The sequence below is a fragment of the Pipistrellus kuhlii genome, unplaced genomic scaffold (assembly GCF_014108245.1).
Source record: "Pipistrellus kuhlii isolate mPipKuh1 unplaced genomic scaffold, mPipKuh1.p scaffold_m20_p_18, whole genome shotgun sequence".
Classification (NCBI taxonomy): Eukaryota; Metazoa; Chordata; class Mammalia; order Chiroptera; family Vespertilionidae; genus Pipistrellus; species Pipistrellus kuhlii.
Genome location: NW_023425493.1, coordinates 24,153,147 through 24,288,254, shown reverse-complemented (window position 1 = coordinate 24,288,254; position 135,108 = coordinate 24,153,147). Strand labels below are relative to the sequence as shown.

At 55.4% G+C, this 135,108-nt stretch overlaps 9 protein-coding genes and 1 long non-coding RNA gene across 14 annotated transcripts in view; 4 read left to right on the top strand and 6 right to left on the bottom strand.

The window, feature by feature from the left end:
- Positions 1 to 12,374, top strand: part of BCAN (brevican) — a 13,097-nt gene extending 723 nt beyond the window's left edge. Inside the window, exons 2-13 of the mRNA XM_036441993.2 lie at positions 1 to 341; positions 889 to 1,063; positions 1,336 to 1,463; positions 1,922 to 2,215; positions 4,329 to 4,562; positions 5,080 to 5,724; positions 9,230 to 9,337; positions 9,934 to 10,092; positions 10,603 to 10,685; positions 11,040 to 11,184; positions 11,453 to 11,643; positions 11,930 to 12,374. The exon at positions 1 to 341 is cut by the window's left edge and continues 31 nt beyond it. Of these exons, the coding sequence (XP_036297886.1) occupies positions 1 to 341; positions 889 to 1,063; positions 1,336 to 1,463; positions 1,922 to 2,215; positions 4,329 to 4,562; positions 5,080 to 5,724; positions 9,230 to 9,337; positions 9,934 to 10,092; positions 10,603 to 10,685; positions 11,040 to 11,184; positions 11,453 to 11,643; positions 11,930 to 12,025 (2,599 nt within the window). The 3' untranslated portion in view covers positions 12,026 to 12,374. The remainder of the gene's footprint in view (positions 342 to 888; positions 1,064 to 1,335; positions 1,464 to 1,921; positions 2,216 to 4,328; positions 4,563 to 5,079; positions 5,725 to 9,229; positions 9,338 to 9,933; positions 10,093 to 10,602; positions 10,686 to 11,039; positions 11,185 to 11,452; positions 11,644 to 11,929) is intronic.
- An 8,891-nt stretch (positions 12,375 to 21,265) lies between these two features.
- Positions 21,266 to 29,969, bottom strand: NES (nestin). The gene is made up of 4 exons (XM_036442493.2): positions 29,042 to 29,969; positions 27,852 to 27,976; positions 25,840 to 25,913; positions 21,266 to 25,597 (listed from the first exon to the last, which is right to left on the bottom strand). The coding sequence occupies exons 1-4, from the start codon at positions 29,822 to 29,824 to the stop codon at positions 21,747 to 21,749; spliced, it is 4,833 nt and encodes a 1,610-aa protein (XP_036298386.1). The 5' UTR covers positions 29,825 to 29,969; the 3' UTR covers positions 21,266 to 21,746.
- A 13,588-nt stretch (positions 29,970 to 43,557) lies between these two features.
- Positions 43,558 to 48,481, bottom strand: CRABP2 (cellular retinoic acid binding protein 2). Its single transcript, XM_036442698.2, has 4 exons — positions 48,269 to 48,481; positions 44,777 to 44,955; positions 44,483 to 44,599; positions 43,558 to 44,027 (listed from the first exon to the last, which is right to left on the bottom strand). Exons 1-4 carry the CDS (start codon positions 48,336 to 48,338, stop codon positions 43,977 to 43,979), a joined length of 417 nt encoding a protein of 138 aa, XP_036298591.1. The 5' UTR covers positions 48,339 to 48,481; the 3' UTR covers positions 43,558 to 43,976.
- Positions 48,482 to 60,885: 12,404 nt separating this feature from the next.
- ISG20L2 (interferon stimulated exonuclease gene 20 like 2) lies at positions 60,886 to 67,507 on the bottom strand. 2 transcript variants are annotated; one of them, XM_036443075.2, is made up of 5 exons: positions 67,394 to 67,507; positions 65,962 to 66,808; positions 63,200 to 63,400; positions 61,798 to 62,345; positions 60,886 to 61,303 (listed from the first exon to the last, which is right to left on the bottom strand). In XM_036443075.2, exons 2-4 carry the CDS (start codon positions 66,691 to 66,693, stop codon positions 62,232 to 62,234), a joined length of 1,047 nt encoding a protein of 348 aa, XP_036298968.1. In that variant the 5' UTR covers positions 66,694 to 66,808; positions 67,394 to 67,507; the 3' UTR covers positions 60,886 to 61,303; positions 61,798 to 62,231. The 2 variants fall into 2 exon arrangements, with proteins under 2 accessions (XP_036298968.1, XP_036298967.1); XM_036443074.2 differs by lacking the exon at positions 67,394 to 67,507 and adding an exon at positions 67,337 to 67,391 and having other exon boundaries at positions 65,962 to 66,810.
- METTL25B (methyltransferase like 25B) lies at positions 67,502 to 73,990 on the top strand. 2 transcript variants are annotated; one of them, XM_045583267.1, is made up of 9 exons: positions 67,502 to 67,627; positions 67,927 to 68,136; positions 69,813 to 69,937; positions 70,090 to 70,282; positions 70,771 to 70,833; positions 71,116 to 71,259; positions 72,070 to 72,554; positions 73,216 to 73,400; positions 73,691 to 73,990. In XM_045583267.1, exons 2-9 carry the CDS (start codon positions 68,026 to 68,028, stop codon positions 73,816 to 73,818), a joined length of 1,434 nt encoding a protein of 477 aa, XP_045439223.1. In that variant the 5' UTR covers positions 67,502 to 67,627; positions 67,927 to 68,025; the 3' UTR covers positions 73,819 to 73,990. The 2 variants fall into 2 exon arrangements, with proteins under 2 accessions (XP_045439223.1, XP_036298960.1); XM_036443067.2 differs by having other exon boundaries at positions 73,660 to 73,990.
- Positions 73,991 to 74,531: 541 nt separating this feature from the next.
- On the bottom strand, positions 74,532 to 78,689 carry MRPL24 (mitochondrial ribosomal protein L24). Of its 3 annotated transcripts, none has more exons than XM_036443078.2 (6): positions 78,551 to 78,689; positions 75,891 to 76,133; positions 75,716 to 75,811; positions 75,189 to 75,292; positions 74,850 to 74,980; positions 74,532 to 74,754 (listed from the first exon to the last, which is right to left on the bottom strand). In XM_036443078.2, the coding sequence occupies exons 2-6, from the start codon at positions 76,071 to 76,073 to the stop codon at positions 74,618 to 74,620; spliced, it is 651 nt and encodes a 216-aa protein (XP_036298971.1). In that variant the 5' UTR covers positions 76,074 to 76,133; positions 78,551 to 78,689; the 3' UTR covers positions 74,532 to 74,617. The 3 variants fall into 3 exon arrangements, with proteins under 3 accessions (XP_036298971.1, XP_036298973.1, XP_036298975.1); XM_036443080.2 differs by lacking the exon at positions 78,551 to 78,689 and adding an exon at positions 78,269 to 78,387; XM_036443082.1 differs by lacking the exons at positions 75,891 to 76,133; positions 78,551 to 78,689 and adding an exon at positions 76,350 to 76,396 and having other exon boundaries at positions 75,716 to 75,845.
- Positions 78,690 to 78,738: 49 nt separating this feature from the next.
- On the top strand, positions 78,739 to 80,248 carry LOC118721782. The gene is made up of 2 exons (XR_004988817.2): positions 78,739 to 79,143; positions 79,300 to 80,248. It is a non-coding gene; the product is annotated as an uncharacterized LOC118721782 (long non-coding RNA).
- Positions 79,539 to 88,754, bottom strand: HDGF (heparin binding growth factor). The gene is made up of 6 exons (XM_036443076.1): positions 88,311 to 88,754; positions 82,506 to 82,582; positions 82,205 to 82,343; positions 81,432 to 81,623; positions 81,017 to 81,225; positions 79,539 to 80,858 (listed from the first exon to the last, which is right to left on the bottom strand). Exons 1-6 carry the CDS (start codon positions 88,395 to 88,397, stop codon positions 80,852 to 80,854), a joined length of 711 nt encoding a protein of 236 aa, XP_036298969.1. The 5' UTR covers positions 88,398 to 88,754; the 3' UTR covers positions 79,539 to 80,851.
- Positions 88,755 to 95,972: 7,218 nt separating this feature from the next.
- On the top strand, positions 95,973 to 116,269 carry PRCC (proline rich mitotic checkpoint control factor). Its single transcript, XM_036443073.2, has 7 exons — positions 95,973 to 96,801; positions 104,508 to 104,555; positions 106,444 to 107,010; positions 108,717 to 108,812; positions 110,951 to 111,094; positions 114,097 to 114,162; positions 115,825 to 116,269. Exons 1-7 carry the CDS (start codon positions 96,334 to 96,336, stop codon positions 115,909 to 115,911), a joined length of 1,476 nt encoding a protein of 491 aa, XP_036298966.1. The 5' UTR covers positions 95,973 to 96,333; the 3' UTR covers positions 115,912 to 116,269.
- Positions 116,270 to 121,383: 5,114 nt separating this feature from the next.
- Positions 121,384 to 130,551, bottom strand: SH2D2A (SH2 domain containing 2A). The gene is given in 10 exon segments (XM_036442597.2): positions 121,384 to 122,124; positions 122,373 to 122,640; positions 122,643 to 122,754; positions 123,335 to 123,649; positions 123,840 to 123,989; positions 127,429 to 127,597; positions 127,828 to 127,917; positions 128,526 to 128,710; positions 129,438 to 129,592; positions 130,410 to 130,551. Coding segments are annotated over 9 exon segments (1,470 nt in total). The 5' UTR covers positions 130,444 to 130,551; the 3' UTR covers positions 121,384 to 122,124; positions 122,373 to 122,380.
- Positions 130,552 to 135,108: the final 4,557 nt, after the last annotated feature.

Genomic DNA, 135,108 nt, shown 5'->3' with positions numbered 1-135,108 from the left:
CGCCCCGCCGCTGCAGGGCGTGCTGGGCGGCGCCCTCACCATCCCCTGCCACGTGCACTCCTCGCGGCCGCCGGGCCGCCGGGCGGCGCTGGGCTCCCCGCGGGTCAAGTGGACCTTCCTGTCCGGGGGCCGCGAGGCCGAGGTGCTGGTGGCGCGGGGGCTGCGGGTCAAGGTGAGCGAGGCCTACCGGTTCCGCGTGGCGCTGCCCGCCTACCCGGCCTCACTCACCGACGTGTCCCTGGCGCTGAGCGAGCTGCGGCCCAACGACTCGGGCATCTACCGCTGCGAGGTCCAGCACGGCATCGACGACAGCAGCGACGCTGTGGAGGTCAAGGTCAAAGGTGAGGGCAGGGACCAGGAGCAGTTCCCAAGGAACCCAAGGGGAGGGAAGGACTCCAGCCCTCAGGGACCCCGCAGTCACAGGGGGGAGCAAACCTCTGGAAGGCAGACTGAGTTGGTCGAAACCGGTTTGGCTCAGTGGATAGAGCGTCGGCCTGCGGACTGAAGGGTCCCAGGTTTGATTCAGTCAAGGGCATGTACCTTGGTTGCGGGCACATCCCTGGTAGGGGGTGTGCAAGAGGCAGCTGGTCGATGTTCCTCTCTCATCGATGTTTCTAACGCTCTATCCCTCTCCCTTCCTCTCTGTAAAAAATCAATAAAAATATATTTAAAAAAAAAAAAGACAGACTGAGTTGGGAAAGGCTTTTGCTACTGCCTTTCTCTCACGTGGAGGAAATGCTACCCATAGTCTAATGTAAACCCCTCATTCCGCAGTGAGTGCCATTCGGACTTCCCCCTGTGCGGACAGATGAGTGTGACAAGAAGGGGGAGGGGAGGTCGGTGGTGTGCAGGGCGGCCATGCCTCCAGGAATGCTCTCTGCCCCTCAGGGGTCGTCTTTCTCTACCGGGAGGGCTCTGCCCGCTACGCCTTCTCCTTCCCGGCGGCCCAGAAGGCCTGTGCCCGCATCGGGGCCCGCATCGCCACCCCGGAGCAGCTCTACGCGGCCTATCTCGGGGGCTACGAGCAGTGCGACGCCGGCTGGCTGTCCGACCAGACGGTGAGGTAAGCCGGGGCTGAGGGCCAGGGGCTTCTGGTCGTCTCTGAGGTACCTGGGGCCTCCGGTTCTGCCAGGGGCTGCCTGCTGCCTCAAGGTGGCCACGCAGGGCTCCCTGCCTCCTGGGACTGAAGCTGGTCTTCAGAGAATGGGTGAGGATCCACCCTGGGGGTGTTTGTTCCCCTAGAGCTGGGAGGACAAAGGGCTGCATGGAAGGCAATGCGATTTGGGGTCACTGTGGGATGGCTCCCTCGTGAAGGTGTCTGTCCTCCACCCCCAGGTATCCCATCCAGACTCCGCGAGAGGCCTGCTATGGAGACATGGATGGCTTCCCCGGCGTCCGGAACTATGGCCTGGTGGACCCGGGTGACCTCTATGACGTCTACTGCTATGCTGAGGACCTGAATGGTGACTGGGGATGAGGGGCTCCCAAGGGTCAAGCCCCTTCTCTGGACCTTATTGCCCTTCATGTGTTTAAGGGGGGATTCGGGGAAAGGAAACAATCCATGTCCCTCCCTCCAAATACTGTCACAGAGGCAAGTTCATGGTCAAAGCCTAAGGCATGTGGCAGGAGACTGAGTCTGTGCTTTGGCTCTGCTGTTACCTGCTGTGCACCTCTGCCTCTTAGCATCTCTAGGCCTTGTTTCCGTTTTTGCAGCCCGAGGACTTTGGGCTAGGTCCCTTTGAGCACTAACACCCACCCTGAGCTTCTATGCAGAAGCAGGATCCTAGGAAGCAGGATCATTGCCTCCATGCACAGATAAGGAGACTGAGGCCTAGAGAGGCTTGCCCAGGGTCCCTGTTGGAATCCAGGGGTAGAAGGGGCTTCTAACTTCCTGGTAACCCAGCCTCCTCTGCCCTCCCAGGAGAGCTGTTCCTGGGTGCCCCCCCAGACAAGCTGACGTTGGAGGAGGCACGGGCATACTGCCGGGAGCGAGGAGCAGAGATCGCCACCACGGGCCAGCTCTACGCAGCCTGGGACGGCGGCCTGGACCGCTGCAGCCCAGGCTGGCTGGCCGACGGCAGTGTGCGCTACCCCATCGTCACGCCCAGCCAGCGCTGCGGTGGGGGTCTGCCCGGTGTCAAGACTCTCTTCCTCTTCCCCAACCAGACCGGCTTCCCCAACAAGCACAGCCGCTTCAACGTCTATTGCTTCAGAGGTGAGCTCCCTTCCTGCAGGGACGGAGACCAACCTCACAGAGACAGAGCAGCCCGGAAGTCCCGCCCCAGCTCTGGTCTTCCCACTGGAAGGAGGCTTTGGTGATGCTCAGCGTGTCGCTAGGGTTCGAATTCTGGCCACAGCCTCTGGCTTGGCCATGGGGCCTCCAGGAGCGCTCACTTCTCTGTATCTTCCCACCTCCCTCCACATCAGTAACCCATGCCTGCTCTTCCAGTTTCAAAACTGCCTTTCCCATACTGGGCTACCAATTATGTTTCCATTTCTGGCCAGCTCATTAGCAGAGCAGAGATGACTGACAACCTCTGAATCCAATGAATGATTCGCTCTCAGTTAACCAAATACCCTTTAAGAGCCATCGAAGGGGTTTCCAGAACCTTCAGCTTGAAGGTGTCATATCTTTAACCACCAAATATTGACCGACAGGCACAGGTTCACCCACAGAGAGCAGGTCCTGAAGGATAGTTGGATATAGAGATGGCTTCCTGCCCATATCATATATTGGGAGATGGGGGAGCAGTGCCTGGGACCCTCAGAGGCCCAGGGCCCAGGCTAAGGGTGACTGAACACCAGGGAGGAGGAGCTGTCAGGTGTCTGAGTCCCTGCTCCCATGGTGAGCCTGCAGTACTGGTACGAGGGCTGGGAGCAGACATGTGAGAAGAAGGCACAGCTCTTGTTGTGGAAGCCCCCAGCCTAAAGGAAGACAAGATAGCTTTCTCTCAACAGATGCAGACTGAGAGACAAGGATTACTGTCACTGAGACCGGTCCCCAGACATGTTTGACCTGGCATGGATGTGGGGATGGATAGGAAGACAGGTCCATCTGAAAAGATTTCCTAGAACAGGGGTGGTGGTGGTGATGATGATGATGATGATAGCTAGCACTTCTATGCACTGATTATGATTATGTGTCAAACACATTCTGGGGGGAAATGGAGAGAGGAACTGAATCAGGAGGAGGGAGAGAAGAGGAGATGACTGTGGTTGTGAGCAGGTGGAGGACAGGCACGCAGGGCACAGGTTTGCTGGTATTTTTTCTTTCTTTTTTTTCTCCCCCCCTCCCCCAGTATTTTATTGATTTTTTACAGAGAAGAAGGGAGAGGGATAGAGAGTTAGAAACATCAATGAGAGAGAAACACCGACCAGCTGCCTCCTGCACACCTCCTACTGGGAATCTGCCCGCAACCAAGGTACATGCCCTTGACGGGAATCGAGCCCAGGACCCTTGAGTCTGCAGGCCTACGCTCTATCCACTGAGCCAAACCTGTTAGGGCAGTTTGCTGGTCTTATATTAGCAAGGCTCACTGGAGCAGGGGACGAGAGCAGGACAGGCTGTCCTGTTTCATCCGGCTGAGCACAGATGGCCCTGCGGGCTTTTCTTAGCCCAATTCCACCATCAGCTCATTGGCTTTCTTCTCTTGGTTCACTTCCCTAGAGACAAGGTAATCTATTCTAGAACTGTTATTTGAAGGGAATAGACCCCGAAGGGTAGGGTTGCTCCCGCCTATGTGCTCTCGTCTCAGTGCTGAGATCCTCAGGTGTTGCCTGTTGAGTGTCCTTCCTGTCCTGAGCCCTTCAGCTCTCCTGTCATTATGGCTGCCTGTCCCTTTCCATCCCAAAGGTCTTGGGATGGCTGAGCCCCCTCACACTTTGTCCCAAACCCAAAGTGTGGAGGCCATTCTGTCCACCCCACCTCCTTCCTTTACTCAAGGGCAGCTATCTCCCCTGACCCTTTCTTTGCCATTCCATATGAAGTAGTACTTCCCATCCCACTCCCTCCTGTATTAACATTGTAATACATGTTTATTTGTTTGTTATCTGAAATACAATTCCCTTGTGGGCAGGAAGCTTGCTATTTTGCTCTTCGCTGTATTCTCGATGCCCTGGAAAATGCTTGGCATGACACACCCTGGACACTTGATTAATGGTTGAGGGACACGTGATAAGTCTTAGGGTGCCCCACAGGGAAAATGAGAGAGGACTGAGAGAATTCCGTGGCCTCTGAGTCTAACCCCACACCCTCACATGCAGGCTGTGGCCTGAGAGGACAGAGCCACCTGTTTAACACCCCCAATGGCACTTAACTCCCTCAACAGACTCTGCCCAGCCCTCTACCATCCCTGAGGACTCCAACCCATCCTCTGACCCAGCTTCTGACGGACTGGAGGCCATTGTAACAGTGACAGAGACCCTGGAGGAGCTGCAGCTGCCCCGGGGAGCTGTGGAGAGTGAGTCCCGAGGAGCCATCTACTCCATTCCCATCATAGAGGATGGAGGAGGTGCGAGCTCCACTCCAGAAGACCCAGCAGAGGCCCCCAGGACCCTGCAAGGTAATGCAGATCCCTCATCCAGGAGAGGTCTGCGCATGAGGTACTGGGGGGCAGGAGCCCAGCTTGATGCTGGGGTTATGGCGGCAGGACCCTGTCCTGTCCTTTCTCAGCAGCTCAGAGGTGCAAGGCATCTCACCTACTCCTCTTCCAATATTTGCCTTTCCAGAAAATTCCACTCCCAACTCTCTGAGTCTAGAGCAGTTTGGACTAAGGTGCTTCCCTCTGGAAAGGATAGTCCCCTTTTGTTTGGTCTCTTCTCTCCCTCACCTAGCCAAACTAGACTAGAGAATTCTAACAGACCAGGAGAGGGAGATGCAATGACCATGTTTTCTTGGGATAATGACAGCTCACAGAGCCTTCAGCATTGCAGCTCCTGTTGCAGTTCTTCTGGAGCAAAGACAGCTCCTCCCCAGTGCAGGCTCTTTCCTCTCCCCCAGTCCTCTCCAACCCCTTCCTCCCCTTTTCTGCCTTCCGACGGGCGCTGTCCCTGGTGCTGAATCATCTGTGCTTTGCCTAGAATTTGAACCCCAATCCATTGTACCTCCCACGGAGTCATCGGAAGAGGAAGGCAAGGCGGTGGAGGAAGAAGAGAAATACAAGGATGAAAAAGAGGAAGAGGAGGAGGAGGAAGAAGAGGAGGAGGATGTGGAGGATGAGGATCTGTGGGCCTGGCCCAGCGAGCTCAGCAGCCCGGACCCAGAAGTCCCTCTCCCCAGTGAGCCGGCCCTGGAGGACTCACTCTCCCAGGCGTCCCAGTCATCGGCAGTCCTGCACCCTGGCGCCTCACCACCTCCCAACGGAGAGCCAGAGGCTCCCAGGCCACCCAGGGTCCTAGGACCACCCACTGAGACTCTGCCCACTCCCAGGGAGGGGGACCTGGCTTCACCTTTCACTCCCACTGAGGCAAGAGAGGTGGGGAAAGAGACGGTGGGTCCTGAGCTGTCGGAGGTCCCTCGAGGAGAGAGTGAGGAGACAGGGAGCTCCGAGGATGCTCCTGCTCTGCTACCAGCCACGCAGGCCCCTGGGGGCACCAGGGAGCTGGAGGCCCCCTCCAAAGAGAATTCTGGAAGAATTGTCCCAGCAGGGACCTCAGTGCAGGCCCAGCCCGTTCTGCCCACTGACAGCACCAGCCATGGTGGAGTGGCCGTGGCCCCCTCAGCAGGTAACTTTGCCCAAAGCTCAGCTTCCCTATTTCTCCTCCTCCTTGTTCTTCCCCTGCAACTCTGAGTCACCTCACCTGTAGTCCTTTAACCCGCCTTCGCCCCAGATCTCCTGTCCTTTGCTTTTACTCTCCTGCCCACCTCTCCCTGTGGGTTTCCTATTCTGGGTACCCTGTCCTGTGACGTCCATCCCAGCTCTGATTCCTCGCCAACTCCCTATGACCCCCAACACCCTGACCCCCACCCTAAGGCCCTCTCCCTGTTTCTGAAATTCACACTCTATCACCCCAGCCCCACCACTGACGGCCTCAGACTCTTTCCTGCCCTTGGGCTCTCTACCCGTGACTCACATCTCACCGCCCCACAGGGCACCCTCATGCCTCACGCTCTAGGATGCCCTCATCACCGGCTGCCCTCTTCCCGGCCCAGGCTGGTCTGCTGCTCTTCCTGTGTGCCACCCCCTCCAGCCTCCTCCCACTGATATCAGGGAAGCCTGGGTCCCCACCCCCGCCTCTCGCCTCTCACCCTCTGGGGTCCAGGAGACCCTTAATCCCACAGAGCCTTAAGCGACTACTTCTGTGAAGTATTTTTTTCATTTGTTTCATGGAAAACAAGCCTTGGAAATAAATCTCTATTAAACTGCTTTATAACCAAACTCTGTCTCCACCCCCAGCTGTCTGCCCTTTGCATTCCGTAGATCCATGTCATGGGTAGCTCTTTGATGCTTCTCTTTGTCTCTCTCTCTCTCTCTCTCTCTCTCTCTCTCTCTCTCTGTCTCTCTCTCTCTCTCCCTCCCCTCCCTGTCTCTCCCCTTCCATTCCCCTTCCCTCCCCCCTCTCTCTTTTTGCCTAAACCTACCAGTCTTAGCCATCTAATAGCCCTTTGCTGTTCTCTCATCTTGTCCTCCTCAGGCCTGTCTCCACTTTCCTTCCTGACTGCTGAGATCCCAAATCCGACTGAAAAAAAAGTCCTTGTCCAACAGTCTGTGCGAGTGTTGGGAGGTTTCTCCCCCTCTTAGGGGGAGTGTGTGTATGTGTGTGTATGTGTGCATTCGTACACATTTCTGGTCCATCTCAATGGCTCCCATACACAGGCACATATACAGAGTAGTGACGAAAAAGCCCCTTTCAGCCTAGATGTGGTTCACTGGCATCCAGGTGACCCAGAGCCCATGCCCCTCCCCTGGCATCTCAGCAGGGGGATGGTATCTAACTTTCCTCCTACTCCCACAGCCTTCCTGTCCTCCACTAACCCCTACACTAATGACGCCCTCCACCCCTTGGGAGAAGGGTTTCACTCTCCCTACACCCAAAGGATGCCGAAGTCCCAAATGCTGGAGGAGACACAGATCAGGAGACAAGGGGAGGGAGGGAATGTAGAGGGTGGGGGAATGGGGAGTGAGCTTCTGGGGTCTGAGGGAAGCCCTACCTGCTCAGGGAAGATTGAGCTTCCCCATGGAGATCCCTACAGAAGGCTGGACGCCCTCAGTCCCAGGACCCCCTCCCCTGGATGGCCTAGGGTGGACTAGGGGTCCCTGCATCACATCCAGGTCACTCGTTTCTACTGTTGGCTCCCTCCCAGCTGACGTGGAGCTCAGCGCTGGTGGGTGGGGAGGGGTTTGGTGGGAAGAAGAGGGTTCTAGTTGTCCACTTGGAGGTTGAGGGAACCTGTGGGGACTCTCTTCCACTTTCAAGTTCGACTGCACAGAACTGCTCTGGACCTGACACAGAGGCAGGGGGTGGGGACTAAACTCCCGGAGAGGGAAATGGCCGACCTAGTGCCACCCAGCGGGCTGGAAGCCAGACCACAGGTTGAGGGAAGTCTCCTGGCCTGCCATTGCAGCAGAATGGAAGGAACAGTGTCCTGGTCCTTATAGTAATGGGCCCAAGGAGGCAGAGAAAGGAAGACCAGAAAGTCTCGAGGAGTTTTTTCACCCCAATTTGCCTGTCCTGGCTCAGGTTTAGCTGGAGGTGGGGGGTGGAATGGGGGTAGGGCTGGTGGGGTTTGGGGGAACCTATCGTCTGGATGGGGCATCAGGGACCAAGTTTGAGAGTTTCTATCCCCCAGGGTTGGAGGGTTGGAGAGGAAAATGGGAAGAGCAGGAAAATGTGAGGAATGGGGAGCCGTTCAGGACTCCTACCCTCTGTGGGGCCCGGTGCTTAAAGGGTTAAATAAAACATCTTCCCTTCCCCCACTCGCCCTGGGGGTTGGGTAAAACTATTGGCCAGAGGGGAAATGACAGGGAGAACTCGGGCGCTGGAACAGCTGATTCATTTTACCCCGAACAGCTAGATCACCACAGCAAAAAATTTTTGAGTCAACTCCAGCATCTCCTCCCCCCACCTTTGCTCTGATCCTGACCAGGCATTGGGATCCTGGGCCAGAGGAAAGCATGTGAGCCTTGGCCTTGGCTGCTAGGGGTGGGTGCCGTGGCCACAGCCAACCTTTCAGACTTCACGGACCACCAGTGGTCTGCCCGCCACCAGTTAGTGGTGACCGCTGGCCTGGAGGACGGCTTCTCTGCCCAGGGCTCAGAGCCCTGACCCGAGCTGTCAGTCTGTGCGGTTATCTTCCCTTGGGTCAGCAGGACCAGAAAGAGTAGGATCTGACAGCTCCTCCAGCACCCAGGTGCAAACCATGTTAGGCAGCCAGGCACCCCCTACCCCCACATGGGAGTACAGACGAGAAGGCAGCTGGCCTGGCCGGGTGGAGCTGGATCCAGACAGGGATTGCATGCCTTCAGGGACGTGTGTGTCGAAGGAGACTGGCTGCCTGGAGAAGGAGAGCCAGAAGGAGGGGTGCAAGATGGAGCGGAAGGGTATCTAGGCTAAGGAATCTGCAGAAAGCCTGAACCAGAGGGTGGAAGGGAAGCCTGGACAGGAGGAAGGAGGGAGGGGGAGGGGAGGGCTTAAAGTGAGGGGAGTGTGTTGGATCTTCATTCACAGCGCCGTGGACAGAGGAGAATGAGCTCCCATCTCAACCCCCCCCCCAAACCCCCCAATATCAGACCCCAGTGGCTGTGGAGACTCTCTTCCACTTTCAAGTTCGACTGCACAGAACTGCTCTGGACCTGACACAGAGGCAGGGGGTGGGGACTAAACTCCCGGAGAGGGAAATGGCCGGCCCAGGGCCACCCAGCGGGCTGGGAGCCAGACCACAGTCCAGTCTCATGCCCATCGGTCCCCTGCGCAGGGCTGAATCCCCGGACCGCCCTGCCGCTTCCTCCCAGCCCCTGTTAGATTGGCTCACACTGGAGGGCATGGCAATGGCCAGCACAGAGCTGAACCGAAGCTGAAGTGGGGGACCTCGAGGGGACCCAGAGACTGGAGAACAATCCAGAATGCAGGCTGGGCTCTAACCGGAGGCAGGTTCCAGGGAGAACGTGGCGAGTGCTGTTTAGCTCCCAGGACAAGGGGATCGGGGCTGGGGACGGGAAGGACTCGGACAGCAGACCTGTGCTTCCCTGCTCCCCCCACACACCTCACTTCTCTCCCCCTCCCCCCTCAGGAAACTGTGTCCCCAGCCCCTGCCACAATGGCGGGACCTGCCTGGAGGAGGAGGAGGGGGTCCGGTGCCTGTGTTTGCCTGGCTATGGGGGGGACCTGTGCGATGTCGGTGAGTGCGGCTGAGGGACTGGGCTGGGCGGGGAGGGGTAGATCTGAAGCCTGGACCCTGCCACCCGGTGCTGGTTCCAAAGGAAGGAGGGAGGCACTGGTTTGGCTTTGCCTCTGATGAAACCCATTTTAGGAAAATCACAGAACCTGTCTGGTCCCAATCCTCAATTTCCTCATCTGTTAAGTGGAACCAAAAATGCCTCTCTCGGGGTTCTGTGTGAGAGGACTGCTCTGCATGCTTCTGGCATTTGGAAGCAATGCAGGCCCGTTTCCATTCTCCTGGGAGGAGGCAAGCGTACAGCTCTTCTCCAGGATGGAGGATTGCAGAGACCCAGGCTGGGGCTCCCAGCCCTCCCCCTAGCTCCTGGAGAAGGGAAGAAGGGAGGCATCCAGGTCCCCAGCACTAGGGCTCCTCCAGGCTCCTCCCTCCCCTCCTTGCCTCCTTCCCTCTTAGCTCTTTGGCCTCGTCCTCCTCCTGCCCCTAGCCCCACCCTCTCAGGCTGCGGTGGTGGGACCCCCTTCCAGGTGATCAGGCCCCTTGGGGTTCCCGGATCCCCCTCCCCCGCCCCCATAAGTTGCCGGCCCTTCTGCGCCCAGGCCTCCGCTTCTGCAGCCCCGGCTGGGATGCCTTCCAGGGCGCCTGCTACAAGCACTTCTCTACGCGGAGGAGCTGGGAGGAGGCGGAGACGCACTGCCGGATGTACGGCGCGCACCTGGCCAGCATCAGCACGCCCGAGGAGCAGCGCTTCGTCAACAGTGGGCCGGGCCGGGAGGGAGGGGGCCTGCACCTGCTGTCACTCACTCTCCCTCAGTAACCAACTCATTAATGGGCTTGCTCATTCATTAACCCCTCATTCCTTAATCCGGGTACTTGTTACTCGGTTCACCTCATTCTATTCGTTCACGTTTCCTTTCTCTCCCTCCTCCCCACTCCGCACGTGGGAGGTGGGGCTCAGGCAGAGGCCGCTGAGGTTAGAGCAGGGAACACGCCTGCATCAGGGGCCGCCTCCCTGCTCTCCTGCCTCCACCTGCTCTCCTCGACTCTGACCTCTGACCTCAGTGAACACTTTTACTCTTTTTCTAGACTTTCCCCTTTTTTACCCCAGGCCCACGTACCCCGGTTGGAGAGAGGGACGCGCGGAGCCTGGGCGGCGGGAAGGACTTGTCCGCGGTCACCCGCTGACCGCCCGCTGGATCCTGGGGAACGGTCGCCACCTGCTGGCAGCGGCGCTCACTGCACCCCTCTCCCCTGCGGTTCTTCCCCAGATCGATACCGGGAGTACCAGTGGATTGGGCTCAATGACAGGACCATCGAAGGCGATTTCCTGTGGTCAGACGGCGTGCCCTTGGTGAGAGGCTCCCGCCGCCTCTCGCCTCTCGAGCTATCTAGGTTGCTTCTTCGAAGCATTTCCGCCTCCACCCCACAGTGGCCCCAACCCTCCCTTTCCCTTTTCTGGCTCCTTCCCCTGGGTCTTCTTCCCATCTTTGTGCCCCCCTGACTTCTCTTCTGGTTGCCATTATCCTTCCTCCCAAAGCCCCTGACCTTTCCTTTCCCCTGGGGTCCCCTACTCCCCATCCCCCTAACCCGGCCTTTCCTGTGCCCCCCCCCCCCCCCCAGGCCCCCATGCCCTCTAGAGGCACTCCTCTCAGCCTCCAGTACTGGAGCTCCTCACCTCCTCCTCCTCCCCCACCCCACCCCCTAGCTCTATGAGAACTGGAACCCTGGGCAGCCGGACAGCTACTTCCTGTCTGGAGAGAACTGCGTGGTCATGGTGTGGCACAATCAGGGACAATGGAGCGACGTGCCCTGCAACTACCACCTGTCCTACACCTGCAAGATGGGGCTGGGTGAGGGTGGACAGGGCGAGGGGGGTGGGGGCTCGGGACGCTGGGGCCGCTGTGCAAATAGAAGGAGGAGCAAAACTGCTCAATCAGAAATGCTCAGTGTGGGGTGAGAGGGCCATGAGCACGGGAGGGATAACAAACTAATGGGTCCACCCCGAACCCCTGCTCTTTTTTGTATCCGCTTGTGGCCCACTCCTCTCCTCCTCATCCCCGTTCTGGGAACTGTCGCTCATGGAGCCAGGCTCTGAGCTCTGACTGTGTCTCCCTGCAGTGTCCTGCGGGTCCCCGCCAGAGCTGCCCCTGGCTCGGCTGTTCGGCCGCCCGAGGGTGCGCTATGAGGTGGACACGGTGCTGCGTTACCGGTGCCTGGAGGGGCTGGCCCAGCGCAACCAGCCGCTGATTCGCTGCCAAGAGAATGGGCGCTGGGAGCCCCCCCAGATCTCCTGTGTGCCCCGCAGGCCGGTGAGTGCCAGGAGGAGGCGGGCGGGGGGCACTGACCAACAGCAGCACTGGGCTCCGATCCTAGCTCTGACCTTGGAGCAATCACTGCCGCGCTCTGGGGCCAGGGGCAGGAGGGCTGGACGCTCTGGGTTCTCTTGGCCACGCTCTGGGCCCTTCAGGCTGAGCCAGGGCCAGTGTTGGATGCGATCAGGCATCAAGGAGCAAGAACACCAGCGGGCGCTCTGAGAAGAGAAGCGGGGAGGGCCCAGGGTGAGGGTGAGTGTGAGTGTGTGTGTGTCTTCCCCAGTCTCGAGCTCTGCGCCCCACGAAGGCCCTAGAAGGACATCAGCGGAGGCGCCTGGGGCGCTGGACCCCTCCTTCCAGCCCTGTTCCGGCTCCCTAAGAAGCAAGGCTGTGGATACTGCTGCCCCCGGCCCTGCCCACAGGCCCCACCATGGGGAGTGAGGGGGGCAGAGCTGGAGGCCAGGTGACCGTGCCTGAAGGGGCTTCTGGGAAATACTTGGCTGGCTGCAGACCAGCCTAGGCCCTTTCACCCCCACACCGAGCATCAGGTTTCCCCTCGGGGCCTTGAGTTGTCCCTAAGTGCCTCAACTGCCCCCTCCTTGCCAGCCATCCTGTCCCCTCCATTCCCCGGGGGGAGGGGGGGCTCTGTGTCCCCTCATTCTCTAAGAGAATGAGTTCTCAGGATGGCATACCTGTAAAACCAGCAGGAAATAAAGCTGCATTTGAGTTCAAGCAAGTTTGATGCTTCTGAGAGAGAGAGAGAGAGAGAGAGAGAGAGAGGGATGGGATTGGAACGAGCCTTACAGGATAAATATGCCTTCTGGATTTATTGGTGTCTGAAGGTCAGAGAGGTCAGGGGATAGAATAGTGACTAGCACAGAATAGCTGCCCAGGAAGTATGGAATGAAGGAGCCCTCAGGGGTTGGGGGACAGCGTAAGGGTGATTGAAAGGAGCTGGAGCCCGGCAGGTGTGGCTCAGTGGTTAAGCACTGAGCGCCCTTTGCACCAGGAGGTGACGGCTGGATTCCCCATCAGGGCACATGCCTGGGTTGCAGGCTCCATCCCCAGTAGGGGGTTGCAGGAGGCAGACAGTCAGTGATTCTCTCTCATTACTGGTTTTCCTCTCTCTCTCCTCTCTCTCCCTCTCCATCCTCTCTGAAGTCAATAAACAGAAAAAAGAAAGAAAGGAGCTGGCGTGCCCAGAGTGTCCAAACAGACCTGGATGAGTTCAGCCTGGGCGGGAGCTGAGGGCCCAGAGAGGAAAGCAGAGAGGTGCCCCAGTTCTGAGGTTCCTCAGGGGTCCACTGGGCAGGGGTTGAGGGTGAAGGGCACATGTGTCAAACACAAGGCCCGCGGGCCAAATCCGTCCCGCCAGGCCTTGCAATGTGGCCTGCACCGCGCTGTCATCACTGCACTCCGCTGCGTTTCCATCACAATGACAGTTTATGACTGTTCAGTAAACCATTCGGCCCGCGATTTAGGCTGGATTTTACATTTTGGCCCCTTCTCTGATTGAGTTCGACACCCCTAGTGAAGGGAATGCAGGTCTGGGGTTTAGATTGCAGGATGGCGTACTTCTAGCAGAAAAGGCCCAGATGCAGGAATAAGGGCACGTGATCAGGGCAGAGGCGGGATCCCCGGCCCAGCTGTGGGCTGTGCTCTGAGGAATGACCTGCAGGTCTCACAGGCTGTAGCCAGCAGAGGGCGCTGTGTGCACGAGCGTGAGTGGAGCCAGGCGGGAGGAGCCTTCGGACCTTAGGATACGGCCAGAGAGCGCTGCGGTGTCACCCGCTCACATCTCCCCCCCACCCCAGTTGTCCCTGGTGAGGAAGTCTGGCAGCTGGCTGGAGTGAGGGGTAGGGGGGAGGAAGGGGGGAAGACTTCCGCCTGCCTGAGCTGGCCTGGGGACTGTGAGTCAGCGGAGGTTGAGATGGTGAGGTCACTCTGAGAACTGGGGAGGGAATGACCAGCTGTATGTGTGTGTGTGTGTGTGTGTGTGTGTGTGTGTGTGAGAGAGAGAGAGAGAGAGAGAGAGAGAGAGAGAGAGAGAGAGAGAGAGACACACACACACAATTGTACCTTATGGTAGAGTGTGGGTCGGGATGCCATCCATGATGTTCCCATGTCGGGGGTGAGCCTTCCTGCTGCAGATCCTCACATTTAACCACACACATGCAAGTTAGTAAAACCTGTAAGACACAGAGGCAGAGACAGAATCAGAGGAGCAGGAGGCTGAGAGTGACAGGGAGAGACCCAGAGACAGCGAGGCGAGACAGGAAAACGGGCTCTCCCCGGCCATCCCTGGACGCCCCCGCCCGGCCCTCAAACCCCAGCCAGCTGGCCTCTGAGATCCCACACTCCTCTCCTCACCCCAGCGCCCACCCGCCCACCTTCTTGCCCTCCCCAGGCAACCCGGCCAGGCACAGCGGGGCAGCAAGGCTGTTTCTTAAGGAGTTACAGGGAAGAGGATGACTTAGGGACCTCAGTGGGGAACCCCTCCCCCTTATCCTGTATTACCCTCCAGTTGCTGTGTTAGGCGAGCCATGGGATTTAGCTGGAATCATGATGGATCCAGACCAAGGTGGGGGCCTTGGAACACAGCACCCCGAGGAGCGGAGGCTGAGAGGGCAGTGTCTGCCCCTGGGTTCTGAGGAGGTTCTCTGGAGCTGTGTCCCCACAGAGATGGAGCTTAGAAAGCAGCTGTGCTTCCCAGAGAGACCCCAGTGGGGAGCTGGAAGGGGCTGTGGGGTCCCAGCCTCTTTTTAAAAAATATATATATTTTATTGATTTTTCACAGAGAGGAAGGGAGAGAGATAGAGAGCTAGAAACATCGATGAGAGAGAAACATCAATCAGCTGCCTCCTGCACACCCCCCACTGGGGATGTGCCCGCAACCAAGGTACATGCCCTTGACCGGAATCGAACCCGGGACCCTTCAGTCCGCAGGCTAATGCTCTATCCTCTGAGCCAAACCGGTTTTGGCAGGTCCCAGCCTCTTTAATCAACACATTCTCACTGAGTCTCCCACAGCCGTCGGCAGAGGTCCACCATCTCTCTGATGGTGGAGGAGGAGCAGTCCGGAGGCTGACACAGGCCTGGGACTGGAGTCCTCCTCCTCCCCTCCGGACACTTGCTGGGCTGCTTGGGGCTGGCCGCCTGAAACGGAAGCTTCTGGCTTTGTGGGGCTTCCTGGGGAAGGGAGCGCTGGACCAGGATGACTCAGCACCCTGCAGAGCGCCCAGCCCCGGCCTGGGGAGGGGAAGATGAGAAAGGGGCCTGTGTTGGCCTGGGGAGAGGGAACTGGCCCCCCATGAAGTGTCCGTCTCTCTTTGGGAAGCTGGAGTGGGGGTACCTACCCCTGTATCTGCCTCTGCCTCCAGGACACAGCCCAGACCTCAAGCTCCTGGCTATGTGGTTCACCCCTCAGCCTTCCACCGTGTCTAACGTGAGGTCCCCCACAGGGTCCCCTGGGGTGAAGGACAAGAGGGAGGTCAGAGGGTGCGTTGGAACAAATGGAGGGGGAGGCCCAGCCCGGGTGGAGGTCAGGGCTTGCAGAGGAGCCCGAGAGCCCAGTGACCTGGGCCTGCCAAGGTCCTCAACTGCCAGGGTCCCCAGCGCCCCCCGCCCCAGGCTGCTCTGACCCACACCCCATCATCTCATCCCTTCCCACCTCCCCACCCCACACACTGCCCTGACCTCACTGGGGCCTTTGTCCCAGCCGTGAGGCCGGGTGGGCCTGCCCCGTGCAGGGAGGAAAAGGGCCCATTGTCCTGGCTGCCCGCTGTGACACAGCAGCTCCCGAAGACTTCCAAAAATGCCGCCTGTCAGCCCCTGTGTGTGTGTGTGTGTGTGGGGGGGGTCCTGGGGGCTGCAGTCAGATCCCTCTCCCATCCCTCCCTGTGATCTCACTGCCACCGCCCCTGCTCCCAGCAATCTCCTTCCTCCCGGGAAGGAAGAACGAAAGGATTCAGGGCAGAGCACAGGGAAGGGCGTGGGCGGGAGAAGAGGAAAAAAGAGGGAGAAGGAAGAGGATGTGAGAGAATTCCCTGTGAGCCTGGGTTCTGCTCAATCGCCTGGAGGGCGGCTCTGGGGCCCCTGTGTTTACTTCCTGGGGGTCCTTCCTTAGTCTCTAGGGAGCTTGTTAAGGAGGAAGGTTACGGGCCACTTTGGACTGGAGCACCCATGGGGAGCACCAACAGCCACTTGGCCTGGGTTCTAGGGACTCCAGCTGGCATATAGGGACTCTTTTTTTCTTTTTCTTTTTAATACATTTTATTGATTTTTTACAGAGAGGAAGAGAGAGGGATAGAGTTAGAAACATCAATGAGAGAGAAACATCGATCAGCTGCCTCCTGCACACCCCCTACTGGGGATGTACCCGCAACCAAGGTACATGCCCTTGACTGGAATCGAACCCAGGACCCTTGAGTCCGCAGGCTGACGCTCTATCCACTGAGCCAAACCATTTTCGGCTGGGGACTCTTAGTATCCCTGACACAGGCTGCCTCCTGGTGCCTCAGTTCCCTATCACGGTGAGAGGAAGCTCTGACAGTGAACGTACTTTCTGACCAAGGAGATGAGTGGAGAAGGAAGAGATCCAGGAGACACCAAGAGACCAGGGAGGAGGGAGGAAAGTAGGTGGAAGACAGAGGAGAGGTGCCGGGGAAGGGGAATGAGTGGAGAGAGAGTGAGGCTGCCAGGGGGGGAGTGCTCTCCTTAGCAGGGAGAGTGGGGTCCCAGGAGAGGGCCAACCAGCTGGGCACCACCCCACCGACCCACAGCTGAAGTCTGCCCACCAGCCTTCCTGGGACCCTGGGGCTCCGGCTTAGCAGCAGCTGAGCCCACAGCTGCTGGGACATGGTTCCTCGACAGTGGCCCCCTGGCTCCTGCCTGCGTTTATTTCTGGAGTCACAGCTGAGTCATGGGGGTGGGAGGGTGAGTGGGGCTGGAGGGAGGGGACTTGGAAGCCGGGAGAGGAGGAGACTTAGGGGAAGAGGGCTGCAGGACTGGGGCTCTGGGGCTCGAGGGATTGGTGCTATGGCATCCAGAACAGTGGTAGGTGGTAGGAGAGACTCCAGGAGAGCCTGGAGTAGGGGGCCTGGGGAAGAAGTGGGGAGCAGGAGGCAAAGTCTGCTGCTCCTGAAACGCTGGCAAAGAGGCAAGCTCGGCCTGGTGTTGGGGTGCTGGGTCACAAAGAGGAGAGAGGGGCCAGTGTGTGTGGCTCAGTGGTGGAGGATCGACCTATGAACCAGGAGGTCACAGTTCGATTCCCGGTCAGGGCACAGGCCCGGGTTGCGGGCTTAGTCCCCAGTGTGGGGCTTGCAGTGATTCTCTCTCATCATTGATGTTTCTATCTCCCTCTCCCTTCCTCTCTAAAATCAATTTTAAATATATTTTATTGATTTTCCACAGAGAGAAAGGGAGAGGGATAGAGAGCTAGAAACGTCGATGAGAAAGAAACATCGACCAGCTTCTTCCTGCACACCCCCTACTGGTTTTGGGGGGGGGGGGGGTTAAAGAAAGAGGGGTCCTAACCAGTTTGACTCAGTGGATAGAGCATCGGCCTGCGGACTGAAGCGTCCCAGGTTTGATGCCAGTCGAGGGCATGTACCTTAGTTGCGGGCACATCCCCAGTAGAGAGTATGCAGGAAGCAGCTGATTGATGTTCCAAACTCTATCCTTCTCCCTTCCTCTCTGTAAAAAATTAATAAAATATTTTTAAAAAAAGAAAGAGGGGAGGGGGAATGGGGCCCCCAGGGTGAACGAAAGCATGTGAGATCTCAGAACGTTCCCCTTCTCTCCGCTGCAGCCTGTGGGCCCTCCCCGGGGCCACTCTGTCTCTCTTCTTGCCCCCGAGCCAGGCGTCCCTTCCCCGATCGGGTGAGGGGACTCTCCTACCTTCCTAAGGGGGCCTGTGGGCTCGGACATTCGCCAGAAGCCCTTTCTTTGCGCACTGCTGCAGCCCCCCGCCCCCCGGAACTTAGCCTCCCCGACGGGACACAGGACACAGGAGCCGGTCCCCAGCCCAGAGCCCGCGTGTGTTTCCTGAGCTTGTTCCCCTCCCCTCTCTCTGGGCAGCCTCCGAGGGCACATTCCAGCTGAAATTAAATCACATTCCTCCTTCCCTGCCTAGCGAGGATGGCATTGCTGACAGCAGCTGTGACACCACAGGGTCAAGTGGCAGGCAGCAGCTGGTTCCCCAAAGAGGGGCTGAGAACGGGTGTGTGTGTGTGTGTGTGTGTGTGTGTGTGTGTGTGTGGCTTGCGGGGAGCGGAGGAACCAGGGCCTTTGGAAGCAACGAGTGAGTCTGCTCTCCAGAGATCAGAGCACGCGGGCGGACCCTGCGGCAGGAGGGACAAAGGTGGGACCCCAGGGTGTCAGAGCCGCCCGGAGCTTCAGAGGGTGAGCCAGTCGTACCGATGGGAAAACCAGGGTCCCCGGAAAGACCTTCCGAGGGGACCCTGGAAGGACACCCTCTCCCGGGCCCTGGGCTGGGCTCCCACAGCAGACGGGAAGGCTCGGGGGCCCTTTAAGAGGCCCCACGCGGAGCTCCTTGGCTGAGGCCCAAAGTCTCAGCCTTTGATTTCCTCTGAGACTCTGGCAGCCGCAGGGACAACAGGGACAGCATGGGGCTGGCTGAATGGAGCGCTCAGCCCTGACCTCACCCTCCATGGTCCTCAGCCTGCACAGCCTTATAAGGAAGTGCCCCAAACAAATGAGGAAGCCACCTGGGGGGGCCCAGCCTGCCCCCACCCCGCTCAGAGGCTATGTTTACCCAGAGGAGGCCCAGAATAACCTCCCACTTGTCCCGCAGCCTCCCCATCCCCTCCTTTGGAGGGACCCCACCCTCCCGAGGGCTTCCTGTTGTCCGAGTCCATCAGCCACTCATTCTTTCATCAGCTCATTTATCCGATCCACGGTCTCCGAGCACCCCGGGGCCCCAGGCACTGGGCTGGACAAAGGCCTCGGCTTCTACAGCACATGTGTCAAACACAAGGCCCGCGGGCCAAATCCGTCCCGCCAGGCCTTGCAATGTGGCCCGCACCGCGCTGTCATCACTGCACTCCGCTGCGTTTCCATCACAATGACAGTTTATGACTGTTCAGTAAACCATTCGGCCCGCGATTTAGGCTGGATTTTAGATTTTGGCCCCTTCTCTGATTGAGTTCGACACCCCTATTCTACAGTGACAGGGTCTCCCCAGGTGCCATCGTCCCCTGGTCCTCCTGTTCTCTCTCCCCCGGCCCCTGTCCCAGGGTCTCCTCTGCTGGCGGGAGTTCCCTGGGGGCTCTGTATGCGGGATCTCTAAGCCAACAACCCTCCGATTCTATTATTTTATTTGTTTATTTATTTGTTTTTCAGAGAGGAAGGGAGAGGAATAGAGAGCTAGAAACATCGATGAGAGAGAAACATCAACCAGCCGCCTCCTGCACACCCCCCACCGGGGATGTGCCTGCAACCAAGATACCTGACCGGAATCAAACCTGGGACCCTTCAGACCACAGGCTGACGCTCTATCCATTGAGCCAAACCGGTTTCAGCAACCCTCCAGTTCTTGTCTCCAGCCTGGTCCTCTGTCCTGAGCCTCACACACCCTCCCCCAGAGCAGCCTCTCTTGGCGCTCACCATTTCCTGCCAGATTCTCCGGCTCAGAGATGGGACCACTGTCTCCCAGCCGCCCAGGCTAGCACCTTGGCAGCCTCCACTGCCATAGCCCCAGTTCTCCACAGCGGATCCCCAGTCCCGAGACTCTGCTCCCCTCTGAGCCCCCCCCCCCCACTCCTTCCTCCCCCCTCCGGCCAGCATCGCCCCGCCTGGACTCTTGCAGCAGCCTCCCTGAAGCACGCAGCTGTCCCAGGCCGTGCTCACGGCAGTCGGCAGTCGGAAGATTTTATTTAAAATGCAAACCTGGCTCTAGCCAGTGTGCCTCAACTCACTGGGCATCGGCCAGGGCACATGCCCAGGTTGCGGGCTCCATCCCCGGTAAGGGAATCAGTGTTTCACATCTATGTTCTCTCTCTCCCTCTCCCTTCCTCTCTGAAATCAATATATAAATATATATATATATATATATATATATATATATATATATATTTTTTTATTTTTTTTTTTTAATCAGCCGGTTTGGGTAACTCTGTGGGGACCAGGGACCTGTGTGTGGGACAGGATGTTCACCCAGGCACAGGGAGGGACTGCTCTTGGCATGGCCTCTGCCCTTGGTCCCTTGCCCAGGCGGGGGTGCCCCAGGGCCCCGGGAGACCATGAACAGGGCTCCTGTGTCACGTCAGAGGGTCAGGGAGTGGGTCTCACTTGCCGGGATGCCAAGGTGCTGGCCTCCCGCCTGGCAGGCTGGCAGGGCCACACAGGGCCCTGCCCGTGGGGAGCACAGGAGGGACCGTGCAGGCCTGGGCTGCTGGAAGGGCAGACGGGATCTTGGGCCCCGAGGGCAGGGTGGACTGTGAAATGGGGGCCTGAGTGCCCGAGACAGAGACTCCTAGCTGGAGGAGGAGAAAAGGCTGGGCAGAGAGACCAACAGTGGGGTTCTGTCAGGGCTCCTCCTGCCCGCCCCTCCTTGGCCAGAGGACATGCGTGGGGGCCAGACCGGCGGAGCCTTCATCTTGTCATCTTTCCCAGGCGCCCGGCCTGTTCCTGGACTCGGGATTGTCTCCAAATGCGGAACATTTGTTTGGCAGCCCCTCTCCCGCCCCCACCAAGTGTATTTGTCTAGAGGTGCCGCCAGATCTCCCTTCCCCGCTGCTCCGAGCCGGGGAGGGCTTCTATTTGGGTATCCTGACTTCAAGACCTCAGGCCCCACCCAATCCAGGAACCTCGGGTCCCTCCCTGCCCTACACAGGGACCCGGGAAAGGGGTGGGTGGAGGGAAGCTGTGGCTGTGCCCTTCGCCCTCTGTCCACCCCAGCCATCACACAGCCCCTCGCCCTTCTGCTCAGCCCTGCCCCTTCAGGGTCCCCCCTCCTCACGTCTGGCCTGCGTGTTTCCTGCTTCAGCACGTGAAAAAGGAGCTACGAAAGGTCAAAGCCACAGCCCTCCGGCTTCCCCTGGCCCTTCTCCTGCTTCTCCTGCATTGGGAGGCCCCCACGCCACCCAGCCCAGCGCCCCTCTGGTGCTGCCAGTCCGAGAACACACACTGACCGAGGCCACGAGCCCAGCTAAAGAGGAGCAGGCCTCCCTCCCCTCTCACCCCGCTCTGGCCCAGCCCGTCCACACAGACAGCACAGGCCAGACAGCTGTTTGGGTTTGGGGGCAAAGGGGCTTATTACGCTGGCGGCACCGAGGGGCCGGAGGGGGAGGACAGGCAGGAGCGGGGGTGGCACAAGTCCCATTCCCTGTAATCAGCCCCAGGGCGGGGATGATGACAGCCTGCATGCTCAGGCACTGAGGTCACCTGCATCGGGACCCCAGCCCTCCCCAGGCCCCTAGCGCTGCTGCCTGCAGCCTTAGTCTGTCTGCACTGCAGGGCCCATGAGGCCTCCAGGGCCTCCTGGCCTCAGGAACCAGCCCCTCCCCAACACCAGCATCTCCGGATGCTTCCTGGTCTCCCCCGCTCCTGTGCTGGCCCGAGGACCCCGGAATTGGGGAAGAAAGAGCCAGGCGTGGTGGGAGGACGCATTACTTTATTCAAGCAGAGAGGGCAGGGCAGTCACACAGGGCAGGGACATGGGGTGTCAGGATACAGGAGCACCCCCTCACTGACCGGACATCCCATGAGGGTACAGCGAGGAGGGACAGGGCTGGTGAACCCCCCACCACCACCACAGGCCACCACAGCCACCTTCTCGGAGGAGTCGCCGGCCCAGGCCTTTTCCAGCCAAAAGGATGGGAGGAAAGGGGGTGCAAGGAAAAGGGGCCTAGTCCTACAGGGATTCGGTTGGCATGGTGTCCCCTCTGCAGGGTCTGAGCGGCTGGTTTCATTCCTGGGGCCTCCATTTTCGGAGCAGGCAGGTCCCCTTCCCGCACCTCATTTCGCGTTGGGCGGAAACACGGGTTGGGAGGTCATAAGTTAAGGCGCCGGTCCTGAGCAGGGAGGGGGCGTGGGGACATGTCCCCCCTCGAGTCCTAAGTGCAGGACGAGCACTGTCTCTAGTCTTCCTCCGAGGACCAGGAGTCCCCGTCGCCTTCCCTCTGAGTGAACTTCAGGAACTGGCCTGGGTCCAGATGGAGAGAAGCCCCGGCCCAAGGGGCCTTCAGGGCACTCCCCTCCTCCTCCTCCACCTCCTCCTCCTCCACTTCCTCCCCTTGGTCCCCCTCAAGGGCCCCCCGTTTTCCCTGCCCTGCTCCTTCAGACTGCCCCACCCCATTCACCAGCCCCCCATTCATATGCTCCAACTCATCCTTCAAGCTGGGGCCCTGGCCATTGACTCCAGGGGTGTCCTCCTCCGTCCCGCTGAGGGTCCCCAGAGGGCCTGGAACTTGGTCCTCCCTCTCCGAGGGAGCATCCTCAGACTCCTCCTCGGAGCCAGAGGGCTCCGTGCTGTCTGGGGACTCAGTCTCCTGGGCAGTCATAGGGGGGTCAGCGGCTGCACCCCTCAAGCCATCATCCCAGGGGATGCCGGCATCCACAGCCTCAGACCCCAGGAGGTCCTCCCTCTGAGGGCTGCTCATGGCAGGAAGGCTGTCCGCTGAGGGCCCTGGCCCCCACTGCCCGCCCGCTGGCTCCTTCTGCTCCTCTTCCTCCTCCTCTCCATCCTCCCCACTCTCTTCCTCATCTGCAAACCCATCAGACTCCCCATCCTGACCCCAGGCTGCAGGCTCCAGGGGCACCTGGGACACCTGGCCCAGAGGTTCCATCAATTCCCCGGGGTCCCCCTGAAGGACAGAAGCCTCAGTCCCCACATTGTCCTCAAATTCCTCTGACAGGTCAGAGTCCTGGCCACATTCCTCCTCATCTCCCCCTCCCTCTTCCTCATCTCCCCTTTCCTCTTCCTCCTCCTCCTCTTCCTCCTTCTCTTCTTCCTCCTCCTCCTCCTCCTCTTCCTCCTCTGAGTGGGCCCCATGGCCCTCAGGGGTCAGGAGAGCAAAGTCACATCCCTCCTTTCTGGCCTCCCCTTGGGGCGAGGGCCTCTGCCCTGCAGCTGGTTCCCACTGGGACGAGGCAGGGGAGCTGAGGTACAGGGCCAGGGGCGTGGAGTCAGGAAGGGTCTCCCCCAGCTCGTCAGCCTCGCTCTCATCTCTGCTCTCTTCCTCCTCATCTTGGAGGCCCTCGGGGAGTCCCCCAGGACCCAACTCCTCCTTCTGACCCTCCACCTTTTCCAGGGCCTCAGCCCTGCCCTCCAGCCCCCAGCCCGCCTCCTGGTTCCCCTCTGCTAGGGGCTGGGGCCCAGGGGCAGCTTCAGGGATTGGGGTGAGCGACGAGGGCTCAGTGGGCCTTGGGCTGGACGGCCCTAGTACTGGTTCTGCATCCTCCTCAGCTCCCTCTGATCCCAGGAGCCTGGGTTGAGGGGTATCACTTGCATCGTGGCACAAGGTCTCAGCGGGGAGCACCTCATCTTCTCCTGAGGGGACCTCAGGCTCCAACTCCACCCCAGCCCCAGGAGACTCCGGGGAGTCGCTGCTCTTTCTGGGCAGCGAGGAAAGCTCTGGCTCCGGAGCGGCTGCCTCCTCTAGGTCCTTCTCAGGCCCCTCTAAGCCCTGCATGCTCTTCGCCTCCAAACTCTCTCCCCCCAGGACTGGCTCCATCACCTCCTCTCTGGCCAGGTGGCCTGGGTCCTCCAACCCTACCATCTTCTGCTCCAGTCCCTGCACAGCTCCTGAAGCAGACTCACCCACGGCTGCCTCCAACCCCAAGGTGACCTCTGGGGAGGCTCGGCCACCCCCTGAGGCCTTATTCTCATTTTCCAGTCCTGGCTCCATCACCTCTGACACTCCCCAGGGAGTGTGGAGGCCTTGGGCCCCTGCGGTCTCTGGCTGCCCTTCAGGTTTCTGAAGGCCCTCAGCAACCCCCTCCCCACTGGTGCCCTCAGCTGGAGCCCTCTGCTCCTTGGGCTCAGGGCTCCCTGGGTGCCCCTCACCTGTGCTCCAGGCTCCTCCTTTGACAGGCAACTGCCGTTCTCCCTCCTCTGCAGATCCCTCCTTCCCATCACATTCCCTCAGCTCCAGCTCTGCCTCATCCTCATCGTCCGCCTCTGCCCTCCCAGAGGGCGTTTCCTGATCCAGTTCTTGGCCCCCCATCACCATATCTTCCCACCTTTGCTGATCTGCAGACAGCAGCAGCTCCTCTTCCAGAGACCTCAGCGACTCCTGATTCTCTCCCTTCTCCAAGTTCTCTTCCTCTTCCAGATACTTTTGACTTTCCTTGTCTACCTCTTCCAGAGACCTCACGTTTTCTAGGTCCCATTCTCCCAGAGATCTCAGTGGTTCTTGGTTCTCCTTTTCTAGGGACTTCCCTGACTCCTGGTTCTCTTCCACAGACCCCAGCGATTCTTGAATTCCCTTTTCTAGAGGTTTCGTGGTCTCGTGGTTCATTTCTCCCGGAGACCACAATGGCCCTTGGATTTCTGCAGACGTTACTGTCTCCAGATCTTCTCCTGCAGACGTTAGCGGTTCTAGATTCTCCGTTTCTAAACATCTTACTGCCTCTACACGCTCTTCGTTTAGGGACCTCAATAGCTCTTGATTCTCTTTTTCAAGAGGTCTGACTATCCCCTGGTCTTTTCCAAGAGGCTTCAGTGGCTCTGGTTTCACCTCTCCCAGAGGTCTCGATGCCATTTGGTCTTCCCCTGGAGACTCCAGTGGCTGTTGAGTCTCCTTTTCTAGAGGCATCGGAGTCTCCTGGTCCTCTCCTTCTAGAGGCCTCCGTGGTTCCTGGTCCTCCTTCTCTAGAGAACTCAAGGACTCTTGATTCTCTTCGAGAGACCCCGGAGACTCGGGATTTTCGTTTTCTAGAGTCCTCAGTGTTTTCTGGTCCTGTTCTTCTACAGACATTGGTGGTTCTTGATTCTGCTTTTCTGGAGCGCTCAAGAACTCAAAGTCCTCCTCTTCTAGAGACTGCACTAATTCTTGATTTCCCTTCCCTGGATATAAAAATGTCTCTAGGTTATCTCCAAGAGACCTCTCTAGTTCTTGATTCTCTTCTTCAAGAGGTTGCGATGTCGGCAGGTCCTCTTTTCCTACAGGCTTAAATAGTTCCAGAGTCTCTTTTTCTAGAGTTCCCACTGCCTCCATGTCCTTTTCTGCTAAAGACGTCAATAGCTCTTGATTCTCCTTCCCTAGAGGTCTCAGTGTCACTTGGCTCTGTTTTTCCAGAAACATCAGTGGCTCTTGACCCTCCTCTTCCAGAGACTTCAGAGTTTCTTTTTCCAAAGGACCCTGGGAGCCCTGGATTTCCTTCCTGTCCAGGTCCCCCTCTTCTTGCTGTGTTTGCTGCTGTGGGCTGGTTACCACTTTGACCTCTATGGCTATTTCTTTCTCTGCCAGTTCCCCTTCATCTTCCTTCTGAAATTGGCCGGACGCTCTAGTCTCACTGGGTTCTCCATCTTTGCCCTCTAAACTGGGGTGGTCAGGGCTGAGGAGTGGGGCCAAGGAGGCATGGTCCTCAGGGGACTGGCCTGTACTGGCCTTTAGCTGCTGGCCCCCAGGCTGCTCTGGTCCTGGCAGGATGCTGGCAGGGATGGCTACATTGGCTTCAGCCCTCATGGCCTGTGGAGACGGTTGCCGCCCAACCTCTGGCTGGAGCACAGAGAGAGGGGCATCCTGGGCCCTGATCTCTCCATCTGTCGCAGGGCAGGGAGCCTGAGCTGGGGGTGGGAGAGGGGTGCTGGCCAAGGTGGGGGTACGAGCCTGGAGGAATTCCTGGCTCTTCAGAAAGGCTGGAACAGGTGTCTGAAGAGTGTCAGGTAAGGGCAAGGAGAGGGGAGTAGGGCTGAGGACAGAGAGCAGAGGTCCCAGACGCTGGCCCTCTGGAGTACCAGGAAAATGAAGCTCCAGCTTGGGGTCTGGAAAGATGGAGGAAAAGAAACGGTGTCAGTATGTACTGGCGGGGGGGTGGGGCCACAGAGCAGTTACCATTTCCGACAGGAGTGTCCACGGGCCCTATCCTTGCCTCCTACTATATGGGTTGTTGGGAGCCAAGGAGTGGAGACTTAGATTGGCGCCTCTCAAGAAAGGAATTGCTCTGGGGTTTGGAAAGCAAAAAAGGGTACAGTTGGAGGAGGGGGAGCCTGGCCCCAGCTCTTACCCTGGAAGCTGAAGGAAGCCTTGGACCCGCCGCCAGGCACCTGCAGTCGGGAGTTCTCAGCCTCTAGGAGGGTCCTGGGGGGTGAGGGAGGGAAAGCTGGGTCAGCCCTGGTCCACAGGCCAGCAGGCAAACCAGCCAGAAAAAAATAATACAAGAAAACAAAACCCCTGCGGACTGAAGGGTCCCGGGTTGGATTCCGGTCAGGGACATGTACCTTGGTTGCAGGCACATCCCCAGTGGGGGGTGTGCAGGAGGCAGCTGATTGATGATTCTCTCTCATTGATGTTTCTAACTCTCTATCCCTCTCTCTTCCTCTCTGTAAAAAATCAACAAAATATATTTAAAAAGAAAAAAAAGAAAGAGAAAAGAAAACAAAACCCTAACATTGCAGGCTTCCTTTTCATTTTTCGTGCTATCCCATGAAAGCCACAGGTGGGCTGAGACTTGGCTGTGTACATGAAATCACATAATCACAAATCCAGATATCACACACTGGGTCACGGAGCATCCCACACATACTTGGGACACACAGATGATGAGCTCACAGACCCCAAGCAGATTCCCACACAGCAGGCACAATGTACAGCCCCCCCCCCCCCCACGTATAGCTCCCCCTCCCCACCCCTCCCCACCCTGGCTAATGACCTCATCCTGTGTGTGTGGTGTCCATTCTCATGCTAATGGTGCCATTGTCCACGCCACCATCTGGAGGGTCTAAGGAGGGGCTTCCCGGGGGAAGTGGGAATTCTCAGGCTGTTCCCATGGGATAGGCTCCCTCCTCCTCCCCCGGGGCCCCAGGAGCTGGTCACAGAAAGAAATAAAAGAATTCATCTAAATCCTTCTCAGGCCTCAGCACCCCGGGGGTTAAGCCTTCCCCAGACCCTCCCCCCAGCGATGTGACCAGGGTTAAGGCCCTCATCCTGGGATCTCTAAGTGCTCCGGGTCCCAAGCCTCTCAAGGCAATGGAGGTCTCTGTGCTCACGCCCTTGCCTCAGTACCCCAGGGGGACGGAGGAGGAGAGACCAGTAGGAGGGGGAAACAATCAGTTCAACAGGTTATGCCGAACATCAGCTCTCAGCTCTTCCTCGCGATCTCTGAGTCCGGTTAGTATTGTCTGCAGTCTCACCGCCATCCTTCTCCTCGCAGCATCCTGCCCTCTGAGCTCATGCAACGGCTCCCTTCCCCATCCCTGGCTCCTCACTGACCTTCCTTTCGGGGCCCTGCTTCCCCTCCCCTCCAGAGCCTGTCCTAGGACCCCTGCCTTTGTCTGTGGACTCTGGGGGCACTGTCTTCATGGCTTGCCTAACCCTGGCCCTCCCAGGGGGCGTGGTATACGAAGCCCTTCATGGTAGCAGAGCCCCTTCCGCAGGCTCGGTCACTGAACCCTCAGCCAGCCGGGTCAGTTTCCGGGAAGAGGCTGTGAGTTTCTCCAAGGCCGCACAGCCAAAGCAGCAGCACCCCCTGAGTCTCAGCCTTTCCCAGGGCAGGAAATGTGGCTAGCAGAAGGGCTGGGCAGGGCCCAGGGACTAGGATTTGAGAGTAGTCAGGCCCCACAACATTCAGGATGGAAGGGGCCTTGGAGGTCACCCAGCCCATCCTCCAGACAAGGAGACTTGCCAGTGCAAGCCAGTGCCACCTACCCAAACCTGCAGGTCCTCCTTTCTGGGGCTGCCCAAGGAACGTACCTCCTTGGTGTGAGAATACACACAGAGACAGGGCTTTTTCAGCCCCCTGGGGTAAGAGTCTGGATGCAGCTGCCCCACATGTGCCCAGCCCTCTCTCCTATTCAGCAATATCACCTCTCCTTGGGGGATTTCTTGGGCATGGGACACTTCTCCAGGCCTGAACCCATAGGGGATTCAGTGGGCTCAGGTGGGAAATATGCTGGTGTGAAAGGGATCAGCCTAGCGTCACAGAACCTGGTGGTGGCAGAGCAGCTACCACCCATGGCTCTGGACCCCTTCAGCTGAGGCCCTTCTGCCTCCTCTGGGTGGGCCAGGGTCAACCTGTACCTGTACGTGGCCACCTCCAGGCTGAGGGACATCTTGAGACGTGCCAGCTGCTGCCGACCTTCCAGGACCTGGGCAATCTGACTCTGTAGGTCCTTTTTCTCCTGCTCCAGGGCCTCCACGGCCAGCTGCAGAGCAAGCCAGAGGCGGTCAGTGAAGGGCAGGGTCCTGCCTACTGACTAGCCTGCATCCCTCTGGCTGCTGCAGCAGCACCTTCTGCTCCTGACTTCTCTGTAGAGCAGATTCCTGCCTCCCCACCCCACCCCACCCCTGCCCAGAGAGCCCCTTCTGGAGGCTCCAGAGGAGCACAGGGCATTTCCCATGGGTCTCCTTCTCTGAGGATGCTGATTAAATGATTGCACATGCTGCTCAGAACTCAACTGCCACAGGAAGGGGGACATGAGGGAAGGGAGGAGATGGCTATGGAGAGGAGGAGAGGGGAGTGGGAGGAGAAGCAGAAGGAAAATCGATTAATCAAGAAGCCTGGAGCCCGAAGCCCTGGGAGCCAGAACTGCCCCAGTCCCAATCACTGTCTTTGCTCCTCGCCCCCACCCCCTCCGCTTCCCACACGTTCTGGAATCCATCTCCTCTGAGAGGAGGGCTGGGGAGGTGGCCGTGGTGAGAACTCTGTCTGGCCCAGGAGGGGAGCTGTTTTCTCCGTGGCTGGTGCCTCGTGAGGGGGAGCAGCTGTCCCAGGCTTCTGGAATGTGTGCGGGGAGTTAAGAAGCCAGGACATGGGACAAGGGCTGCTGGCTGGTCCCTCATGCAGGGCCCTTCACCTCCACCTGTCAGTCAGGGGGCGGGGTGTGTGTGTGTGTGTGTTAGAACTTTGAAGATTCTGAGCAGCAGGACGCGAGGCTCAGCAGCACTGAGAAGGAAAGTCCTGGGCATCTTGCCAGTGGCAGGGGAGTCCAAGGAGGGGCCCAGAGGCCATCAGAGTGGGGAGATGCTGCACCCGTCTTGGGCTCTGTCTGCCCTTCCAGGCAGTCTGGTTTGAGAGGCTCGAACCCCGACCATTTCCTCCCTATTCTAGCGGGAGTTGAAAGTCTAAGGCCTCTGGCACCAGCTATGAGTCTTCTAAGAAGTGGCCCCTGAATGGGCAGCCACCCCCACCCATTCCCTTCCCCAGAAGGTCTCTGAGCCCCCAGGGGATTTTTCGAAGCCTCTTTTCGCCCAGGCGCCCCCCTCCTCACCTGGAACTTCTCAGCGGCCCTCAGTTGCTCCTGCCAGCGGCCCTCCAGCCTCTGCTCCAGGGCTGCCCTGCGCTCCTGGAGGCCGCCGCGCTCGGCCTGCAGCTGCTGCAGCTCCAGGTGCCCCCGGCGGGCGCCCTGCACCGCGTGCCCCAGCCTCTGGCGGGCCTCGCCCAGCGCCGCCTCCATGCGCTCCACGCGCTCCTGGTAGCCGCGCACGGCCCCGTGCCACGCCTCGCCCAGCAGCCGCGCCAGCTCCTCCACCTCGGGGCCGGGCGCCGCCGGGGGCGCGCGGGGCGGGCACGGAGGCCCGGCGGCGGCCGTGGGCACGGCCAGGCCCGCGCGCTCCTCCTCGTGCTCGGCGCGCAGGGCCTCCAGCTCGCGCTCCAGCGCGGCCGCCCGGCCGCTCAGCCAGGCCCGCGCGCCCTCCTCCGCCTCCGCCGCGCGCCGGCTGCGGGCCAGCTCCTCGGCCGCCCGCTCGCGGGCCCGGCGCTGCTGCCGGCACCGGCCCGCCGCGCCCTCCGCCTCCCGCGCCAGCCCGTCGCGCGCCACCTCGGCCGCGTGCCTCTCCCGCCAGCGCTGGTCCACGAGGGCCCGCAGCGCCGCCAGCTCGCCGTCGGCGCGGGCCCGCCACGAGGCGTCCCCGGCCCGCGCGCGGAGGCCCACGAGCTCGGCGCTGAGCAGCTCGTGCTGCTCCTCCAGCGCCTTCACCCGGGCCAGGTAGGCCTCCAGGCGGCGGTTGAGCTCCCACATCTGGAAGGATTCCTCCCCCAGGCAGCCCTCCATCCTGCACGTCGGACCCGCCGGAGATGGAGAGACGCGGGGCACCGGGAGAAGCCGGCGGCTCTGAGCCCTTTGGGAGGAAAGGGAGAAGGAGACGGATGGGACCAGGACAGGACGGGCGAGGAGCGGTGCAGCGGCTGGGAGTGGGGAGTGGGAGCGCGGCTATTCATACTCCCGCCTGTCCGGCCGGGGCGGGGCGGGGGCGGGGCCCAGGCCTTAACCCCTTCAGGGCTTTCTTCTGTCTGTCCTTGCGGCCGGCAGGGTGTGCCCGATGGAAAGTGGAACTTTTTTTCTTTTTTCTTTAATGGGACTTTTAAAGGAAAAGCCATGCCTGGAGAATCTGGTCCCAGGGTGGTGGCTATCTGAGGGAGGAGGCCGTGAGGAAGGGTCATCACCCCTGATAAAAGTAGATTATGGCCCTGACTGGTTTGGCTCAGTGGATAGCGGGTCAGCCTGTGGACTGAAAGGTCCCAGGTTCGATTCCGGTCAAGGGCATGTACCTTGGTTGGGGGCACATCACCAGTGGAGGGTGTGCAGGAGACAGCTGATTGATGTTTCTCTCTCATTAATATTTCTAACTCTCCCTCTCCCTCTCTGTAAAAAATCAATAAAATATATTTTTAAAAAATAAGATAGATTATGCACAGAACTAGAGGTCCAGGAGGTGCCAGGGCATTGGGGCCTGGGAGGGGATTCCAGTCTCAGTTACTCAGCTCACCCAAGCAAGGTATCACTTACTGAATTCCTCTAAGACTCCGTTTCTTCATCCATAAAATGGGAGCAATGATGGAAATCCCATGGTTGTGTGTGTGTGTTTTGTCATTGCAAATGGGCCCCCACCTCACCCAAAATACTATAATAGAAGGCAAAATTGCAAAGAGAGTCAGAGAGACACTGTCTGGGGAAAAAGAACAGACACGTTGTAGTGGGAGACTGCAAATGTATACACACCCCGTTGCCTCTGTGTCGTCAGAAAATAGAAAGGCAGGTGAAAGGGTACTTTCCCCATGACTCACCTCCAGCTTCCTACTGCTCTTCCACAAAACCCAGGCTCACGTTGCTTGGTCCCAGGCCTCCCCGTTTCAGGGAAGGGCGCCACATCCTGGCCTAGGTGTCTGGGACTTTTGGGCAGAGGACGCCCCCTGGTGGCCTACAGGCCTGGCCGAGAAGAGGAAGCAGAAAGAAGCGGCGGTTCTGCCCTTTATCACAACCGCCCAGATTGAGCGTTTGTGGTGACGTCCCAAAGCACGCTCTGACGATTTTACTTACATTGTCTGACTTAATCCTTCACACTTCCCGTTGATGCTTCCACATTTCAGGAAGCAGAGAGCTCAGCGAGGGTGGGAGTCGTTGGGAAGGCCTCTGGGGAGGAGGGGGCCTCCTGGGGAGTGAGAGACTGTGGGACTTGGGACATGCAGAGTAAAGGGAAGCAGGGCCAAGATGGAGAGTCAGGGAGAATGAAACCGGGGATCTCAGGGAAGGAATTCTGCTCCCATAAACCCAGCTGAGTGCTGCAGTGTTAATCAGCACCTACTACGTGTCAGCATTCAGTCCCAGCCCTGGGGGAGCTGGGTGATGTGACAGCAACAGTGATGGGTGCTCATCTGTAATACTATCAACAACAAAAAAGTATATTAAGCCCTGCCGGCTTGGTTTAGTAGTTGAGTGTCCACCTATGAACCAGAAGGGTCACAGTTCAATTCTTGGTCAGGACACATGCCCGGGTTGCGGGCTTAATCCACAGTGTGGGGCATGCAGGAGGCAGCTGATCAATGATGCTCTCTTCCATTGACGTTTCTTTCTCTCTCCATCTCCCTTTCTCTCTGAAATCAATAAGAACATATTTTAATTTAAAAAAACAACCCATGAGCCCTAACCGGTTTGGCTCAGTGGATAGAGCGTCGGCCTGCGGACTGCAGGGTCCCAGATTTGATTCTGGTCAAGGGCACATCCCCAGTGGGGGGAGGGTGTGTGTGTGCAAGAGGCAGCTGATGGATGATTCTTTCTCATCGATGTTTCTAACTCTCTATCCCTCTCTCTTCCTCTCTGTGAAAAATCAATAAAATATCTATATATTTTTTAAAATGAGGCCCTGCCTGGGGGCCAGCAGGCACTCAACAGGCACTCCTAGGCCAGGCGTCCTCACTCCTCCCCAGCGCTTGCATTGGGTCACTGGGGTTTTGTGAGTCTTTGGCTGCACTCCAGTGTCTCTGGGCCCAGGACGTGGGTCATGTGACACAACAGCAGTGGATACAAAGTTCAGTAGATGTCCCCAGAGATATCCATGAGCAAGCCAAGGAGGGCTCTGGGCTGTCTCACTGGACTGTTATAATGTGTTTTTGGTGTGTGTGTGTGTGTGTGTGTGTGTGTGTGTGTTTAATTTAAAAATATTTTCATTGATTTCAGAGAGGAAGGGATTGGGAGAGAGACAGAAACATCCATGATGAGAGACTCATTGATCTGCTGCCTCCGGCACGCCCCCTACTGGGGATTGAGCCTGCAACGCAGGCATGTGCCCTGACGGAGAACTACCCGGTTTTTAAACCTTTCACAATCTGCAGTGTGTTCGTTCAGCAAAACTTCGGTCAGCAAAAGTTCGTTCGTTCAGCACGTCAGATGAGGCTCGAGGCCAGAGTGTTGAGAAGGAAAGCAGCTGCAGGAAATCTGCACGGCAGAGGCGTTTCTCAAGCATTCAAAACCCTGCACAACAACGTGGTTTTTGGAGATGCGTGCAAAATATTGTTGAAAAACAAAATAATGACAACAATCACAGAGCACCGTGATTCTGTCTGGGGCGGAGGAGAGGCAAGGGGGCTGGAGTGGCACTCCTCTGTGTGTAATATAATTCTTTATTGATAAAGGACGTGAAGTATCAGAAAATAAATTCATAGGCGGGGGCATCTTAAGGGTCTGAAGAGTTCTAGGGTGGACCCAGACTTTCCTTACGTGGACCCAGGAAACGGAACCAGGGTGAGGGGTGGAGAGGATGGGGCCCAGAGGCCAGCCAGAGGAGACAGTTGTAAGACTTGCCTCGGGACAGAGCAGGTTGCCCCCGGGTGGAGGGAATGTGTTGTCACTGGAGCCCAGGCGGTGCCCGCTCCAGGCTGACTCCTTTTTGGAGCCGTCCGAGTGGCTTCTTCAATCCCGGACTCCAACAGTTTAGGAGTGAAGGACACATCTTGACCGCGGGGTCTGTCCCTCTCTGTCCTCCCCAGAGAGCTGCAGCCCCTGTCCTGAATCACTGCCAGAGGGTTCTTTGGGCCAAAACAGGAGGCCTGGGAATCAATTCCAGAAAGAACTTGCTTGCCTTGTGGGATCAAAGAGAAGTGGAGTGGGATGACGGGGAAGAAGAGGCAGTGTGCTCTCTCTCACCAGCCCCTCCCTGCCCTAGTAACAGTGGGACCCAGGACCGAGGCTGGGGCCAAGGGGGCAGACCCGTCTGCCCCAGCCTGGGCCATCGAAGGGCCTTTTATTGGCTGCGATGTCTCCAGGAGGCACTAGGTGGAGCCAGGACACCAGGACACCTCCACCTCACCAATGGGACTGGGGGGGTCAAGCTGTTTTCCTGCCGGGAGTCCCAGGTCCAGGGGGACCCACTAGGAGGGAATGTGAGGAGGATTCGAGGCAAGGAAAGTCTGAGGAGATTGGAAGAAGGGGATCTGTGTTGGGGAGGAGGGAAGGGGAGCCCAGGATAGCTGGGGGGAAGGGGTGGTAAATTTATCTTCTGAGCTGGTGGCATTAAAAATAACCAGAGCCCTGAGTAACCCAAGCTCCCGGCTTTCTATGTTGGGGTGGAGGCCATCCGTGGGGACTAGGAGAGCAGAGTGATGGGGAAGCAGAGGGTGGGACTACAGTGGTCCCCCTCCCCCCTCTCTCTCCTCCCTCCTGCCTGGGGCTAGTGCATCAGGGCCTGGGCCTGCGGGTGGGTGGGCTGGAGCGAGGGGGCCAGGAGGGGAGGAGGAGTGAGCGGGAGCCAGGCAGGAACAATGCTGGCCTCCAGCCAGGCGACAGGGGAGAGAGGAGGGAAGGGAGAGAATGAGGGGCGGAGAAAAGAACAAGAAAAGAAAGGTGACAGAGCTGGGGAAAGCGCCCCACCTGGTCCACACTCTCCTCCCCTTCCCGGTCCCTGAAGCCTCCTGAGGAAAGGGGCCTCTCTGTGGGCTCAGTCCTCCTGAGGACCTAACGCTGCAGCCGGAGCCAACGAGTTGGCCCTCAGCGAGGACTTCCCCGAGGAAGGGGAGGAGGGGACCATGGGAAGGTCGTGGCAGGGGGGTTCCCTCCTTCCCTGCTGAGTCCTCGGACTCTCGGGGCTGCAGAACATGCTCTTGCCCTGAGACAGGCTGCCAGACGGGATGACCTCACCCTCCTGTCTGTGTTCCTGCGGCTTGCTCCCTGGCTGGCTTCTGGGTCCAGCCCTGATGACGGGACAATTACAGGAAAGTTTCGCTGAAAGATTTAGCCTCTGTGCACAGCGATGAGGAAAGGGGCTGGCGCTGAGGCCGAGCAGCCGGACCGCAGAGGCTGGCGGTGGTGAGAGAGGGCCCCCGTGGACACGGGGTCCCACAGGGCTGGCCTAGCAGGCCCTGTCCCGGCTCTGGACGGAGGGCAGGTGTGGGGGCGACATGCCTGGCACATGACAGGAGCTCTGTGACTGGTGACTCTTTCCTCGCTGGACGGGAGGACGGATGGGGGCTCTGTGTCAGGGACTGCGCTGGCCCCGCCCCGCTCACCACAGTGTTCGGCACATAACCAGTGCTCCCTCAGTGTTCGTCAGGGGAATAAAAGCTGCCCCCCTGCCGAAGCCGGTGTGGCTCAGTGGATAGAGCATCGGCCTGCAGACTGAAAGGTCCCAGGTTTGATTCCGGTCAAGGGCATGTACCTTGGTTGCGGGCACATCCCCGGTAGCGGGTATGCAGGAGGCAGCAGATCGATGTTCCTCTCTCATCGATGTTTCTGACTATCGCTCTCCCCTCCTCTCTGTAAAAAGTCAATAAAATATATTTATATAAAAAAATTTTTTAAAAAAAAAGCTGCCCCTCTGCCCAGGGCCAGGTCCTGCCTTTATAGGCCCCTGAAGGCCGTGAGGACGCCGGTGCCCAGGGTGGCCAGGTAGGCAGTGACCCGGCCTTGGTTCTCCTTCTTCGTGGACTCACACAGCTGACGTGGGTGAGGGGCTAGGTGAAGGCTCTGGCAGGGGTGGGGGACGTCTGGCCCACAGGCCCCCACGTAAGGTCTGCGGAATCACGTGATCTGGCCCTGCCGAGGCACTAGGAGTGAGTTCATTAAATGTTTGACCAAATATAGCAGGCTAATTTTTAAGCGGATAATTCTGTACGGCCCAAGCATGATGTTATAAATATCCAGGTGGCCCCGGGCAGAAATAAGGTTCCCCACCCCCGCAAAGAATCTCCTTCCATGTTCCTCCCCGCTGGGGGCAGGCCCCCAGGCCTTAGGCCCCTGCTGAAACCTTAGTCCACATGTGTCAAACACAAGGCCCGCGGGCCAAATCCGTCCCGCCAGGCCTTGCAATGTGGCCCGCACCGCGCTGTCATCACTGCACTCCGCTGCGTTTCCATCACAGTGACAGTTTATAACTGTTCAGTAAACCATTCGGCCCGCGAGTTAGGCTAGATTTTAGATTTTGGCCCCTTCTCTGATTGAGTTCGACACCCCTACCTTAGCCCCTCATCCCCACCTGAACCTGGAGCGCCCGCACCTGTTCCGGCCTCAGAACGAGAGTCCAGTGGGGCCCAGGCTCGGCCCACTCCGGGCTGAGGGATGGAGCTGGCCGGTGGAGGAACTAACATTTCTCTCCACAGCGATGGATGGCGAACCTGCTGCCTTGCTGGGCTGGAGGGATCCAGCTGACAGTCATGTGACCGTGCCAGTTTGTGGGGAACTCAGGCAGCCCTGTCATGTCACTAGTGATTTCTCTGTCCCTGCCACCTCAGTGACCGCCCCCCAGGCAAGCCACGCCCTTTTGGGGCCTCAGTTTCCTCTGGAACGAAGGAGAGGGATAATCCCTGAGGGCTTTCTTTTTTTAAATATATTTTATTGATTTTTTTCAGAGAGGAAAGGAGAGGGATAGAGTTAGAAACATTGATGAGAAAGAATCATGGATCAGCTGCCTCTTGCACACCTTCTACTGGGGATGTGCCCGCAACCAAGGTACATGTCCTTGACCGGAATCGAACCTGGGACCCTTCAGTCCACAAGCTGATGTTCTATCCACTGAGCCAAGCCGGCTAGGACCTGAGGGCCCTTTCTCTGGGGACCCTGTCCTCGGGCCTCAGGGCTCCCATCCCTGGGATGGCCAGAGGGAGGCTCATCGCTGAGAACGGGCCAGGCCGCTCCAGCCGCGGTCACCTGCTCGTCACCCCTGCTCACTCCCAGGGGTGGAGGTAGGCCCTGAGGTCTGAGTCCTCCTCCTCTGGGCACCCCCAGGTCTCCCCTGATGGCTGCCAGGGTTGCCCTCCGTTCTGCCTTTGGACCTTCGCTGCTCCCTGCACGTGGCTGGGGCCCTGGCCGGCCCTGCGAGTGGCTGGGGGAGCCTGGCCAGCCCCACGGAGGTGGGGACGGGAACGAGGAGCAGCCTGAGTTTCTGGGCCACCGGGCAGGGGCAGAGGTCAGGCAGCCGCAGGGAAGCAGAAGAATGGAGGAGCTGGCCTTTCAAAGTCCCTTCGCATCCGTCCGAGGGGCCGGTGCCCGCGGCTCAGGGGGATGGGAAAGGGACCAGAATGCCCTGGGAAATGAATGATGGCTCCAGAGGAGTCCATAGACTGGGGTTAAGTGGGGTCAGCCCTGAGTTCCCCTCCCCCTTCAGTGGGAGCCGCAGTCAGAGCGCTGCGGGGAGCCAGGGGCAGGCTGGGAGGGCAGAGGGGGCAGGCCGTGCAGACCCATGGAAAGCCGAGGGACGGACATCACCTCTGAGAACGAATCCTCCGGTGGGAATGGGCTGGGCCAGGGGCTCGGAGGGCCCAGTGTCCCTGGAAGAGAAGAGGGGCTTGGAGACTTCCGGGGACTGGAGCTCCTCAGGGCCCCTCTGGAAGATCCAAGGCCCTCGGAGGCAGGGGAGGGAGGCGGGGGACCAAGGCCACCGCAAGGGGTGTGCCAGGGGCGGAGGAAGTGGTGCTGACAGGGGAGAGACTGAGGAAGGAGAAGGCCTCGGTGGGTCTCCAGGAAGGGCCCTGGCAGCCGGGGTAGGGGCGGGGGTGCTGCTGGCCTGCCAGGTTTCTGCCACCGCCTGGGAAGAGCCCAGCCCAGAGATCCTTATCCAGGGCAGAAACAGAACTGGTTTCTCGACTGGCAGCTGGCAGTGCCAAGGGGCCGGGGGCAGGAAGGAGCCAAGAGGTCAGGGCAGTGGCAGGCCTGAAGGAGAGGGGGAGGACCCCCAGGGGACCCTGACCAGCACTCAGACCATAGTCTCTGTGGCCACTGCTGGGGCCACCGGAGGCGCTGTGTTGGAGTCTTAGTTGCACATGACTGATTCGCTTTCCTGATTGATTGATTTTAGAGAGAGGACGAGAGAGAGATTTGTTGTTCCATCCACTATGCTTTCATTGGTTGATTCTTACATGTGCCCTGACTGGGGATCAAACCCACAACTCTGGCCCATTGGGAGGATGCTCTGATTCACTCTCTATACGGACTAAGTGACTGCCCCCCCCCCCCCCCAGGTCCCTCCAGTCCCTCCACGCTGTCCCCCATCTTTCTCAGGTATGGCCGGCCCAGCCAGGAGAAATACCTGGTTGGACTCCGCTCCTCCGCTCCTCCCCTCCTCCCCATTCCCCCCTGAGGCTCTCCCCATCCCCCACTAACTCTGGGAGGCTGCAGAGGTCACCGCGGGGAGGGAAATGGAGGCCAATGAGAGGTGGGGGACCCTGGAGGACCCTTTCACCGCCGCCAGTCCCTCCCCCTCCCACCACAAAGGGCCTGGCGGTCCCATCCATCTTGTGCCTGTGGAGGTCCTCGGGCAGCCTTTTGTAGGGACCTGGGGTCAGAGGGCCTGATGGGCAGACCCCCTCTCCTCTGACCCCACACTCCTGGGGCCCTTTCTTCCCCCTCCTCCACTCCTCTCTGGTCTGGGTCTCCTCCCCCTCCCTCCCTCTCTCTCCTCCTTCTCCTTCCCCATCACTCCCTCTCTCTCGCCCTGTCTCTGCCCAGATTTCTGCCCGGCCCTCCCATGTGGGTCCCTGTGACTTGACTCTCGGGCCACACGGAGGCATGGAATTGCCCGTGGGTTCTGGGAGCTTCACAGCCCTCTGGGCTCCGGGCTCCCCCCAGGCTTTCCCTCCTCAGGTCTCAGCTACGCCCTGAATTTCTGGGGTTTTGTTTGTTTGTTTTCCGGATACACCTTTAAATTTAATGTTGCTTGAATTTCACAAAAGAAAAAGAGAAGTCGATGGAATGGCTGAATTCATATCACTATTTCCTCTAGACAAGAGATACTTCCCCTACAATATCCCTTCCAGATTAAAAACAAACAAACAAAACAAAAACCGAGAACCTTAAAGATTGTGAAGTCATGATTTTTCCCGAGGACATGTTTTCTTCTGTTTGTGTGGACTGACTGCTCGCGGTGAAGGGTGAGTTCGTTGGCCCAGCCACACGGGCATGGACGCGCAGTTCTGAAGATGCGGAAGCCCTTCTGTACCAGTTAGAATGTCAGCCCCTGGACTCTCCCCAGGGCTCCCTCTCTCCCCTGGCCCCCCCATCCCACCGCCAGGACCAACCCCAACCCCCCTCTCCCCGGACCCTGAGCTACAGGGGAGAGGGGACTCTGGTGCCCTCTCCCAGCGCCTTCGTTCCCCTCTGTTGTGTGTCATGGCCACCAGGCGAGGCTTTGTTTGCAGAGAGCACTCAGTGTGCAAACCCTCTGAAGTCCCTGCTCACTCAGCCCTCGGCTTTAAAATGCATGGTCCTGGGTTTGGGAGAATGGAGGCCTTTCTCCCAGTTCTCCCAAACACACGGAGCTCCTGATGAAGCCAAGTGCACGTCTGCATCCTGGTGTGATGGCCTTGCCTCCAAACGGACAACAGACACAGGCCCGTGGGTACCGAGAGGACCCCTGAGCCGGCTCCCAGTGGGAGGAGGCAGGGGTGCTGGAGCCCAGGCTCAAGCGGAGGCGGCAGGAAGGGAGCGGCTTTGCTCCGTGCCCAGGCCTTGCCAGGTGCTCACGGCCCAGGTCCCCTCCAAGCCCATGAGAGGTGTTTCTGTGCTCCTCTCCCTCCCTCCCTCCCTCCTTCCTTCCGGATTTGCTGAGCACCTGTCTGTGCCAGGCGCTGGGGCACAAAGGCAAAGCCAGCATCCCAAGACCTCACCGCCCCGCGCCACGCGAGAGCATCTTCACGAAAACACTGTGGCCGCGGTGGGTGCAGGACGCAGGGCAGCCCCAAGGACTCGGGGAAGAGTCTCCAGTGGAGTGAAAGCCGCGGGACCTGAAGGCTGAGGAAGGGCATCCCAGGCGGAGGGAACCGCATGCGCGAAGGCAGGAGGCAGGGAAGAGCCTGCCTGGCCTGGGATCTGTGGGTCCAGGGAATCTGCTGGGTGAGGTTGGGGTCCCAGAACCCACTCCCTGGACCCTCTGCCTTCTGACCTCCTTTGCTCCCGGTTAGAAGAGGCCGTGGCCCAGCCGCACAAACAGGTGCTTTGACAATGGAGAGAGGGAGTGAGGAAGGAGGGGCCAGCTGCTGTGTGTGTGTTTCGGGATTGCTTCCCAGAAACCTGCCCCTCCACCTCCACCGACACCATGGCAACCGGGAGGCAGCTGGGAAGCCACCTGTGAGCAGGGCTGGGTTGAGGGGGAGGAGGGCTGGGGGTAGGGACCTCTGCTCCCCCTCTCTGAGCCTCAGTCTTCAAATCTAGAATATGGGCACAGCAACCCAGTTGTGGGCTCCTGTCAACCCAGATGCTCCAGGAAGCCCAGGCCCAGGCCCCAGCTGGACTCCTTGGGGGAAGGCCTGGGAGGTGAGGGCGGGGCTGGGGAGCGCCCTGCCTCATCCTGCAGCTGGGGGCTGGGCTGGGCAGCAGGGAGCCCCTGAGCCTCTTGGCCTGGTGTGCCCACTGCACTGTCACTGCGGAGGAGCCCAGGGAGGAGACAGGGCGGAGACACAGACAGGGATGGATCCCCCTGGGAGCCTGCAGTGAGAGATCTAGGGGTCTCCCCTGCTGGGGCACAGGGCTCAGCTGTCCCCAAAACCTGGCCAAAGCCTCCAAAGAGGGGCAAGGAGGCTTCTATTTCCTGAGGCTGCTGCTCCGATGGCTGCAGACCGGCCTACACCAACAGGAACACGTGCTCTCCCCGTCTGGGGCCAGAGTCTGAAATCAGGGCGCCTGGGGGCTGTGCTCTCTGGAGGACTCCTGGGCCGGGTCCTTCCTGCCTCCTCAGCTTCTGGGGGCTCCTGCACACACCCCTTCAATCTTCACGCGGCCCCTCCTCCGTCCTCGCCTGTGACCACGTGGCCTCTTGGTTTTGATGTCACCAGGCCTTCCTCTGCCTGAGCTCCACGCTCCTGCGACCAGGGAGCGTGTGCTTCGGAGGCACCTGCTTCCCTCAGGTTGTGGCACAGATGCTCCCAGTGCCTGCTGGTGCCCCTGCCGTGTTTGTCAACCCCAACCCCGGGGCAGAATCACACACGCCCCCTCCCTCGCCTTTGCCTTCCTGGCCTGGGCCTCCGTGGCCTGGGCATCTCTGCTGCCTGAGCCCTGTCCCCCTCCAGGGGTTGGGTTCTGAGAAGCTGGGACCTTCGAGAAGATTGCCCGTGGACTCGCACAGGATGTGCGGGATGTGGGCAGGGGCTAGGGCCGCTTGTGCATTTCCTTAGGAAGGAGCTGCTGAGTAACGAAGACCGGGAAGCAGAAGAGCCCAGGAAGGGGCTGGGGGTGAGGAGGGAGGCTGGAGGGACTTTTTCTTCCTTTTTTGAATCCTCACCTGAGGACGTGTTTATTAACTTCTTTTAGAGAAACATCAATGAGAGAAACATCCATCCGTTGCCTCCCCGTATGCACCCTGACTGGGGATGGAACCCTCGACCTTTCTGGTGACATTCAGATCCACTGAGCCACCCGGCCCCGGGGCTGGAGGGACTTTCTCAAGGGCTGGGCCAGGCTGGATCCGATGGGTGAGGCGCCCCTCCCTGATCCAATCTGTGGGTTCAGGACAGTGATTTCCTTGTCATCTCAGGCTTCCGGGCAAGGAGGAACCGGAGAAGCAGAGCCAAGGGGAAAGGCCCTGCCTACAGGGAACCCCCCACCCCCCTCTGATGGGGGAGACCCAGCCCTGCCCTCTGGGATCTCCTGAGAAACAGAAACCTGCCTCTTCTCTCTGCCTTTCTCAACGTCTTGGTCCCAGAAAGAGACAAACTAGGCAGAGAAATGAGCAGGTGCTCGGAGCAGCCTGGAGACAGTTCCAGCCAGGATCTGGCCAGGGGCCTGAAGAAAGGTCTCTCAGGATGGGGACGGAGTCAGCGAAGGTGGGAAGGACAGGCTGGGAGCCAGCACTCTGGGTGGATGTCAGACAGAGCTGGAGTCAGGGTGGGTGAGAAGAGAGGAGGTGAGGAAGAGAGGAAGCAGGGGCCCAGGCCCAGGAGTTCGGGTTCTTCTGGATTACAGCAAACAGAAAAACTCGCACCTAGAAAGCCCGGCCTGATTTATTTTTCCCATTTCCGAAAATACTACCACTCCCCTTGACAGAAGCCCAGGGCCACCTTCACACCTCCCTCCTCCCTCACTCCCCTCCCCTCCTGTCTGTCCTTATCACTGAGGCTGCACCCTTCACCTCTGCGCCCCCAACCCCTGCTGAGCCTCTCACCAGCCTCCTGCCTCTTAAAAACACAAATGTAGACTCTCTCTCCCACTGTTTTTTTGGGGGAGACAACCTAATTTTTGGAGGCTATGCTTTGGCAAAACAAAACAAACAAACAAAAACCCACAAATGGGATGCCCCCTCCCCTTTAAAAGCCTTGCTGTGGCTTCTCATTGCTCTTAGAATAAAATAAGAAATTCTGTGGCCCCCAGGTCAGTCCAGCCCCTGACAGCCCCAGGCACCCTGCATCTCTCACAGGACCTGGGACAGCCCCACCCTGTCCTCAGGGCCGTTACCTGCTGTGCCTGTGCCTAGAGCATCTTTTCCTCTGCTGTCCCACCAGTTGCTGAGGGTCCCCCTCCCCAGACACTTGTCCTTCAAAACACCTGCTCCCCTTCCTCCATCTCCACCCAGCCCAGCATGCTCGGTCCCCCTTTCTCCTTCATAGAACCTGCACAATATATTGAGTACAATTATTATTATTTTTTAAATATATTTTATTGAGTTTTTACAGAGAAGAAGAGAGATGAATAGAGTCAGAAACATCGATTGGTTGCCTCTTTCAAATCCCCTACTGGGGATGTGCCCACAACCAAGGTACATTCCTTGACTGGAATCAAACCCGGGACCCTTCAGTCCATAGACCGACGCTCTACCCACTGAGCCAAACTGGTTTCAGCACAATAGACAATTGTTTATTGGTGCATTTATTTTTTAATTGTCTATCTTTGCCCATTGAAGGTCTGTTTCCCTCTTACTGGCTGCATGAGGGCAGAGATCTTGTCCCTTTTTTCATATCTGTGTTCCCAGCACCTGGCAGGTACTAGCTCCTAGGAGGCACACAGGAAGTGATCGTTGGAGGAATAAATGGAAGGACCCCTCACCTCCCCCACCCCACATTCTGAGGGGACTCTGTCTCCCCACCTTCCTGGCCCTTACCCTCTGCCCTCAGTTGCAGTATGTGGCCTCCCCTAGGCCCTGGCCCCAGGGCAGCTAGTCTTGCAGGGAGAGGAAGCTCACCTGCTGACACAGAGGCTGTGAAGCTTGCCCACTGGCAGCAGCACGGAGGCAGGGAGAGGCCACTTCAGGCGGTGCGAAGAGCTGAGGCTCAGAGCAACTAACCCATCTGAGGTCACACAAATAGCAAGTGGCAGAACCAGGATCCAAAACTCTTTTATTGCAACACCTGTGCTCATTTCCCTTTCTCGTGCCACGATAAAGGAAAGACAGGAAAGCCAGTTAGAAGCTCCTGCCGAATGGAACCTGGTGAGTGGGGACAAGGTCTGGCCCAGGGCAGTGGCCTGGGAAGGAGGGCAGGCATTTGAGATCAGGTTGGAATTTGGGAAGTTACGTACTTGAGTGTGAAGGTTCAAGAAGATGGGTGGGAGAAGGATCCGAGGGGCCTGGGAGAGCTAGGAGCCAGGGCAGAAGGGGGATGTGAGAGATCTCAAGGCAGAGATCTGCGTGTCTCAGACAGAGACCAGGGCAGGAGCAAGGCCAGCCTGGGGGCATTGATGAGCTCATTGGGAATATGTGGGAGGCCAAGGCCAAGGCCAGGCCTGGGGTCGCCCACAGACTGAGGTTGGAGGAGAGAGAAGGAACAATTGGAGGAGGAGGAGGAGGAAGCTGGGTCCCTTTGTGGAAAGGGTGGGAGGAGATAGGCATCAGCTTCTCAGGGTCAAGCGCCCTCTGAGAGGTCAGGGGGATGAGGCCCTGGTGACCTTGGAAGTCGGGGGGAGGGGGGGGCGGACCAAGGAGGTTGGAGGAGGGGAAGTGGCGGTGATGCACGTAGATTCAGCAGCAAACGAAGGGGTGGTGGTGAGAATAATGAAGGGAAGGATCATAACTCATATCCCTGCTACTGAAACCTCAGCTCCCACACATCTCCTTCACAATGAGCCAGAGACAGGTTGTATTTTTTTTTTTTAACATTTTAATAAAATTAACCAATAAATATTCTATACTGTATAGGCTACAGGGACAAAGAAGAAGCCAGAGGGCTGTCTTTCCCTCTCAGGCCCTCAGGTCCCCTCACGGAAAGAGATGGTTCTGGGCTGGTCTGGGGCTGGGACTGCCTATTTGGGGGGTGAGGGGAGTGATTCCAAAGTGGGTGATCTGGGCCCCTGCAATCCATCCCTCTTTGTTGGTATAGGGGAGAGGAGAAGGGGCAAAAAGAAAAAAGCAAAAAAAAAAAAAAAAAAAAAAAGCAGAGCCTCTGAAGGAGGCATCCCCGGGAGTGTCATGGGTGAGGGGAGAGCTAGCCTAGAAGGAAGGGGGAGGGAGGCCCACAGGGCAGGGAAGCAGGAGCGTGGGCCGGGGAGGGGCTGGGGCATCTGTCAGACCCACAGCCACTCACTCTCGGACGTAGACCCTGGTGCACACAACGTCGTCTGCCGTCATGGTCTGGAAGGAGGACAGAAGGAGGACAGAGGTCATTGTTAGCCCGGGAGGCCCTGGCCCTGTGGCTTGGGAAGAGGAGGAGGTTGAACAAAGGGACTCTGTCTCTAGGCCCAAACCTGCGTCTTGGTTCAGGACCAACAGACAGAAGCTGGTCCCCAAATGCCTGGGCATCGCCGGAGGGGAGATGGCACCAGAGCCTGAGGGGTCTGCCCTATAGCCTCATCCGAGGCCAGGGAGCGCCCCTGGAGAGCCGCTGGCACCTCAGTGAAGGCCATTGTTCCGCTCAGAGGGGGCGCCATTCCTCATTTGCGGGAGGGCACTGCGTGGACAGGGACAGCTTGCTCACCCCCCAGCAGCCCCAGTAGGACTCTCCTCGGACCCCTGCACCCCGGAGTGCCCCAGAACATCCCCCGAGGTGGCAGAACGCTTAGGCTTCGCTGGGAGGAGGCCGGACTCACCAGGATCAGCTCCCCATCGTTGGTCAGCTCTCTGGTCCAGGAGGTCTTGGGACCCTCTCCCTTCAAAAGCCTCTGCTCACAGACCATCTTGTTCTCGCTTTCCCATTTCACCAGGCTCTGCAGGGGAGGCGTGGCCAAGTGAGCCGCGCCCCCATGGGGGGGCGGGCAGGTAGCAAGAGAGATGGGAGATGTACCCCTTTCCACCCACCACCGCTACCGAGGACTCCTCCATTAGAAAGAGAAGGGGGTCCAGGAGGGGCAGGGCAATGGAAGCCATGATCCTGAGGGTCTCACCTTGCACGGCCTCCCGTCCACGGTCTGCTCCTCAAACTCCTCTCCGACCTTGAAGTTGATCTCCGTGGTGCGCACGGTGGTGGAGGTCTTGATGTAGAAAGTGTCTCCCTCCTGCTTGATCTCCACCGCGGGCTTGGATGCGGCCGCCACGGCGATCTTCCTCAGCATCACGTTCACCCCTGAGAGGAGAGACAGGCTCGCCTTTTGGGGTCCTCCAGGCAGCCCTGTGTTACACCCTCCCCGTGAGACAGCCGGAGCAGTCTGGCTAGTTTCCAAGAAAGTTCGTGAAGGACAGGGCGGGTTTAGAGAGGAGGGCAGAGAGGCGGTGCCTGCCCTTAAGGATCCTGGTCCTAGGAGCCACCCGCCTGGGAGGGTCAGCAGTCCTAGGTTAGCCCCCCACTCGCCCCTCCCTCCCCCTCCCCCTGACTCAGCTCAGGGGCACGTTTCCCCTTCCCCTCACCCAGCAGGCATCCTGCTATGGCTCTGTCCACCTCACTTGTTGGCTCTTTGTCTACTCTACTGGAGACCCTCTGTGCCCTCCCCGCTGCCCATGTGCAGGACACACCCTCCCAGGCCAGGCCTCCCCACTGTTTTGTTTGTTTGTTTTTTATAAATATATTTTATTGATTTTTTACAGAGAGGAAGGGAGAGGGAGAGAGAGTTAGAAACATCGATGAGAATCATCTATCAGCTGCGTCTTGCACACCCCCTACTGGGGATGTGCCTGCAACCAAGGTACATGCCCTTGATGGGAATCGAACCCAGGACCTTTCAGTCTGCAGGCTGACGCTCTACTCACTGAGCCAAACCGGTTTCGGCCCTCCCCACTTTGTACTGGAGGTGGGGACCTACTTCCCTCCCTGTGCTACCCCCTCCCCTGTCTGGTGCCTTCATTTGCCCACTCTCTGTCCCTCCCCAGCATGAGAGGGGGCAGGGACTCCCAGCAGGAGAAGCGGTGGCCACAGCTGGGGAGCTCAAGGCTCTGGAGTGAGACCCATTAGGCCTGATTTCCACCTGGTGCAGCCGCCCTGTGGGCTGGGTGACCCTAGGCCAATGGCTTAACTCATCTGAGCCTCAGATTGCTCAACCGTACAGCAGAGACAATAGCTTCTTCCAAAGCCTGGCAGGTGGGATGAGGTGGGTGTGTTTGGGACTTAGCACCCAGCACCAGGCACACCTTTGCGTTTTTAAGGAACAGTAGCTAGTCTTGCTGCTGCTGCTGGTACTTGTACTGATAAAAGAAAGGCAAGGAAGCAGCTGGGGCGCAGGCATTCTCTGCACCAGACTCTGCTCACCTGCCCTCCTGGGAGCTCCCCCGCCTGCCCTTCGCCCTTCCCGGGACAGAAAGGGGCACTGCCCTCCCCTCCCCTGATGTGTCCCCGACTCCAGGATCTCCCTTCTCACCTCAGTGGTAAGTGCTTCTCACTCAGAGTCCCGTGCCTGTCTGCATATCCTTTCCCAGACCGGACCCCTGCTCTCTGCTCCCCCTTCATAAAGAGGGGTGGGGGAGCCAGGAGAGAGCACCCCCTGACAGAAGAGAAGCAGGCCGGGAGGCACCTCACACCACTCTGCCTGGCCAGCCTCCTGCCCTGAGCGGAAGCCCTCAGAGAAGCAATGGGTGGGGAGGAGGGGGCCAAGCTGGGCTGGGCCAGGTGAGCGGGATTCCCCTGCCCCTGATCCGGCCCAAACTCCCTTCCCTCCTCTAGGCCTGGGTTCCGAGACAAACGATCCTCTTCCCCCTGGCACCACGGCACACCCTCAGGCTGGGGAGAAGTGGCGGAGGCCCCAGGTCCAGCTGCCTGGGGAGAGGAGGCACGTCCCACTCCATCGTCCTGCACTGAGGCCACTGCACTCTTTTGCGGCCTGGGAAGTCCATCCTGGTCTCGAACACCCCTTTCCTGTTACAGGAGCAGAGCCTCCTCCGTGCCATGGCCATCGCACTGCAGGGACAGTTATCCTCCAGGCCCCTGAGCATCCCTCCCAGGAGAGGGACCCTGATGAGGGCGAAGGAGGGCGAGAAGAGACTGAGGCTCCTGTGGAGGCAGGGCTGCTGGGTTCAGGGGAGCCGCCCCTCCAGCCTGCCTCTGCTGCCGGTGGAGCTGACTCAGGACCGTGTTAATGGGTCTGTTTTCAATCTGTCTCCCAGCAGGACCCGAGGAGGGCACGTGGCTCTGAGACACCCTGCAGGGAGGACAAACAGACGAAGGTAGACAGACAACGGGGTTGGGCTCTGGGTCTCATTCTCCACCAGCGGGGTCCTGGGGGTGCCTCATCCACTGGGGAGAGCAGCCAAATCCGGAGCTGGGGAGGGGAAGTGTCCTATCCTTTTGGTCTTTCATGGCAGCGAGGGCAAATCAAGAAAGACTGACATGACTGGAACCCTGTGGTTAGACTGCAAGAAGAACCGACACCAAGGAATGCTGGAAATCCCTGCTTTTCCGATAACGTTCTGCACCCTTTTGAATCCTAGGTTCAGATTCACCCCTACAGCTCCTGGCCCCACACCAGGTGCCCCTCCCCACCCAGCCCAACTGGGTTTTCTCTGTTCCGTCCTGAAATGGGTGGCTCCAGGGCTCCCCCCACCCCCGTGGCTCCCCGTTGCTTAAGGAATCTCCATCTCTTCCCAGAGCCCCCGCCCCCTCCAGCCATTTCCTAAGGTTCACCCCTTCCCCAGACAGAGGGCACACAGAGCTGGGCAGGGCCCTCTGCGGGCACAGCTTTCCCTGCCTTTGGCCAGCACCACGGGCTGGGCTGGAGGGTATCCAGGGAGAAGGGAGAGGAGCGCACGGAGTGGGGAAAGTGGAGGGGGGGGGGGCGTTCCACACAAAGCCATTTCTTGAAATCGAAGAAAGTGATAATTATCTAGAGCAATTTTAGGTTTCTGGAACTCGCTGTAGGAAAATACTTGTCTCACAGATGGGGTGAGGAGGGAGCAGAGTGGGGAAAGTGCTGAGGGGGAAGGAGGGGGACTGAGGGGGAGAGGGGGCGCTGGGCTGGCGATCACCTGGTGGGCGGAGAGCAGCACGCGGGAAGGAACTTGCCGGCTGGGTTACCAGAGGGGACGAGGAGAGGCCAGAATGTCTCCGAGGGGCTGAGGGGCGGGGATGGGGCGGGGGGGTAGGGGCCCCGGATCCCTGCCTGGATGCAGGGTTCGCAGCCTCTGGACTGGAGAGCCCCTCTTCCCCACCCAAAGGGACACCCACCTCGCGCTTCTGGTTTCTGCTTGATTCACGGGCTGAGTCACTGCGGGAGCCGGCACCGGTGGGCGCCCCGCCAGGGGAAGCAGGGTTTAGGTGTCCCGGCCCAGCACCCCGGGACCCAGCACCCCGGGACCCAGCACCCCGGGACCCAGCGGGAAGGCCCCTTTTTCGGGAGGATGCAGAGGGACTTAGCCTCCTAAGTCCTGATTCTACCCCCCTTCCTTTCTTACTCTCACCTCCGAAGACTCCCTCACCCCCTCTCCTCTCCCAGGCCCTTGAAAAATCTCCTTACCCAGCACTTTGAGCAAATCCTCGAAGTTTTCGGATCGGACGATCTTCCAGTTGCCGGAGAAGTTGGGCATGGTGGCGGCGCTGGCTCCTCGGCCCGAGCACTGGACGGCGAGTCCCTGCGTCTAAGGAGAGGTGGCCGCCGCCGCCTGGGCCGGACCGGAGGCGCGGGGGCAGGACGCGTCCCAGGGCAACCCGGAGCTGGCCGGGGCGCGCGGCCGCCTTTATAGCCGGAGCGGCCCGCCCCTGCGCCCGGAAAAAAAACCCGGGGTGGCCCCTCCCCCGCCCCGCCCCCCGCCCCACCTGGGGGGCCCCGAGCCCGGGCCCCGCAGCTCAGCCCCCCGCCCCCAGCCTCCCGCCGCCCCGCGGGCCCCGGGGGCGGGCCCAGGGTTTGTCGGGACCGAGGTCGCCTGCCCCGCGCCCTCGGTGGGACGGGGGAGCGGACGGGGGACGGGGAGCGGGGACTGGGATTGGCCTCTCCGCCGGGGGGGGGGGGGGGGGTGAGGGGCGTGGGGCGCAGATGCTCCGGTCTCAGGTCCTGCAGTCCGAACCCCAGGGTCCTGTCTGGCGGGTCCCCCAGGTCTCCCCAGCTCCTCGGGCTCGGAACCTGGAGGCATCCCGGCGGGCGATCCCGGCGGGCGAGCGGGAGCCGGAGGAGGGAAGGCGCGCCCCCGCTCGGCTCCAGGGAAGCCCTAGTGGGCCCCCCAGGGACCCCTCCGAGCTCAGAGACCCGCTAGGGGGCCCCCCGGGGGGTCTGGGTAGGCTCTTCCCTGAGGCAACGACGCCCCCTGCTGGGAGGATTCGCAGGGGCCGGGAGCGGGCAGCACCCCCTGCGGCTGCCTCCCCCCGCCCTGGGTTTGGGGCTCCGGTGCCCTCGGGGGACGGGGGACGCTGGCGCGGGGAGCCCGGTCCCTCTCGCAGGGCAGGGCGGGCACCGAAGGGTTAAGGAGGCGCCCCCGGAGGAGGGGGGAGGCCGGGAGGGCAGAGGTCACAGCCGATCGCTTGGCGCGACCGCTTTATGGAGGCGCCTTCCCCGCCGCCCGGCCCCGCGCACCCGGGGAGCGCCCGCGGGAGGCGCGGGGGGAGGCGGCCGGCGCCCCCGGCAGGAGGCGGGGCGGGGGCTCAGGTGTCACCGTTCTCAGCCGTAAAGCGGCGGAAGGAGCGGCCGCCCCTTGGGGAGAGGCTTTGAAGTGTGAGATCAAAGGAGGGGGCAGGGCAGGGCTCCCCGCGGAGACCCCAACGGAGAGGGCCGGGAGGGGAATGGGGGACCGGGGAGCAGAGAGGGAGGCCGGGCTGGAGCCCCGAGGCTGCCCCAGCCCAGGGACGGACGGCGGGATGCCGGCCGGGGCGGGCGGGTCTGCCCCGCGCGGGGCGGGGGGAACGACGCTGCAGCTCAGGTGGCACCGGGCCCCGCAGCCCGCGCCTCCCCACCCCCCTTCCCGGACCGGCCTCCCAGCTCCTTCCGAGGCGGGGACCAGAAACCCCACATCTGGTCCCAGCCCTGGTCTCTCCCTGCCAGCGTGGCCGTGGGTGGGGCGGAGGACAGGCTCTGGGACTGAGCCCTGGACCCGTGCAGAGGGTTGGGGGGCCTTCGCTGGGGGGAGTCCAGAGGCCCCCCAAGAGACAAAGGATAAGGCCTGGGGGACGCACTGCGGGGCGGAGCCTCTGCGCCCTAAGGAGGGGACTCTGAAGGATGGGTGTGCAGGGGACATGACCTAGAGATGGAGGGTGGACTGTGGAAGGGACTTTGGGCGCAGCGGTACCTAATGCACTGTCAGTTGAAAGGAGGGAGCTGGAGGCTTCAGCCCGGTTCAGGGGTCTGGTTTTGGCGGAGGTGCCTGTGTTGGGGTGGGGAGGGCTGGGCTTCTGGAAGGCGGAGAGCAGCAACGAGAGACCGCCGAGGAAGGACAGACAAAAGCAGAGGTGGCGGCAAGGAGAGGGGTCCCTGGGGGCCGTGTGGCCCCGGGGTTACGCGCTCTGCCCGCGCTCCTCCCCCACCCGGGCCCCAGCAGTGCTGTAGGTAAAGGGAGAGGGATTAGGTTCTGACAGTGAAGTCGGGCTCCCAGCCAGAGGGAGGGAACATGGCTGAAACCAGACTCCCACCGCCTCCCTCCCCCTCAACGTCCCCTACCTCCTCCGCCCAAATCACTGTGTCCATCTCCACTCCCCGCCAGCCTCCCGAGCCCTAGCCAGAGCAGGCCGGTCCCCTGCTCAATAGGCAGCCTTCTGCAAAGAGAAGGGCCGGGGCGGCCCAAGCCCCCATAAGCCTGGGAACTGGGGATGTGAAAACCTCGCCCAGGAGATGATCCCTGGACGAGGGAGCCTGGACCTACCGTAGCGAAGGAGGGACGTGGTCTGACTGAGGACACTGAGGAGACTGGACAGGAGCTCCCCAGGGTGGGGACAGAGAGGCCTGGGCCCACTCCCCTCCCTTGACTTCCTCATCCCCCCCCCCCCCCCCAAGCCAGCCAGGATTTCCAAAAAGACAGAAGACAAAGGGAAGTCAGGCTGGGAAGGGAATTTTTTCCAGATGTGTTTGTGGTTTGGCAGCTCTGGGCCTGAGCTCCAGCCCCTGCACCCCAACCTTGGCTGAGGGGGGTGGTCCAGGGGTCTGGAGGAGGGTGCCGAGCAAGCGAGGCTGGAGGTCTCAGCCCCTAGATGCCGAGTTAACCCATTGTAAAGCGCAGGGGTGAGGCGGGGTGGTGGTGGGGAACCTTAGGGAAGATGCTGGGGAAGGGAGCCAAGGAGAGGGAACGGGATGAGACGGCCGGGGTGGGGGTGGGAAGGGGAAATGGGGCTAACGGAAGGGGAGAGTCGGGAGAGTTGGGGCGCCTAGGAGAGAGGAGCCAGGGGACTTGGCCATGGGGAGGAGCTTAGTCAGCATGGTCGCTCAGTCCCAAACAACTGGCTCTAATTTCCGGCCGGGATCAATAAGGAATTTCCCCATGTCGCTGGTCTTTTAATTACGACCAGACCTGGTGGGGGCGACCCGCTCCCCCTTTCATGGAGCCTTCGCCATATCCCTCTTGGGGCTTTCCCAGGAATCTGAAGACTCAGGCTGGAGAGAGAATTAGGAAAGGAACGTGCTAGGACTGCTCCATTGCAGTGCGGCTGAGAGGATTTCGGCTGGTTTTGCACTAGAAGGAATGGAGATAGCAAGCATCTGCGTGGCGGGAAGAGGGCGAGGGAGAGTGGATATACTGTGTGCTCGATGAAGGTGTCTGGGCCTTGGGAAAAGGAGAGGCCCCCGCCCCTCTCCATCACTCCCTGGAGGCTGGGTGGGGGGAGGAGTGGGAAGAGTGGGAGAGTCGTGTACCCTTCACCCTCACCCCCCACTGGGGCCAAAGAGAGCTGGCCAAATGCAGCACTTGTGGACGGGCCTCGCCCTGAGCCAGCCGTGTTATTGCATCTGCTGGGTCAGGGAGCTTGCTGGCTGGGAGTCATGCAGAAATGAAACCCAGGTGGGGGTGGGCCCATAGGCCCTGGGACTCCGGTAGGGAGAGCAGAGAAGGCAGGGCTTGAACAGAGGGCGGAAGGTCTGAGAGTGGAAAAAAGGAGTTGGTGTCGGGGTGGCCGTAGGAAGAATGCATGTAGCCGAAGTAGTAAGGGATGATGAATTTATGAGGTCATCTGGAGACCAGATGGGCTGAGCCCCAAAATGGCGCCGGCACCCAGGACAGGGAGTCGGAGGTTTTAAAGGACTCTAGGCGGGCTTTTACTGGGCGGAGCATTCCCTGGGCGGTCTGGGTCCTGGGAGGGTCCAGAGGGGAAGGATAATGGTCTTAGCAAGTGGAATGTGGTCTTAGCAAATGGAACCTGATGGAAGCGAGAGGGAATGCCCATGGTGGAGTGGCCTAAAGGTCAGTTCCCAGGGGAGGGGCGTTGATTCGATTATCCCATCAGACCCAACAGCTGGGAATGGCTGGGCTGGAACCGTTGTGTCTCCAGGTCTCCCTAAACCCTCGTATTTCACATAGCACAGTGTGGACTTGAGCATCCTGCCTCCTGGTCTGATTCTTCCTCCATACCACGGGAAGGCTCCATCCCTGTCTCCCTGGATTCAGGGACCCAGCCCTTTTCAAATCTGATAAGGCTCTGCCTCTCCCAAATAAAATTGCCATGGAGCAGGATGGATGGGATCAGAAAGAACTTCCTGCAAGCCGACGTGCAAGCTGGCAGGTGGGGCCAGAGATCCAGAGAATAGGCAACTCACTTCCCAGAAGCCTTTGGGTGCCGGGGAGAGACCGTGAGGACTAGGGAAGGTATGGGCAGCCGGACTCAGAGAACACCAGGCTGACCTCGAGGCCCAGCTCCAGGCCTTGGCCAAGGAGGCAGGTGCGGCCCGGCAGGGTCCGAACCACAGCGGGGAAGAAGCCGTAGCAGGAGGTGTTACAGTTAGACTAGGGACGGGCTGCGCAGCATCTAGGCGAGGCAGCCAGGCGGCTCCTCTGTTGTTTTTGGCTCTGCTGCCCGGTTCCCAGCTCCAGCTGCCAATGCTCTCCTCAGGGCTGGGCCAGCACGCTGAGCAGGTCAGGCTGAACCAACGGAAGAGCAAGGGAGACAAAAGGAGGTGGGGATGAACGGACCGAGGATGTGTCTGGACTGAATCTCTGTCCCTTTTTAAAAGAGGCCCTTGGCCAAGACCGGTTTGGCTCAGTGGATAGACTAGCGTTGGCCTGTGGCCTGAAGGGTCCCAGGTTTGATTCCGGTCAAGGGCATGTACCTTGGTTGCGGGCACATCCCCAGTAGCGGGTGTGCAAGAGGCAGCTGATCGATGATTCTCTCTCATCGATGTTTCTAACTCTCTATCCCTCTCTCTTCCTCTCTGTAAAAAATCAATAAAATATATTTTAAAAAAGAAAAAAGAAAGATAAAAAAAAAAAAAAGAGGCCCTTGGCTCTGCTGGCCTCTTGTCGGGGGGTGGGGAGGTGGTGGGGGTGGGGAGTGGGGGGCAGTACACAGGTAGTCACTGAAGAGCCTGGAGATCCCAAACAGGTGCTGGCAGCTGCCGCACTGACCTTACTCTCTGACCCTGGGGTCTTTGCTTCTTTTCCTCGCCCAGATTGGTGCTCCTTGCCCGTCAGGCATCTGGGCGGGGGAAAGGGGTGTCATCTTTTTCCCCACTCAGGCCCCTGCTGTTTCCTTTCCTACTTCAGAGAAAGTCACCAGTTTGACCCCCTTTCTCTTGGCCTCCCTGCTTCTCAGAGAGAGAGAAGGGGGGACCTCGGGTGGCTGGGACCGCTGGGGGCAGTCCACGTCTAAAGCTGGGCAGACCTGGGCCTGACCCTGGCCCCCTGTGGCTCCTTCTCCCCTCGAGGGCAGCACTGCTGGATGGAGGAGTCAATCAGCAACATGATCTGCGGTTAAACTCCTCTTGTCTTTTATGATCCAGTGACCGGGCCAGACTCCTCTGCCCATCCCACCTCCTGCCCTGCACCAGCCCGTTAACCCCTGGCAGTCCGGGGCACCAGGGAGCAGGCTGTAGCAGTGACAAGTCTGGCAGGCCGGGCACCCGGGGGCAGTGGTGGACAGCCTGCGGTCTAGCCTAGATGCCTGCCACGGTTGCCCAATGCGCTGGGCCTAGGGAGCCCAAGCCTTCGCCCAGATGCCACCTCTCCCACTCTCTGAGACTGGGGGCCCAGCGAATCCCTCTCCTCACTGAGATGAATCAGCAGGGCTGCAGACTGGGTGTGTGCGGTGTGCCTCCTCTGGCCTGAACTGCAGAAGGTGGGCCCTGGGCCAGATAACCAGACTCCGGGGTTGAAGAGGCAAGAGGCAGGAGGGAAGGGGGAAAGGCAATGTCCCACAGGAGACACTGAGGGGTCCCAGGTCTGAGCTTTGAGGTCCTGGATAGGGATAAAAAGAGGGCCATGGACTGCCTCACTGTTGGTGCGGGGAGGGTTCCAGGCACGAGGGCTGAGAGGGAGGCCAGCCTTGGGCAGGGCAGGCAGCTGGGGGAGAACTCCTCTGCCAGGCTCTGGAGGCTTTTATTCTCCTCCTCTCCAGCCCCACATGCAGCCACTGTTTCCAGACACAATGGTTGCTCCCCGGTGGCTCCTAGGGGCCGATGGGATCCAGCTGTGCTAGCAGCTCCAAGAGGAGGCTGGAGCCCCAGGAGTGAAGTACCAGCTTCCCCAACCCCAGGGCCCTTCTTGCTGTTGACCAGGCCCTGCCTGACCCTTGGGGCCAGAGGGCCAGACTCCTTAGAGACAGAATTAGGGGTGCAGGGGGATTTAAGAAGAGCAAGGGAGGTCCCAGGAGCTCAGTTTCCTGGCCCCTGCCCCCACCCTTCCATCATGAGCGGGCAGGGAATTAAGTAGGGCCATGGGTTCAGAGTCTGGCCCCTTAGGCGGGCTCGGGCTTGTCCTTCCAGTGACCCCCTCCCCCCAGCCCAGCCCCTCCTTATAATAGACGGGAGAGATGGGTGGCGGGGAGGCCCCGGGCTGACCTAGCCCTAATGGCTTTCCCTGGGCAGCCCGAACAAAATGGGAAAAAGATGTGTGAGGTGGGAAGCTCCGATTTCCTTTCCCCTGCGGGCAGGCGCCAGCTCTGGAAAATGTTAGCTGTCAAAGAGAGACTGAGCAGTCTCCGCCTCCCACTGCCCAGGACCCCCTACCCGAGCCCAGCCACCAGGGCCTCTCAGCCCGCCTGGATCCCCAAGGGCGCTGGGCCGGCACCTGTGAACTTCAGTTAGCCGGGCTGAGCAGGCGCACTGCCCCAGACGCTCCCAGCCTCCCTGACCTGTGTCTCCTCTGCCAGCCTGGGAAGCATACCCAAGTGGGAGCGCTGGCACCAGGGAATCCGTAGGGACATGTCCCTGGGGGATCAAAGGAGACAGCAGCTCCTGGACCTCACAGTTGCCAACCTCCTGGCCATGGTTTCACACCTCCTAAAGCTCAAAGCTCTGGGGCTGTCAGCCACAGGTTTCCAGATGATCTGGGTTTTTAGTTAGTTCCTCTTCCCACTGAGCTCACAACCTATAGGGAAGCATCCTCTCTGGGCTGGGCCCTCCTCACTGCCTGTGGGCATCATGGTCTCTATGGGCCCCGTCTGCCATATATGATGCATATGCTCCCTGACCCCTTGGGGCCAGCTTCCAGGAGACTCAGGGAGTTGATTCCACAGCTGGGAGAGTCAGTCCCTGCCTTGGAGTGGAGAGTGTGCAGAAGTGGGTTGGGGGCCTTCAGTTCTAGCCTCTGAGGAAGCCTCCAGAATACTCTACCTTCCCCTGGCCCGGGGCCCCTTTGCTCCTACCCCAGCTCCACCTCCTCTCCTTCAGGAAAGCTTCCTCACCCCTCTGTCAGCCCGGCCTCAAGTCTCAAGCTGTCAGGCTGGATTCTCTGCCTCTGCCTCTGCCTCCCTGTGGGTCCTGGGTGTGGGCCCAGCTCCCAGAGCAAGGGCATCTGCCTTCTTCCTCCTTGGGCTCTGGTTTGGATCCCGCTCATGGAATCTTTCCAAAGAGGCCACCAAACAGGATTCCACGGGTGGTAGGAAATGAAGGGCCTGGCCTTTGGGGAAGTTGCCTCTGGCTGAGGGATGCCAGACAAGTTGGGTTCCTGGCACTGCTGATGGTCAGGTCACAGGCGCTGCAGAGGGTCAGGTCACAGGAGCTGCTGAGGGTCAGGTCACAGGAGCTGCTGAGGGTCAGGTCACAGGAGCTGCTGAGGGTCAGGTCACAGGCGCAGAGCCCAGCCCTCAGTGCCCAGGCCCGGGAGAGGAGAGGCGTGGCTGAGCCCACACTGTGCAAGTCTGTCTGATTCCAAAGCTTTGCTCTTAAACATTACAGAATGGAATTTGGTTGAGCCCGGAAGAGAATTAAGGTATGCTTGCTTTTCCACACCAAATTCTTAAAAACACTTTCTCTCCCCCCACGCCCTGCCTCTCAAAATCCTATGTGTTATATATATTCTTTCAAAGAAAGCAGAGTTGATGGTGTCCCTAAAGAAGGCCAGAAGCCATACATATTAAAGAAAGAAACAAGAGCAGTAAGTCAGCGCAGTTCAGTGATGGAAGGGCAGAGATTGGTCCACGTAGGAATTCACAAATGCCAAGGGCTGGTGCGGGAGGGGGGGTGGTACTGGGGAGTGAGGCCTGGCTTCCCTCGACCCCTCCCCTCTGCAGTGCCACTACCTGTCACTTACCTATCCAGTTACTGCCTTGATAACCAAAGAGCATGCAACCCAGCAGGTCTCCATCCCCAAGCACACGTTGGGGCACACGGGCACTCCCTGAGCACTCTTTGTGAAGCCAGTGTGTACAAGAACTTGGTTGGGAGTTGAAAGACCAAAGATTTCAACTCTGGTTTAAACATTGGCTCAGGACCAACCACATCAAAGGTCACCTTCGTGTGTAAAATTAACCTGCCCCCGATTAGAGAACCTTCTGCCTCTGCTACGTTCCAGGCTGGATTCCAGCTGCTGGCTGGCTCTCTCTTTGGCTCTCTGCAGCTTAGAGTCACCCCAATCAATCCCCAATTCTTCTTCTTTGAAAACCTGCTCTTCGGCCTGCCGTATTCTGTTGTGGTGAATGACCCCATGGTTGCCTGTTCACTGTAATTCAAAAATATCAAGTCTACCTTTCGTCCTCCTGCCCTCATCTCCGAGGCCTGTTGATTCTACCTCCTCAGTGATGCTCACATGCATCTTCCCACTTCATTGGTTCAGGCTTCCGTCATTGCTCATCCAAATTAGTCAAACAAGAACTCATTTCCTGGCCCTTCTTCAATCCAGTTTCCATTTGACTGCTGCCAGCATCATCTTCCTAATACACAGATTTGATCCTATCACTTCTTTGCTTCAAATCTCTCAGTGAACGTGGGCAGGACCTGTTTCTTCTCATGTTGCTGTAAGCAACTTGGGGGCAAAGATAATGCTATGCCCCTTAGTGCCTAGCAAAATGCCTGGCACATAGCAGGTACTTCATAAAAATCTGAGTGGAAGGATTCCAAGTCTCACCAGATGCCACCTGGATGTGTTAATAGCAGAGTAGGGCGTGGTTAATAGCAGAGGCTTCAGACTGGCAAACTTGACAGGTCTGAGTGCCAGCACCACCAACCTCCAGCTCTTTGGCCTGGGGAAGATTTCTTACCTTTTGTCATCCTTGGTTTACTCAGCTGTTAAATTAGAATGCCACCCCCTCTCTTACAGAGAATGGGAAAATGAACCTAAAGGGGTTAGCACTGTGCCTGGCACAGAGAAGCAATCAATAAAGAGTTGCCAATCATCAGTTAAACATGAAGGGTTAGAAAAGAATCCAGACCCTAGCTGGTTTGGCTCAGTGGATAGAGTATTGGCCTGTGGACTGAAGGGTCCTGGGTTCGATTCCAGTCAAGGGCACATGCCAGGGTAGCTGGCTCGATCCTCAGTGGGGGGCATGCAGGAGGCAGATGATCAATGATTCTCTCTCATCATTGATGTTTCTCCCTCTCCTCTTCCTTTCCTCTCTGAAATCAATTAAAAAAATAAAATAAAAATAAAAATAAAAAAGAAACCCAGGATTTTGAAGCTAGAACCATTAGGCTCCAAGAAGCAAAGTGACAATGTCACAAATTTAGCAAGGGGTAAAATCAAACTTAAAACCCAATGTCAAACAGGTAACTTGCTGTTACTCTATATAGCTGTGGGTGAAAAGGGGGCCATACACTAAACCTGACAAGCTCAGGGAGGTCTGCAATTGGCGGGGAGAGAAGGGGCTTATCACTTAAGAGACCAAAAGTAACCACACAGGGTAGTCTGAACATAAAAATTCCTAACCAAAAGCTAGTCATGGCGGTAGTCACATCCTAGGACTGTAGCTTCGTTGACAAAGGTCAATCTTTTATTTTTTTTAAATCGATTTTTAGAAAAACATCGATATGAGAGTTAAACATCAATTGGCTGCCTCTTGCATGCCTTGACTGGGGATGGAGCCAGCAAAAGCTCGACATGTGCCCTGACCTGGAATCGAACTACAGTGCATGGGTCAACACCCAACCAACCGAGCCACACCAGCCAAGGCGACAAGGTCAGTCTTAAATGAACCCATCTGTCGTCTTTTTGCATCTAAGATAACATATCCTTGGAGTGTCAATCTCCTTTTCCAGATCTCAGGGATACCTGCCTCAACAGAGCATCCTACAGAATCCCTCACCGTTCTTGTTCCCCTGTGTACAATCTCCATGTGCTGTAAATCTTCTACCCACCAATGTAAAAGTTTTATTTTTTATATAATCTCAGAGATCCCCTCCCCTTTGCTTTCTCCTTTCTATCTATAATGAATTTCCTGTAAACCCCCAGCCCTTATGTCTCCTCCTTTGGTTCTAATGTATAAAATAAGCTGTAAAGCCCTGGCCAGTTTGGCTCAGTGGATAGAGCGTCAGTCTGCGAACTGAAGGGTCCCAGGTTCGATTCTGGTCAAGGACATGTACCTTGGTTGCAGGCACATCCCCGGTGGGGGGTGTGCAGGAGACATCTGATCCATGTTTCTCTCTCATTGATGTTTCTAACTCTATCCCTCTCTCTTCCTCTCTGTAAAAAATAAAATATATTTTAAAAAATAAAGCAAGCTGTAAAATTGACATTCTTAGGAGCATTTTCTCAATTTATTGAGATTTTGCTTCCTGGAATTTGTCTATTTGGCTCAAATAATCTCCTAGTCTCTACAGGTTTGTATGTTTTTTATGATGACACAGCTGTTTGGTAGACTTACATAGGTAAATGAAAGTGCTTTGTGAATAAGACACAGACTGTAGATACAGGGTATTCATTGATGTACCTGGCATATTGCATACACAGATACTCTTCTCTAAACTTGCACTTGGGCTAATATGCCTTAGGGCAAGTTCATAATTTCACAACTGTTGATCTTTCCTATTGTCAGCTGTAATTATCTGTTAAACTAGGAATTAAATGATTCCTCCTTGGAGCCTTCACTAGACCCCTGGTTCTTTAAGGTGGATAAACAGGGCTATCATCTGAACTTTTTAAAAAAAATTAATTTTAGAGATAGAGGGAAAAACTTCGACCTGCCATTCCACCTACCCATGGCATTTATTGGTTGATTCCTGTGTGCCTAACCTGGGAACCTGCAACCTTAGTGTGTTAGGACAGTGCTCTGATTGAACTAACCAGCCAGGGCCCCCTTCCTATTTTGAGAACCACTAATAGCTTTAGGCTATTAAGTTTATGTTTGGCATATACAGTTCTCAATCTTTGCCCTTTCCCATGCTCACCTGCAGTAGGGGACCTCTTAGCATTAGAAAACATCATTATGCCATGAAGAGAATATCAGAAGGGCTTGTGTTTTATCATGCATGTGGTCACTCTGCCCAACAGGACTTGTTGACAGAGACTGAGGCAGCATTCTGCAATGCGGCTCTTCTATTCCCAGTTGAAGCCAGGATCCTGGGGACAGAGAGCTGGAGAGGGAAGAGGACTGAAGGACAGGACATCTCCAGGCACTCTGCAGGGCAAGCTGGGCTCTGACCAGACAGAAAAGTGAGGAAATGGTTGTAAGGTCCTTTAGTCCCCCCAGGTCCTTCCTGGTGAACAAAGTAAGACTGAGCTCATCCCAACCTTAGACAGACACCAGGGACCTTCAGAACATGGGGTGAGAGGATGAAGCATACAAGCCAGTTGCTACTTTACTAAGATACACACAAAGGCAGGTTTGTTCCAGCCAACAGGCACTCTAAAAACTGATCTCAAATGAGAATTTCCTAGTTTACTGATCACAATGTAATGTGCTTTCACGTGGATTCCGTTTGGGGTGTGGCTTTCCCAACGTATAGGACACTTGGCACCTCTTTATAAGGTGTCATGGACATTTCGTGTTGGGCTCAGCAGGAACCAACTTGCTCAGAACTCAGCTGCCTGTGCAAGCAGATCCTGAAGCAAGGGCGTGACAAGATCATGTCGAGTCTGTGCGGCCGCAAATTCCTTGCTACAAGCAGCCATGACCGTGACTCTGGTCCCTGGAGCCAAACCAGCCACTCAGGAGGGCACAAGTACTGGTGTATATACGGAGCCTGCATTTCCTAAGACAGTGACTCACCTTCCCAAAATGAGGGTGTGAACTACCAAGGAAGAGCTAGCAGGAGCAACCAGGCTGACATCACCAAGCACGGTTCCTCTCTTGCCCCATCACTGCCATGTGCCCATTCTCCAAGCCACTTTCCTGGTCACAGGACTCCACGAAAGGTTCTCTAATGGCTTGGGGTGTGATTTGAGGTGTAGTCCTTGACATGTGGTAAGGGTGAGGACAAGGTGCCAGAGCACATGGGTTACACAAAAGGCTGGCCAGTGCTTCCCCATGATTTCCAGCAAACACGGGCCTACTTAGTGCCACCCAGAGAGCTTGAACCCCCTTACAGAATTATAGTCCTACAAGACCCGTGACAAAAGTTTAATGTAAAGTTAATAAGAAATCACCACACCCTGGCTGGGTTGCTCAGTGGGTTAGTGTTGTCCCGTACGACAAAAGATGGCAGGTTTGATTCCCAGTTCCAGGTTGTGGGTTCAATCTTTGGTTAAGGTTCATACAAAAGGCAACTGATGGATGTTTCTCACTTTGATGTTTTTTTCTCTCTCCCTTCCTAAAAAAACAAAACAAAAAACAGAACACCACATAACTGTTTTTCCATTATTAAAATTTATCAGGAAAAATATTTATCAAGGGAATAATCTGAGTTTTTAGAGGCTTGGTTTAGAAAAGTAAAAGACTAAAAACTTTTAGAGGATGGGGTAAGGGGAGAAATAGGAGATATCTGTAATATTATCCAATAAAAAATATATTTAAAAATAAAAAATAAAATTTTTACCTTTGACAGAAAATTTTAAAAAAAGGACTAAGACCATTTAAACATTTTAAATCTTTTAACCTACCAAATGGGATCTAAGTTAAATAAATCCTCTCATGCTTTAGGGAAGAGATAGCTTTCCTAAATCATAAAAGTTGACTTCCAAGTCACACTCTTACTTCTGCCTTGTAATCCTACGTACTAAACCTCACCAAGGATGGCTTCTCTGGAAGTCAGGGTGGGATAAGCAGGCAATATCCTGCCCTGATCGTTTTGGCTCAGTGGATAGTGTCTGAAGGGTCTAAGATTAGATTCTAGTCAAGGGCATGTACCTTGGTTGTGGGCACATCCCCAGTAGGGGGCACGCAGGAGGCAGCTGATTGATGTCTCTCTCTCTCATCAATGTTACTCTCTATCCCTCTCCCTTCCTCTCTGTAATAACATCAATAAAATATATTAAACAAAAAACAAAACAAAACAAAACAAAAAAAAAAACAGCCGAAACGGATTTGGCTCAGTGGATAGAGCATTTGCCTGCAGACTGAGGGGTCCCGGGTTCGATTCTGGTCAAGGGCATGTACATTGGTTGCGGGCACATCCCCAGTAGGGGGCGTGCAGGAGGCAGCTGATTGATGACTCTCATCGATGTTTCTGGCTCTCTATCTCTCTCCCTTCCTCTCTGTAAAAAAATCAATAAAGTATATTAAAAAACAAACAAAAAAACCCCCCAAAAAACAAAAAGCAGGCAATATCCTGACACAAACTAGATGTAGACTCTGATATGTAATGTGATTATATAATTTATCATCCAACGAGGATACTTCTGAGAGGAAAAGGGGTGCTGTTAACCACTTGAGAACAAAAGGCATACAACACCCTTGGACAAGGCAGTTTGGGAGACTAAATTTCCCAGTATGCCCTGCCCTTGAAAGTAGAACAAAGCAGGTGGGGGCCTGTGGTTAGCACCATTTAAGAGGTAAACAGTAGAGGGCTGGCATGGAAACGTCCTCCTTCCATGGGATACTTAGCCGGACACAGAACACAACACCTGAGGTGAGATTTCAGTGGATATTAAGTCTGGGGTAGAGCCTCTCTCCCCCCAACAACTTTAGCTTCCAAAGGTGCGGAGCGGGTAGCGCCGTCCACTGGTCCACTGCCATTTCTCCTTTCATCGCCGCTGTCCCCACTGCTGCTAATCTTTAGGGGAATTCTGGGCCAGGTACTGTTCCCACTCAACTTCAACCAACTTGTACAGCTCCATGGTGGCCTGAGCGTCTTCCACAGAGGAATGCCCACTTTTTCCAGCCTGAATGACGGAGGAAGAGAAAAGCACTGGGCTATAAGCAAGTGCTGTTTTATATGCATAACCCATACACACAGACAATGGGGTGGTGAAGGCTTGCAGGGCAGAGAGTTGGAGAGGGCAATGGGGGGGGGGGGGGAAGGGGCCATATGCAATACTTTCAACAATAAAGATTTTTTTAAAAGTGTTGTTTTCCTCCCCTTCCCTACCAGCTCCTCCTAATCCCTTATATAAGCAGTTGTTTCTGTAGAGCTAGTAGACTGCAAAGGTAGAACTATGGTAGGACACTACTCCTTATTTAATTTCAAAGGTTCAACTCCTAGGAAGTCTGCTATTACCTGCCTCAATCCTTTCTCTGGCAACATGTGAACGCCATATTCTTCTAATCTGTAGAGACAAGGCATCTAGATCATAGCCAGGCCTTCTAAGTCTTCCATTTCCCCCAGTTCCTTAACTCTCTCTGACACGTCTATACCCTCTTACCAGGCAGGTCACCCCTTTCTTGAAGGTCAAAGATGTGAAATAGCTCAGAGGTCCTTGCATCCACGCTGAGGTCTTTAGACCATCACCATTACCTGCTTTCCTAGTTTCTTAGGGTTTTACACCCACTTACGGTTGTTGTTGTTGTTTTTTTCCTTTCTCAAGTACAATTTGGAACACTGGTAGCGAACAGGAATTATTATCCTTAGGTACACATGGAGAGATCAATGGGCTTCTTAGCCCAAAGCTCTTCCTGTAAGGGCAGCCTGCCTGGATTTCTCTACGAAGGGATTCTGGGCTCAGAGCCTGGAGAGGCAGTAAGACAGGGCCCCCCAGTGCGCAACCCAGGGGCCTGGCAGCCTTTGGGGAGATGTTACCTGGATGTCCCGGTTCAGCAGCTTCTTTGTGAGGTACTTCAGAGACATGGTCGCATTCTCCGGGCAGTCCGCCTTCCGGTTGAGAGGAGGGATGTGGGAGGTGTCGCGGGTGAGAGACTTGGGGTGAAAGTACTGAAGGGCTTTGAAGTCATTGTGGATGGCATGTCCCACCACTATCTTCCCTGTGAGTATCTTCAAGATCTGAAATCGGCAGGAAGAGGTGGTAAGTGGGACTCAGGCGCAGCCCTGCATCCTAAAAGTCCATCGTGGTCCTAGGTCCTTTCAGATTCTTTCCATTAAGTGCCCACCTCCTTCCTCCTTGAAATGCCCTCTCCCACAAGCTTTCTTTCACATAAAATCTACCTTCTCCCCACAAGGTAAAAGTAGGTGTGTGTGTGTGTATTATTTTTATTTTTCAATTACAGTTTATTTTTAATACTATTTTGTATTGGTTTCAAATGAAAGCATAGTGGTTAGACAATCATATACTTTACAAGGTGTTCTGCCTGGTATTTCCAGTATCCACCTGGCATCACAGTTATCACAATATCATTAACTACATTCCCTTAGCTGTACTTTATATCCTCATGACTGGTTTATAACTGCCAATTTGTGTTTCTTAATCCCTTCACCTCTTTCACCCAGTCCCCGAACCCCCCTTCCCTGAAAGTAGGTATTTCTCAGTGTTACCCTTTTTGGACTTACATCGTCAGCGGCTCCTTGCCTTCTCACCAATTTCCACTCCAATGATAGATTAACTTGCTACAGTCTTAAATCACACTCACATTCAAGATGTTTATGTAACTATATAGTTCAGTGCTGGCTTGCTACTTGAAGTTCTTTAAACATTATCATTATGCTGACTTTAGGCAGAGGCTGGGATAAAGGGAGTCAACGATGGGCTCCAGGGAGGTGACAGAAGCCCCAAATTACACACACACACACACACACACACACACACAGTTTTTTGCAGGGAGAGACTATGGCTTTCATCATATTCTCAAAAGGTGTACAAACCATAAAAGATTAAGAATCACTTATCGCCCTAGTCAGTGTGGCTCAGATGGTTCAGCATCATTCGGTGTGTGGAAAGGTCACTGGTTCAATTCCAGGTCAGAGCACCTGCCCAGATTGTGGGTTTGGTCCCCAGTTGGGATGCATATGAGAATAATAGATGTTTCTCTCTCCCTTCCTCTCTCTCTCTCTCAAATTAATAAAAACAATATATATATTTTTTTAAAAGAATCACTTATAGACTAAGGTTGTAGAGGGATGTGGGAGACCCAGGCCTGGGCTATTTTGTTTTGAATGTTTTATTATTATTTAATTATTATTTCTTTTTAGAGAGGAAGGGAGAGGGATAGAGAGCTAGAAACATCGCTGAGAGAGACATCAATTGGCTCCTCAGTTCCCAGCTGAGGAGCCGGCTGCAATCTGGGCGTGTGCCCCGATCTACAATTGAACTAGGGACCTCCTGGTTAGAGAGCTAGAAACATCGATGAGAATCATCCATCAGCTGCCTCTTGCAAACCCCCTACTGGGGATGTGCCCTCAACCAAGGTGCATGCCCTTGACCGGAATCGAACCTGGGACCTTTCAGTCCGCAGGCCGACGCTCTATCCACTGAGCCAAACCGGTTTCAGCTTTGCTTGTGCTGTTTTAACAGAAAGTCAGTTTCACTGTGGTATAGCTCCTCCTGCTCATAACCAAAGGGTATTTACCATCTGTTCAGAAAACTTATCCACACCAGACTTGAAACCAAATAGCTTCCCATGACTCCAAGATCCTAAAGTATGACATACTACCAGTGAGGACAACCAAAAACTATGCCATGGGCTCTGAAGGCCATTCCAAAACAGAGTTCCAAATAGGTTGTGAGCAAGAGCAATAGTCCAAAAAAAATCAGTGCATAGCCTCCCTCTTGAGAGGGGCCAGACCTTAGCCTCAGACCCAGCTAGCTTGGGCACTGGGAAGCGATTCATGATGAAAACCAGGTGTAGTGTAATCAACTAAGTATTTAGTTGCTCTTGATTTCACCTCCAGTTTATTGTCCACCAACACCTTTACTTCGCATGAACTTCAACACATAGCCCTTGTTAAAGCTGAGTGGGTTTGCTGTCTCAGACCCACCCCACCTCCTGCCTCTCCCAAGCCTTTGTTCAGCTGTGCCCCTAATGAAGAGGATGTTCTTCAAGGTCGTTCTGAAGACTAGGGGCTCTCCCCTCCTGGGAGCACACTCAGAACTTACTTGTTTTCTGAGCCCATTTCTTCTAACACTCACTTCTTCACCTCCATGAATTCTTAACTAAACTTTCCCTTATAGTTTGAAAAAAAATCTTCACTGTTTCACCTCTGATAAGCTTCCTCCAACGGACTGTTTTGGCATATAAGCAATCATTGGAACCGAGGAGGCTGTCTAGAAGCCAAGAATGTGAAGCTGAAATTACAAAGCGGTGGACCGAGGGCGCCCTCTGCAGGCCTCCCCTGGTTCACCTTCCTCTCCTGTTCATGAGTTGTGCTCCCAGTCCCCCCCAGCACTGAGCTACAATGAGCAGGTGTGCTCAACGGGAGAAATTAAAAATCTGACACATCAACCCTGTGTCTTTTATCCCCTTCGCTGCAGGCTACCTGTTCCAGTTACACAAATAATCGCCAGCTCGTTCCGTAAACATTCTGCCTTCTCCTACCACCAACACAGCCCACACTTCCCTGGACCCCTGCCCGCCCACCTGGCTGCTCTCATTGCGCCCCATGACTCTCACCTGGCCCCGAGCGATCTTGAAGGGCGTAGCGTTCACCATGTGCTGCTTGCGGATACCACTCCATCTGGTGCGGTAGTCCACAATGGGACAGGGCGGGAGGACGTACTCATCATAGAGCACATCCCCGTGGTAGTTGACGATGCTACATCGAGCCAAGGAGCTCACATGGCCCTTGGGTCCGGTGCCCACCATCTCACAGTCAATCGCCACCATCTTCCTTGGTGTCTTGTGGGATGCTCCAGAGCATTTGTTCTCTGAGGGAGCCAGGGTGGAGTCATGGGGTGTATTCTTCTGAATAGGGTTCTTCTGGGGGTCCTTCTTCTGAGGGCGAGTTGGGGGGCTCTTAGTCTCTGGAAGGGAGCTCTGGAACTCCTCCAGCAAATCTGCTTTTGCCACAACAGAACCAGTCTTCTGTGAAGGGGCAGGGGTCAGCCAAGGCACAGACGCTTTCTTGTCCAGGGTTGGCTCGGACCCACGGCTCGAGTCTGCAGCCTTCTTCTTCTTTGGAAGGGGAGAAAAGTCCCAGGTGCCACCCACCTGAGTGACCCCTTTCTCTGCGGGTTCTGAGTGCCCCTTGGGCACATTGTTAGGGGGCTGTTTTTTCTTATTGAGAAGGCCTCTCCTTTCTAAGAACCGCCGCCTCCTGACAAATTTTTGGTGCTTGGCATTCCCTTCCGAAGTCTTTTTCGGGGGAGGTTCGCCAAAATCCAGGTTGAGGAGTAAGGTAGACATGAGGATGGTGATTGGCTAGGAGAGCAGTTGCGAAGAGTGGCTCACCAATGAAAGGACAGAGGACTCATCCTCTGCTGAATCCCACAGGCCAGCATCTGAAGGTTGGAAGGATGCCCTGGGGAAGAAAGCGAATCTGATAACAGATCCCAAAGGCCTGGGACAGTAAGACCCATCTCCATAGGATTCAATGTAGGAAATAAGAGCAATCAGATAAGAGGGGGAACAAATCTATAATGTGAAGTGACGGAAGGACTCTGTCTGAGACAAGCCCATAATTCACCAGTCATATCCCCCTCTTTAGATCTGTCCCGCTTGTAAATAGAGGGGGTTGGAGGGCCAACCAGCTGGATTCTCTTTCCGAGTCCGGAAAGCCAGAATAGGTGGGCTCTACACCGGCCCAGGGAGGGCGTCTAAGCACACTCGAAACCAGTGATGAGTGCGGCGGAGATGACATCTAGATCTGCCAGGCATCCCCAGCGCCGGTCCCACGAACAGGTGTACCTCCGGGCACTCCTTTGCCCCGTTTCCGGGCGGAGGCCACCTCCACGTGCTTCTCACCCACGTTCTTCTCCCAAGAAAGGACCGTTTACCAACAACACACAGCAACTGGGGAGTGGGGGAGGGGGGGACTTGAGGCCGAGGCCGGCGAGCACACTCTGGCGGTCAAGAAGCCCGTTCCTCACCATCACCACCGACCTACCTCCCAGACGTGCCCACTAAGAACGGAAACGCTAGGAACCGGAAACGGAAATGGGCGCTGGCGGAGAGCCCGGGTCCGGCAGGCAGGCGGGCCGGCGGGCGGGCGCGCGGGGTGGAACGTGCCGGAGGTCGTGGGACCCCGGCCGCTGGGGGCGAGGTCAGGCAGTCCGGGTGCGAGAGCAGCGGCAGCGCGGCGAGGGCGGGGTGCGCTCCGGACCCCTCTAGCCCCGCGGAGGTACAACTCGGAGGTGTGGGGCGGCCGAGACCGACGGCGACGGCCGCGCGCTAGGGCCCCGAGCCCCACTTCCGGGATGGGCGGGAAGTGCTCGGGTGGGCGGGGCCTGGGCGCCGCGGCCCGCCTCTGTGGCGTCACAGTCGGGCATCCCACCCCGCTTGTCTCCTGCGCTGTGAACGACGCGACCTGTGATGTCAGGACGACACCTCGGGCTTTAAGCCTCCTCCTGGGACCCGGGGAAGGAGCGTTTCCGGCCCACGGAAAGGAGAAGAGCGCTTTTCTCCTCCTCCCGCCTGCAGAGCTGAGCCCAGCCCGGGTCCGGTCCTGGGTCCGCGTGGTGCTGACCCCGCTTCCCTCCTCGCCGCGTTCTCGCTCCTGGCGTCGCCGACTGGACCCCGATGCCAGGTGTCTCCGCCCGGGGCCTCTCTCTGGAGGAGCGGAGGCAGCTGGCTGTGGATCTCACGCGTGTCCTGTCTCTCTACCGGCCCCTCCTGGACGCCTACATCATTGTGAGGCCACGGGCTCGGGGACGGGGTGCTCCTGGTGGCGTGCTGGGCTCGGTGCCCACGACAGGGAGAGGATTCTGAAGGGGCTAAAACTGGGGAGATTCTTCCCCCTTTTTCTTTTTTGCAGATGACACAAACATTAATATTTCCACTATCTAGATTATTTTTCCAAGTTCATAGTAATAAAACGCATGCTGCAGCTTCATTAAACTGTCCTAGGAACAGGTGAGGCATTCCCAGAACACAAGTTCATTCATCCACGCTTTGAATCAATTCCTGGCTTTGTAATGTAATGGACAATTTAAGCTTTGGAATCCTGCCCCCCCCCTCCCCCTTACTGTGTTAACTTACATAGGTGTGACATGAGAATTCCTCCTAGCCCCGCTGTAAAAGGGACTCCTGTTAGGAGTGTCTTTGTGAAGAATAAATGAGATGCTGTATCAGTGTCACCAGCATCCACTGAATCGCTCTGCCCCTATTCCAATCTTGATTCAGCTCTTTCCTTTGCTGATCTATAGTCCCATCCTTCAACAATGCCTGTGGGCTCCACCTGTAAGAATTCACCCATTTGTCTTCTTTTCATTGCTATGGTCCTGGGCCAGCCCACCATCTCCTCTCCTGGACTGCGTCCTAATTAATCTCTGTTTACTTCAGCCCCTCCATAATCAACTCTTCACAAGCAGCCATGTTAATCTCTTTAAAGAAAAGTCTGCCGAAACCGGTTTGGCTCAGTGGATAGAGCATTGACCTGTGGACTGAAGGGTCCCGGGTTGGATTCCGGTCAGGGGCATGTGCCTTGGTTGGGGGCACATCCCCAGTGGGGGGGGTGCAAGAGGTGGCTGATCGATGATTCTCTCTCATCGATGTTTCTAACTCTCTATTCCTCTCTCTTCCTCTCTCTAAAAAAAATCAATAAAATATATATTTTTTAAAAAAGTCTGATCATGGCAGTCCTTGCTCCCTAGGTGATTTGATGAAATCCTAACTCTCTACCAATATCTGTCATGCATGTGAAGCCCTACGGGATCTATCCCCTGCTGTCTGAATCCTATCGCATTTCATTCTCCCACATTCGCTATACTGTACCTCCAGCGGCCTGATTTCTTTCTTTTTATCCTCACCCAAGGATATTTTTCTTTTCTTCCTTCCTTCCTTCCTTTCTTCCTTCCTTCCTTCCTTCCTTCCTTCCTTCCTTCCTTCCTTCCTTCCTTCCTTCCTTCCTTCCTTCCTTCCTTCCCTTCCTTCCTTTTACGTGGTGCATACCCAAAACTCCAGAATTTGTGTTCAACAAGTGAGTGAATAGAAATACATTCTGGCATATCACGGGTCTGACATATGTACTAGTATGTTACTGAATGGTAACATGCTAACGCCGCCTGTTGGTCACTGGGTGTTACGGATGGGATTGTGAGAATCGCCATCCCTGCATGAGGTTCTTCATGCAGTTGAGTGGAGAAAGCAGACAAATAAGTGGGACGGTGCTAAAAGCAGAGGTGTGCTCGGAGTGCAGTCTGGGCTCTGAGGAAGGAGTGGGGGGCTGGAGCGGGCTTTAGAGAAGGGGTGACTCGGATGAGTGGTAGGTGCCTGCTGGTTGCAGCCAGTGGCCTGCGTTGAGAGTGGGGTTGGGAGAGAATGGGAACAGGAATGAGTAGCCTGTGATTGCTTCTCCCCTTCTGCAGGAGTTCTTTACAGACAGCCTGTGGGGCACACTCCCTCGCTCATGGCAGGAAGCCTTGGATGGACTGGACCCACCACAGCTGGCCACTCTGCTGCTGGGGATGCCTGGGGAAGGGGACGTGGTCAGGTATGGGCAAGGGGGGCCCTCTGCTGGGGGACGTGGCCCTGAACCCCTCAGTCACCGCTCAGAGGGTCTCCCAGGGGACTCCTGGGTTGTAAACGGGTGCCCCCAGGACACAATGGGACTGTTCACTGGGGTTCTGGGCCGGGCTGTCTCAGGTACAGGTCCGTGTGGCCACTCACCCTGCTGGCCCTGAAGTCCACAGCCCGTGCCTTGGCCTTCACCCGGACACCTAAGTTTCAGACCCCCTCCGAGTTCCGGGAGAACCCGAGCCAGAGCTCCCGACTGAAGGCTCCGTTCCGAAAACACGTCCGGCCCAAGAAGCAGCATGAGATCCGGCGGCTGGGCGAGGTGAGGCCGTGCCTGGGGCGTAGGCAGGGTCCGGAGCCTGGGGCCTGAAGCCAGCGGGTTAGAGAGATGTGGGCGCCTTCTGTGACCTGCCGTCCCTTCCTTGGCAGGCATGCCAAAATCCTAGCCGGATGCTGGTTTGGGGGATTTGTGGGGTTTTGTTTTGTTTTTCATCCTTTTGCTGGGTTGCTTGGTAGCCTTGTCTGAGTCACTGTTTTATCCCTGTGTTCATACCTCCCTAATCTGTGCCTGGCTTCACAGAGGGGCTCCTTTTGCTCTTGGGGAGGCTGAATCACTGACCTTAGAGGAGTGAGGACAGCAGCCTGAGCCCAGAGTCAGCATCCCTCTTCCAGTTTTCCTATCTCCCATCTCCCATGGCACCCACTACCCCTCTTCCTCTGCCGGCTTAACCTTCCCCACCCTCGTTATGGCTGACGGTCCTGGGAATCGAGAACCAACGGCCAAGAGACCTTTGCTCCCTTCTCTTTCAGTTGGTGAGAAAGCTGAGTGACCTTACAGGCTGCACCCAGGTTGTGGATGTGGGCTCAGGCCAGGTGAGCCAGACAGACCCTAACGTTCTTATTTTTGTTGTTGTTGTTGTTGTTGTGTGTGTGTGGAGGGTGTTGGAGGTTTGAGTTGTGGGGATAGAACAGCTGGAAGGCAGCAGGCGGTCAGGTCCAGCCCCAGGGGGGCAGGCACAAGGAGTGACAGAAGTAAACAGGGTAGAAGTTAAGCCTCCAGGGCGCCTGGAACCAGGTGTCTAGGCCCCTGGAAGAGGTGACAGCAGATCAGAGCACTGAGCAGGGCTTTCTCTACCCTCCCTCTCACGACTCCAGGGCCATCTCTCCCGCTTCATGTCTCTGGGGCTAGGGCTGAGGGTGAAGAGCATCGAAGGGGACCAGAGGCTGGTGCAGAGAGCCCAGCACCTGGACCGGGAGGTCCTGCAGGCTCTGGAGAAAGAGGAGAAGAGGAACCCGCAGGTAGGCCTGCCTGCTGGAAACCGGTCGTTGTCACTAATACAGAGATGTGCCGGGAGGCCGGTCCTCCCTCATCGCTCTGAAAGGTCGGAGCTAATCATTGCTCAGTGGAGACTTTGGTAGTTAGAGCAGCCTCCACCTGTTACTCTTCTGGAAATTCTTGCTGATTGGCGATTGTTGGAATTTCCTGCCTAAAGGATATGGGTGTCTCCCATAACCTTAATAAAAGGGATAGCAAGGCGGTAGTCCTCCCACTAGAGGTGGGCTCCCGCCAGGCCCCCAATATCGCCAAATTAATACTTTCCTAGTCTCTCTTCATTTGTGTGCGGCCTTCTCCAGAACCCGAACCCTGAACCGGAACCCTGAACCACACCTGCCCTTACTGCAGCGGCGGGGTCTGCCTGGCTAGATTCCCTCTTTCAAGTGTTTCAGCTTGAGATGATGTGGTCCCTGTCTCCGCTCCCCCTCCCCCGGGTTTCCCTTCGCCACAGCCTCTCCGCATCTTAGAGGCTCTCTCTGGCCCAAAGTGCTTTCCGCAGGGTCCGGCCGTCTCACAACCACCCGTGCAGTGGCCAGTCGGGTATTAGACTCATTACAAGAGGAAATTGGGACTCAGACATGAAAAATTGGCCGTTATGACAGATCCATCATTAACCCCTTCTGGTTCAAGGTCTAGCTCTCCCCCGTGCCCCAGCTGCTTCTCGTCTCCTTCCTCCGGAGGGAGCACAGAGGCCAGGCCGCTCCTGCAGCCTGAGGCGGCGTGGGGACAGCAAACAGGCTTCCCAGCTGCCTTGTCCTTTTCTCCCTCCGCAGGTGGTGCAAACGCACTCTCCCCGCTCCCCGCACCATGTGGTTCAGTGGGTAGATCCCGGGACCCTGTGTGAGGAGGTTCTGCTCCCGCTGGAGACCTCCCCTCGGAGCGAGGCCCGCTTGCTGCTGACGGGGCTCCATGCGTGTGGGGACCTGAGTGTGGCCTTGCTGAGGCATTTCTCGTCCTGCCCTGAGGTGGCGGCCCTGGCCTCCGTGGGCTGCTGCTACATGAAGCTCAGCGACCCCGGCGGGTACCCGCTGAGCCGGTGCGTGGCCGCGCTGCCCGGCTGCGAACTGTCCTACCGGCTGCGGGAGGGGGCCTGCCATGCCCTGGAGGACTACGCTGAGCGGCTGCAGGAAGCAGGCCCTGGCCTCCGCACACACTGCTACCGCGCAGCCCTGGAGACCGTCATCCGGCACGTCCAGCCCCAGCTCCGCCGGCCAGGCGTGCAGGGGATCCCCAGGGCCCACGAGCTCAAGATTGAAGAGTGAGGCTGGAGGAGGTTGGGGGGAGGGGGAGTTGGGAGCCTGCTGGAGGTCCGATTCCCCTCCCACGACCCCGACCCCGCTTGTTAGCAAGTCCTAGTGAAGCGAATGCTGCCGGGGAGGGATGGAGTTCTGACTGGGGCAGCTTCTCAGCATTCCTTTAAAAGGGAGTTGTCATTCTTTTACCAGTAGACTATCAAGACTCTTAAATCTTAGGAATATGGCTAAGTAATTGGACAGGTCTGGCTGAAAATACATTTTTGGATCCATTTGTTACTGGATAGACAACTCGTAGCCAGAGAAACATTTTAAAGTGGAAATGAGGCCCTGCCTGGATGGTGTGGCTCGGTAGGTTGGAGGGTCGTCCCGTGCACCGGGATATGCCGCAGGGCTGCGGAAAGCAGGCCCTGGGCCTGGTCCGGTCGGGGCACATGCGCAGTTTGCAGGTTTGATCCCCACCCAGTCGTGCTGAGTATGGGAGGCAATCAATCAATGTATCTGTCACATGTTTCCCCTTCCTTCCTCTAAAATCAATTAACAACAAAAAGGAAAATAGAAATTGGGGTAGCAAATCAAGCAGAGTTGGAATAAAGCAGGAGTGGACAGTTTGAGTGGGAGGAGGAGGCTCTAAAGCCAGCTGAGTGCTGTGTGGCTGACCCACAGGTACGTCCAGAGGGGGCTGCAGCGGGTGGGGCTGGACCCCCAGCTGCCGCTGAGCCGGGCTGCTCTGGAGGCCCAGCAGGCCCAGGAGAACCGCGTAGTCGCCTTCTACAGCCTGGCCCTGCTGCTGGCCCCACTGGTGGAGACGCTGATTCTGCTGGACCGGCTGCTGTACCTCCAGGAGCAGGGTGAGGGTGGCCTACAGTGGGGACCCAGGGCCAGGGGGGCTGGGTCTTGGGGTTCCTCCTTCAGGCCCCAGGCAGCACTGAGGACTGCCTTCTCCCAAGTCGGCACCTCAGGCACGGGTGTTCCGGTGGAGAACCGGTCTCCTCAGTCTCTGGGAGCCCCCGCGGGGAAGGGCAGTGCCTGCCTGCAGCCTCCGCACGAAGGGGCGCTGAGTGGGCTTCACTTCTGCCCTTCTTAGTAGTAGTCCTGCCTTTCTCCCAGGCTTCCATTCTGAGCTCCTGCCCATCTTCAGCCCGGAACTCTCTCCCAGAAACCTGGTGTTGGTGGCTACCAAGAGGCCGCTGGGCCCGGCCTTCTCTGTCCTGGAGACGGAAGACGCTGATGCCCGCTGAGGAAAGGCGCATCTTGGACTCCATCTGAACCCGCCCAGGTGCCACGGTGGGCAGCAGTCTGCACTCTACCCAGAGGCAGCATCCTGCATCCTCCCGGAATCATGGTATCCCACAGACCAGTTTCGTACCCTCCTTCCATGTGTTATATTTGTAATATTATGTATAAACTTATTTTTAACTTATTAAAAAAATTAAATCTTGCCCTGGCTAGTGTTGCTTAGTGGTTAGTGTTGGTCCGCGCACCAAAGGGTCAAGGGCACGTAACTGGGTTGCAGGTTCAATCTCCTGCCTCGGTGCTTGTGAGAAACAATCAATTGATGTGTCTCTCTTATATCAATGTGTGTGTGTCCCCGCCCCCACACTCAATCAAAGGAAAAAATATCCTCAGGTGAGGATTACTAAAAAAGAATTACAATATTTATTTCCCTTCCACTTCCACTAAGTATAGAAAAGGACATGTGCATCTTCCCTACTTAGATCCTGCAGAGGTGCAATCATCAGATCTCACCCCCCGCTCCTCTGCCCTCCAGAGCAGGCGGCATCTCCGGTTGCTCAGAGGTCTCCATTGGAGGGACCTCTCTCCCTTTGGCCTCTGTAAGCCCTGCCCCTTGGGAAGGCCACCTTAGGGTACTAACGTCCCCTCCAGATTCCACAGTAACACTAAGACAGACGCCCTCTTCCTTCAGTCCCCGAAACAGGTACATGGGGTGAGGGGAGCCAGAGACAGCAGCTGCGCAGAGAGAGGAACCAGGGCTCTTTATTGATGTCTGAAGAGGATGTGGCCCGGCCTCAAGGCGAGGACTCGGAGGGGGAGAAGTCCCCCAGGTTCAATACCAATAGACTTTCTTGTGCCTCCGAGTCTCCTGGATCCCCATGGCCTCCATCACCTCTTCTTCCAGGGTCTTCAGCCGGGGCACGTAGGTCCTTTCCAGGGCATCTTCCACTGACGTGTCTTTAGGGCCATCTATCGAGGAAGGAAGATAAGTGGGAGGTCTTAACATCTTCTATTCCCACTTTTATCTCCCCTCCCCCCCTCCTCCGGTCCGTCACCAGCCTCACCAATCCATGTCTCAGGGATGATGCCATCTGCTCTGGGAAATTCCGGTTTGGGGATAATTCTTCCTGATCTTGTGGAGACGCGGACCCGCTCGCCTGCCTCGGTGAACCTCCACTCCACCTCAGTGGGTTTCCTAGTGGATGGAAGAGGTGAGCCTGGCCTGGGAGCCAGGGCTTCCCGCTACTCTGAAACCTAACATTCAGTGGCTGCAAACACTGAGGCCGCCCTCTGGTTCCACTGCTGCCTCTGTACGGGGATTGCCTAGGGTCATGTCCCACAAGAGCATCCAAACCACCATCCACACAAAGGGAAACCATCAGACCAGAACCCCACATGCTTGCCTGTCCACAGGATCCACGAGTTTGACCTGGTTGTGGAGCAAGGGTGCTTCGCTAGGGATCATGGTTCCTCGGAAATCCGCAGTCCTGCCGATATAGCGGTAATGCTGTCCAAGAGAGGGGGTCATCAGAAACCAAAGGGAATGAAAGCAACCTGCCTACTGCAGCTCTGTGCATCCAGTCCACGCGGAAAAACAAGGCTCAGCCGAAACCGGTTTGGCTCAGTGGATAGAGCGTCGGCCTGCGGACTGAAGGGTCCCAGGTTCAAGGGCATGTGCCTTGGTTGCGGCATATGGTTGCCAGTAGGGGGTGTGCAAGAGGCAGCTGATCGATGATTCTCATCGATGTTTCTAACTCTCTATCCCTCCTCTTCCTCTCTGTAAAAAATCAATAAAATATGTTTATAAAAAAAAAAAAAAAAGGCTCAGCAGGCTCCCGGTGCCCTCGGCGAGCACCAGACCCTGTGCTGCTCTCACTGACAGGGAGACGGGCCAGGCTTCCTGAGCACCCACACCCCTCTCCTCACTCACCGTATTCAGCCCCTCCAGGACCACCCAGTTGCGCTCCCGGATGACTTGAACCACTTTGCCTTGCTTCCCGGCATCCTTGCCTTCTAGAATCTCCACCTGCGGCAAGACACGAGGGTCAGGGAGGAAGATCCTGTCCCTGCCCCCCCCCCCCATCCACCTCTCCCGAGGTCCTCACCCTGTCCCCACAGAACAGATGCCAGTCTTCGTCAGAAATGGGTTCCACCACCACGGGGGGCCGCCTGCTCCCGGGGGGGTTCCTCCTCTTGGCTGCCATGGTGCCTGGGCGGCTCATCCCATGGCGGTAGTGGGGGGGCAAAGTGACCTTGGATGCCAAGGCCAACAGGGCTGAGAGACGCATGGCTGGAGGCTGTGAGAAGTCCCCTGGCCAGGGAAAGACCCAGAACCTTCCTAGTCAGCTCTAGGAGTAGACAGGTGGACGGAAACAAGGGGACAAAGAAGCAAAGGAAGGGATTTTTTGTAAGTATTTACTCCATTGCTCAATGGACCTCATCTCGCTGAATGCCCCACAGAGTATTACCTTCATTCCACAGATGAGGAAATAGATCCAGGGAGGTTAACTGACCTGCCCATGGTTGTAAAGCTACTATGCAGGAGAATCAGCATTCAAACCCACACACATCTGACTTCAAAGCCCAAAAAGTTCATTGAGGCCAGGAATCATATTATCTAGCTCACCCCTGAATTCAACAGATCTCAGTAGAGCTTGGCACATATTAATAGTAGGTACTCAATAAAAAGTTATTAACCCCTAGCTGGTTTGGCTCAGAAGATAGTGTCGGCCTGGGGACTGAAGGGTCCCAGGTTCGATTCTAGCCAAGGGCACTTGCCCGGGTTGTGGACTGGATCCCTAGAGTGGGGCGTGCAGGAGGCAATTGACACATGACTCTCTCTCATCATTGATGTTTCTCTCTCTTGCTCTCCGAAATCAATAAAAATATATTTTAGCCCTGACTGGTTTGGCTCAGTGGATAGAGTGTCGGCCTATGGACTGAAGGGTCCCAGGTTCAATTCTGCTTAGGGGCATGTGCCTTGGTTGCGGGCATGTCCCCGGGTGGGGGGGAGTGTGCAGGAGGCAGCTGATCAATGTTTCTCTCTCCCTTCCTCTCTGTAAAAAAAAAAAAAAGTCAATTATATATATATATTTTAAGTTACTAAGTACACGAACAGCAGGATTGAAAGAAAACAGGTAATGGAACAAAACACTAGCATAAGGCCAAAAAAACAGGCAGTTATTCAAGTACAACTAACAAACAGGGAACAGAGGTAAAAACTGTTATTAAAATGTTCCTACATTACTTCCAATTCCTATCTTCGGTCAGGAAAAGACTACTCCTAAGACAGCTTCTTTTCTAAAAGAAAAGGACCCAGAGCCAGACTCTTGTGTCCTAAATTTCCCAACTATATACTGTAAGCTTCCCAACTTTAGATGATGAACTAAATCAACATGGTGGTGAACTGAAGGCAAAAATAAGTGCTTCTGTTTTTTAAATATATTTTATTGATTTTTTACAGAGAGGAAGGGAGAGGGATAGAGAGAGAAACATCGATGAGAGAGAAACTTTTTTAAAAAAAATACATTTTATTGATTTTTTTACAGAGAGGAAGGGAGAGAGATAGAGAACCAGAAACGTCGATGAGAGAGAAACATCGACCAGCTGCCTCTTGCACACGCCTTACTGGGGATGTGCCCGCAACCAATGTACATGCCCCTGACCGGAATCGAACCCGGGACCTTTCAGTCCGCAGACCGACGCTCTACCACTGAGCTAAACCGGTTTCGGCGAGAGAGAAACTCTTGCATACCCCCTACTGGGGATGTGCCCTCAACCAAGGCACATGCCCTTGACTGGAATCAAACCTGGGACCCTTGAGTCCTCAGGCCAACGCTCCATCCACTGAGCCAAACCGGTCTGGGCTAAGTGCTTCTATTTATTGAGCATTTGCTACCTGCCAGGTGCCATGCTAAGTGCTTTCCTGTATCGTATCATTTAAGAAAGGAGGTAGCATTAATCTTGTTTTAGAGCTAAGAATGAAGCCTCGCCTCCAGGTACAAATACAGTGCACTGTCATGGCATCCACATCTCTGGATGATCTAGATTCTAGTTCCTACTTTCACCATCATCTTATTCTGTGACCCAAGGCAACTTAACTTCTGAGCCTCAGTTTCATCACCCATAAAACGTCACAGGGTTGTTGGTGTCAAATTATTTTAGTACTTATAATGTAAATAGTATTATCCCTTTTGGGTAACTTAAAAAATATATACATATATTCCCGTACAGGGATAAATATTTATTGGAAGGAATTAGGAAATAACTCAAGTTTTGGGGGAGAGGAACAGTTTGGGAGGGTTGTTACTTTCCATCTGTTCCTTGCCATAACGTTTGCATTTCTTAATCATGTGTAGTTTTACCCACGACTCCTGCATTAGTCCTTTAGCCTCAGCCATTCTAAATCTGAAGCTCTGGGAGGAGATCCCAAAAGCGAGCCCCCACCCCCCTCTCGGATCCTTTCCATTTTCCCCCTCCATACCCTGGCGTGGCTGGAGCCCCTTTCACAGCAAAGCGCCGTGCAAGGCAGTGCCTGGTGGACCGTCTGCCCTTCAGGCCCTAGCTCCAAAGGCTTTCCCGCCAGCCCATCCCAGTGCGGGCGATGTCCCAGCAGCCGCAGCACCCGCCCGCTCCAAGCTTCCGGTGCAGAGCAAATCCAGACGACACCACTGAGCAGCAGCCCGGGAAAAGGAAGGCCTTTACCGCACCCACCTCCCCCACGAGCCCAAGGCTGACAACCTCCCCCAAGCTGCGCCGGCCTCACCTCCACTCCCCGTGGCACCACGGCCCTTCCGCTTGCACGTGGGGCCCCAAGTCCCGCCCGCCCGTCCCTCGGCTTTCTGGGAAATGTAGTCTTACCGTAGAGCGAAAGTTCAAGCCACCTAGCCTCTCTGCATGCTGGGAGTTGTAGTCCGCTGAATCAGGAAGTTGGGTCGGGTGGGAAATCTAGGAAGCGTAAGCTCACTGTGAAGCACCACGGACGTTGGAGGCAGAGCGGGATCGGCTGCCGCACCTGGCACGCTCCCGGTCATGCCGTGTGGGCTGCTGGGAATTGTAGTCGAGACCTGGCTCCATTTTCTAGATTGTGGCTTCCAATTTAAAGCAGAGGGCCACCCTTTGCAGGCAAGGCTACAGGTAATCCTCTTCCCACACGCCCTTCTCTGCTGGAGGCGGGCGAGACCGATTAAAAAACTGCCGTAGGTCTCCTATAAAGGGAGGGAGAGACGTGGGCCCTACCATGCCAGCCAAAGATCTAGTCAAGAGTCGAATCTGGGAGGAACCGCATGTGATCTGTGATCTAATCCACCTGCGACGATCCCGCCCTATCAACCTCCTCGCCTCTATCACCAGTGAAAGGTGCCTGTTTACCTAGCTCTTGGGTGTTGGTTCCTTCTACAACCAACCCAAATGCCATCCTGTGCTTCGACTGATACTGACACTCCTACACCCTCCATCTGGGACACTTTTTTCTTTCTTTTTCTTTTTCTTTCTTTCTTTTTTTAACATTTTCAGGTGCTTCTGGAGAAACCTGTGTTGAACAGTGACTGGGCAAGAGAAGTAAAATGAAATAGTGTGTTCTGTGACTGCCTTCATGCGGAATTTTGGATATTTTAAACAGCCTGGGAATGAAGGAGAGGCTGATACCCCTTACCTCAATCTGAAAGTTGATTTGGAAATCATCTGTATTTCCCTTCCCTTCTCCCTCTCTTCAATGCCCCCCCCCCCCAAAAAAAATCAGTCAGAATCCAATGTAGTAATCAACAGGTTTATTTTCCTAGAACTGAAATTGTCTACGGTTCTCAGAGCTAAACTACAGTCAGCAATTTTTCATCAGAGCCCTAGGGAGAGGGAGAGGGAGAGGGAGAGGGACACGAGATGGAAGAGGCAGAGACCACGAGACAGAGGCTGGAGCGCACACTCCCTTTCCTGTCCTCTCGGAGGGGTACAGCCCGACCTGGTGAACCGCCGAGGGGCCGGGTGGGAGCGTGTGGACGGGAAATGACACCAGAAGGGACGCCAAAGCCCCGGCCACAAAAGGAACGCCATCGAGCCCTAGCGGAGGGGAGGGGGCCTCCCAGGGCCCTCAGAAACGGGGGCCACAGCGAGGAAAAGAGGAGCAGCGTGGGGGCCACACAAAGGGATAGGGATCTTTAAATTTTTTTTAAATTTTCTTTTATTAAAAACATTTCCTAAAAAATGTGTCTTATCCTTTCTGTCTGGGTGACCTGTGACTGCAGGCTGGCCTTGAGCACTGTGGGGAAGGGAAAGAGCGGCTAGGGACCTCCCCGGGACACCCCCTCTCTGGCCCACCGTCTAACGGAGGCGCTGCCCCCCGATACTCCCATGGAAGTGGGGTGACGTCAGCCCTCCAGAGCCCAGTCCATGGACCAAACAACCGGAAGCCCAAACCCTTCTGATGAGTAACTACAACTCATAGAACTCCCGGGTTATTAGCAAAGGGGAAAGTGGGAGTTATCCATCACCGAGGGAGTCCCTCCCCGCGCGCTGTCCCACTTTCCCTGAATCTAGGCGGCTGAGAGAACAGGTGTCGGAGGGAGGGACAGGAGCTCAAGACGATGCCATCCTCCTGCTCACTCCCCACCCCGACCTGAGGACTGTCCCTCTCAGGCCCCAGAAGCCCACCCTTGCTATTTACCCTCCGTCCCTTTTACTCCCGACTCTGATCCAAACCAACCCAGAGGCCCAGAGTGCCTGGGGGAGGGGCTAAAGGGTGTAAGGAGATGAGAACAGCGGGTCCAGAACCCTGGGACCCAGCTCCAGGCAGGGAGGGGCATATCGGCCTCATGGCATCCCGTGGAGCACAGACATAGCCCTGACTCAGATCCCAGCAGTGTGGAGGCATAGAGGCGACACGGAGGCAGGGCCGGACGGCATGCCACCTCCAGGTCAGTCTCCAGGGACTGGGCTCGGGGAGGGAGAGTGAGTGGAAGAGAGCAGGTTGGGGCGGGGAGGGGTTCCCAGTTTGCAGGCCACGGCCAGTTTCCCCAGTAGCACCCAGACAGCAGCAGGAACGGGGTGGGGGCTCCTCTTGAAACATTGGTGGCTACAGGCTGCGAAGGAGGGTCAGAGGGAGAAGGGTTAATGGTGAGGCCTTGGCCTGCCCTCGCCCAGCCCGTGCCACCTCCCAGCAAAGTCCACCCGGGCTCCCGAGAGGCTCACAGCCGCATACCCTCCACCCCTCCTCGCCCGCCGGTCAGGGCTCCCTCACCTCTCGTGATCTCTGATGCCCGGGGCCTCAGCATCTTCCTTGGCAGCCTCTTCCTCCTCGTCCTCGGGCGGCCCCCGGCCAGAGCTGGGCTCCGAGGGGGTGCTGTTCTTCTCCACCTCCACAGGGGAGGGCCGCTCGGCCTCCACGCTGGCCACCGCCTTCTCCTCCCCTTCAGGGTCCTCTGCCTCTTTGGGACGTTTCGGGGAGTCCTAGGCGGGATTGGCGGAGATGGGTGAGGTGGGCTGAGGCTCCAGAGGGAGGATGGCAGCCTGGGCCCCCCTTCCTTTCTCCAGAGGCTCCTTCCTTTCACCCCAGTCCCTGCCCGGCCCCCTGCTTCTCAGCAAGGGCCTCCCGGAGACCGGGCCGGGCCTCTCTCAGGCTGGACTCCAGCTCCGGGCGCAGGGAGGGCCGTTACCTCCAATGGGTCCCCCGCTCTCCTCTTCAGCGCCCCCTTCTCGTTCTTCTCCTTGGCCGGCTCGTCGATGACCAGCTTCCCCTCCTCGTCGCTGCTGCCCTCGGCGTTCCCCTTCTTGTCACCATCGCCCTCCGCGGCCTCGGGCTCCGGCTCGGGCTCGGGCTCCTCCACACGGCTCCTCTTCTGGGAGGACTGGCGGGGACAGCGGGGGCTGAGTGGCCGCCGCGCCAGGCCCCTCCCGGCCCCGCCCGCAGCCGCTCACTCCTTCCTCTTCCCGCCTCGCCCCCGCCCCCACCCAGGTGCCCAGTCTCACGAGTGATTTGAGACCCACCTCTGTCGGATTAGCCCCGGGGGAAACCCACTGGCCGGGCAGGCAGGGCTCTGTGCAGGAGGGGGGAGGGCTGGAGCAGGAGGCAAAACCTCGGGTCAACTTCTCCCAGGGGGAGCTAGGACCTTTCCCCGCCAACCCCCGCCCAGCCCTCCCGCCTCGTCCTGCCCGGCTCACGTGCACCTCCTCCGGGAAGCCTCAGTGAAGGCCAAGTTCTACCCTCGCGCTGGGCCCAGCAGCGGCCTCCCCACTTACCGCCTCCATCCTGTTCCTGCCCCCCCTGGCCTCACAGCTACACCGCACATCAGCACCCCGTACCCCACCTCACCCCGCCCCGCCCGCCCGCCCGCCCCTCTGCCCTCTGAGCCGCTCCTGGGGGAGCCCCGGGTGTCCTAAGCATCCTGGCCGCCCCTCTCTCCGGGGTCTCAGGCCGCTGGCAGCTCACCTGGTAGCCGGAAGCCTTGACGGTAGGGTTGTTCTCGATCTCCCACAGCCCCTCGCTGAACCCTTTCCTCTTGTTGGGCTTGCCGAACTTCTCCTTGGACTCCTCGTAAGGGAAGAGGTCTTTGGGGCCCAGGAATGCCCTGGGGAGAGAGGGGAGGCTGTGCTCTCGAGCCCCTGGCCGCCTCTGAGCTCCGCAGCCTCCGCAGCCCGACGGGAAGGGGCCCTGCCCCACCCGTCCACCCCCCCCCTCCATCTGCCCGCCCCTCCCTCCTCCGCCCCTCCCTCCTCCGCCCCGCACTCACGTCTCGTGGGTCCCGAAGAAGAAGACTTGGTATTTGTTGGCTGCTGACTTCACCGCGGTCTCGGGCATCTCGTCAATCTGCGAGCAAGAGGAGAGAAGGAACCTTGAGCTGGAGGTCCGAGCTGCAGATGTGGGTTGTGGGGCTGCTGGCCTCTGGGTAAGACTGAGAGGGACCCAGAGGACCACCAAGGCGGTGTGGAAATTATTCTGGGAAGGAGGGTCAGAGGGAGAAGGTTAATGATGCCGGGGAACTTTTCAAACAAAGCCAGACATGAGAGCCCATCAGAAACCCTGGAGTCAAGTCACCCGTCTCCTTCGCACACCAAACAGCACCGTTCTGCCCTCAGAGGCCCAGATCCTGTCTGCACGCTCCTCATCTTTGCTATCAGCCTGGGCCAACATGGTCTCCTCTGGCCTGGACTAAACCACAGCATGAGTCCTTTCTGTCTCCATTCTTGCCCCACTACCACCCATCCTCCCCACTGGGCTGGCCTTCTGAAATGCTGGCTCCCAGTGAACATTCCCTGCCTCTGCTGGGAACCTTCCCATGGCTTTTCATCAGCCTGTCACTCTTCTCCAGAACGTCAAGGTCTGAATCCCATGCTGCCACCAATACTTGTACGACGCTGGGCACCTTATGGCACCTCTCTGCCTCGGTTTCCCCATCTTTAAAACGGAGACAGTCATAGTACTAAGGCTCAGGGTTGTGAGAACTAAAGGACCGTAACTGATCAGACGGATCCTTCAGCCTCCTGTCCTCACTAAGGCCTGACCAGCTTCCAACCTCAGCCCTGTCATCACTTCCTCCAGGAAGACCCCGTTCTCCCAACCTCTCTCCCAACCTGGTCAGCTTCCCAGATAAAACTCTCTTAGCACCTCTCCTTCACAATTCCAATTTTAGCTACTCGTGTTACCACCTAATTACTGTCTATGAGGACTACGCATGCCCGGATCATGGAGGTCTGTTTTTATCCCCTGCAGTGCCTAGTGCACAGGTGCACAGTAAAGGCTGCTGAATGAGCCTCTGAAATAGATAAAGCACACAGCTCTGGTAATAACGGAGGGGTGAGGAGGCTAAGGGGTTGACTATTCCCCCCTCTCCCCCACAACAGGCTTCTAGGGAGCACTTTGAAAAGTTATTTGCCCGAGTAACAGGGCAAGTCAGTGAGGGCCAGGACTTGGAAATAGCCCGCCTGTCCTGGGCGCTGGAGCAGTGTGTGGTGAGCGTGCAGAGGGCTGGGGGCTGGGAAATGCAGAGGCAGCGGCCCAGCCGGCCTCCCGGATCAGGAAGCCCAGGCCAAGCTGAACTGCGGAGAAACTACAACTCCCAGCAGCCCTTGCAGCAGCTCCGCTACCGGGCTTCCCTCGGACAGAGGCCAGGTGGCCATGTTGACGGGGCCCAGGCGCAGATAGGAAAGAGACAGGCAGGCCGGCCAAGGCTGTGATTAACGCACCAGGACCGGAACGGAGAACCTGGGGGCCCGGGAGACCTGGAAGCTGGGAGGCTGGGAATGTGCTAACGTAGACCCAGGAGAGAGGGTGGAGCCCGGGGCACGAATCTGAGGGGCATCTTGCTGCAGACACGGAGCCCTCAAGCTCCTGGGCACCTTCTCCCCTTGCCCTGTGGCCTCTGGGGACAGAGGTCCAGTCCCTCCCCCAAGGAAGGCCGGGCGCCAGCCGGGCCCTCCCCGTGACCAGGAGACTCCGAGGTGCGAACGCAGGAGGTGCAGAGGCACAGGCTCCCCCCGCCGCCCCCCTCCCAAAACACACACGATCCCCATCGCCATGACAACCCGACCCCGCCCCCCGGGGCCACTCAGCAGCCAGGAATGTGGCCACCCCTCCCCCAGGCCCTCTCTCCGGATTGGGGAGGAGGGGACGGACACACACCCCACCCACCGGCCCGGAGCCTGGCTGCGGGGGCCCGGGGAGAGCTCTAAGCTGCAGCCTGGGCCTCTCAGGAAGTTAGGGCCGAGGCTTGGGGGTGGAGGAGGCAGAGGATCCCGTCCCCAGCAGGACACCTGGGTCCAGTTACCAGCTAGCTCCCCACCCTCTTCTGGGAGGGAGAAGCAAAAAGCAAACAAACAAAAACACACCACAAACTGAGAGCCCCAGGGCTTAGAGATCCCGGGAGGCCGGTACAATAATGGCAACAATAGCCCCTTCCCTAAGCTGCTTCCCACCGGGAACAGGGCAGGGGTGGGGTCTGAGGGTCCCCGCTGAGAGCTAGCTCCGTTTTCAGGGCCACCCCGGGGCCAGGGCATGAGCGTGCTCCTAGGAAATGCGTGGTGAGAGGAGGGAAACTGAGGCTAAGAGAGGGGGTGGGGCGAGGTCTCTCCAGCACAGCAACAGCAAAGCAGCTCCCGGGCCGCACGCCCGGCTCTTTCCCGGGAAGGCTGACCGGTGTGAGGGGACCCAGGAGGCCACAGCTGCCCAACCCCAGGGGTGGGAGAGGCATAAAAGAAAGGCTAGGAATTAAAAATAGACAATGAGGCACACCCGACAGACCCGCCCCACTGGCCTCTAGCCAAAAAGAAGGTGGGTCTAGAGCAGAGAGAGACCAGGGCCTGGGCAGGAGGGCATCTGCCCCTAGAGGCTCACCCCGCCCCCAAGCCGCACCTGGTGTGTGGACACCTGTGGGGAAGGGGCCAGGAGGCACATTCTGTCCACGGAATGGAATTCCCACCTCCCCTCCAGGCGGGCCCTCCTCTGGAAGCCTCTGGAAGATGCTCGGAGGTCTCTGAGAACGCCTGTACCCCAATACAGTCTCCCAGGCGGTGCCTCTGTATCTTTATATCCAGGCTGTGACTCTACAAGTGAGTCCAGGGTAAGTGGGTCAGGGCGGGTGGGGCCAGATGGGTGCTGGAGACCCACGGCACCCCCTCCACTGGCCCGGGGCGCGGGTTCTGCTCCTTCTCTGCCACCCCAGACCCCAGACCCCAGACCCCAGGCAAGTTCCTCTTCCTCAGGCCAGGCCCTCGCATGAGAAACCCCGTCCACCTGAAGTATGCAGTATGAGGAGGGATGGGAAATTCCCAGGTGAGAATGAGGGAGAGGCCTGGGCAGTTCAGAGGCAGGCAGCGGGGAAGGCCGGGCCCACGGTGCTTGCCAGCCAGAGCTCTCGCCACCACACCCAGGGCCCGGGCCCCACCTGACCCGGGAACCGGAAAATCTGGGGCAGGAGACAGTTGGGGCCGGGAAAGTGTGGCAAACCCAAGAGGCAGAAAAGAGAAGGTAGTGTGCCTGGCGTGGGGGAGGGGCCGAGGGAGGAAAGAGGAGTGAGGGAGGGAGGCCCTCTGGCTGCTCAGGTTCGGTTGTCCCGGCGGTGAAACAGGGAGAGAGAGGAAGGAACCTGGGGGGAGGGGGTGGGGAGAGATACCCCTGAGTCCTGGAGTTAACTGTGAAGTGCTGGGAGATCCCCCAAGAAGTCAGGCAGGAGGAGGGAAAGGAGAAGGTCAAGATGGAGTCACACCATCCTTCCAGGTAGGGCCTACCACGTGGCCGGACTCTCCCAGCACCGCCCAGAATCAGCCACGCTACCCAGAAGGAAAGGCCACGGAGTGGCCTCACCACAGCGGAGGGGGGTCCCTGCTCTTCCTCTCAGGAGGGGCCGGCCACTCTGGGGACCAAGCCCACACCCAGGGGATGGTGAGGAGGCGTGTGTGTGTGTGTGTGTGTGTGTGTGTGTAAGGGGGATGCAGGTCAGAACTAGCCCCTCCCCCCACATGTGAGGGGTGGCCACATTCCTGGCTGCTGCGATAGTCAGGAGCCAGAGCACAGGCACAGGGCGGAGCCCAGCTCTGGGACCCTGGTCTGGGCTCCCTCCCCCAGCCCTGACTTTATCTGCGAGGCCCAGGCATCAACAAAGGAAGAGGCTCTGCCCCGGGTCCCACCCTCCGCCTGGAGGCCAGTGGTAAAGAAATGGCATCCCCAGCCCCAGGCACTGCCCTCACTACCACGGCCACCAAAACCCTACAGTCCTCCGGCCTCCATGTAGGCCCAGCTGTGTCTCTCCTGATCCCTTCCCTCGTCCCCAATGCTGAGGGGTTCTCTGAACCCACGTTCCGGCTGTAACCCCTCCCCAGGCCTCAGCCCGGGCTCTGGACTTTGTCCCACCCCAGCGGGCAGAGCAATCAAGACCTGGATTCGGTTCTTGCCCGGCCCACCAGGGCCTTGGCATCCAGGCCAAGAAGCCAATTGGATCAAAGGTGCAGGGTAAAGTACATGAGTGTTCACATGCCACACACATACATGCACACACAAGGCCCCTGTGGGGCTGCCTCCCCCCCTAGTCCTCTAGGAGGCCCCGGAGCTGGGGAGAGTCCTTCCCTTTTGTACTTCCCTCCCATTCCAGAGGCCAGGCACCTACAAGTTTCCGGAAACGAGGAGCTCCAGGCATGTGGAAGTAGGCAGACGCCTCAAAAGAGAGTGCAGAAAGAGGAAGGGTCTTCTGGGTTCCTCAGAGGGACCCCGAAGTTGGCCTGACACTCTGAACGGGTCACCAGGGAGCCTGGGGTAACGTCCTAAGCTCAGAGCAGGATCTGGGCCAGATGAAGACACACAGACTCCCGCCAGGAAGAGCAACCACAGCCTTAAGGGAATTCTGCACGTGGCCCCCTGACCCAGAAGATGCCCTCCCCGCCCCCCTTTCTGCCTTTGGACCTCACTCCACACCAGCCCTACACTCCGGTCACCCACGCCGAATGCCAAGGCCGCCCAATACCGACTTTGAAATAAGTTGCCCGGGGCACTGCCCCCTGTGGCATCCCCAAACCCCTCCAGCTCCCTCTGGCACCTTCCTCCCTCCTGCTTCACCTGCCTCAGTCCTGGGGGGGAGGAGAGGGGAGACATGACCACAAACCCAGCACTTTGGGGCCCCACCCTCCCACCTGGCCAGGTGCTGGACATGGGGGGAGGGGCCCGCGTATTGGCGGGCTGAGCCACCACATGGCAGACTGGGCCTCTGGGGCACGCGAGCCTCACGTGGGGGTGGGGGCAGGAGGTGGGGGGAGGTGCAGAAGCCACCCGGGCTCTCCACCCTGGTCTCCTGGCCTCCAGCCTCCACGAAGGGGCAGGATGGAGTGGACTCCCCTGGCCCCTCAGGCCCCCATTGGAAGTCGGCAGCATATGGAGGCGTTTCCGTGGGGGGATGAGGAGTGAAGAAGGCGGATAACTTCCGAACCAGGGAGATCCCCTCCTGCACCGTGTCCCCCCAAAAGCCATTCCTCGACCCTCCCAACTTCAGACCTCTTAAAGGGCGCCCCGAACCAAAGTTTTCCAGGAGCGAACTCCGCCTCCATCTATTCCTTTCCTGGGCCGAGTGATGTCCTTCTGGAACCATTTAACCCAGGAAGGAGTTAGAGCTCGGGACAACGATCCATGAAGGAGCGGGGTGTCTAAGGGGGTCCCTAAGGGGCGCCTGGGCGGGGGTGGGAGGGGGGTAAAGGGGTGGGAGGAGTTACAAGACCGGCCCGAACCGAGGCGACGGGTCCGAAGCCGCCAGGAGTCCTCCCGGGGGCCGGGAGCGGAGCCGGGCACGCACAGCCCGGCAGGACAGTGCCCCGCGCCCTCGGGGCCCCACGCCGCGCGCCCGGGCGCCGATCGGCCAGGGGTTCGCCGCCCCCACCACCGCGAGGTCGCCTCCCCATTATATAAGCCGCGAGCGGGCTCGGAGGCGCCGGGGGACACGTCCGGGGCTCGGACCCCCGCCCCCACCCTCCCCGCGGGCCGCTCGCACCCTCCTCCCCGGCGTTATGCAACCCGCGCCCGAAGCGGGAGGGACCGGACGGCTGGCCGCGCTGCTCACCCGGGCCGGCCAGTGTGGGTAGCCCTTCATCTTGGCGAACACCAGGTCCCCGCATTTGTACTCCTTCTGCCGGTTGGACCGCGACATGGCTGGGCCCCGGGCGCCCCGGGCTCCGCGCCGGGCCGGGAAGCGCGAGCCCAAGTTGGCGCGCGTGGCGGTGGCGGTGGCGGCGGCGGCGGTGGCGGCGGCGCCGCTCCGCTCCGGCCCTCGCGCGGCCCCCGCCTCGATGGCGGCCCCCGGCCCCAACTCCGGCGCGGCCACGGCGTCTCCCCGCGCGCGCCGCACGGACGGGGCGGCGGGCGCCGGATCCGGGGCGACGCTCCGCGGCGCGGCGGCGGTGGGTGCGCGCTCGTGCGGTTGTTTGTGTTTGAAATTAAATTGCTCCCTCCTCGGCGGCGCGAGGCCTCTTCCTCCGCCACCGCCCCCCCGCCCGGTCCCCGCTCCCGCTCCCTCCTCCCTCCTCCCCGCCCCTCCTCCTCCCCCGCCGCCGCGCCCCCTCCCGCCGGGGTTCGATGCGCGCAGCTTCCGGACGCTCCGGCCTGCCGCCGCCCGGCGCCCAATCCGAGGCCGCCCTGGCGGCGCGCGGCGACCAGGCGCGGGGAGCCGATCGCCGATGTCGCCGAGCGGGCTTTGTGTGCCCCCGGCCGGTGGGTGCCCGCCCGGCGGGAGGAGCCGGCGCCCGGCTGGACGGAGCGGCTAGCTAGGCGCCCCTCCCCCGGCCCGGCCCCGCGGGGCGCTCGCGCCGTGGCCTCTACTCAGCCAAGGAGGGGCGACTTCCCGCCGTGTCTCCCTGCCCTCCGCCCTCTGCTCCATCCCCACCGGGAGCGCGTGCTCGGGGCGCCGGGGCCAGGGGGGGGGGGTGCTCTCCGGGCCGCTGTGCGCGCAGAGGTCTGCCCCGGACCTCCACGTGCTCAGTCGGTGGCCCCGGGGACGTGGGAGATTTGCTCCTCGTTGCAGACCTTATGGAAGAGTTTGGTAGCCAGGAGGTGGCAGAGGGGTTGTGGCACGCAGTGGCCACGTCCCCGGTGCGTTGGGTAGATGTCCGTTCGCTGTGCTGCTGGTTCCTGGCAAAAGAGAGAGCTGGGCTCTGCGCTAGCGAAGCCCTCGAAGATGAGTTCTGTTCTAGCGGGAAGAGGTTGTAGAATAAGGTGACCAGACGTCCCGCTTTTGGTGGGACATCTGGTCACCTTATTGTAGAAGCAACTCCCAAATCGTGAAGACCGGGACCAGGCACTACCTCTCTTGGAGGTGGGGGTGGGGGTGGGAGAGAATCTGGGAAGGTTTCGCACAGGTGGCCATCAGAGCTGGGCCTTAAAAGACGGGAGTGGTTTTGCTGGGTTCCAGAGACTGCATTGGAGCCAAGGTTTTATATCTTACCCAGGGACAGAACAAAACTTGAACTCAGGCCTCTTCCCGCTGAGCCAAGCAAGACTTGATTCTAAGGACGTCTTTGGTTTGCTTGTCACGGTATGGGCCTTGGATTTGCCCATATTCCAGATACCTGTGGTCTCTTATTAATAAGATTTTTGTGCCCTAGCCAGTTTGGCTTAGTGGGTAGAGCTGTAGGCCCACCGACTGGACTGAACCATCGTGAATTTGATTCCACTCAGGGGCACTACCTCCTTTGCTAGATGGATCCTTGCGGGTGGGTGGTGGGCAGGAGGGCAGCCAATCAATGTGTCTCTCTCATAGTGACATTTTTTTCTCTCTAATTCCACTCTCTCTAAAAAATCGATGGAAGGACCCTACCTGGTTTGGATCAGTGGATAGAGCGTTGGCCTGTGGACTCAATGGTCCCAGGTTCCATTCCAGTCAAGGGCATATACCTTGGTTGCAGGCACATCCCCAGTAGGGGGGATGAGCAGGAGGCAGCTGATTGATATTTCTCTCTCATCAATGTTTCTAACTCTCCCTCTCCATTCCTCTCTATAAAAAAAAAATCAATAAAATGTATTAAAAAATAAAAATCGATGGAAGAATGTCCTAGAGTGAGGATTAATAGCAACAAAAGAAATAAGGCATTTGGATCATCTGATATAGCTTGTCCAGATCCTTAAAATTTTGCAACAAAATGCTCTAGGTTGGAAAAAGGTAAAATATGCATGTTTTTCTTTCCACACATTTCCTGATCCTACTTTAAAGCATATATAGTCTCCTTGCAGGGAAGGACAGGAGGGAGCCAGAAGGCCCAGGTCCACATCCTTCCTCTGCTTGCTGTTCCCCCATCATGAGAACTTGGGACGACCCCCTGAACGTAACCCTGGGGTTTCCGTGTCCTCAGCAGGAAGACGGGGGAACGTCGCTGCCCTGCCAGCGTCAGCGGCGTGGAATAGGTGCTTGTCATCGGTGGGGAAGGCCTGCAGCTCCCACAGTCCTGGCCAGTTGGTTGTCCCGCCCACGGCAATGCATGTCCAAGTCTTGCCTATAGAACAGTGTGCCCTGGGCATCGTTCATTCCCCCTTGTGCTAGGCGTCCCTCCGGGGCCCAGGCTGCTGGCACAGCGGGCACTCTGCAAGGTCCTGTGGCAAGACCAGAGCACGTCGTCAGCCCTGGACTTGTGGGTTTGTTCAACGGCAAATCCAAACTTGTTGCACCTGAGCAGCTCCATCCCAGTAGTCTCGGCAAGAGAGACTCTTGTCACACATTTTTAAAAGGCATTTCAGCCGGGACCCGTTTGGCTCAGTGGATAGAGCGTTGGCCTGAGGATTGAAAGGTCCCAGGTTCGATTCTGGTCAAGGGCATGTACCTTGGTTGCTGGCACATCCCCAGTGGGGGGTGTGCAAGAGGCAGCTGATCAATGATTCTCTCTCGTCGATGTTTCTAACTCTCTATCCCTCTTTCTTTCTCTCTGTAAAAAATCAATAAAATATATTTTTTAAAAAGATATTTCAGTAAACCCAGTGTCACAGTAGGGTTGTTTTTTTTTTTCTTTTAATACTTTTTATTGATTTTAGAGAGGAAGAGAGAGGAAGAGAAAGATAGAAACATCAATATTGAGAGAGAAACATGGATTGGCTGCCTCCTGCACGCCCCCAAACCGGGCATCAAGCCTACAACTCAGGCACGTGCCCATGACCAGAACTGAACCCAGGACCCTTTAGTCCGTAGGCCAACGCTCCATCCACCGAGCTAAACCAGCCAGGGCTAGGTGTTTTGTTTTTTTAAGTGCCCGGGCCAGTATTATAAATACACACAGTTTCAATGCAACAAACATTTACAAACTATTTTCCAGTTTAGCACACACCAATTTAGGTAAGAGTCCTATCCATTTCTCCACCGTGCTGGGTCATCAAATCCGGTTTGGAGGTGGCAATAAGGATCCTGCGTCCTTTTTTTGCACCAAATCTCTCGGGCCCGTCTCCGTCCACCATGCAGATGCTGGCTGCCATAAACCAACCAGGCTTCCCTTTGTTGCTGTAATCTCCCCGGCCTTGGGTGCAATTTAATATCCAAGTTCTCTTTACAATAACATCGGCCCACTCCCAGCTGCCCCTAACAACCCAGTCGAGGCAGGGGAGGGTCCGTTACAGGGGCAGGTGGGCAGAAGCCTGCCTCCCTTGGGATTTAGGTCTGACCTAGTGCTTGTGTAGTCTTTAACGTGCAACCGAATCACCTGGGAACCCTTCAAAAGCAGCTCTCATTCAGGGAGTTTGGGGCGTCTGCATTTCTAACAAGCCTCAGGGTGCGTCGGCTGCTTTAACCGACCCTTTGAGTATAAGATTGAGAGCACAGGCCCCCGACTGCCAGAGCAGCTTGGAGCCAGTTCCCAAATGTCTCAGTGAAATGATGCTGTTGATGCTGGTGCTCTGCTCGCCTCTGCATTTGTGTGGGAGGGAGGTCAGGACAGAAGCCAGGGGACTTGAGGCCCCAGCGCAGAGCAGACTTGTGAGTGCAGATCTGGCTGAGGGGTTCTGAAGGAGCAAGGTCAGGGAAGAGGGAGGTGGACTGACTCTGTCCATATCCGGAAGGAAGATTGACTCAGCGGCAGGAGGGATGGGGCTGAGAGTACTAGGGAGGGGGAAGTGTGCGCGAGTGGCAACAGCCTGGGTCTATATGTCTGGGGACCTAGGTTTGAATCTTGCTTTTGGCAAGTGACCTGAACTCCTTTTTAAAAAAAATATATTTTATTGATTTTGTACAGAGAGGAAGGGAGAGAGATAGAGAGTTAGAAACATCGATGAGAGAGAGTCATCGATCAGCTGCCTCTTGCACACCCGCTACTGGGGATGTGCCCGCAACCAAGGTACATGCCCTTGACCGGAATCAAACCCGGGACCTTTCAGTCCCCAAGCTCACGCTCTATCCATTGAGCCAAACCGGTTTTGGCGTGACCTGAACTTCTAAACAAAATTTTCTTCCACTGTAAAAAATGTAAATACAAATAGCTGTGTTGCCAAAACCGGTTTGGCTCAGTGGATGGAGCCTCGGCCTGAGGACTGAAGGGCCCCAGGTTCGATTCTGGTCAAGGGCATGTACCTTGGTTGCGGGCACATCCCCCCGGTAGGAGTTGTGCAGGAGGCAGCTGATCATCTCTCATCAATGTCATCTCTCATCGATGTTTCTATATCTTTCCCTATCCCTTTCTCTCTGTAAAGAATCAATAAAATATATATATTTAAAAACCAACCAAAGAAAACAAAACAAAAAACCAAATAGCTGTGTTATGGGGTGGTAAAGGAGATCATCAGTATCAAAACCTCATAGACGCACCTGGCTGGTGTGGCCCAGTGGTTCAATGGCGACCTGTGACCCAGTTCCATTCCTGGTCAGGGCACTTGTCCAGGTTGTGGGCTTGATCCCAGTAGGGGATGTGCAGGCTCTAATCACTGAGCCACACCAGTCAGGGCTAGCCTTCTTTTATTCTTGTCTGGGGTTGGGGAGAGCCTGTTCCCCGCTATCATGAAGTGGGGAGAGGCTATAGCTGTGTCTTAAACAGCTTTGAACCAGTCCTCATTTTTGTTCCCTTCCCGCCTCATGTCTCATTCGCTTCTGGAGGCCCTCCTGTGCTTTGGAGGCTCGGCAGGAGCCCATATTGGTCCTCACTCCCCTCGGCCAGCTCGGGCCTCCGCCAAGTCTGTTACCACCGGACCCTTTGATTCCCTCCACCCAGAATGTTGTAACTGCTTCCCTCGTTTCATCACCCCTTTGTGAGTTTATATCTTTTCCCATTTACAAAATGGCCTTTCATTGAAGTTTTAACAGGATTTCAGGAGGGAATCCAATTAGATATGTTCAAGTCACTTATCTTTTACTGAAAGACTTTATGACTATTACTACTTTTGGAATAGATAATACATGTACAGGTTACAAATTTCTAAAAGTATGAAAGAATGCACATAAGAAAAAAATCTCCTTCCCACCCACCCATGCCCTGAAGTTCCCTCCTTCTCTCCCCCCTCCCTCCCTCCTCCCTTCTTCCCTCCCTCCCTCCTCCCTCTTTCTCTCCCTTCCTCCCTCCTTCCCTCCCTTCCTCCCTTCTTCCCTCCCTCCCTTCTTCCCTCCCTCCCTTTCTTCCTTCTCCCTCACCCAAGGATATTTTTCCCATTGATTTTTAGAGAGAGGGAAAGACAGAGAGAAATATCAATGTGAGAGAAACATATCAATTGGTTGCCTCCTGCAGGAGGCCCCACCAGGCCCTGGGCCCGGGTGGAGCCCGCAACCGAGGTACGTGCCCTTGACCAGAATCGAATCTGAAACCCTTTGGTCCACAGGCTGCCGTCCTATCCACTGAGCCGAATCGGCGAGGGCACCCTGAAGTTTCTATTATCAGTTTCTTGTATAAAAATAGCCATTGGAGGGCGGGTGTACACCTAATAAGATGAATCATCAATCTTTAGGTAAGAGGCCCAGCTTTGAGGATATTTGTCAGATAGGTCCTGACCTTGTGGGCTTCTTGTCTCTGCAGGGCAGCAGATGAGTTCACAAGGAACAAGGATGACCACATCCCTTTAGAAGTTTCCTATTCTCTCAGGGTTCTAAGTCATTTCACTGTGTGTGAATAGCAGGTGTTTCTCACAGAAGTAGGACAGGGCTCCTTAATACTCTATCCATTTTTCAAAGGAGAAAAGTGAGACTCAGTGAAGAGAGGTGACTGCCCAAAGTCACCAGAAAATAGATCCGGAAAGCAGGCATTAGGAGTCAGCCTTGGGCAAAGCTCACCAGGATTGGAAGGTCTGGTTTCCCAGAGTCGTTCTGCTTTGCAATTAATTTCTTAAAAATTTACTCTGGGCCCCACCCCACTCTACCCCACCCCACCCCACCCCTACTGAATAAGAATCTCTTAAGCACCTTAGAAATTTTCCTTTCTAAGAAGCTTTCCCAGCCCTGGCAGGTTTGGCTCAGTGGAGACTATATATATATATATATATATATATATATATATATATATATATATATGTATTTGATTTCAGAGAGGATGGGAGAGGGAGAGGGAGAGAGAGAGAAACATCAACGATGAAAGAGAGAATCATTAATCTGCTGCCTCCTGCACGCCCCCCACCAGGTATCACATGTGCCCTGACTGGGAATCGAACCGTGACCTCCTGGTTCAAAGGTCCACGATTACCACCGCGCCACCCGCCAGGTTCCATCTTCCTCTTTAGCCTCCTTCCCAAACTTCAGCAGAAGTAGACTCTTCTGCTCTCTGGGAGCAGGGAGGTAGCGCCCACGCAGAGGTGGATTAGCATGGGAAGGACACACAGAGGCAGAGTGTGGACAAGTACAGAGCACTCGGTCACAGGCAGACAGGAAGGGACAAAGATGGATAAACAAGAATAGGACACAAGGTCACACCCAGATGGACAGGGAAGGACAGATACAGAACCATGGCACCTAAAGGGTACACACAAAGGCCGGATAACCACTAGGCACAGACAGAGCCGATAAGGAGGGCATATGCAGAGGGGCGGAGGAGTCATGGCAGACAGAGGTGGCCGCAGGTGATGGCCCAAGCCTGTGCAGGGGGCTGAGCTGCAGCTGGCTCCTTTGGGCTGCGGTGAAGAGAGCAGCCTGACACCAGCTCTGACATCTTTCTGCCCACTGGCTGCTGCAGAGGGAGGCCAGTCCCCAGGCTAGGAGGGCTGGGTTTGCTCGGGGATGTGTACCTGGATCAACAGGAGGGGGGTCACCTCCCTCCCTCTTAGGTCACATTTTAGGTATCAGATGTTTATTGTTAAGCTTGAAATCTCTCCTCTTTCTAGCTCGCAGCCCAATTTCCTACAGGTCTCTCGGGCCCTGTCTCTTTTTTGGGGGTGTTTGATCCCAATTCCTGTTTCAGCCAACTGGGGAACTTCAGTTTATTTCCGTGTCACTTTCTCTTTAAGCGATTCCCCTCCTGCCCGCATCCCGCCACCTTCCCAGACTCCCTCTCATTCCCGGCATCACTTGCAGTTTCGAGGAGCACTACATCTCCCATAAGTCTTAGCGCTCAAGAGGCTTCCCCCTAGGGAACTTCAAGAACCGAAATGCTCTCCTTTCTGCCTCCGTGATTACCGCGGTGACCGCCGGGGCTGGTAGTCAACTAGGAGTTGTCGGGAGACATCTCCCCTCAAAAAAAAAAAAAAAAAACAAAAAAAAAACCCAAAACCCTACTCATCCCAGAAGACATCGCGCCAGAGGCGGGTGGATTATCTGTCTTTCGGCGCGCCCCTTAATCCTCTCTCGGACTCCAACTCCCGCTGTGCCTTGCGCCGAGTTCCCTGCGGCAGTGAATGGGGCTATATCAAGGTCTTCTGGGAGTTGTAGTTCGCATTTTAGAGAGTGAAAGGAGGGGGCGGAGTGACGCGGCGGCCATTAGCTGTGTGTAGTTGCCCGGGACTGGGAGCTTAAGTGAAGAGGGAAGTCTTATTTCGGTGGAAATCAGCTGAGGCGATGGGCTGCTGCCGGGACTAGCCCTAGAGTACGGAGAAGGTGGACTTTACGGTTCCCCGCCCCGCCAAGTGGCGGGGCCCGCTAGGCCTCCGGGCATCCCTGGTCTCAAGTAGGCCTGGTCTGCCGGCAAGGGCGCCCCCAAAGCGGAGGCGCCATGTCGCTGGTTGCTTACGCCAGCAGCGATGAAAGTGAGCCGGATGAAGCTGAGCCGGAGGAGGAGGAGGCGGCGGCCCCGACGTCTGGGCCTACTTTAGGGGGCTTGTTCGCTTCCCTCCCCGCACCCAAGGGTCCGGCCCTGCTGCCTCCGCCCCCTCAGATGCTGGCCCCAGCCTTCCCTCCTCCGCTGCTGCTGCCCCCACCCAGCGGGGACCCCCGGCTCCAGCCTCCTCCCCCCCTGCCCTTCGGCCTGGGAGGCTTCCCGCCACCTCCAGGCGTGAGCCCGGCTGAAGCTGCGGGGGTTGGGGAGGGTCTGGGGTTGGGGCTGCCCTCGGCCCTGGGCCCTGGCCTCAGCCTGCCCCCCCCTATCGGCGGTGCCGGGCCCCCCCTGGGGCTTCCCAAGCCAAAGAAGAGGACGAGGACGGAGCCCGTGAAGATTGCGGCGCCGGAGCTGCATAAGGGGGATGTGAGTATCCGAGGAGGGCACCCCTGCACCCCATCGGGTTTGGGCATGGGCACCGCGGTAAGGAAGGGTCCCTCCTATGAATGCTGCTATCGATCCCAGACCACTGGCTTCCTGCTGCCGTGCAGTTCATGGAGCTGAAGTTTGCCAACTTCGGGGAGTGAAGGTGTGGGTGCATGCGGCTTCCCGCCTGCAGAAACTGGACCCGCCTGCAGAAGGGTCACGTACATCCCTGGGCCCCGAGCCCCAGGCTCCGGCCAGGGGACACTTGGTTCTGCTCCTTCTTGTAGCATCTTTTGCCTCGGGCCGGGTTTTTGGCTCCGCTTTGTTTTCCCTCTTCTGCTGAGAGCAGCATGGAATCTGGTACCTGAGAAGTGACAGCAGAGAGGATTCTTGGAGACCAGCTTCTCCCTTTGCCCCTGAACTTAAGAGCATCAGGGTCTGAAGAAAAAGGGTCGGAGTCCTGGGTCCTATTTTTGGAGGGGAGTTAGGGAGGAAATGGAGTATTTATTGAGTTCAGATCATTCCCTTCAAGTATGACAGAAGTCGAATTTTTACAGTTGGGAAACAGTTGTTCAGCATCTAAAATCTTAACCTGGTAAAGGACAGAGGGGTTAGGAGCTGGGTCTGCTGGAACCCCAGGTCTGGGACTCAGTTTCACCATTGAGGTGTTGTCAAGCTTAGGTGAATTCGGATGCGTGGGGACTATTTCTAGAAGAGGCAGCCAGGCTTATATTTTCTGTATTAGAGCAGAAAACTAGAAGGCCTTTTCTGGAATACTTTGGGGAGGGGCAGGTAGTGTTTTATATGTGTGTGTGTTTATGGAGCTCAGAGAAGGGGAGGGAGAGGGAGAGACAGATAAAAACATCGATGAGAGAGAAGTATCCATCGGCTGCCTCCTTCACATCCCCTACCGGAGACCAAGCCAGAATCCCGGGTATGTGCCCTGACCAGTCACTGAGCTGGTGCATGGGTTGGTGCTTGACCATTGAGCCACACCAGCTGAACTGGACAGGTAGTGTTTTAGAATTATCCTGAGTTCCTTCTTTTCTCTTCTGAAAAGTTAACTGGTCATGCCCTGGCTTACCTTCGGTAATCGCTCCACACCCCCACACCCCCCAAGAGAAGCTTCTTGCTCTTAGCGCTTTTCTTCAGACCTCCTACCCTGCCTAGGGGCCGTTTCCATTCTTAGTTCTTACTGGTCCCTGGGTTTCTTCCCAGGTATCCTAACGTTTTGTCCCTCACCTCTTTCAGTTCTTAGCTTAAAAGACATGTTTTTTGCCCTAGCCAGTTTGGCTCAGTGGCTAGAGCATCGGCCTGCAGACTGAAGGGTCCCGGGTTCGATTCTGACCCAGGGCACACGCCCAGGTGGCGGGCTCTGTCTCTGAAATCAATAGAAATATATATATTAAAAAAGATGTTTTCAGTGAGGATTTCCTTGCCTCCCTATTTAAATTGCAATTTCCTATCACCCACTCTTCCTCACCCCTTTCTTTGTTTTATTTTTCTCTATAGCACTTACCACCGCCCAACATATACTACCTAGTTTGTTTTGTTTGTTTGTTTGTTTGTTTGTTTTTTAGAGAGGAAGGGAGAGGGAGAGAGAGATAGAAACAATGATGAGAGAGAATCATTGACCGGCTGCCTCCTGCACGCCCCCCTCTGTGTATTGAGCCTGCATCCTGTGCATGTGCCCTGACTGGGAATCAAACCGTGACCTCCTGGCTCATAGGTTGACACTCAACCACTGAGCCATGCTGCCTCTCTCCTCCTGCTGGTATACAGGCTCCACAAAGGCATGGCCTGTGGTTTATTTTATTCACGCTGTGTCTCATAGTGAGTACTACTGAGTATTTTCTGAGTGAATGAACTCCAATAAATCTGGGTTATCCATGGAAAGGGGGCTGCAGAGTCTCCCTCCCTACGTGTTCCAAACTTTCTTCCACATTATTTCCTCCTCCTTTCTCACCTGAGCCTGTCATTTTTAAGTCTGGTCCAAAAAAGCCTCTTGCCGCCACCCTGAAATTTCCTTTGCCCTTGATTTAGTCTGAAACAAAGGCAAGTCTCTGAATGTGACAGGAAAATAGGCTCATTTCCTTGGCATTCTCTTTTCTCCCTCTTCACAGTTCCCTCCCCAGACGGTGGTGTCCGGGGGAAGGTGGCACTTGAGCCAGCCTGCTCCTTCCGTGGCGGCCGAGAAGGCCCGAGGAAAAGTTGCGGGTGGGACTGGAGTCTTCCCTTTCGCCTGGCTGAAGTGACAGGGCGCTGAGGACTCCCAACCCCACCCCTTCTTTGTCAGTCTAACTCCCTGCGTTTCTGAGGGGAGTGTGTGACGTGGATCCTTAAAATGAAGTCACACTGGCCTTTAGCTGGCTCCGTGTCCCATTTTGTTCTGTTCAAGTTATTATTATTCTCTGAACACATAATTCCCGGGGAAAGAAAGACAGCCTAAGAGAGGTCAAGATGATCAGGTGAGGGTGACCTTCCACTTTAAAATCGTGCCCCCTCCAGCTCTCAGCCCCCCTACCTCTAAGCTTTGTGTCTGACACTTAGTAGGCTCTCAGTACACGTTTAAGTGAGTGAATTAGGTTTCCTTAAATAATTTCCCTTTAGAGTTTGGTGATAAAGTAGAAGTAATTAATGCCGAACTTAAGTTAATTCAATATTGAGCTACTTCTCCGCCAGGCGCTAAGAGGATAGCAGTGAACGTGACAGACCCTGCTCCAAAGGAGCTTGTGGGCTATTGGGGGAGCCCACCAAGGAAACAGGTTTAGGTCAAGTCAGAGGAGAGAGCTGGGGCCATGGGAGCACACAGTCCAGAGGTTGGGGAGGCTTCTAGGAAAAGGGGATAGCTGAGGAGAGAAGGCAGAGGAGCAGGAGGTAGCCAGAGAAAGAGCGTGGACTGGGGAGGAGCATCGGGCAGAGGGAATAACGTGCAGAAGCCTGGAGGTGAGAGAAGTGAGTACGGCGCAGCAGCTGGAGCCCATGAGAGGGCAGGGGAAGTGATGAGCAGAGGTGTTCCGGCCCTAGCTGGTTTGGCTTAGTGTAGGGGTGTCGAACTCAATCAGAGAAGGGGCCAAAATCTAAAATACAGCCTAAATCTCGGGCCGAATGGTTTACTGAACAGTCATAAACTGTCATTGTGATGGAAACGCAGCGGAGTGCAGTGATGACAGTGCGGTGCGGGCCACATTGCAAGGCCTGGCGGGACGGATTTGGCCCGCGGGCCTTGTGTTTGACACATGTGGCTTAGTGGATGGAGCGTCAGCCTGGGGACTAAGGTCCTAGGTTCGATTCCTGTCCAGGGCACGTACCTGGGTTGCAGGCTTGATCCCCAGTGGAGGAGTAGGCAGGAGGCAGCCAATCAATGATTCTCTCTCATCATCCATGTTTCTGTCTCTCTCCTTTCCTCTCTGAAATAATACATATATATATATGTACACACACACATATATGAAAAAAAGGTTGAGGCCAGATGATAAGAGGCCTTAGATGCCATGCAAAGGCCTTTCTATTCTGGGGTAGTGAAGGCTGAGCAAGAATTCTCTGATCACAGACGGTGAATGGCTGGAGGGAGCAGGACTGTCAGAGACGCAGTGTGTGAGGTGATGGCCGTCTGGAAAAGGGAGTAGAAAGAATGAGGCTCCAGGTCTGTCAGGAGGTAGAAGTGATAAGACGAGGGCATTGATTGGATATCATGGGTCAAGGTGAGGATTCAAGGTGGACCCCCTGCCTTTTGGCTCAGCCACTGGGAGAGTAGTGATGTCATTTATTTCGGGAATAAAAGAGGCAGAGCAGATTGGGCATTAGTTAGATTTAATTGGTTGCAAGTATCAAAAACCAACTCAAGCTACTTAAATAGTAATGCGTCAAATACACTGAGGTGCCTCAGAAAGTGCCCGGATCAGGAATTGGGACCCACACGGCTTCTTGCACATTTGATTCATTCATCTGCAGACCATTCCCTTTGTTTCTTATTAGTCTTCATTGCAGAAAGATGGCCACCCACACCTCATTTTTTCATTTCCTTCCTTTTAGTGGTCAGCCAGATTGAACTACAATCTTAGTCCCAATTCTAGTTTTTCGCGAGAGATCTGTTTGATTTCAGTCACTCGTCCGTTAGCTGCAGTCAGGGGATAGGTTAGCACCATATTCTGTCTCCGGCTGTCAGAGTCAGATTTCAGCTTTTGATGTATCTGAGGAGTTAGGAATGGACCTGAGGTGGATTCTTGGTCTTCTTTCCCCTCTTATTCTTGCTCCCACCCAAGCTACCTCCAGACGCTGGTCGATCGTTGATTTCGTGGGCTTAGAGGATGCAAACTTCAAAAATAGAATATAGAAAACCCAAATTAGAAGAGCAAGTCTACTGACAGTTTCCTGACAGAATGTGCATTCCAAAGCTGGATTAGTATGACCCATCCTTTCAGAGTCTTTACTCCTGTAGTGGGAAGGTTGAAGCTATGAGATGGATTTTTAACCAGATAACTAAGACTTGGCTGCAGTGGCTGAAGCTAAGAGTTAGGCCTGAACGGAAAGGGAAAGAGTGCCCACTCACAGTCGTGGGGCACTTGCTTAACATCTGACATTGGCTGGGCACTTCCTGACTCTGAAAGGTGTTATTCCTAGTTTACAGTGAAATAGAAGTTTAGAGAACAGAGGCGATTCGCCTAAAACACACCGTTTGGTGGTAGCAGAAATCCTATATGCACCAGATAGGTTTTGTTCCGGCTATTGAAAAGATAGAAGGGCCTCGGGCAGACAGAAATAGGAAAGCAATACAATGAGGAGTGCAAAACGGGAGAGAAAATGATAACCTCACTGAAATGCAGATGTAAGCAGAAGGCATTTCAGACCAAAGAGTAAAAAACGTTGGTGAATTAAGCTGATTGGGATAACAGCAGAGAGCAGTGTAGTAGTGTTCTGAGTTTGGAGCCCGGAGTGGAGGTGTGTGTGGGGGTGGCAGGAGAGGGAGAGGGAGAGAGAGACTGTCTGTCTCTCTGACTCTGTCTGAGCTTGGGCCCTATTTCCTCCTTGGCTCCTGGCCCCGGCCACTAGCGATTGCTTTTCGGAGAGGCAGTCTGGGAGAAGCAGAGCCTGAGGAGATAAGAGAGAGGCTGCCGTGGGGAATGAGGCTCCGATAGATTAGCAGATCCCACTGGGCTTAGCTTAATGGAAAGTGTCTGTTTCCGTTCTTGCTCAGCAGTCTCGGGTGTGTGTGTCTTGTCACTCTTGGCAGCTGGAGCAGAGAGGACAGTGGTGGCCATTGAGGTTCAGGCTCTTGTGAGGCCAAGAAGAAATACAGTACTTTCTTCTTAGGAGCCCTAGCTGTTTGGCTCAGTGGATAGAGCATCAGCCCGTGGACTGAAGGGTCCTGGGTTCGGTTCCGGTCAAGGGCATGTACTTCCATTGCAGGCTTGATCTTGGGGAGTGGGGGCCAACCAATCCGATGTGTCTGTCTCACATCAATGTTTCACTCTCTGTCTTTCCCCTCTCTTCCACTCTCTCTAAAAATCAATGGGAAAATATCCTCAGGTGAGAATTAGCCAGAGAGGGAGAGAGAGAGAAAGAGGGAGGGAGGGAGAGGGAGAATATATCAGTTTTTGCCTCTAAAAATGCGGAGTTCCTGTTCTGGCCTGCACACTTCTCCCAGCCCTGGTGCTCTGGTATTGCAGCATCACCCGTTTCTCTGGGTCCACGGCACAGACCCACTTAGATGGCCATCCGCTGGCCTTTAGTACTCTGTAGGTGTGGGCTCCACAGCTCCCATTTAATACGCTCCTGTGGAAAACAGTGTCAGTTCCTCAAAAAGCTCATTAGAATGACCATGTGATCTAGCACTTTCACTCCTCGGTGAAAACAGTTAAAAGCAAGGATTCAGACGGGTTCTTGTGCACCACTGTTCACAGCAGCATTCCTCACAGGTGCAAAGATGGCACCAGCCCAAGTGCTCATCCGCAGATGAGTGATCAGCACAGTCTGGTGTATGCATACTCAGGAATATTATTCAGCCTTAAAAAGGATTGAAATGTGGATGCCTGCTATAACATGGGTGGGTGTGAAGACCTTATGCTAACTAAATAAACTATACACAAAAGGACACATCTGTATGATGCCACTTCCGTCAGGAAACTGGATAGGCAGATTCATGGAGGCAGAAAGTAGAGGAGTTGTTACCAGGTGCTGGAGAGTGGGGAGTGGGAAATGGTGTTATCATTTAATAGGTACAGAGTTTCTGTTTGGGATGATGGAAAAGTTCTGAAACCTGGCCAGCCTAGCTGGATGGTTGAGTGTCAACCTATGAACCAATAGGTTGGGCCGGAGAGGGTCGGGGGGAAGAGGGGTGTGTGTGTGTGTGGGGTGGGGACGCTGTGTGTGTGCAGGAGGCAGCCTATCAATGATTCTCATAATTGATGTTCTCTCCTCCCTTCCTCTCTGAAATCAACAACAAAATATATATATCTCGTTCTAGAATTAGTGGTGTTTGTTATACAATATTGTGAATGTACTTAATGCCACTGAATTGTACACGTAAATGGTAAATGTTACATTATATGTGTTTTGCTATGATAAAAAACCCCAATATGCTTCTGTACCTCTCATCTCAAGGAAGTTCTCCTTGAGTCTAAATTAAGTACTGTGGGCCTAAGCTAAGCCCATTGCTTCTAGCCAGTTCTTGATAGAAGCTGAATTGATTTGCTTTTAAAATACTCCAAGGCAGATGTATTTCCTCCTCCCTCCATCCTTCCCAGGGTGACAGAAGAATATATGACACATCTTTTATCACTTGGATTGCTCATCTCTCTGCTTTTTGGAACTCTAAACCAAAATTTACTATCTTTTGTGAATATTTGGATAATTCCTTGCTGGGCTTTCCTGTCAGTTGAAAAAGATAAGCAGAGGATTGGAATTTATGTAGAATCTTGGAGGTGATTCCTGCTTAATCATCTTTATTTGTAGATGCCCAAGTCCTGAGATAAATGGAAAGCTTTTAAGGTTCTTGGTTTGGGATTACTTTTAAAAATGAAATGTTAAAGCTTGTTCTTCATATGCCTTGCATCTTTCTGGTAGTTGAAGATACTAAGAATTAGTATTGAGTTAAAAGTTTAAGATATTTTTCAATGTGAGAGCTTGTATTTGAAACAGTTCTGATGAGTCAGAGGCATAATTCAGATGACCTTCTATCTTGCCCAGATTCTCACAGTCATCATTGCTTGCCTTCTTTCTGGACACGAACAACTGTTGAGCAGATAATAGATCATACTCGGAGAGGGAATGGATTTCTCCGGTGGCTTTGACCTTTAATGCCTCAAGAGGAGTAGTTAACACACCACTTAACCCCACAGGATTGCCCGGCCTTGTGGTTATGTAGTCTCTATAAGTGGTTTTAGAAATGAAGCCGAGATTAGGTGAGATTGTGGGCCAAATCCCATCCATCTTCTAGTGGACAGACATATAGGAAGAATGGGTATAGCTTTTTATAATAGAAAGAACTAGAAATGGATGCACTGGGGTAAGAGAATGACAGACCAGGGGAAGGTCTCTGACGGCTGTGAGAGCAGGCGGGGGCTCTGCCAGGGGCCTGGGCCGAGGGTAGGTGTGCCCTTCGCTGAGACGCGACACAGTCCTTTACACACGCTTTATGCGATGTCCCCCCACTGTCCCCCACTGTCCTTCACCAGGAGGCCTTATTCCATCTCTTTTTCTCTTAGTCAGATTCCGAGGAAGATGAACCCACAAAGAAGAAAACTGTCCTTCAGGTAAGCTCCTGGCACAATAGCGGCCATTTTCCTCTTCCCATGTTAGTTCCTAAAGGACAGGATTTCGATGCTCAGCAGTTCCCAGGTCAGGCTCAGAACACATGCAAGCGTTTGAGGACCAACTATTTCAGCACGATTGTGTTTCCTTCGCTAACATCAGGCTTGTGCCTTCTGCCCTCTCCTCACGTTAGTGTGGTAGTGTTACCTCTTACAGGACAGAAGCGGTAGGGAGATGAAGTGGAACTCAATTTGATTCATTATGTCTCAGGTAAAAGGATTATCTAGGAAAGAGAATCAATGGATTCAAAATGATGTTAGGGAACATCTGTAATTTACTTTCAAAATTTTAATTTTTCCATTAAAGTTGACATACAGTATTATGCTTCAAGTGTACAACATAGTGATTGGACATTTATATGACTTAGAAAATGATCACACCTTTCTCATACCCACTTGACATCATATATAGTTATTACAATATTATTGACTATATTCCCTTTGTATCCCCATGACTGTTTTATAACTGCTTATTTGTATTTCTTAATCCCTTCACCTTTTTCATCCAGCCCCTCAATCCCCTCTCATCTGGCAGCGATCCATTTGTTCTCTGTATTAATGAGTTTGTTTTGAGAACATCTGTATCTTAAAATTATTCATCTTCTCCCTGTCTCATTTTTAAACTGGAAAATAAACACTTCAGTAGCACTTACTGTGTACCAGGCACTATTCTAAGTGCTTTAGTAGCATCTAATTGATTTAATCCTTATAATATTGCCTGTCATGGTGTTATCATCATCTTGTATTACATCTAAGGAAACAGAGATTAAAGAACTTGCTGAAGATCAGACAGTTCTGTGTGTGTGTGGAGGGGGAGCGGCGACGAGGCAGGGCTGGAGAGCTGAGATTTAGACTTAGGTGGTCTGCTTATGGACCAAGCTCCTAGCTGTTATATTTGGCTGCTGCTCCGTAGCCAAGACCCAGGGTCCTCAACGAGACAGTGCCAGGAGACGGTCTCTCTGCTGTTTTCTTTGTTTCCCCCATCCAGTTTCCTTATTCTGGCTCCCAAGCTTTCTTCCTGTTATACTTCACATTTAGGACTGTGCTATCAGCATAGCTTCCTGGGGGAGGGGGGCGGGCATAGGAGTGATGAGAGGCCACTGGCTCAGGTCAGAGGGCACCTCAGGGTAAAGAGCAGCTTTCGGGGTGGCAGGAAGAGATAAGGTTAGAGAACCTCCATTTCTTGGAGGACCAGTGACCTTATTCTATTCCCCTTATAGTTAGGCCAGGCTGGCCCTATAGCACACAGAAAGCAGAATCTGAGATTCTGTAGGTTAAATGCTTGACTCGGACATAAACGAGCTGAATATAACACATCTTTAGGGCTTTCCCTGGCAAAGGAGGGACCATTTGGCAACATGTATGAAGGTCTCTTTGGACAGAGCCTTGTTCTTGACTTTAGGGCAATCCAATGGCGGCAGCAAGTTCCCTTTAAGAGGAACCTTCAGGACATGGAGAGAGGTCAGGTGGACAGCTGAGAGAGCCCTGGGCTTTTGGGGAAGAAGGATGATGAGGTTAAGAGCATCATATTTGACAAGAGCACCGTCAGGGGAGGCTCTGTGGCAGAGCAGTGGGGCTGGGTGGGGGTGGAGCCAAGGAGAAAGGGATGACATCTTACCTGGGAGGAGCAGCCTGCGGAAGAGAAGGGCCTGAGATAGGAGTGAGGCCCAGATTGGATCGCTGGAGGAGGGGAAGGTGAGAAAGCAACAGGGCTGATAATGTTTGAGGCTGGAGCACAGATCTGTAATTCTTGTTCTTGACATAAGCAGCACATATCGTAACAGTTCACTTGTCATCTTTCTTTCCTGCTTCCCTGAACCGGGCTCTCCAGGGATCTGGCCAGGGGACCGGTTTGTCTGCCTTGCTTCCCCAACCTAAAAACCTGACTGTGAAAGAGACTAACAGGTTGCTCCTGCCCCATGCCTTCTCTCGGAAACCCTCGGATGGCTCCTCTGACACTAAGCCCTCCAGACAGGCTTCTAAGACCAAGCCCTCCTCTCTTGCCCCTGTTGTGGGCACCACAACCACCACGCCATCGCCCTCCGCCATCAAGGCTGCTGCCAAGAGTGCCGCCCTGCAGGTGACGAAGCAGATCACACAGGAGGAGGACGACAGTGATGAGGAAGTAGCCCCCGAGAACTTTTTCTCCCTCCCTGACAAGGCTGAGCCGCCTGGAGTTGAGCCATACCCTTACCCCCTTCCCTCTGTCCCTGAAGAGCTGCCTCCAGGCACGGAGCCAGAGCCCGCCTTCCAGGATGACGCAGCCAATGCGCCTCTCGAATTCAAGATGGCAGCAGGCTCCAGTGGGGCCCCTTGGATGCCCAAGCCTGGGGACGACTACAGCTACTGTCAGTTCTCCGCATATGGCGATGCCAATGCCGCTGGTGCTTATTATCAGGTGGGTAGGAGGGAACGGCGGAGCCTGGCGGTCGGAGAGCTTTGGGCCAGAGATACAGCCTCTGGGCATTGCTTTGGCTGAACTAAAAATCTTCCAGTGGTTTTCCTATACCTCTCAGGCCTCATTATGACAATCATTTCCTGCTAGCCTGGGATGGTTGGAAGGCTTAAGTCCTTCTGACCACTGTGATTCTCTGGTCAGTGTTATTCTTATTTTCAGTTTGGGCATGGGTAGGGACCCTTTTCAGATCAGGAACTCAAACAATTGTGTTTCCTAGGTGTTGGCTGTTAAACCTTGTTTTATTCCCATCGCTAATCAGGGACAATCTGTCTTCCCTATACATTGTTAGAAGGAAAGAAGATGAGAGTGTTTTGACCTCTTTGGGGGGAAGAGGGGGAAATGAGATGCTATTTAAATCAGAAACCTCTTGTTTACATCCAGCAAATGAATAACAAAATGGAGTTCTGTATCCAGTTATAAACATCATTGAGGCAATCTATGCAAATTAAGGCCCTTTAAATACACTAGGGGACCCTGTAATGTAAATATCTTACTGTGAATACAGTTGATCCTTGAACAAGGAGAGGGTTAGGGGGCTGACAACCCCCATCCCTGCACAGTCCAAAGCCCTCTTACAACTTTCCATTTCCCAAAAACTTAGCTACGATTAGCCTACTGTTGACTGGAAGCTTTACCGGTAACATAAATAGCTGATTAGCACATATTTTGTATATTATGTGTATTATATGTTACTATATTCTTACAATAAAGTAAGCTAGAGAAGAGGAAATACCTTTACAGTGTTGGACAAAATCCACCTGTAAGTGGAGCCATGCAGTTCAAATTCCTGTTATTCAAGGGCCAGCTGTACTATGGAAAATCATAATCGTTCTGGATTTTTATATAGTATTTTGATATAGTCACTATTAAACCTTATTTCTGATTTAGCTCTATAAAATGAATGTTCTTACAGGGCATTTGGAATTTTGGGCAAAGGTGGAAGGATTAGGGAAAATGTGGGCAGGGTAGACAGTTTCTCAGCCCCATGGCTGCCTGGCTCGGCTTCAGCTGGGGCCTTGCCTTCTAGGGTCCACAGCGGCTTCTGCCCAGCTCACCCCTAAGGAGAAGCATCAGATTCCTGAACCACAAATTCTGTAACACAAACTTGCTCTGTCCCCCGCTTTGGGAATTCCATACCGCCACAAGGTGGTTGTTTTTGGCATCAGGGACCCAGAAGCCTTCCTGCCCATTCATTGTGGGCAGTCTCCCTGTGACTAAGCCCTAAATAGGATGAGGAACAGAAATGACGGCCTCACATCTTCTGCCCCCTCTCACATCAGAGCTTATTAAGGACTTATGAGCAGAAGCAGAGCCGTGGGCACAGTAGATACAAAGGTGGGAATCACTCTTGGGAAGCAGCTGAGGTAGCAGGGTGTAAACTGAAGCAGGAGAGAATCTATTTCTTGTCACCCTTTCCTAAAAATACCCATCTGTCTGGATGACGCATATCAGGAAAGCTGCAAAAATTGTCTTGAATTGTGGGAGAGGTCCTTAGGATCAGTGCCTTTAACGGGTCCATCTGAGGGCTCTGTAGGGTGGGCGTCACCATTACCTCTTGGATGAGGGTGTTCTTGGTTCCTGGGCAGACCTTGTCCCCTCTCCACTGTGCCCTCAGTTGATATGCCTTTTTCTTTCCTTGACTGCAGGATTATTACAGTGGTGGCTACTATCCTGTACAGGACCCGACCCTGGTACCCCCCCAGGAAATTGCTTCAGATGCCTCCTTTATCGATGATGAAGCAGTAAGTTAACAAAGCACAAGTGACTGTCTTTGACCCATAGGCAAATCTGAAGCTAAAGGAAATTCTCTTTAAAACTATTCAGTTAGGACTAGGTGTGGTAGCACATAGCTGAGAATCTCCAAATAACAGGGCTTCTATAAGAGAAGGTCATTATTTTCCTCATAAAAGAAGACTAGAGATGGGCGAGCCAGGCAGGACTGGTGGGACAGTTCCACAAAGTTGTTTGTCAGGGGTCCAGTCCCTCCTGATCATGGCCTTTATTTTTATGGTCAGTGACAGCAGCTGAGGCTACAGCTGCCACATCTGCATCGCATCTAGCCCTCTGCTGTTGGGTGGGAAAGAAAGAGGCGAGACATTTCCCTCCCCTTTTCTCCAAGTTCACTTCCACTGCTATTTCATTGACTGGAATCTGGTCACATGGCCTTCCCAGGTTGTAGGGGAGCCTAGGAAATGTAGTCCTTTAGTTGGGTAATAATATATCTAGGCAAAATCTTGGTTCATTCACTGGACAGAAGGGAAGAATGGATTTGGGGAGGAACAGCAGCCACACTAAGTAACTCCTGGTGTTCATGTGACTAGATCTCCTGCTGCTGAGCTTCTCAGCCTCCGCGCAAGGGAATATAAAACCGTATGTTCTATGGCCATCAGGCCATGTTCAGGTCATAAAGTATTGTTTTATCTATAGGGTTGTCATAGCTATTGAGAGGAGGGACTGGAAATAGAGGCTGCTTCCTCTTTGCATGCAGATTCTTAAAAAAATATTTCTAGCCCCGTTGGCATGCGCAACAACAACAATAAAAACCAATTTCTACTTCTTCACAGAAGGGTGTGAACCTTTGCATACTTCTTTGCCTGTGGTTAATATTGTGTGTGTGTCCCCCACACCTTTTTTTTTTTTTTTTTAAATAGTGCTTTAAAAAAATATTTTTATTGATTTCAGAGAGGAAGGGAGGAGAAGAAAGTAGAGACATCAATGAAGAGAGAGAATCACTGATCGGTTGCCTTCTGCATGCTCCCCACTGAGGATCAAGCCCGAAATCCAGGCATCTGCCCTGACTGGGAATTGAACTATGACTTCCTGGTTCATAGGTCGATGTTCAACCATTGAGCCACACTGGCCAGGCTGTATGTCCTTGACAAGTTCCATAGTTAGGTTCTTTTTGTTCTCAGTCTAAGAGGCCTCAGGGAGCTGCTCGTCCATGGCAAAAGTCAGTTTATTGTGGGTAAAGTGACCTAGAGGTCTCATTAATGCTCAGACAAGGACCTGGCTCTCACTGAAATCCGAATGTTTTGATTCCTCAGCACCCACACTCCCAGGAACATCTAGGGTGACTGTGAAGTGATCTATTTGCTTCGTGAGGGGGAAGAGGAAAGAGTAGTGCGTGGTTTCCTAGAGAATTTGCCAGGCCTTTTCCTATAAAACTCCCTCTTTATGCACCTCCATGTTTTCTCTCTCTGATGTCTGCTCTGGTCTGGGGTCTGCTGAATTGGTGATACCAAACCAATGAGAAGGAGGAATAGACATGTAAAAAGAACTGATTTCCAGAGAATTCCTAGATTTTTTGTATCCCAAATTGTTAATTTGAAAACTATGCTATCCTGGCCCTGACTGGTGTGGCTCAGTGGAGAGAGCGTCGGCCTGCAGATTGAGAGGTCCCAGGTTCAGTTCCGGTCAAGGGCATGTACCTTGGTTGCAGGCATATCCCCAGTAGGAGGTGTGCAGGAGGCAGCTGGTTGATGTTTCTTTCTCATCGATGTTTCTAACTCTATTTTCACCCTTCCTCTTTGTAAAAAATTAATAAAATATATATTTTTTTAAAAAAAGAAAACTATACTACCCTTTAGGAAGATACAATTTATAGTAATATGAGTGCAAATTCATACAAATTATTTTCAGTACTCACTTATGTTTGGAAATGTCTCTTGACCTTCCTTTCCCTGAGTCCAGGAGAACTGAGAAGTAGCCATGCATCTGGCATCAGGGCAGCTTGGCAGGGAGCAGGGTGAAATAATATATTACAGAGGGGAAGTGAGGATGCAGTGGAATTGGGGAGTCACGAAACCATTTGATAACATATGGGTCCTTGGCCACATCTCCTAATCCTAACCCCCACTCCTGCATTTTTCTCCTTTTCCAGTTTAAGCGGCTGCAGGGCAAGAGGAACCGAGGGAGGGAGGAGATCAACTTTGTGGAGATCAAAGGTGATGACCAGCTCAGTGGGGCCCAGCAGTGGATGACCAAGTCATTGACAGAAGAGAAATCCATGAAGTCATTCAGCAAAGTAAGTGGGAAAGGTCTATTGAGGGGCAAACGTGGGAGGCCCCAGAGCAGAATGTGCTCCTGCTCCTTCCTGTTACTGTCAGCAGCGCATTTAGCAAGTGCCTTTGTCAGTGGGATTAGAGTATGCACTAGCCTCACAGACACTGCTTCTGCCTCCAGAACTTTGCAGCACGTTGCTCTCCATCTGGGCGGTGGAGTCTGGTTGCTGAGATGGACTGTGGAGCAGTTTCCCAGTTGGGAAGATGCTACCATGTATTGTGGCCCCTTCCGTGGCTGGATAGAACCCATGGCGTCCCTACCCTCTCCCTACTGCCATGCCCTCTCTCCATCCCATAAGCTGGGACCCGGCTCAGCATCTCTTTGAGGCATGGGTACCACAGCGCTCAGAAGCCCCGGGATCCTAGGTTCTCAGTGTGCAACCCCTCCTTTCTCCTTTCCATTATTTATTGTAGCCATCTGTGGTCTTTTTTAAAAATTTGTTTTTATTGATTTTAGAGAAGAAAGGAGAGAGAGAAACATTGATGTCAGCTGCCTCCTGCACGTACCCTGACTGGGGATTGAACCCACAACCTGGGTATTTGCCCTGACCAGGAATCAAACCAGCAACCTTTTGGAGCACAGGATGACAATCAACCAACAAAGCCACACTGGCCAGGACCACTTGCGGGGTCTTTTCATATGCTATATTCCTCGCATTCCCACACCACACTCCCACCTTCTCTGGGCTAGTTGTCTTCATTCAGAATGATGACCATCTACCTAGTAGTTGAGTACAGCAAATGTGGACAATTATGAGCCTGCCATAGGGGGAGAATGGGGGGAAACCTTGGATTCCAGCCCAGCACCAGCAAGGCCAAGGTCGGGCATCTTATTACCTTCTCTCGTTTGTTTTATTTGCAGCCACAGATGGCCATCTGAGCCCTAGCCATTTGTTTTAACTGAATGCTGGCGGTCATGTAGGACAGAGCAAAGGATAGTGGTTAGATCAGTATAGATCCATCATTGTTTACTGGAAAACCCACTTAGAGCATGCTCTACTAACTGTGGGTGGAGAGAGTTACCATCACTCAGTAACAGCGACTGTTGTTAATGCTCACTGTGGGCCAAGGATGGCGCTGGATGGTTTATGTTCCTCATCTTTAACTGTCACATTAAATGACATTAAGTAGCAGCAAGGAATTGGAGCTTGCTATTTTCCCTGGTCTAAGTTTCCTTTCCACCATCTCAATGCATTGAGCTAGATTTTTTAAGAAGACAGGCCCTGGCCATTGTGGCTCAGTTGGTTGTTACCATCCTGTACACCGCAGGTTCTGCTTCCGGTTAGGGCACACACTTAGGTTGTGGGTTCAGCCTCCTATTGGGAGTGGGTTTGGTTCCCAGTTGGGACATGTATGGGAGGCAACCAATTGATGTTTCTCTCTCTCTCTTTCTCTCTTTCTCTCTCTCTGTCTCTCTTCCTTCCACTTTCTAAAATCAACAAATGTATTCTCTAGTGAGGATTAGAAAAAGTAAAAATAAGCCCGGCCTGTGTGGTTCAGTAGTTGAGCACTAACCCATGAACCAGGAGGTCACGGTTCTATTCTTTTTTTTTTCTTTTCCTTTTTTAATATATTTTATTGATTTTGTACAGAGAGGAAGGGAGAGAGATAGAGAGCTAGAAACATCGATGAGAGAGAGTCATCGATCAGCTGCCTCTTGCACACTCCCTACCGGGGATGTGCCCACAACCAAGGTACATGCCCTTGACCGGAATCGAACCTGGGACCCTTCAGTCCCCAAGCCGACGCTCTATCCACTGAGCCAAATCGGTTTCGGCCTATTCTTGGTCAGGGCACCAGGGCACATGCCCAGGTTTCCGGCTTGATCCCCAGTAGGAGGCTTGCAGGGGCAGCCAATCCATGATTCTCCCTCACTGATGTTTCTATCTCTCCTTCTCCCTTCCTCTCTTGAAATGAATAAAAAAATATTTTAAAAAATAAAGTAAAAATAAAAATGAAGATAAAGATGCGGATCTTGTCCCTGAGGAGTTCACAGTGCAGTTGGGGAAAACAGATTTAAGGACACTTGAGTATAAATGATTATAGTGCAAATTGATTACATAAGTGCTGAGGAGACTCCAGAGAGTTTGGGAGTTGGGTGGGGCTAATTAGGAAGCTTCTAGTCTGAGAGAACACTGGCAGAGGACAGAAAAAGCACAGAGTGAAAGCCCAGACCAATACAGATTGTGACAGTAAATCTTTCGCATCATAATTTGGTTAGGGGTTCAGTGTAGTTATGGGTGGAGGCTGGATGATTGGAGAGAGGTGGAGAGATGGTGAAAATCCCAGTTCCAGGGAAGCTGTTGGTACTCACTAGGATGGGGGAGGTGGGGATTTAGCCAAAGGTGATTGATGGTAGAGAATAAGACATCCTCCGAAAATAAGACCTAGCGCATGGAAAGATAAGACATCCCCTGAAAATAAGACCTAGTGCAACTTTGGGAGAAAAAATTAATATAAGACACTTATTTTCTGGGAAACAGGGTAGGTAAGAGACAGGCTTGATATCTGGACTGACTGGAGAGTGGGGGCCAGAGATGAACAGGGCTTGAGGGGTTGTGAGAGGGGAGGGAGGCCCATGCTCTGGCACTTAAGCTGCTGTAGATGGACTATAGGCAATTCAATTGGTGTCAAGTGTTCACTGTGGGCAGAGCTTGGTGCTGGGGTGGGATGGGGTTATTAAGAAATAGAAGACAGAGTTCTGACAAAGTATTTCCAGTCTAATGGGGATATTAGCAGGCTATTTCAGGCAAGTATTCCGAGCTTGGGTTTTTTTGCATAAGAGCTTTAATAAAAATAATTGCTTTGTAAGTATATAGGCATAAAAACAGCTCCAGACGCACTTTTCTCCCCCAGGACTTGGGCAGTGTCTTTGGTTTCCCATTCCCCATCATTGCACCATCTGGGCCCCTGAAAAACTGCTTTTCTTCCTGTGGGCTAATGGCTGTGTTTTCTCCCCTTGCAGAAGAAAGGTGAGCAGCCAACAGGCCAGCAGCGGCGGAAACACCAGATCACGTATCTGATTCATCAGGTGAGAGTGCCGAGAGCCCTGCCTGCCCGTCAGGGTCCCTAAAACCTGAGAGTTGTAGGGGTGTCGAATTCAATCAGAGAAGGGGCCAAAATCTAAAATCCAGCCTAAATCGCGGGCCGAATGGTTTACTGAACAGTCATAAACTGTCATTGTGATGGAAACGCAGCGGAGTGCAGTGATGACAGCGCGGTGCGGGCCACATTGCAAGGCCTGGCAGGACGGATTTGGCCCGCGGGCCTTGTGTTTGACACATGTGGTTTAAAGGCTGAGCTGAAAGCCAGGTGGCAGGCACTAACTCTGGGAAAGCGTCCTCTGCCATTCTCCATGTGGCCACTAGGAGTGTGTGTGTCCTTCAGAATTACTGCTCTGTGTCATTCTCCTTTCATATAAAACTCAGGTACAGGTGCTAAAGTAAACTCTTTCCAAAACATAAATGTAGGGGGAGTGAAATAGTTTATGGCTGCCCCCTGCAAGCCCCCCTGGGGATCGAGCTGGCAACCCGGGCATGTCCCTTGACCAGATTCAAACCTGGGACCTCTCAGTCCACAGGCTAATGCTCTGTCCATTGAGTTAAACCAGCCAGGGCCTCTTTTTTTTTTTTTTTTAATATATTTTTATTGATATTTTAGTTAAATTTATATGAGTTTCATGTGTCCGTCATAATGGTTAGACATTTATGTAATTTATGAGGTGGTTCCCCCAATAAATCTAGTACCCATCTGGCACCACCCATAGTTATAATAATACTAGAGGTCCGGTGCACAAATTTGTGCATGCGTGGGGGGTGTCCCTTGATCGGGGCTGAAGGGGGGCCATCTCGCCCAGATCCAATGGGGGCCTATTGGGGCGGGGGGCAGGGACCTCCGGAGGTTGGCTGTGGAGCACACTGACCACCAGGGGGCAGCTCCTATATTGAGCATCTGCCCCCATTGTCAGTGCTCTTCACAGTGACTGGTCAACCAGTCATTTGGTTGCTTAGGCTTTTATATATTTAGATTGACTATATTCCCTATGCTGTATTCTATTATATAGATATATATTTTAAAAATATATTTTATTGATTTTTTACAGAGAAGAAGAGAGAGAGGGATATAGAGTTAGAAACATCAATGATAGAGAAACGTCGATTAGTTGCGTCCTGCATACTCTCCCTGGGGATGTGCCCGCAACCAATGTACCTGCCCTTGACCGGAATCCCGGACCCTTCAGTCTGCAGGCTGACGCTCTATCCACTGAGCCAAATGGTTTTGGCTTATTATACTTAAAAAAATATATATTGATTTCAGAGAGGAAAGGAAAAGGAGAGAGAAACATCAATGATGATAGAATCATTGATGGCTGCCCCCTACTGGGGATCGAGCCTGCAACTCGGCATATGCCAAAGACGGAAATTGATATTAGCCTATAATTTTCTTTTTCTTTTTTTAATGTTTTGTCTAGTTTGGGAGGCCACGGTTTGATTCCTGTCAGGGCACATGCTCAGATTGTGGGCTCAATCCCCAGTGGGGGGTGTGCAAGAGGTAGCCAATCAGTGATTCTCTCTCATCATTGATGTTGCTTCTACTTTCCCTCTAAAATAAGTAAAAAAATATATTTAAAAGTATTCTTTAAAAAAAAAAACACCTCAGTTTGACTCTCCCTGCCCTTTCTTCCTTGCCGCAGGCTAAGGAGCGAGAGCTGGAGCTGAAGAACACTTGGTCCGAGAACAAGCTCAGCCGCCGGCAAACCCAAGCCAAGTACGGGTTCTAGGCTCCGGACCTGCCTGCAGATCCCAGGATCGCCAGCAGCCCCACTGGCCCTGCCCTTTGGGACACCAGCTGCTCCAAGCCCAGGACCTCTTTCCTTGAGGATCTAGCCCTCGCCTCTGCGAGAATGAACATATTTGATAGATTTTTCTTACAAAAGTTAGAAAACTCAGCTCCTTTCTGTCTTGGAGCTAGCAAAGACTTGAGTGACGCCTCCGAAGGGGCTCAGAGTTCTTGGATGGGAATTTGCTCCCTATTGGGTGTGATGAAATGTTGAACCCCTCTCTCTGCCTTTTTTTTTTTTTTTTTTTTTTTTTTTTTAAACCAGGGATGTCTGTTGAAATAAAACATTCAGTCTGACAGATGCTGCCTGCCCTAAGTCCTTTCCTACTTTTCAGTATGGCCTACTTTTTCGTTTTGGACCTATCTCACTTGCTATCCTGTCCTTGTGTCTGTTTTCACCTTATGTAAAGCATTCCCCAACCATCGTGAGTTGCCTTGATGGTTACCTTGCCTTTTTCTCTCTGTACCTAACCTAAATACAGAGAAACTACGTTCGTGGCCATTGAAGACCCAGGAGTTACATGTAAATTGTGTTTGGGGCAGGAGTTTCTAATTGCAAACACGGGAAATTTGCTGTTCTTGGGTGTCTCTGAAGATTAGGGGAAGCCAGGAGTTTCTTTCTGTGACATGAAAGAGTTGTTAGACATAAAATTCATTCCAGCAAGAGGTAAAGCGGGGAAATGCCTTCCCTGAAGATGATTTCAGTTTATACCAGAAGTTGGCCTAGACTGATTTGGAAGCTTTGCATAGAGCTGGGGGCTAACCAAGTCTGGGAGGTTTTTGGATCCCTAGCTTTTTGCCAGCGAGGAAGGGGTGGCTTGGGTGGGTGGTTGGAGAAGGGAGCTAGCTGGTGGGGTCTATGGATTCAGTTAGCTGTCAGGCTCAGTGATGCCAGAGTGACAAGATAGAAGGAAGGCATGGTTCCTCTCTGCCAGGGAAGGGTGCACAGAGGGAGGGAAGGCACGTGTACTGGTCACAAAACTGCAGATTGTCCTGAAACGTGTTGCTGAGGGCACTGGGACTCCAGTAGGGCTTTAACCGCAGTGGCGTCCTACAGGAAGAGAGGGTTGAAGGAACTCCTGTGAGAAGAAAGGCCTTGGGTGCCAATCAGGAGCACTGATCGGATAGAGACGGTTGACTCCAGTTGGGAGCAGGGAATGTACAGAGGGATTGGTTTTTGACAGTCCTGGTGACGGGGGCAGCCTAGTGTGTGGTGGGGACTTGGGGCTGAGAGGGAAGAGGCAGCAGGGTGGCCTCTCACCATCCTGGTCCTGTGTGTTGGGTAAGTTGAGTCTGTTTGCCATTAAGTGCAGAGGAGGGTTTCATCACTTACAGGAAAACCACCCACTTATCTGAAATCTGACCTACTTTGGGGCTGGAGCCAGACAGGGCTCTGGATCCCTCAGGGACCTTCAGGCTGCAGTTGTCAAAATCAGTGCATTAGCTCCCACCACTCCCACCATCCACAGAGGCACTGGGGACTGAGATCGCCCCTCTGGGTGTCTTAGGTGGTGAGGCAGGTTTAACAGGGCCAAGCAGTCCGTTCTGAGGAGTGAGTGCTCTTTCCTGGACCCATTATGCTACAGGTGCAGCCCTGCTCCTGAGGTGCCATCCTCCTGGGACTGCAGTCAGCTTCTCATTCTTGGGGCTGCATCGTGATGTAGCGGGAAGGGCTCTGTGCCGGGAGGCAGGACATGATAGGGAGAGCCCAGTGCCTTCTGGGAATGACAGGCCAGATATCTAAGGTTCCCTTCGCCTTTCGCCTCCTTTGATTCTCTGCAGGTCATTTTTTTTTTTTTTTAATCAATCTTTATTGTTCATATTACAAAGTTTCCTCATTTCTTCCCTCCTCCACCAGGTACCCACCCCACTCTCCACCCCTTCCCCATCCCCCATTGTTCTCATCCATAGGTGCACGGTTTATGTTCAGTCTCTTCCTCCCTCCCTTTCCCCGATAGTAAATCCCTTTTCAGATAGTAAATCAGTTACTTAGCATTTTCTCATATCAATAATACCTCCACATGCCCAATGATACACTTCACACAAAAGACATTTCCAAATAGGTCAACCAGCCTCATCCAGGCCCCACCCAAGGCACTCACAGATCAACACCCCAGCGCTATACTAATTCAATACATCCAGATCTAAGCCTTCATCACTTGATTCAGCAGACCCTCAAGTTCCCGCAAAAGTTTCCAGCCATGTCTGAGAGACAGCCGTGGGGCAGGGGCAGGCAAGGAGCGAGCTGTTTCGGGCCTGGCTGCTCCGGGCCTGGCCTCTGTTGCTCTGGTTCGTTCCACAACCAGCTACTCCGGGTCTGGTCACCCCTGCTCCCGACCTAGTTGCTCTGGACTTGGCTGCTGCTGCTCCAGGCCTGGCTGCACCTGACCCGGCTGCTCTGGGCCCGGCTGCTCCGGGCCTGGCCGCTTCGGGCCTGGCCGCTCCCAGCCTGGCAGCCGCTGTTCCGGGCCTGGCCGCTCCCAGCCTGGCAGCCGCTGTTCCGGGCCTGGCCGCTCCCAGCCTGGCAGCCGCTGTTCCGGGCCTGACCGCACCCGACCCAGCTGCTCCAGGCCTGGCCGATCCCAGCCTGGCAGCTGCTGCTCCGGGCCTGGCCGCTCCCAGCCTGGCAGCTGCTCTGCAGGTCATTTTAAGCCACTATTTTTTTAAGCCACTTTTTGGTTCTATCCATAACATTTTATTTAGTGGATGGAATTTCTTGATCACCAAAAGAAATTTGACAGGTTAGAAAGTTGACAGCTTCATCTGGGTGGTAGCAGCCTCAAGTCTGGTAAACACACAGGAAAGAGACAACAGGGATGAGGGAGAGAGGAGTAAGGGGTGGCACTTGGTTAAAATCGGCAGGCAGCCACCAGGGGGCAGAGGGAGGAGGGGGTGAAGAACTAGGTCGGAGATGTATCCAAGTCGCATGGCAGGTTTTGGAGGGGCTGGGGCACCGTTCCAGTGCATTGACCGGACTGTAGAGCCTGGGAAGCTGAGCTATATACAAGGATCCAACTTAGAGACTGCAAAGCTGTCAGGGGTTTTCGGCTTCTGCCCCCATCGCTTTTGGCCCTGGGGAGAGGTGTGGTCAGGTCTTCACCCCAATTGAGTGCTGAGCTTGCTGTCCAAGAAGTCAGTTTCTTGGAGGGGGTGGTTGCAGTCTTGGGGACCTTGGGAAGTGCTGTGCTACCTGCTTCTAACCTTTTTGACCCTCTCCCTCAGCTTCCAAGTGGGTCCGGTGTTCGCAGGCCAGTAGAGATGGTTGAAGGTGGGGGCCTCAATGATGAGTGGGCTCATGGGAAGCGATGTGCTGTGGAGTTGGGTAGCTGAGGTTATGGAGTTCTTCTCACACATTGTAGGACACCTTACTGAGATTGTCTTCTGCTGTCGCTGAGGGAGCAGACAGGATGAAAGGGGCAGCTTAGGGGAGGCAGGAGCAGGACAATGTGGAGGGTCCTCAGGGTCAGCCGTGGTGCCGAAGGGGCTGGAGCTGGAAGGTGTGGCCTTTCTTCAGGCTCTGATGGGGCCTGGGGCTGGGGCTGGAGATTCCCCTCAGACCTGAGAGAGGGCTGTGCCAGAGAAAGCCCTGCCTGGAGGGATGGACTGGCCATGGGAGATTAGCAGTGAAATGCCTCCCACCCCACCCTCAGCACAAGGGCTCCAGCTTATTTTCCTATAAGAGTTACCTTCATCCTGAGGTCCCACCACAGCCTCAGACCTTAGCTTGGCAGCAAGCGAGCGAGCAGGACGGTGCTGGGGCCCATGGTTTTGGTGAGGGGGAGGCTTCAGGGCTGGGCCCGCAGCTGGAGCTCTCCGGAGGATGGGGACCTTTCCCCTTTGCCTGGTGGAGGGGCCCTGTGTCTTAGGGAGAGCTCTGGGTTTGGATGGCATGATCTGGGCTTGACTACGTCCAACTCCCTGCCACTTCTCCTCCCTAGACCTGTTTCTTATTTAGTTGAACTGAAGTCAGTCACAAGGGGTCTGAGGTCCTTGTTAGCCCTGCTCTGCCAAGCCCTTCCTTCTGATGGTGTCTGAGCTGTGCAGCAGTCCAGTGTGCAAACAGGAGGCATTACTTCCATTGGAAAGGAATGTGGGGAATGGATGGACGCAGAGAAGAGGTTTCCTGCAAAGGTTATGCAGCCAGTTAGCACAGAGCCATATGAATCCAGGGCTTTGGACGCCAACATCTGGATTTCCCCCCCTACCCCTCAGTGAGTCCAACCCACGCTGCATGAAGGAGGGGGAGACAGAGGGTCACCGGTCCCACTCTGCCAGCCTCTAGCAGGCTTTGCTCCTTCAGAAACACCAAGGGGGTCACTAGGCAGTCCTGCCTCCTCCCAGCGCCTGCCCATCCTGTCAGCCTGATTTCTGACTTTCTGATGCACAGCTCTTCCTATGCAGTGAACTCCTTTTTCTGCCTCCTCCCCCTGCCACAAGGAATCAGCCACTAGGTGACTCCCTGAGTCTAATCGGAGACCTTTCTTGCACTTTGGGCCTCTGATGTATGTAACCATCTGCTCCCTGCCCTCCCTCCCCTCTGCTCAGGAGGGGGTTTAGACCTACAGGCAGCAGGAAATGGAACCCCAGCTCTGTTGACTCAGCAACCATGTTTCTCCTTAAGCTGATTAGCACTGGAGTGGAAAGGAGGGGAATTCGCTTGTCATTGGAGCTGGCGCCTGCACCAGCTGGGGGAGCATGATGGTTGCAGCCCCTGGGCCTGGGAGACAGGCTGCAGGGACGGGCCTGGGGGATTCCTGTGCCTCTGGCAGGAAAAGGGGCCCTGATGGCACTGGCTGCCTTGAGCAGGCTGCACAGACGGGACCGCTGGAGTATCTGGGCCTGCGTGGCTTTGGGGCGAGTGGGGGGCAGTCTCTGTTCTGAGCCCTGAGGGCAATCCAGGGAATACAAAGAGCCCCCAGTATGAGACAAAAATAAGACCCAGGGCCAATGGTTCCAGGTGGTTGAAGCCCAGAATACGGGTATGCCCTGGGGCAGGAGGCTGCCCTGAAGTAGGTCTGGGCAGAGGATGCTTCACAAAAGGGACAGGGAAGGGAACTGGGTTCCAGCGGAGGCAGAAGCCGGTGGCCTTGGCCTTGGCCTTGCTTGGAAGACACAAAAGAGTCTTGGAGCTCACACACAGGCCGACAGTGCACTCTGCTTCCCAGTCTTGTGCTTGGCAGGGGTGAGGGAAGGAGGGGCAGGAGCTACCCTCAACCCCTTCCCTCCCTGCCCCTTTCTCTCCATCACAGCAGACAGAGCCGCCCTCTGGCCCTGGTTGCCTGCCCAGCCCCACCCAGTGAGGGAAGGTCTACTTTGCAGAGAAAGTTCGTGTCCCTCGTGCAGGTGTCTCTCAACACCCAGACCCCGCTCCCTCCCCCTGCAGTGGCAGGTCCATCACCTGCGCTTCCACTACAGGAGAGAGCCAGTGACTGAAGGAGCCTGGAGTACCTGGATCGCTTCGGGGGAGGTGGTGGGTGATGATTTATTAGCCAGACAAGAATCAACAAATAAGTCCTAACATCTGTTCTGGCCAAACCAACCCTCAGAAAGCAGCAGCATTGGACCAGGGCCCAGACCCAAAGGCTCAGAGGACCAAGGAAATCAGACTCCGCGAGGAGAGGCCAGGGCAGCGGGAGGCAGCAGGCCCTCCTAGCCCACATCCTCAGAGGAGCACCAGACACTGAGGACTCTGGGAGGGAGCCTGTGAGTGTCCCTAAGAGGAAGTGGGTTCCACGTCTGCTCCTCTGACTTCCGGGCTTCTCTGTGGGAGGCCCAGGCTTGTCAGGACAACAGGGCTACGCTGGGATCTGGAGGAAGGGAACCAGCACCCAGGACCCAGGACCCAATGCGGTGGAACCCAGGAAAGCCACCAGGTTTCCTAGCTGAGGAAATTTCTGACATTTCCTGTGAAGATGGTGGATGTGGGGTCAGAAACATAGCACTAAACCAGGGACTTAGGAGGCCTGGGTCCTAGTCCTTGACCTCAGCCAAGTCGCTCTCCCACTGGCTTTGTTTCCTTATCTGCACAGCAAGGGATTGGACTTGATCAATAAGGGCAAAAAGAGATGCTGCTCCTCTTCCTTCCCTCACCCACAGCAGACATCACTAATCAATCACCGTGCTCTTTTCTGCTGAGCTCAGAAATGACCTTAACATCCTTTCCTAGCCGAAACCGGTTTGGCTCAGTGGTAGAGCATCGGTCTGCGGACAGAAAGGTCCCGGGTTCAATTCCGGTCAAGGGCATGTACATTGGTTGCGGGCACATCCCCAATAGGGGGTGTGCAAGAGGCAGCTGGTCGATGTTTCTCTCTCATTGACGTTTCTAGCTCTCTATCTCTCTCTCTTCCTCCTCTCTGTAAAATATCAATAAAATATATTAAAAACAAAAAAACAACAAAAAAAATCCTTTCCTAGGCAGCGCCGTAGAGCCTTAGGCAGCACGGACCAATGGATGGGAGCTGGGATACGAGGTGACACAGTTTTGCCATCTTTGCAATAGATGCCAGCTGAGGTCCTTCCAGCGTTGGCCAATCACCTTGTGCCATCCACATCTCCTCAGAAGGGCGCCTGGGTGTGTGTGACGTTCTCCGGGCCTGATGCTCCAGGTTAGCCTCCCACTGGCTACTGAGGGGCCCTAGGGAGAGCCACGCCTTTCCTCTGTCCTGGATCTCCTGTGTAGGTTGTGAGGGAGGCTGTGTCCCCACGGAGGCGGCGGGTGGCGGGGCACGGGAGGGCCTTGTCCAGCCGCAGAGTTCTCAGAATGCAGCTGCTGGCCACCGGGATGCTGCAGAGAGAAGGACAATCTTAGGCCACACCCTCTACCCTCCGCCTTTTAGGCCTACCTGCAGCCTGACAGCCCGAGACATCTGGTCTGAACAGACACTGGCCTGCACAGAGGAGGGCTAAATCCCTCTTGTTCGTTCAGTGAACATGTCCTGAGCGCCTGCTCTGCTGGGCACCCTGCTCTGCAAACCGAGGAGTGAGTCCCAACCCCCGCCCTCAGGGGACTCACTCTGCTGGGCAGGGGCAGTGTCCCGCATGCTCAGTGGCGTGGCGCGTGAGTATAAAACAGTGGACACCGCTGTGGTCAGTCAGGGGAGTCTTTCCAGAGGAGGAGAAGGGCAAGCTAGCCTTGCAGGATGACCAGAAAGCTCCCAAGCAGCAGGAGGTGTACTTGCAGGAAGTTGGTATGGGCAGAGGGATTGGCGTGTGCAAACCCCAGGAGGCTCGAAACCACTTGGTGTACCCGGAGAAACATGACCAGCTCTGGGAGGGTGGGCGCTAAAGTTGAAGAGGGCACCTTCCCAAACTAGCTTTCAGGAAGTCCTTCCTGTGATCTCGCCTCTCCCTGCACCCCCATTTACCTGGCTTCCTGGGACAGGCCTGGACCGGCACTTCCGGAGGACCGAGTGCTGGAGGATGCCCCGTGGGCCCTCACCCCGTGACGGCACCCCCACCTCCACCTCCACCTCGGCGTAGATGTTGCTGGGGGCTTCCCCAGGGCTGCCCCGGCCCATGGCGTAGAAGGCTATGGGCTCATCAGGCTCCTGGTAGATGGGGTTGGAGGGTGTGGAGGGCAGGGCCCGGCCGGGTCGTGGCGCTGGGCTTGTGTAGGCTTCGGGGGACAGCAGAGGCTTGGCGGGGACGGGAGGCTTGGGCCTCGGTGGCGGCTGGGAGGGCTAGGAGAGAAAGGGATGCCAGGGAGGAGGGTAGGTCAGAGCAACCAGGTAGGGTCCCAGCACTAGCCAGAACCCAGCAGACCCTCCTCCTCCCAGCGGCCCCACTCCTCACTGGCCATGCCTCCTTTTAGTATCCTGGGTCCTCACCCCCCTCCTGCCCCGCCTCCTCCCAGGTCCTCCTGCCCAGTACCTCCTTCGGCTCGCTGCCCCCCTCTTTCTGGGGGAGGGCTCTGGGCTTCTCCTTTTTGAAGACGGGGCTGTATTGGGGGAGTGGGTCCTGGCTTTTGCTCCCAGCGTCCGATTCTTCAGTCCGGAGGGACAGTCCTGTTGGCTCCGGGGTCTGCAGGGGAAGGAGGCTTGAGGGACTGGGTGGAGCAGGGACAGCGGGTGGGGGTGGGTAGGTGACTCGGGAGGACAAAATGAACCAGTCCAGTGGAGGATGGGGTGAGGGACACAGAAATTTGGCCGGCTCTGGGCTCTCTGGGTGAAGCAGAGGGCGCAGAGATGGCAAGGAGACCAGGGGGAAGGAAGGTGGCTCTGGTCACAGGCGATCTCTAGCTTTAAACGCAATTTCACCTGGAACACGGGGCCAGGCTGGTCCCCATTCCTGCCTGTGGTTGTAAACATGCAACAAGGCTGGCCTAACATTTTTTGGGGCAAGATAGATCTTCAAGACGGTTGTGCTTAGGTTTCTTTCTGCAGGTGCCAGAGGAATATTTCTTGGCAATATCAGCTAGATATTCTAGGGCAGGGAGACGAGCCTTACAGCGGGGCACTCCCCTCCCTCAAGAGGCGTGCTTTCAGGTCAGCGTTTAGCCCTGGGGTCCCGGATGCTCCCAGGTGGCTCAGGCCAGGGGCTTGCCTTGTGCTCCTGCAACCCACCAGGTGCCCGTCTCCATCTGGAGGCATACGGGAGGGCGCTGCAGGCTTCATGGATCCAAACCAGAGTTCCTATTCCCTGTCTCCTCCTCCTCCTCTCTCGGCATTCCCTTTGTGAATAAAAGGTAGCACCTCCCCCTGCTGCCATAGCAGCACCTGAGGAGTCCACCCTGACCCCTCCCTCCCACATCTGATGGAACACAGCCCTGCTTCTTCCACAGCCTAAATACTTTCACATCTTCTCTCCCTGCCCACAGTCACCACACACAGCCCAGGCCTCTCCAGCCTCCCCTGTGTGATCCTGCCCTTCAGCCCCTCCTCCCCTCTGTGTGCATGAGCCTGCAGGAACTCTCCTGGCAACCCTTCGGGGGCAGCCCCATGATCAAGTCCAAACTCCAAAGAGCTTGAGTGACAAGACCCTTTGAGACCCCATCACAGAGGTTGGTCTCCGACAGTTCTGCCTTCTGCTCTGTCAGTTCCAGCTGGTTCCCTCACCTCCAGACTTCCCTACACCCCGTTCTCACTGCTCCAGAATCTTAGGTCTCCCCTACTCCTCACAAAATCCCACAAGAGTTGCCTATAGGCATAGTTCCCACTTTTAACAAAATATTTTTAAGAGAGAGAAAGAGAGAGAGAGATATCAATGTGAGAGCAAAACATTGATTGGCTGACTCATGCACACCCCTAAGGGGATCGAGCCCAAAACCCAGTCATGTGCCCTGACCAAGAATCGAACCAGCAATCTTGGAGAACATGAAATGACACCCAATCAACTGAGCCACACCGGCCAGTGACCCCACTTTTTTGTACTGATTCCAGTCAAGCTCCAAGGAACCATTCGTGCCCAGGTCCCCAATGACCTCTTGGCTAAATTCTATGGTCTGGACCCCTAGGCACTGCTCTTCCCTGACTTGCTTTTCTTTTGCTTGGCTTCCAGACCATCACACTCTCCTGGCTTTCTCCTCTCTGTCTGCTTCTCCTCAGTTTTCTTTGTAGGTTCTCTCTCATTTCTGCAAACTCTACATTGTGAAGACTTGGTAGTCCTTTCTTTTCCATCTGCACTCACTCCTGAGTGAGATTTCACCCCTCCTGAAGGCGTCAGAATCAATCCAGCTACATGCTGATGACTCTGAAATAGTTATCTCCGGTCCAGACCTCTACCCCAAACTCCTGACCTGTGTATTCCAACTGCCTACTTGACATCTCCACGTGGATATCGAATGGACATTTCAAACTGTACATATCAATACTGACCTGATCTAACTACCCCCGGACATGCCCCTCCTATAGCTTCCTCCTCTTGTGGCAGGATAGGAAGGAGCTAGGGAAATTCCTTGACAAGTGGAATAAGGGAAACTGAGACAAAATAATTAAACAAGGCCAAACAATTTGAGCAGTTTACAACAAGCTAGTGGATCATAAGGTTTTATCTTCCCTGACCAAGGACACTTAGGAGCAAATGGTTTACACCAGCCTCGATCTGGTCCTTCTTCAATAATGTTCATTAAAAGTAAAACTAACCCCTAACCCCTCTATCTGCACCTTCTGATGAATCAATATATTGAAGGACACACCTGAAAATCTAATGAATATTCTATTGAGACCCTCTCCTGAGACCTTCCCTAGGATTCCAACGAAAGATAAGAAGCCTCAAGACAAAGGGCTCACAGTGCTCAGCTGGTTTGGCTCAGTGGACAGAGCGTGGGCCTGCAGACCGAAGGGTCCTGGGTTCGATTCCAGTCAAGGGCACATATCTCGGTTGTAGGCTCGATCTCCTGCTGCATGTGGGAGGCAACTAATCAACGTGTCTCTCTCACCTCAATGTTTCTGTCTCTCCTCCCTTCCACTCTCTAAAAACCACTGGGGAAAAAATGTCCTCAGAGGAGGATCAACAACAACAACAAAATCATCACAAAGGGCTCCCAGTGAATTTTTGTTAGAGCATGCCTACACCTTGTTCTCCTTGTCCATCTCCTCACTAGAATGTGAGCTCCATGAAGGCAGAGACATTTTGGTCTGTTTGGTTTACTGTTATTTTCCCAGACCAATGCCTGGCACAGAGTGGTCCCTCAGAATTGCCCGAACTTCCTCAGGGAGGTAATCCCTGACGCAGCTCTCCTCTCTCATCACACCTTCACACTGGTTTCCCATTATTTGTCTCTTTGCTGCTGGTTAGTAAGCTTTGTGGGTTTGCAACCCATCTGTCTGTCCATGGTGCTAGTTCCAGAGCCTGCCAGCATCTGGTACATGCTGGGTACTCAGTAAATATATATATTTTTCAAATATAATATGTTTTCATTGATTTTTTAGAAAGAGAAGAAGGGAGAGGGATAGAGAGATAGAAAAAGTGATGAGAGAGAAACATTACCGATCGGCTGCTTCCTGCATGCCCCCTGCTAGGGATCAAGCCTGCAACCTGGGCATGTGCCCCTGACATTTTGGTTCCTGGATTGATGCTCAACCACGGAGCTACATCAGCCGGACAATAAATATCTTTTAATTAAAAAAAAAAAAAAGGAAAACAAATGATCTGCCTGACCGGTTGGCGCGGTTGGTTGGAGCATTGTCTGATGCACCAGGGTTTCGGGTTCGATCCCAGGTCAGGGCACGTACAGGAATCAACCAGTGAATGCACGAATGGGTGGCACAAAGAGTCGATCTCTCTCTCAAGTTAATAAATTAAAACAAAATAAAACCCACAATGACCCATGCGCCTGACCGGGTACTCCCAGGAGGTCATGTCTCTCTGAGGCTGGGCTGGTCTCTCAAGGATTCCCTCCCCAGCGTGCCTCTCTCCAAGGGCTTCCCTCGGAGAGAGATGGGGAGGATGAGAACTTGCCGGGTGAGAAGGGGCGCTGTCGGGGTGGGGGTGAGGGTCCAGGCGGAAGCAGGGGCCGTACCTGGCGGGCCAGGGGCTGGCTGAGCGTCTCCCCGTAGGGGCTGAGCGGGGACCCCGAGTAGTGGCGCAGCAGGTCCTGCAGCCGAGCGTGGGCGCTGTCCTCGCCCAGCACCACGTGGCGGCCGTCCCGGAGCTGGGCCAGCAGGAAGTGGCGGCAGCAGGTCCGGCTCCTGGAGGGCCCGGGGGGATCAGACCGGCTCCCAGCACCCCAACCCTCCCGGCCGGGCCCCCTGCACCTCAACCCTCCCAGCCGGCCGGCCGGGGTGTCCCACTCTCAGGGGCGGGATGGGGCGGGGCTGACGGAGGCGCCCAGCGAAGAGCCCCTCACACCTCCGCCCCCGGCCCCGCCCTCTGATTGGCCCGCTCGCGAAGCCCACTTCCGGTCGGGCGGCCCGCCCACCTGTAGGTCAGCACGAAGGTCACGGCGCTCTCGCTGAAGCGCACCAGGTAGCGCCCCTGCGGCTCGGCCTCCAGCAGCCTCTCGGCCTCTCTGAGGGGACGGAGAGGAGACAGGACGGGCGCTGACTCTCCCAGCCGCCACCCTGGTTCCCGGGCTCTCAGGGGGACCCCACCCCAGAGCAGGTGAACTGAGGTGGCCAGAGCAGGCGGGGTGGGAGGGAGAGGATGCGGGGCAGGGCCCGGGCGTGGACGGGACCCAGAGGGCCCACCCGGGGCGACGCCCGGCCTGAGGGCCGCTGGCTGTGGGCTGGCGGGCTGGGAGGAGTGGCCGTGGGTGGGGTGGTGGAGCCGGGAGTGAGGTGACAAAAGTCAAGCTGACAGAAGTGAAGCTGAGAGATGGCGGAGGAGGTGGGAACTGCGAGGGAGGCCAGAAAGAGGAGAGGGCTGGGCGAGCGCCTGGGAGACAGGTAGAAACCATGAGGCTTAGAGGCCTTAGATACAGGAGGATAATTGAGTCTAGAGAGGGGAAACCGAGGCACGGAGGGGATTGGACTGGAGCCTCTCCAACCATCTCCAGGAGGGATGCCTTGGGGGGTGGCCTGGACGGGTAGCCCCAATCTACGCGCGCCTGACTGGCTGGCTGCGGCCCCAGGCCTGGCCCCTGCCCGCCTCTGGGCCCGTTTCCTCTCGGTGACTCACCTCCGAGTGATGAAGCCGTGGAACCAAGGCGGGGCGGCCCCGTGCTGCAGGAGCCCCTGGGCCTGGGTCTTCTGGAACCACGCCCGGGTCTCGGCCTGCAGGGCCTGGCCTCCTTCCTTAGGCACCTCCTCGGCCTTTCCCATGTCCTCGGGACTGGAGGCGGCCCCCGGGGCCTGGGGAGATGCCTGGTTAGGGGAGGCGTTCAGGGAGGGAAAGCCGCCATGATTAGTGGGCCCTCTCTGGACTCCAGGCCAGCGGCCACCTTCTCATCCTCATCCCCAGTCCCTCCGGGGCGCGGGAGGACGTCCCAGCCCCCAGCCCAGTTGCCCAGAAAGACCTTCCCAAGGGGTAACTCAACCCCGTCTCCAGCTCCAGTTGTTCTGGTTTCTGGGAAATTTCTTCCTACTTCCCTCTGGGCCTTTAAGCCAGTAGCAACAAGCTGTTAAGTTCTGCCTAAACGGGGTGAGGTCTTCCAGGTGGACAGGAAGCCATGCCCTGGCCTGGAGGATGAAGCCCCAGAGGCCAGGATAAGGGAGAGCTGGCCCTACAGCAGGAGGGACTGAGCAGGTGGGCGGGGAGGATCTTCCACCCACTGGGTAGGCTGGAAGGACTGAGGTGGGGGGGTGCCAGGCCAACAGAAGCCGCGGACCCAGACGCCATTGCCTGCTTCCAGGGCTGGGTACACTCCCTGTGCCCTGGTCACCGGGGACTCCGCTGAGCCTCCGGGGGACAGAGGAGCAGGTCAGCACAGGGAGGAGGGATTCCCATCTCCTCTTCCTCTCTGTGCGCCCGTGCCCTGCAGGCAGCCCCAGCCCGCTCCTGCCTTCTCCCATGGCCTTTGTCCGTCTGTGTGTCCTCACCCGCGGAGGCTTGAGAGTGGGCGTAGGAGCGGTACCCCAGGTTCCCACTCACCACGGCGTGGACATCTGGGGCTCTGGGGCTGACCAGGGCCTCTTCAGCCCGCGGGGCCTGGAGTCTGGTCTCCTTAAGCAAGCCCTGGCAGCTTTTTCGAGTCAAGTCCAAGGGCTGGAAGGTGGTGAAGGTCGGAGTGGGGGGTTTGTAACTTCCTGTTGGCACAAAGAGGACAGCGGGGCTCTCAGTGAGGGACTGCCTCTCTCTGCTGCCCACCCCTTCCCCAGGCTTAGAGGTCCCTCTGCCCGGGGACCTGGAGGCCAGGGACAGTCATGACAGCGGGAGAAATGCAGGCAGGACAGTGGGGGCGTGGGGAGAAGGGGAGTTTATCAGGGAAGAGGAGTGTGGAGCCAGTGAGGCGAGGAGGGGCTGAGCAGCAGAGGGGCTGGCTGGGGAAACAGCACCAGGAACAAAGGTGGATGTCAGCTGGTCTTCTGGCGGCCTGGACGTCAGCCCCACAGTTAGGGAGCTGAGGCAGATCACTTTATTTAAAAAAATATATATATTTTTTATTGATTTCAGAGAGGAAGGGAGAGGGAGAGAGAGTAGAAACATCAATGATGAGAGAGAATCATCCATTGGCTGTCTCCTGAAGGCCCCATCCAGGGATCGAGCCAGCAACCTGGGCCTGTGCCCTGACTGGGAATTGAACTGGGACCTCCTGGTTCATAGGTCAATGCTCAACCACTGAGCCACACTGGCCAGGCTCGGCAGATCTCTTTAGTGCAGCCCCTCTTCTGGCCTAGGGTCTCCTGGCTTCTCCCTTCTCTCCTCCCTCCTCCCTAAGAAGCATACAGCAGACCCTGCCACCTTTGTTCTCGGGGCTGAGGGCACCTGCAGTCAGTCCCAGAGAAGGAGAAAGGGGTGTGGGGTCCCTGCCAGCTCTGGCTTGGGGTGGGGTTCTGGCCCAAGAGAGAGCAGGTGTAGGGGTCTCGTTGTCCCCTCCCACCCCCATTTAAGCACCACACTTACCTTGGGGGCTTATCTGGGCCAGGGGGAGCTCCATGGGGGTGGCCTGAGAAGGAGCCCAGGAGCCGGGTGTGTGTCTGCTCTCAAAAGGTGTGCATCCTCAGCAACTCTTCTCTCTCCCCTGCCCCCGGCAGGAAATGTCGCTCTACCCACAACCCTAGCCCTAGCAGAGGACCCACGTCATGGAAAGCCATAGACAGTTGTCCCGCCCCCGGAAGTCAGGCAGCTGAAGGTGGTGGTGGTGGGACGGTGGGTGTTGGTGTCAGTCACACTGTGTCTACGGTGTTAGGCAGTCCACACTGCTACCTGACCTCCACCCCCCCCCCCCCCCCCCCCCCCCCCCTTATTCTTTCTTTACTCCCTCACTCCAGACTGGGACTTCCCTTTCTCTCTCTGTCTCTGTCTCAGCTTCTGCTCTGAGCAGTGGCAGTGGGGATATCAACCTTAGAAAGATAAGCCCTAGAAGGTGCTCATGCTTCGTACTCCCTGGAGATTTAGACTCAGAAGTATATTCTTAGGACACTCGAGGAGGGGAGCAGGCAGGGGTACAACAGGAAGGATGTAGGTCAGACTTATGGAAGGACGTTTTGAGGTTTTACGAAATCTTTGAGTCAAAGGGTAGGGAGGAGGGGCCTGGCGGGTTGAGGCAAACCAGGCAATCCTGGAGGAAGGAGGGAGGATTCCCTCCAGCTAGGCAGACTGTCGTTAATAGTAACACCACTAGCATTGTTAGTAACGAACTTCAATGCTGGTGTCTCGCTGTGGGCTTGTGTCTCCTGCTGTACTAGAGGATCAATCCCATTTTTCTCTCACAAATGAGAAGGAGATGGGGAACATTATCCCCATTTTCCAGAAGGGAAAACTGGAGCTCAGGGAAGTGCCTTAGCCAGGGTTTTCCAGTGTCTCTGAAGCTGGTGACAGAGTTGGAACAGAATCTAGATCTCTTCCTAATCTCACTGTGACTTAGGCCAGCTGTCCTTGGCCGTGTGCCAGGCACTGTTCTTGGTGCAAAGAACCCAGAGAGAAAAAGGATCGTGTTTCAAGATGTCAGGTGGCATGACTCTGTAGATAGAAAACCCTAAAGACCACCAAAAGACTATTAGAAACAATAAACAAATGTAGTAAATTTGCAGGATACAAAATTAATGTACAAAAATTCACTGCTTTCATATATACAAACAAGTTTCTAAGACTTCAAAAATGAATGAAAAAATACTTGCTTTTGCAATTGCAACCAAAAGAGTAACAAAGGATGTGAAGGACCTATATACTGAAAATGACAAAGCATTACTAAAAGGGATTGAAAAGACATAATGAAATTGAAAGCTATTCCATGTTCATAGATTGGAAGAATCAACATAGTTAAAATGGCCACCCCACCAGTGAGCCACTGGTTGAGAGTTGACCTATGAACCAGGAGGTCAGGGTTCAATTCCTGGTCAGAGCACATGCCCAGGTTGCAAGTTCCATTCCCAGTAGGGGGTGTGCAGGAAGCAGCCGATTATTATTTTTCTCTCATCATTGATTTTTTCTCTCTCTCTCCCTCTCTCTGAAAGCAATAAAAACATATTTAAAAAATAATATGGCCATGTTACCCAAAGAAATAGACAGATTTAATAAATCATCAAAATTCCAATGTCATTCTTATTGTTGTTAATCCTCACTCAAAGATATTTTCCCATTGATTTTTAGGGAGAGTGGAAGAGAGAGGGAAAGAAAGAGCGAAACATCGATGTGAGAAACTCATTGGTCTGCAGGCCGATGCTCTACCCACTGAAACAAACTGGTTAGGGACCAATGTAATTTTTAAAATTTTTTTTAAAGAAATAGAACAAAAAATTGTCAGACTTCTATGGAATCACAAAAAATCCTGAATAGCCAAAGCAATCCTGGGAAAAAAAGAATGAAGCTGGAGATATCACACTATCCGACTTCAAATAATACTACAGAGTTATGATAATCAAAACAGCAAGGTATTGGCAAAAGAACAGACACACAGACCAATGGAACAGGATTGAGAGCCCAGAAATAAAACTACATTATATGGACAGATAATTTTCAACAAAGGAGCGAAAACCACACAGTGGAGTAAAGAAAGCCTCTTCAGCCGAAACCGGTTTGGCTCAGTGGATAGTGTCGGCCTGCAGATTGAAGAGTCTCATATTCGATTCCGGTCAAGGGCATGTACGTTGGTTGTGGGCATATGCCCTATAGGGGGTGTGTGCAGGAGGCAACTGATGATGTTTCTCTCTCATTGATGTTTCTAGCTCTCTATCCCTCTCCCTTCCTCTCTGTAAAAAATCAATAAAATATATATTTTAAAAAAGAAAGGCTCTTCAATACATGGCGCTGGGCAAATTGGAAAGCCACATGCAGAAGAATGAAACTAGATTATAGTTTGTTCTTTTGTACAAAAAAATAATTCAAAATGTCTCAAAGACCTGAATATGTGATCTGAAACAATAAGGTACATAAAAGAAAGCATAGGAACTAAACTTATGGACCTTGGTCATAGAGAACATCTTATGAATTTGACCCCAAAGGCAAGAGAAGGGAAGGCAAAAATAAATGATTTTTAGAGAGAGAGGAAGCAGGAGAGAAAGAGAGAGAATTTGATTTGTTGTTCTGCTTATTTATGTGTTCATTAGTTGATTCTTACATGTGCCCTGACCAGGGATGGAACCTGCGACCGTGGCATATTGGGACGATGCTCTAACCAATTGGGCTACGTGGCCAGGCCTCATGCAACTTACTTATACATTCTGGAGCAGCTCAGCCTGGCCCAGGGGTATCACATGGTGAGTTCCTGCTTTGCTTGTCCTACGTAATGACTCCTGGATCAGATAACATTCAGCTTTATGGGGGTCAGCTCAGGTTGAATACCAGTAGCTATTTTTCAGATGTAACTCAGTCAGAGAGGGCATGACTTTGTTCCAGAACCTCCGGGGATGTGCTGCAATGCTCCATCAGAACTTGCCAGAGATTCCACACAGCATCCTTCTCTGCCGCCGCCGCCGGCATTTCTAGCCCCACTGGACACACTGGGTCACCGGGCTCAAGAACCGGAGCAGCCGGTTCACAGTCCGGAGCAGCTGCAGGGACACCTGAGTCTGGGCTGCACTTGAAACTGTCAGCCTTCGGTGTCCCCCAATAATTAGTCCGAAGTGGTATTCTCAAGCTCCGCCTGCCTTGCCTCCAAAATTCAGAGGCCAAGTGAATGCTGTGCCCCTTTCTTAGTGCTGGGAACTGCAGGGTGCAGCATCTTGTCCTTGCCAGCAAGCTGCAGACCGGGGCTTTTGGGAAAGAGGTGGTGATCCAGGGCATCTGAGATCTGTGTCCAGGGTAGCTTGGACAATGCACGCTATGGATATGCCTTTCTTTTCTCTCTCTTTTTTTAAAAAAAAAAATATTTTATTGATTTTTTTTTTTTTTTTTTTTTTTTTACAGAGAGGGATAGAGAGTTAGAAACATCTATGAGAGAGAATCATTGACCAGCTGCCTCTTGCATACCCCCTACTGGGGATGTACATGCCCTTGACTGGAATCAAACCTGGGACCTTTCAGTCCGCAAGCTGATGCTCTATCCACTGAGCCAAACCGGTTTCGGCTGGATATGCCTTTCTTCACTCTTTTGCTCCTCCCGTCTGCTGTCAGGGAGCAAAACGGATGAGATTTTGTTTTCACCAGCTCGTCCTTTGTGTCTAGACTTTACCAGTAGCCTACTATTACCTTGTGTAATAAATCACTATGTTATAAATGACTGCCAAGGGCTGGCCTTGTGTTTTTTGAGGATTTACCTGGCGCCACTTCATAAGTAGGAGAACTGAGATCAAGGTCAAGAGACTTAGCTTCAGTTGCACGGGGAGAACATTAGTCTCAACGGGGAGCTTCCGCTCAGGACTTGTAGGCTCTGTGGGTGAGGAGAGTGTGTGCTGTGGGCACGCACGGTGCCGAGTGCTTTGCAAGGATGCGCTCATCCACCCTTCTACCAGGCCGATGATGATGACGACGCTCATTACCGCGCCGCTTTACAGACAGTGGGTCTGAGACTTCCTGGTAGGGAGGATAAGGTCAAGGTCACACAGTAGGGAAGGGGTCAGGAGAACAAGGTGGTCCGACTTCACATCACAGATTGCCATCTTCCCCGTCACCCGCCGTCTGATTGATCGGCAGGAAGTGGGGGCCATCTCAGTGCGGGCCCCTAAAATGCCAGGGCTCCGCGCTGCGTGGCCGGAATTACGCTTCGCACAGCCCACTTCTGGAAACTGCCTGACACTTTGTGATAATTGCAATGGAAGCATTTTTCACTTTTAAAATGGAATCTCTCTCTCTCTCTGTCTGGAGGCCTGGGCCCAGGCCAGCAGCGCTGGCACGGGGAGGGTTTTCTCAGCTCCAGGTGCAGCTGGCCATCGCCCAGCTGCCCTGTCCAGGCGCAGCCAGGCTTTTGGGCCACCAGCACCGCACGTGCGTCTCCACGTTTCGTCGGACCAGTGTACCTGGGAGAGCCTGAGCCTCGGAGGCTGCGGCGACTGCTCACCCCTGTCGGTATGTCAGCCCCTTCCGCCTTAGGCCAAGGTCCTGGGGTGAGTCGCTTGATCTCTGTGCGTGGAAGCGCCTCCCCTGGAAGATGGGAAAGGTCACCTCTGTGGTAAGAGGCTCAGACAAGCGTTTGGGGGCATCTGGGCCGAACCTTGATAAGAGG

Bases quoted from the DNA above. Each gene is read 5' to 3' on its own strand.
- NES (XM_036442493.2), bottom strand. From the start codon at position 29,824: ATGGAGGGCTGCCTGGGGGAGGAATCCTTCCAGATGTGGGAGCTCAAC. The intron at 27,977-29,041 runs GTGAGGAGGGGG...CTTGCTCTGCAG, and splicing joins GGGCCGCTGAGAAGTTCCAG to CTGGCCGTGGAGGCCCTGGA. The intron at 25,598-25,839 runs GTAAGAGCTGGG...CCATCTTTCCAG, and splicing joins GGCTTCCTTCAGCTTCCAGG to ACCCCAAGCTGGAGCTTCAT.
- MRPL24 (XM_036443078.2), bottom strand. From the start codon at position 76,073: ATGCGTCTCTCAGCCCTGTTGGCCTTGGCATCCAAGGTCACTTTGCCC. The intron at 75,812-75,890 runs GTGAGGACCTCG...GTCTTGCCGCAG, and splicing joins ATCTGTTCTGTGGGGACAGG to GTGGAGATTCTAGAAGGCAA. The intron at 74,981-75,188 runs GCAAGCATGTGG...TCCATCCACTAG, and splicing joins CTCGTGGATCCTGTGGACAG to GAAACCCACTGAGGTGGAGT.
- METTL25B (XM_036443067.2), top strand. From the start codon at position 68,026: ATGCCAGGTGTCTCCGCCCGGGGCCTCTCTCTGGAGGAGCGGAGGCAG. The intron at 69,938-70,089 runs GTATGGGCAAGG...GGGCTGTCTCAG, and splicing joins GGGGAAGGGGACGTGGTCAG to GTACAGGTCCGTGTGGCCAC. The intron at 70,834-71,115 runs GTGAGCCAGACA...TCACGACTCCAG, and splicing joins TGGATGTGGGCTCAGGCCAG to GGCCATCTCTCCCGCTTCAT.
- ISG20L2 (XM_036443075.2), bottom strand. From the start codon at position 66,693: ATGTCTACCTTACTCCTCAACCTGGATTTTGGCGAACCTCCCCCGAAA. The intron at 63,401-65,961 runs GTGAGAGTCATG...TGCCGATTTCAG, and splicing joins TCAAGATCGCTCGGGGCCAG to ATCTTGAAGATACTCACAGG. The intron at 62,346-63,199 runs GTAACATCTCCC...TCCGTCATTCAG, and splicing joins TGCTGAACCGGGACATCCAG to GCTGGAAAAAGTGGGCATTC.
- CRABP2 (XM_036442698.2), bottom strand. From the start codon at position 48,338: ATGCCCAACTTCTCCGGCAACTGGAAGATCGTCCGATCCGAAAACTTC. The intron at 44,956-48,268 runs GTAAGGAGATTT...CTCTCCTCTCAG, and splicing joins GGATTTGCTCAAAGTGCTGG to GGGTGAACGTGATGCTGAGG. The intron at 44,600-44,776 runs GTGAGACCCTCA...CCTCCCCTGCAG, and splicing joins TGGACGGGAGGCCGTGCAAG to AGCCTGGTGAAATGGGAAAG.
- HDGF (XM_036443076.1), bottom strand. From the start codon at position 88,397: ATGTCGCGGTCCAACCGGCAGAAGGAGTACAAATGCGGGGACCTGGTG. The intron at 82,583-88,310 runs GTGAGCAGCGCG...TCTTGCTCGCAG, and splicing joins ACCCACACTGGCCGGCCCGG to ATTGACGAGATGCCCGAGAC. The intron at 82,344-82,505 runs GTGAGTGCGGGG...CTCTCTCCCCAG, and splicing joins TTCTTCGGGACCCACGAGAC to GGCATTCCTGGGCCCCAAAG.
- PRCC (XM_036443073.2), top strand. From the start codon at position 96,334: ATGTCGCTGGTTGCTTACGCCAGCAGCGATGAAAGTGAGCCGGATGAA. The intron at 107,011-108,716 runs GTGGGTAGGAGG...CCTTGACTGCAG, and splicing joins CCGCTGGTGCTTATTATCAG to GATTATTACAGTGGTGGCTA. The intron at 114,163-115,824 runs GTGAGAGTGCCG...TCCTTGCCGCAG, and splicing joins TCACGTATCTGATTCATCAG to GCTAAGGAGCGAGAGCTGGA.